The sequence below is a fragment of the Zootoca vivipara genome, chromosome Z2, assembly GCF_965207765.1.
Source record: "Zootoca vivipara chromosome Z2, rZooViv2.hap1.1, whole genome shotgun sequence".
NCBI lineage: Eukaryota > Metazoa > Chordata > Lepidosauria > Squamata > Lacertidae > Zootoca > Zootoca vivipara.
Window position 1 is genome coordinate 47,360,423 of NC_142585.1, and position 121,425 is coordinate 47,481,847.

Consider the following 121,425-nt stretch of genomic DNA (forward strand, 5'->3'; position numbering starts at 1 on the left):
GACTAGTGACTGCGAGTGGCCGCCGGGACCACATAACACTGGTCCTGAGAGATCGGCACTAGCTCCCAGTACGTTTCCGAGCACAATTCAAAGTGTTGGTGCTGACCTTGAAAGCCCTAAATGACCTCGGTCCAGTATACCTGAAGGAGCGTCTCCACCCCCACCATTCAGCACCAAGGTCCTTCTGGTGGTTCCCTCGTTGCGAGAAGCAAAGCTACAGGGAACCAGACAGAGGGCCTTCTCGGTAGTGGCACCCGCCCTGTGGAACGCCCTCCCAGCAGATGTCAAGGCAATAAGTAACTATTCTACTTTCAGAAGACAACTGAAGACGGCCCTGTTTAGGGAAGTTTTTAATTTTTGATGCTGTACTGTTTTAAATATTCAGTTGGAAGCCACCCAGAGTGGCTGGGGAAACCCAGCCAGGTGCACGGGGTATAAATAATAATTTTTAAAATTATTATTATTATTATTATTATTATTATTATTATTATTACTGCCCAATTGACTACAAGATGTGGTTTAGATTTCAGAAATTTCAATCTGTAGGAGCAGGGTCTAAATATTGACCGATTTGTCCCAAATTTGAAATTTGACTATGTTTATACCATACGCCTGAGATAACGACAAGGGAGGAAACATTTTCGCAATATTTTTTTTTATGACCCACCCTAGTGTGTAGTCCAAGAGATCTGGTCCAAGAGAGGGAAATGGCTGCTGGCTAGTGAATTTATCTGCTGCCTTCCACATCTCATTTGCATGTGGAGAAACAGGAAACCAAGCTAGTCAGGTGTTTGCCTAATTTTACTCCAGCTGCAGAGTTTAGATATTTTTCTGGTCCTCAACACAGTGTCCCCTCTGGTTGCCCGATGCTCTGCTTCTGTGCCCTGTCTTCCCCGGAGGAATTGGGTTGGCCATGTGGAAACAGGATGATGAACCAACAGAACCGTTGGCCTGATCCAACTGGACTCTTCTCATGTGAAACTTCAGGTTGCCTGGGGGCAATGGTAGACATATTCCAAGGACTTGCTTTACAAAGCCCCATGTACGTAGCTTTCTGCTTTCCAGTATCCCAAAATGATGGCGGCTGAGACCAAGACTTGCTTTTACCACCTGGGAGGATTCTGTCAGCATCCTGGTGTGTTGTGTTGCCCCCCCTGCCACCTACCACCGCATGGAACCTTCCAGGCATCTTTAGTGTCCTGTTTTCTGCTTCTTGATTCAGAGTCTCCCTTGCTGGCGCTGTTGTAACATCTGTTCAGCGCCAGCCAAGACTCTCCGAAGGAAGAGCAGAATTGTTGGCAGGTAAGGTTGCAGCTGTGGGGTGTCACAGGCCTGGGCTCTTGTCAGAAAGCCTCCCAACTTGCTTCCAGAGGTGAGGCTGGATTTGAGCCCCGCTTCCTCTTTTCTGGGTCAAAAACAGGAAAGGGAAGGGGTGGGAAGCAGGAAGTGGGACTTCGCAACGGGAAAACAGCAGAGTCAGTGGCCCAGGAAGTCAAAAACGGGCATTGGTCAACTTCTGGCTGACAGTAAACCCCTGTCCATTTGGCAGAAAGTAAAGTATTGGATTAAATTTAAATTAAATTAAATTAAATTAAAATTAAATTGAAAGACGCCTGCTTCTTGGGAGAAAAGCAATGACAAACCTAGACAGCATCTTAAAAAGCAGAGACATCACCTTGCCTACAAAGGTCCGTATAGTTAAAGCTATGGTTTTCCCAGTAGTGATGTATGGAAGTGAGAGCTGGACCATAAAGAAGGCTGATCGCCGAAGAATTGATGCTTTTGAATTATGGTGCTGGAGGAGACTCTTGAGAGTCCCATGGACTGCAAGAAGATCAAACCTCTCCATTCTGAAGGAAATCAGCCCTGAGTGCTCACTGGAAGGACAGATCCTGAAGCTGAGGCTCCAATACTTTGGCCACCTCATGAGAAGAGAAGAATCCTTGGAAAAGACCCTGATGTTGGGAAAGATGGCGGGCACATGGAGAAGGGGACGACAGAGGACGAGATGGTTGGACAGTGTTCTCGAAGCTACGAACATGAGTTTGACCAAACTGCGGGAGGCAGTGCAAGACAGGAGTGCCTGGCGTTCTATGGTCCATGGGGTCATGGGCGTACCCAGGATCAAAACTAGGGGGGGCAAGGGGAGGGGCCAAGGCACGGAAGGGGAGGGGCCACAAAGTGTCCGGGAACGGCGAACTCGCGCTCCGCCGGGCTGTGCCCCTCCCTAGAAGCAGGGCTGGTGGGCGGAGGCGGAGCCCAGCCCAGCGGAGCGCGAGTTCAGCGTTTCCGCCCACCGCGCCGCGCTCCCTGGTTCCCCGCTGCGCTTGGCCTTGCCTGAGGGCGCGACGGGGAGCTGGAGGGAGGGTGCTGCGCAGCGCGGTGGGAATGGAGAACTCGCGCTCCGCCGGGCTGGGCTCCGCCTCTGCCCACCAGCCCTGCTTCTAGAGTAGGGCAGCTGCCCTAACTTGCCCCGTGGTGGGTACGCCCTTGCATGGGGTCACGAAGAGTCGGACACGACTACTAAACAACTAAACAACAACAGTATCACTTTATGTCATGGGTAAGGGAGCCTTTTTTACTATCTGCCCCGACCTCCGTGGGCTACCTTTGACAGGTGAGTGTAACACGCCACCTGTCAGTTGCCTGATGCCATTATGATGTCAGGTATGTTTAGCCTGGAGAAGAGAAGGTTAAGGGGTGATATGATAACCATGTTCAAATATATCAAAGGATGTCATATAGAGGAGGGAGAAAGGTTGTTTTCTGCTGCTCCAGAGAAGCGGACACAGAGCAATGGATTCAAACTTCAAGAAAGAAGATTCCACTTCAACATTAGGAAGAACTTCCTGACAGTAAGAGCTGTTCGACAGTGGAATTTGTTGCCAAGGAGTGTGGTGGAGTCTCCTTCTTTGGAGGTCTTTAAGCAGAGGCATGACAGCCATTTGTCAAGAATGCTTTGATGGTGTTTCCTGCTTGGCAGGGGGTTGGACTGGATGGCCCTTGTGGTCTCTTCCAACTCTAGGATTCTATGGTTATAAGTTAGAATTTTTGTGTTTTGTATTTTTGTATCTTTTTGTTGTTTGTTAAAAAATCTTTAATAAATACATTTTAAAAAGAAGAAGTGTAAATAAAGCAAAAAACAAAATAAAAAAATTCCTTCCAGCAGCACCTTAAAGACCAACTAAGTTTTTTATTTGGGTATGAGCTTTCGTGTGCATGCAAACGTCTTCAGATACACTGAAATAGAGGGCAATAGAGTGAAATAGAGTGTAAATAAAGCCAGCATTCTTTTTTTTAATTAAAAAAACCCCAACAACATGAAAAAACAACCCCCAAACCCAGATGGATATTAATGGATGGACATTAATTTGATAAAGGTCCCCCCCCACACCTTTCTTTTCATTGTGATGACACAAAAAACTCTGGGAGAGTTTCGCTCCCTTCTTTGCTTCCCTTTTTTTTTCTCTCCTGCACCTTCTCGCGGTTTCCTACCTTGCCGCTCTTTTTAGGTGCGCCCCCCCCCAAATGCACTTTCTGTAGGCAAGTCCCTTACTTATTAAAAAAAAAGAATTCTGCAAAATAGGCAAGCACTTTTAGCAACATTAAAGATCTTCAGCTCCAAATGATCCCCCCAAATGATTCCCATCATCGCATTTCTATGCAGCTCGGGTGTCCGGGCATCGGGTGTCCTTCGTCTGTCGCCAACCGTGCCAGGCAGCGAGGGTGCCCCCCTCCTTCTCCCAGCATGCCACGCGCCCCTGCTGGATAAAAATAAAAAAGGGGTAAAAATAGCTGGATATCCCAGGCTGCTGGCGAGAAGGAGCCCTCGTCTTCCTGGAGCCCCCTTTCTTGTCCCCCTGCACCCCAGCGCTCAGAGGTACGTGCGGGTCTATTGTTAGGGTAGGGCTTCGGGGGGGAAAGGACCACCCACCCCCGCACCGCTTAATGCAGCCAGAGCGCGCGCGCTGCAATTCTTGTTTTTAATTGTTTTCATTCATTGGGTACCACCCGGCAGAACGAGGAAGCAGGACAGACAATTTCGTTATGTTGCTCGTGGTCTCTGTGCTCGCCAGGGATTCTGTAGAAGGGTACCGTACAACCTTCGGGTTTTGCAGCTCAGAGTAACAATGCAACAACAATGCAGTGCTGTGCACTTTTCAGAATTTGATCCCTCTGGCCCGTTTGTCAGTCGTGCGTGTTGCTGTTGTGGGTGTGTGTAAAACACACACCGTGTCTTGCTTGGGTTGTTGTGCTCCTGGGATCATCAGGAATCTGCCCTGTTAACTCGCTCAAGGTCAGTCTTTCTTCCATCTTGCATCGCTGGGTTATCCACCCCACCCCACCCCACCCCCCACAATTCATGCCAATAAGAGAAATCGCTGTGTGTGTATGCGCCCCCCCCCCCCCACAGCCAGCCTCACACCTCCAGCCACAGGGAGATCCCTGTGGTTGGGGAGGAAAGGATCACACATTCTATGAAAGGCACGTTGTTGTTGGGTTTTTTTTTAAACCGGAGTCTGGCTGGAAATGTTGAGTTGCTTTGCCAGTTGCTAAGAAACTTCCCGTGGGGGGGGGGGTTGCAGCCAGTGTTTGAAGCTTACTGTGAAATGCTAGACTGAAAAGAGCCAGCAAGAGTGGGAGGAAAGAAAGCGGGGTGCTTTGCAAGCTGCAGGTGAACATGGGCTGAAATTTCTGTTTACATACCTAAAACAGGTATATGGAGTTTTGCTGCTCAGGACGTGCAAATGCACTTGAGGTGTGCATGCATTTGTACAAGAAAGCTTGACTGGTTGCAAGAAGCCAACAGGAGAGCAGTTGCTTTACATGCAGAAGCTTGAGAGTTTAAACCCTGTTGTCTCTGGGTGAAAGGATAGGAGAAGGTTCCCTGGCCCAAGTCCCTGCAAAACTGCTGCCTCTTTGAGGATACCAAGACAGCAGAGGCTGGTCCATTGGGCTGAACAAGGTCTGTTGTCGGCCACCTACTTTCTTAATTACATCCTCATCATTATTCATAGAATAATAGAATCCTAGAGTTGGAAGAGACCACAAGGGCCATCCAGTCCAACCCCCTGCCAAGCAGGAAACACCATCAAAGCATCCTTGACATATGCCTGTCAAGCCTCTGCTTAAAGACCTCCAAAGAAGGAGACTCCAGCACACTCCTTGGCAGCAAATTCCACTGTCGAACAGCTCTTACTGTCAGGAAGTTCTTCCTAATGTTTAGGTGGAATCTTCTTTCTTGAAGTCTAAATCCATTGCTCCGTGTCCGCTTCTCTGGAGCAGCAGAAAACAATCTTTTCCCCTCCTCTATATGACATACTTCTATATATTTGAACATGGCTATCATATCACCCCTTAACCTTCTCTTCTCCAGGCTAAACATACCCAGCTCCCTAAGCCGTTCCTCATAAGGCATCGTATCCAGGCCTTTGACCATTTTGGTTGCCCTCTTCTGGACACGTTCCAGCTTGTCAGTATCCTTCTTGAACTGTGGTGCCCAGAACTGGACACAGTACTCCAGGTGAGGTCTGACCAGAGCAGAATACAGTGGTCCTATTACTTTCCTTGATCTAGATGCTATACTCCTATTGATCATAGCTGCCAAGTTATCCCCTTTTTTAAGGGATTTTCCCTTATGCTGAATAGGCTTCCTCGCGAGAAAAGGGAAAACTTGGCAGCTATGCTATTGATGCAGCCCAGAATTGCATTGGCTTTTTTAGCTGCTGCATCACACTGTTGATTCGTGTCAAGTTTGTGGTCTATCAAGACTCCTAGATCCTTTTCACATGTACTGCTCTCAAGCCAGGTGTCTCCCATCCTATATTTGTGCCTTTCATTTTTTTTTGCCCAAGTGGAGTACTTTACATTCCTCCTTGTTCAAATTCATCTTGTTTGCTTTGGCCCAGTTCTCTAATCTGATAAGGTCATTTGGAAGTGTGATCCTGTCCTCTGGGGTATTGGCCACCCCTCCCAATTCAGTGTCATCTGCAAATTTGCTCAGGATGCTCTCAAGCCCATCATCCAAGTCATTGATAAAGATGTTGAAGAAGACTGGGCCCAAGACAGAACCCTGTGGCACCCCACTAGTCACTACTCTCCCGGATGAGAAGGAGCCATTGATGAGCACCCTTTGGGTTCGGTCAGCCAGCCAGTTACAAATCCACTGAATGGTAGCATTGCCTAGCCCGCATTTTTCATTTCTCCTTGTTAAAATTCATCTTGTTTGCTTTGGCCCAGTTGTCTAATCTGTTAAAGTCGTTTTGAGGCACCTCACCCCTGATGTGCAGTAAGCTTTGAACGTTAGGTGTCGTGTCAGTTGTTATACTCCTCTAGTTATCAAGGTGTCTTGGAGCATGTCTCCCAAAAAACAACTTTCCAGCTCACCTGAAGGTAGCCATTGTGGGGATTTGGAAGGCATGTGAATCAAGGCCCTGCAAAGTACTCTTAAGGCACTTGCAAGCCCCCTGTGTTGCTGCTTTTTATGAAGGGCCATTTAGAGGCCTCGGTTTTTATGGAAATTTTGAGGTGACTTACATTTTGGAGTCTGGCTGTCAACTCCAGCCAGCATGGTTGTATGATGCTGGGGACAGCTCAGTTGGTAGAGCATGAGATTCTTATTCCCAGGGTTGTGGGTTCAACACCCCCTTTGGGCAAAAGATTCACGCATTGCAGGGAACCTCGCGGTCCCCTTCCAACTGTATCTCATGACGATTTGAAGGATGGTATTTATTTTTGTCTTGTGGTCATTTGGTGGGGGATTTTGGGGGGGTAGTGGTGCTAAATTTTAAAGTAAAAACCCCTTGCCGTGCCCCCAAGTGCGTTGCTGTGGGTTATCCCCCCCCCCGGCCTAGTGGGGGCCTGGCAGGGGCCTACATAAAACAAAGGCCGTGCTGCGACCTGTGATCCAGGCGCTCGCCCTCTCCCCCCCCCCCCCCGAGCCTAGTGACGGCTCAGCAGTCTGGCCTAGGGGTCTGATAATGGCCGCCTTGGTGGTTTCAGTTGCTTGGTTGATGATGTCAGGAAGGGAGGGGGTGTACTGTGGGAGGAAATCCACTTGAGGGCGCTGTTTTACTTTGTGGAAAAGCAGGTTTCCACCTGCCCAGGTGTGAGATTTGAGGGATTTTCCCCCCTAACAACGCTCGGGGAGTGGCCTGGATCGCTGTGCCAAAATTTCAGGACGATCGGTCAAGCGGTTACAGAGAAAAGTGGAACACGCACTTTCACGATTTTTTACATTTTTATATATATAGATAATATCAGAGTGTACTAAACAAGTCCACTGAGGAAATAACCTTCTCAGTGGCTAAATTCCTCTTCCTGGCGCTCAAGTGTCGGAAACGTATAATTGAATGTCTTGATGTGGGTTATCTGTAGGAGGTTTAGAAGCGCGGTCATACCCCATTTATGTATCCCTCTGATGCCTTCAGTTTTATATGTTTATCTTTGTATTGAGAAATTTCTGACTATCGGTCTGGAGGCGGTTGGAGGATGGATGGCGGTTAACAGATTGAGGTTGAATCCTGACAAGACAGAAGTACTGTTTGTGGGGGACAGGAGGCGGGCAGGTGTGTCCCTGGTCCTGAATGGGGTAACTGTGCCTCTGAAGGACCAGGTGCGCAGCCTGGGAGTCATTCTGGACTCACAGCTGTCCATGGAGGCACAGGTCAATTCTGTGTCCCGGGCAGCTGTCTATCAGCTCCATCGGGTACACAGGCTGAGACCCTACCTGCCCGCAGACTGTCTCGCCAGAGTGGTGCATGCTCTAGTTATCTCCCGCTTGGACTACTGCAATGCGCTCTACTTGGGGCTACCTTTGAAGGTGACCCGGAAACTACAACTAATCCAGAATGCGGCAGCTAGACTGGTGACTGGGAGCGGCCGCCAAGACCACATAACACCGGTCCTGAAAGACCTACATTGGCTGCCAGTACGTTTCCGAGCACAATTCAAAGTGTTGGTGCTGACCTTTAAAGCCCTAAATGGCCTCGGTCCAGTATACCTGAAGGAGCGTCTCCACCCCCATCGTTCTCCTGGACACTGAGGTCCAGTGCCGAGGGCCTTCTGGCGGTTTCCTCGTTGCGAGAAGCCAAGTTACAGGGAACCAGGCAGAGGGCCTTCTCGGTAGTGGCACCCACCCTGTGGAATGCCCTCCCACCAGAGGTCAAAGAGAACAACAATTGCCAGACATTTAGAAGGCAACTTAAGGCAGCCATGTTTAGAGAAGCTTTTAATGCTTGATGGATTTCTGTATTTTAATATTTTGTTGGAAGCCGCCCAGAGTAGCTGGGGGAACCCGGCCAGATGGGCGGGGCATAAATAAATAAATAAATAAATAAATAAATAAATAAATAAATATAGCTGTTGGGCCTATGTGTGTTTAAATGCGGTTAGACAAAGGCAAATGAGGCAAATTCATGGAAGATGCTCAATTTATCAGTAGCCATTTAATCACAGCGACTTTATGCAGGTTCCATGTCCAGGAACAGGATATCTCTCATTCAGTATCAACCCCATGGGGTGGGTAGGGGGAGCTCTAGGGAGAGAAATTCCCTAGAGAGAATGTGGAGAGAAATTGGTGAGTGATGTGAACAGGGGTGCTGCCCCATGTATTAAAAAACATGTTTTGTGTTGTTTACTGTCTGATTATTGTCTATCACTTTGTTGTTTATAGTTTATTTGTTTATTTGACAGTGTCTGTCTCTCTCTCTGTGTGTGATTGACACACACACACCTTGCATATGGTGTGTTGTTTATAGTATGTTGTTTATAATTTGTGGTATTCTTTTTCCTGCCCTGCTATCTGTATCGGTGGACAACAGGTTACTTAGTTAACTAACATATTTAGCTATGCTTTTCCATTCTTTTTTTTTTAAATGTGGAAATGAGACAGAACACATTGCAAATGAGCACATGCAAACTTGACATGGGCTGGATACAGACAGACCCATCCGTCCATATGCACAGGTCATTTTTAACTTTAGAAAAACCTCCACTCTCCTGTGCAATGCCAGTATGTCTTCTCCATCGCAAGGATGTGACCCCCTCTGAGATTTATTATGGGTGCCCCAAACTTAGAACTCTGAAGCCAGCAAAACTTCTAGGTCATCTGCCCTTATTAGGTGTCTGTTGAGGAGTGTAACAGGACCCCACTTCTTCCCTCTTCAGCCAGACCAGTGAGGTGGGTCACAGTGATCTTTACAAAGAACCACAGGTCTATTTTCAGTGCCTGCTGCTTTGGGACTCTTCCCAAAAGCAAGGCTGTTACTTTGACACAGGAATAATAATAATAATAATAATAATAATAATAATATATTATTATTATTATTATTATTATTATTATTATTATTATTATTATTATTATATAGCCCGCCCATCTGGCTGGGTCTCCCCAGCCATTCTGGGCGGCTTACAACAGAAAAATGAAATCAAATAATCTATTAAACCTTAAAAAGCCTCCCTAAACAGGGCTGCCTTCAGATGTCTTCTAAAAATCTGATAGCTGTTTTTCTCTTTGACATCTGGTGGGAGGGCGTTCCACAGGGCGGGCGCCACCACCGAGAAGGCCCTCTGCTTGGTTCCCTGCAACTTGGCTTCTCACAACGAGGGAACCACCAGAAGGCCCTCGGTACTGGACCTCAGTGTCCGGGCAGAACGATGGGGGTGGAGACGCTCCTTCAGGTATACTGGACCGAAGCCATTTAGGGCTTTAAAGGTCAGCACCAACACTTTGAACTGTGCTCGGAAACATACTGGGAGCCAATGTAGATCTTTCAAGACCAGTGTTATGTGGTCTCGGCGGCCGCTCCCAGTCACCAGTCTAGCTGCCGCATTCTGAGTTAGTTGTAGTTTCCGGGTCACCTTCAAAGGTAGCTCCACGTAGAGCGCATTGCAGTAGTCCAAGCGGGAGATAACCAGAGCATGTACTACTCTGGCGAGACAGTCTGCAGGCAGGTAGGGTCTCAGCTTGCGTACCAGATGGAGCTGATAGACAGCTGCCCTGGACACAGAATTAATCTGCACCTCCATGGACAGCTGTGAGTCCAGAATGACTCCCAGGCTGCGCACCTGGTCCTTCAGGGGCACAGTGACCCCATTCAGGACCAGGGAGTTCTCCACACCTGCCCGCCTCCTGTCCCCCAGGAGGTGGGCCACACGTTTGCCGACATAACGACCTATTGTATATATTGGGTTCCCCCTCGGCATTCCTTATGGGTAGGTTACGTTTTTTTCCCCATTTTACAGACAGAGGGCTGAGGCCAGAAAGATTAGTGACTTGCAGAGCTAGGGACTGAAGTAAGTCAGAAGGTATTTTGGGGGGGAGCTGGGTGCAACAGGGCTCCTGGAGCACTCTGGCTTATGCTTCATAAATGTTTGTGTTTGTATGGAAGAGTATACATATTTTAACCACTTGGGGGGGGGGCGATTTGAATCCTCTCCCCCATCGTACCATTTCCCCAGTAGTAATCAGTGCCTGAAGCTGCTATTTCATGGAATCCTAGAATCCTGGAGTTGGAAGAGACCACAAGGGCCATCCAGTCCAACCCCCTGCCAAGCAGGAAACACCATCAAAGCATCCTTGACATATGCCTGTCAAGCCTCTGCTTAAAGACCTCCAAAGAAGGAGACTCCAGCACACTCCTTGGCAGCAAATTCCACTGTCGAACAGCTCTTACTGTCAGGAAGTTCTTACTCCCAGGAAAGTGAGAGAAGGGTCGGCTTACAGTGCAATCCTATATATGCCTACTCATATATACTCATGTTTGAAATATGATTGCCCGGGGGGGGGGGCAGAAGGTGATCTTGCCTAGGACGCAAAAAAACCCTTGCACTGGCCCTGAGCACTGGGTTGGACTAGATGCACTCCAGGAATCTTTCCAGCCCTAAAATTTTATGACCGTACTGTCTGAATTGAGCTACATTTGACTGAGATCATGGAAGCTCTGTGCAAGTAGGTGGGGCTGTTCAGGTAAAAACCATGTCAATAAAAGCAACATTTAAAAACCAGGCCTGAGAAGAGATGGCCACTTGTGTCTTCTATGTGCAGTGCAGTGGGCAGGCTGGGCGGAGCTCCCTGCCCTGGTATTTCAATGAGCGGCTCCCAGTTCTGGTTTGTTTAATGTTGGCTTTTCTTCTACCTCTACTTTGCACGGTTATTTCTGGCAAAGGGGAGACTAAACCTTCCGTGGACGTTTGGCATGTCAATAGCTATAATTCGGTTTCCATGTGGTTCCGCATCAGCATGGATGACCTGTAATTTTCCAGAGGGTGGTCTTTGTTGGGTTGAGAAAACAGAGCCAACACGAAGCAACGCAGAAGGGCGAGCTGAAAGAAAGTTGATTGATGCACCAGTAACAGGCTGGAGGGAACTTGGTCCTTGCGGGCATCAGCGCCTGGCACACATTGCTGAAAACGCCTACGGGAATTAGAATCATAGAATCCTAGAGTTGGAAGACACCACAAGGGCCATCCAGTCCAACCCCCTGCCAAGCAGGAAACACCATCCAAGCATTCTTGACATATGGCTGTCAAGCCTTCGCTTAAAGACCTCCAAAGAAAGAGACTCCACCACACTTCTTGCCAGCAAATTCCACTGCCAAACAACTCTTACTGTCAGGAAGTTCTTCCTAATGTTGAGGTGGTCTACCAAGAATTTAATTCCAGTTTTCAAATCCCATATTCTACCCTGAATGCAAACAAAATAGAGACAAGCTAATAAGAGAGCAAGGCCTTATCAGCAGGAAGCCATTGTCAGACACAGGGCTTTATAGAGACGGGAATTTGATTTTTTATTGCTGCATGAGGTATTTCTTATCCAAATCATAACGTGTAAAGACATAAAGGAAGACAGGGAGGGAGAAGGGACTGTGAATGATGCCTCCTTACCCTTTTGGCTCCTATCTATCGCTAGAGTTGCCAAATTTTAATCCTGTAAATCACTGGGATGCCTTATTAAAAGTTGGGGGGGGGAAGCTTGGCATGAGTTGCTAGCTTTTGCTGTTCCTCAGGCCTTTGTCCCTTGCCCCCAACAATGGGGGAATGCCACAGATGTGTATAAAATTATGTGTGGTTTGGAAAAAGTGGACAGGGATACATCCCCCCCCTTTAAAAATGTATTTATTGAATTTTTTATAACGAACAACAAAAACATACAGACTACAAAAAACCACTGCAAAAAGTACAAAATACAAAAATACAAAAAAACATACAAAACAAAAACTCCTATTTATAAACCTTATTTCTAATCTAATGACTTCCTCATTCCTCTTCTTTCTGTGCTCCATTATAAATCGTCCTTAACAATTTCTAAATCTTATACAAACTCTAAATTTTACTTAGTACTAACTTATTTCTATACCTTTTATATCTTAATATTTAACATTCCAACTAATCCCTTTCTTTTCACTCAACTATGCCTAACTCTATCAATACTTATTTCTCACCATTGTATTGTCTTTTGTTGTTGTTTAGTCGTTTAGTCGTGTCCGACTCTTCGTGACCCCATGGACCATAGCACGCCAGGCACTCCTATCTTCCACTGCCTCCCGCAGTTTGGTCAAACTCATGTTCGTAGCTTCGAGAACTCTGTCCAACCATCTTGTCCTCTGTCGTCTCCTTCTCCTAGTGCCCTCAATCTTTCCCAACATCAGGGTCTTTTCCAAGGATTCTTCTCTTCTCATGAGGTGGCCAAAGTATTGGAGCCTCAGCTTCACGATCTGTCCTTCCAATGAGCACTCAGGGCTGATTTCCTTAAGAATGGATAGGTTTGATCTTCTTGCAGTCCATGGGACTCTCAACAGTCTCCTCCAGCACCATAATTCAAAAGCATCAATTCTTCGGCGATCAGCCTTCTTTATGGTCCAGCTCTCACTTCCATACATCACTACTGGGAAAACCATAGCTTTAACTATACGGACCTTTGTCGGCAAGGTGATGTCTCTGCTTTTTAAGATGCTGTCTAGGTTTGTCATTGCTTTTCTCCCAAGAAGCAGGCGCCTTTGAATTTTGTGACTGCTGTCACCATCTGCAGTGATCAAGGAGCCCAAGAAGGTGAAATCTCTCACTGCCTCCATTTCTTCCCCTTCTATTTGCCAGGAGGTGATGGGACCAGTGGCCATGATCTTGGTTTTTTTGATGTTGAGCTTCAGACCATATTTTGCGCTCTCCTCTTTCACCCTCATTAAAAGGTTCTTTAATTCCTCCTCGCTTTCTGCCATCAAGGTTGTGTCATCTGCATATCTGAGGTTGTTGATATTTCTTCCGGCAATCTTAATTCCGGCTTGGGATTCATCTAGTCCAGCCTTTCGCATGATGAATTCTGCATATAAGTTAAATAAGCAGGGAGACAATATACAACCTCATTTGTCTACAACCTCATTTTTCTCCCTCTCTCATAATACTAGAACTTGGGGACAAATACAGGTGAAACTTGGAAAATTATCGTCAAAAAGTGCACTTATTTCAGTAATGCAACTTAAAAGGTGAAACCAATCTATGAGATAGATGCATGACATGCAAAGCAAGATATGTCAAGCCTTTATTTGTTGTAATTGTAATTATTTGTCGTTAGGCAGGTCAATTATAAATGGAATGTAATTAATGAAATGTAATAGCGATGTTTATTTTTATTTTTGTATTATTGTAACTATTCGTTTTATTACTGTGGAATTTCAAAGAAAGCATTTGTAAAAATTAAAAGGAAAAAAAAGTTGCATTACTGAAATAAATGCACTTTTTGGCGATATTCTAATTTTCCGAGTTTCACCTGTAATCCTTTATGATAAAGTCCAAGTGTCTCTGCGTCCAGTCCCTGTGTCCGTGGGATTGCGCTACTGCACATGTGTCCCACGGACAGCCGTTGGGACTTGGAGCGCAGAGATGGAGCGCATTGGCCGGCGCGTAAGGGAGCTCAGCCTCGGCATTTGGAGAAGCTGTTGCGAGAAAATCCAGAGGACGCACGAGATAGCCCCGTGCTCGCGAGCGAGCGCGCTCTGTCTCCACGCAGGTGCACTCGCGAGGCCATTTACTTCTCGCATGGACTTACTTCTAAGCGGCAGCAGCCGTTGCAAGTGGCGGCGGGCGAGCAATGTCAGCTCTGCGCATGTCCACGAGGTTGTAGAGCAACAGGTCTGTTCTAGCACCCGTTAATTTAACGGGCTTCATGACTAGTGAAGCTATAATGTCGACGGAAAATTCAGGACAGAGGAAAAGAAAAATTCTTCATAGGGTGCCTAGTTTAGCTATGGAACTCACTCCCACAAGATGCACTTTGACCACCAATTAGAGTGGCATTAGAAGCAGATTAGAGGAATTCTCCTAGGGGGAGAAAGACTGTCAATGTCTACCAGCCACAATACGTAGCTGTGCTTGGAGGCAATATGGCTCTGAATGCCAGCTGCTGGGAAATCACAAGAGGGGGGAGAGCTCTTGCATAACCTCCAGTGTGATGCGGCCCAAATCTGGGACATCATCTTCCAGGTCTGAAATCCTGTGTGAGGAACGAGACCCGCACAAAATCACAGACGTGGAAAAAGTCATGGCACCCAAAAACTCACATTTTGGGGCAGCAAATGAGATTGCAGACCCCCCAAAATCCTACTTTTTGGGGGTGAGATCTTGGGTAAGATCTTGGCCAGAAAGCATGTGAAATGGCTGCCTTGCTCTCCTGGGGGAAAATGGGAAGTCCCGGTTTTTCTGGGGCAATTGATGGGTATGCTGTTGTGTTCAGGTCCTGCTATTGGGGTTCACCTTGTAGCAAGTGGTTGGCCACATCTCGGGAACAGGATGTTTGACTAGCAGGTCCTGGACCTGATTCAGAAGGCTTTTCTTCTGCTCTGAATTTGTTGTTGTTTAGTCGTTTAGTCGTGTCCGACTCTTCGTGACCTGTCTTGCACTGCCTCCCGCAGTTTGGTCAGACTCATGTTCGTAGCTTCAAGAACACTGTCCAACCATCTCGTCCTCTGTCGTCCCCTTCTCCTAGTGCCCTCCATCTTTCCCAACATCAGGGTCTTTTCCAGGGATTCTTCTCTTCTCATGAGGTGGCCAAAGTATTGGAGCCTCAGCTTCACGATCTGTCCTTCCATGAGCACTCAGGGCTGATTTCCTTCAGAATGGATAGGTTTGATCTTCTTGCAGTCCATGGGACTCTCAAGAGTCTCCTCCAGCACCATAATTCAAAAGCATCCATTCTTCGGCGATCAGCCTTCTTTATGGTCCAGCTCTCACTTCCATACATCACTACTGGGAAAACCATAGCTTTAACTATACGGACCTTTGTCGGGAAGGTGATGTCCCTGCTTTTTAAGATGCTGTCTAGGTTTGTCATTGCTTTTCTCTCAAGAAGCAGGCGTCTTTTAATATCGTGAGTGCTGTCACCATCTGCAGTGATCAAGGAGCCCAGGAAAGTAAAATCTCTCACTGCCTCCATTTCTTCCCCTTCTATTTGCCAGGAGGTGATGGGACCAGTGGCCATGATCTTGGTTTTTTTGATGTTGAGCTTCAGACCATATTTTGTGCTCTCCTCTTTCACCATCATTCAAAGGTTCTTTTATTCCTCCTCACTTTCTGCCATCAAGGTTGTGTTATCTGCATATCTGAGGTTGTTGATACTTAGACGTGTGCTTAGAAACGCAGCACAAAAGTAAGTTGGGGGAGGCCTAAGTCCCCAGGTAATTACTTTCAAGCTGCATGTTTACCTGCCCTACCTACTACCCCTGATGTCATCTATGATGCAGGTGAGAGTGGCTTGGGGGAAATGGCCTCCTGGGCCAAATGAAGCAACCCTTGCAAATGGGCAAATGATGGTGAGAAGTGCAAAACAAAGATTTGCTTTTCATGTTTTGGGAAAACAACACACCTGCGGGGTCAAAAGAGTTTGGTGGTTGCAGCTAGACTTGTTACTGAATCTATTTTCCATATATTATTGTTGGTGCAGTGAGCTTTGGAATGCAGCAGAAAAGCTTCCCTATCAAAAATGTGTGATCAAAGGGGCTAACCAAACCAGAAATGTAATCTTTATTTCTTATTCCATGCTGGGGTGGGCGGATACAATACAATGAGCTCCCCGCTCTTCAAAATAGTGACAAAGACCACAAATAGAAATTGTGAAGTTGGGGTTAATGTCTCGGTTTGGACTTGTGGAGCCAGCATTGTAATTTGCAGTTGTAGATATCAGCAAAAAGGAATTGGGAAAGGGTATTCTCTTGTTGCCTTCAAAAGGGCACATGCAAACCACATACGCAGCACATTTAAAGCCCATGACTGCCCCAAAGAATCACGGGAAGGGTAGTTTCCCCCTCACAGAGTTATAATTCCCAGCACCCTTACGGTATGGATCTGCCCTTTGTAACAAAAGAGGGAAAAGTGCAATGCTATTTTGCTGCTGAGCTGTTTTCTGTTTATACTTTTGCACTAGAAAGTGTCTTAATTAAAAAAGAACAGGTGTGGGCACGTAGCATGGGGGGCAAGCGGGCGTAACTCTGGGTGCATGATTTTTAGAGGGCATGAGCCAGGTATCCCTGTCCCGTCCTGTGAGCCCCAGAGCCTGGCCTGGCCTGGCCGGCCGGCCTTTATATCCCTGACCCCCTTGCTGAATGGTCACCTGGCCAGTGTTGGGGGTGGGGATTTGCCTGCCCAGGGCCACATTGACTGGGCATACTCCTCCCTGCATGGGTGGGCAGGGGTGCAGCGCAGTCCCATTTGGCTCCAGTGGCCAGGGCTGAGCTGAGGAGGGAGAAAGGTTGTTTTCTGCTGCTCCAGAGAAGCGGATACGGAGCAATGGATTCAAACTACAAGAAGTAAGATTCCACCTGAACATTAGGAAGAACTTCCTGACAGTAAGAGCTGTTTGGCAGTGGAATTTGCTGCCAAGGAGTGTGGTGGAGTCTCCTTCTTTGGAGGTATTTGAGCAGAGGCTTGACAGACATATGTCAGGAATGCTTTGATGGTGTTTCCTGCTTGGCAGGGGGTTGGACTGGATGGCCCTTGTGGTCTCTTCCAACTCTAGGATTCTATGATTCTATAGTACATGGGCTCCGTGTACCCTCTGGCCCCCATGCACCCGTGCCCAGAAGCGCTGGCGGTGAGGGTTCGCCTAGTGCAGGTGGTTCTGTTGGCCCTGAGCATCCTGCCCCGCCATGCGCCAAAAAAGGACGCAACACCGCTCGTGTGGGAGCAGGGGAGGTTTTTGGCAGTGCTTTATGGTATGTGTCTCTATTTTCATCTGTCGGAGGAGAGGCATTCATGGTCCTGGCAACTTGAGCTTGGGGTGTAATCCAAGCTGACCTCCCACCATTAAATATGAAGCAATTGCAGCTGCTCTCCAAGGCTTCAGGTTCAGAGACACCGGAGTAAAGTATCCCAGCTTTTCTCCAAAGAGCACACCACACACATTTTTATTTTTTTTGACTGGGAGCGGCCGCCGAGACCACATAACACCGGTCTTGAAAGATCTACATTGGCTCCCAGTACATTTCCGAGCACAGTTCAAAGTGTTGGTGCTGACCTTGAAAGCCCTAAATGGCCTCGGTCCAGTATACCTGAAGGAGCGTCTCCACTCCCATCGTTCTGCCCGGACACTGAGGTCCAGTACCGAGGGCCTTCTGGCGGTTCCCTCGTTGCAAGAAGCCAAGTTGCAGGGAACTAGGCAGAGGGCCTTCTCGGTGGTGGTGCCCGCCCTGTGGAACGCCCTCCCATCAGATGTCAAAGAGAAAACAGCTACCAGATTTTTAGAAGACATCTGAAGGCAGCCCTGTTTAGGGAGGCTTTTAATGTTTAATAGCTTCATGAGTCTGTCCAGGTCTTAAGTCCAATACACACACACACACACACACACACACACACACACACACACACACACACACACAAACACACAGCCCTATGCCCTCCAAAGATTGTTTTTTTTGGACTACGAAGTTAATCAACCCCAGGCATCCCCAAACTGCGGCCCTCCAGATGTTTTGGCCTACAACTCCTATGATCCCTAGCTAAGAGGACCAGTGGTCAGGGATGATGGGAATTGTAGTCCAAAACATCTGGAGGGCCAAAGTTTGGGGATACCTGGTCCAGAGGGTTGCAACATGGCCAATGCTCGGAGATGGTGGGAGTTGTGGTTCAGCCACAAGTCCCACATCCCTATTTATGCACATGCTCATGGGCGTACCCAGCGCGGGGCAGCGGGAGCAGCTGCCCCCCCTAGAAGCAGGGCTGCCGGTGGGCAGAGGTGGAGGTGGAGCACAGCCCGGTGGAGCGTGAGTTCGGCGTTCCCGCCCACCGCGCCGCGCCCTCCCTCCAGCTCCCCGTCGTGCCCTCCGGCAAGGCCAAGCGCGGCCGAGAACCAGAGAGCGCGGCGGGAAGCTGAAAGGCGGGAACGCCGAACTCGCGATCCGCTGGGCTGTGCTCCTCCTCCTCCGCCTGCCTCTGCAGACTCCCCAGCTGCCTCTGCTGCTGATGCTCGCCCGGCAGCCATCGCTCTCCGGCTCCTCCCCCGCCCCGCTCGCTTCCTCCCTCCCCTCCCGTGCCTTGGCCCCCCCTTGCCCCCCCACTAGTTTTGATCCTGGGTACGCCCCTGCACATGCTGTTTTAGAAGTTAAGACTCCTTCTGGTATCGGACTATAGCACCCATGATCCCAGCTCAGGGCAGATGGGAGTTCAAGCCCAACAATGGCTGGAGAGCCACAAATTCCCCTCCAAAAAAGGAGACTCCACCACACTCCTTGGTAGCAAATTCCACTGTCGAACAGCTCTTACTGTCAGGAAGTTCTTCCTAATGTTTAGGTGGAATCTTCTTTCTTGTAGTTTGAATCCATTGCTCCGTGTCCGCTTCTCTGGAGCAGCAGAAAACAATCTTTCTCCCCCCTCCATATGACATCCTTTCATATATTTGAACATGGCTATCATATCACCCCTTCACCTTCTCTTCTCCAGGCTAAACATACCCAGCTCCCTAAGCTGTTCCTCATAAGGCATCGTTTCCAAGCCTTTGACCATTTTGGTTGCCCTCTTCTGGACACGTTCCAGCTTGTCAGTATCCTTCTTGAACTGTGGTGCCCAGAACTGGACACAGTACTCCAGGTGAGGTCCGACCAGAGCAGAATACAGTGGTACTATTACTTCCCTTGATCTAGACGCTATACTCCTATTGATGCAGCCCAGAATTGCATTGGCTTTTTTAGCTGCTGCATCACACTGTTGACTCATGTCCAGTTTGTGGTCTACCAAGACTCCTAGATCCTTTTCACATGTACTGCTCTCAAGCCAGGTGTCTCCCATCCTGTATTTGTGCCTTTCATTTTTTATTTTTTTTTGCCCAAGTGTAGTACTTTACATTTCTCCTTGTTAAAATTCATCTTGTTTGCTTTGGCCCAGTTGTCTAATCTGTTAAGGTCATTCTGAAGTGTGATCCTGTCCTCTGGGGTATTAGCCACCCCTCCCAATTTGGTGTCATCTGCAGACTTGCTCAGGATGCCCTCAAGCCCATCATCCAAGTCATTGATAAAGATGTTGAAGGAGACTGGGCCCAAGACAGAACCCTGTGGCACCCCACTAGTCACAACTCTCCAGGATGAGGAGGAGCCATTGATGAGCACCCTTTGGGTTTGGTCAGCCAGCCAGTTACAAATCCACTGAATGGTAGCATTGCCTAGACCGCATTTTACCAGCTTCTTTACAAGAATATCATGGGGCACCTTGTCAAAGGCCTTGCTGAAATCAAGATAGGCCACATCCACAGTGTTCCCTTCATCTACCAGGCTTGTAATTCTGTCAAAAAATGAGATCAGATTAGTCTGACATGACTTATTTTTCAGAAACCCATGCTGACTTTTAGTGATCACAGCGTTCCTTTCTAGGTGCTCACAGACTGTTTGCTTAATGATCTGCTCTAGAATCTTTCCTGGTATTGATGTCAGTTACCTGGGAAACTGCTTCACAGCAGGTCAAACTATTTGTCCACCTGACTCAGCACATTCTACTCCAGGGGCAGCTAACCTGTGGCCCTCCAGATGTTGCTATGCTCCAACTCTCACCAACTGTGGAGCAAGATGTTCCCTTTTTATCTTCTCTGTTTGGCTGGCTCTACTTTGCTGTCTGTCTCCTGGCGACTGACGGTGGCAGCACTGCTGCCAGGTAATAGTTGCCACGGGAACTCCATCCTAAGGCACCTGCAATCGCCATTGTGGTGCAACTGTTTTCCCTTCCCTGCTTCTCCTAGATATGTTTGTGTAGGGCTGTTGTGTTCTCTCAGAAGCTGCAACCAGACTGGTGGGCATCTTGCATGTTTGCCTTGCAAAGCTGGCCACTGTCGTTGGAGACATGCCACTTTGGGTTTGCTCCTCTGAGGCAGGAAGTCCGCACATGTCCTAGGCTATGATCTCTAATCCTGGATCTTTGGTGGGGTAGGGGTGGAAGACGGCAAGTGTCGGAGCAGTGTTTCTCAAACTTGGGTCTCCAGCTGTTGTTGGACAGGCATATGCCAAGAATGCTTTGATGGTGTTTCCTGCTTGGCAGAGGGTTGGACTGGATGGCCCTTGTGGTCTCTTCCAAATTTATAATTCTACTAGCTGACCCGGCCACGCGTTGCTGTCACCCATATGTCAAGAATGCTTTGATGGTGTTTCCTGCTTGGCAGGGGGTTGGACTGTACGGCCCTTGTGGTCTCTTCCAACTCTAGGATTCTATGAACTCCCTTCATCCCTGACCACTGGTCCTGCTAAGTAAGGATGATGGGGGTTGTAGTCCGACAACAGTTGGAGAAAGTTTGAGAAATGCTGTGGGTTACAGGAAGAACCTCTGGGGCCTCAACGATCTTCTCCATTTCTGGCCTCTCACCTGAAGCAGAGCCAGCAAACGGTTATTTGGGTTGACACACCAAGTCGCATGAGTGTGTTTGTGTACTGTAGGCAATCTGTAATAGGACAGCTTCTTCTCCCACCATGGGATGAGGAGGAACCTCAGGCCCAAGGGACGAATTTGGTCCTTCAGGCCTCACTATCTGGCCCTCGTAACTCTTCCGGATCGCATCCCTTGTCTCTGCCAGCCACATCTCACACTGGCCTTGCTTAGCATCGGGAGCAGCCTTGCCTGGCTGGAAGGTGTGCCTCTGGATGGAGGATAGGGAGGGAGGCATGGGCGTACCCAGCGTGGGGCGGGGGGCAGCTGCCCCTGAAGCAAAAAAAGCAAAAAAATTTTTGAATGGTTACGGCCCGGCAGGGAGAGAAGTGCTCAGCTGCGCTGTGCTGCGCTCCGCTCGGTTCCGCTGCGGTGTGCCTGCCTCGTTCGCCACCCGGCGGGGAAGGAAGATGCACAAAGGAGAGGGATAAACGCTGCAGAATATAAATATCCTCAGCCTCTCCGATGTCCAGCGGCCCTCGTGCCAAGATGCAAGGCGAGCCCCCAGGCGGGCGGGCGAGCAGCCCCTCCCTCTCCCCACTTCTTCTTTCTTCTTCTTCTCCTGTCTCCTCCCCCCTCGCCGGAAATGCCCAGGGCAGCGTCCACAGCTGCACTGGGATCTGGCGCCTCCTCCTCGCCTCTCCCCTGGCCGCGATCCTCAGCTCCGGCAAGCGCCACCGGCAAGTCCTGGCCCGCCGCTGGAGAAGGGCCCCGGTAAACCCCGGCGCCTTTCCAGGACCTGCCGCTGTGCCAGGGCAGGTGGGCACTGGGCAGAGCACCAGGCACCAGCCCCCGCCCAGCACAGACCACGAGGGTGGCCCCCGGCAGACACTTCCCTGTGCCCAGGCCTCCTGCTTTCCATTACAGTTCCTGCATTGGTAGCTTCCCGCCGCAGCCGCCTTCCGAGTTCCATTTCCGAGGTTTCTTCTTCTTGTCCTTGAGGAGGGGCGAGCGGGAGGGAGGCAGGGGGCTGCCTTGCAAGCAAGGAGGGGTCAGAAGGGGGAGTGGAGGTTGTGTGCGCCTTGGAGACGTTTCCCTTTAACTTCCTTCTTTGGTTCACCTTGACTTGTTTGTTGTTGTGGTTGTTGTGGTATTCTTGACAAAGTTGTCCAGACATAAATTATAAAACATGGGCAACAAAATCATAAAACATGAGCAACCAAAATGGTCAAAGGCCTGGAAACAATGCCTTATGAGGAACGGCTTAGGGAGCTGGGTATGTTTAGCCTGGAGAAGAGAAGGTTAAGGGGTGATATGATAGCCATGTTCAAATATATAAAAGGATGTCATATAGAGGAGGGTGAAAGGCTGTTTTCTGCTGCTCCAGAGAAGCGGACATGGAGCAATGGATTCAAACGCCAAGAAAGAAGCTTCCACCTCAATATTAGGAAGAATTTCCTGACAGTAAGAGCTGTTCGGCAGTGGAATTTGCTGCCAAGGAGTGTGGTGGAGTCTCCTTCTTTGGAGGTCTTTAAGCAGAGGCTTGACAGGCATATGTCAAGAATGCTTTGATGGTGTTTCCTGCTTGGCAGGGGGTTGGACTGGATGGCCCTTGTGGTCTCTTCCAACTCTAGGATTCTATGAGTCATAGGATCATAGAGTTGGAAGGGACCCCCTGCACTGCAGGAAAACTGGAAGGCTCCATGTTACCGTAAGATGATCTGTTGCTTTGCGCGCCTCTCCTCAGCACAATTCAAATTCGCACTGCGCCCTCCCTCCAGCTCCCCGTCGCGCCCTCCAACAAGGCCAAGCGCTCCGGGGAACCAGAGAGCGCGATGGGAAGCTGGAGGGCACGGCGCAGCGGGTGGGAACACCGAACTCGCGCTCCGCTGGCCTGTGCTCCGCCTCCGCCTCTGCCCACCAGCCCCACCGGCAGCGCCACTCTCACCCACGGCAGGGCGCTCCGCCGGGGTCCTGACCATAGTGCACTGGGGGCAGCCCGGCGGGCCAGAGCGAGCGCCCTGGCTGCATGCTGTGAGCAGAGCCCCGGCGCCTAGGTGAGACCGGAGTCAGTTTCCCCTGGGCTCCATAGCCCCGCCCACATCCCACTTTGTGGCCCCTCCCCTCCTGTGCCTTGGCCCCGCCCCTTGCCCCCCAGTTTTGATCCTGGGTACGCCCCTGGAGGGAGGCATGGATGGGTGCAGAAACCAACCTATGTACAAAAGTAAAATTGATATTGGTTGCTTTGCCCATTTTGACTTTGGCCTTGCCAACCACTGGCATGTGGCCCCTGGAAGGTTGCCTAGAAATAAGTATGGCCCTTGGGATGAAAAAGGTTTCCCTTGCCCTACCACCTGTGTAGTTGATGTGGTACTTTCTTCTCTCCCTCCCTCCCCTCCATTTAATCTCGAAGGAAAACAGGGAAAGAGTGAAGGAGGTTGCTCAGTAAGGGAAAAGGTTAAGAAGAAGCAGCAAACTTGATGTTTTGCAGACTAGGCCAAGCTGGGAGCCGACTGAAATTTTGCTCCCCTCAGTTGCGAAAGAGGAGACTGAAGCTTCTTCAAGGATCTCAAGCAAGTGCTTTTTGGGGTGTCCTTTGCCAAGCTCTGCAGCCTTCAGCCTAACTGAACCCTTTGTTGTTGTTGTTTTGTGTTTTTCAATTCCAGGCAGAAGAACTCCTTGTCCCATAATTTTTCAGGATGGCAGCTGGTAAGTGAACCCTCTTCCTCTTTCCCTGACTTGGTCCGCCTTATTGCTCTTTCGGCCCAATTCACAGACCAGCCCGCACAAGCTGGATTTCAGGGGTAGGTCTCTGAATACCAGTTGCTGGCAATTGCAACTGGGGAGGAGAGTGCTCTTGTGTTCAGCTCCTGCTTTTGGGGCTTCCTATGGCGGGTGGCGCTGTGGGTTCAACCACAGAGCCCAGGGCTTGCCGACCAGAAGGTGGAGGCTGGTGCATCAAGGCGAAAGGGGCATCACCCTGCTCATCTCAGCTTGGGAGTGTCTGTTTCTGTGCCAGATTCCTCCACCGCTGCCTTACTCTCTGCAAGCTCAGCCATCTGGGATGAGAGTAACATTGTTTTTGGATGAAGGGGGGGATTGGCATGCTTTTGTCATCAAATACAATTGGCTGTATTAGCCCGCCTCTGCTTTTTATGAATGAATGAATGAATGAATGAATGAATGAATGAAGGTCCTGTGTGAGTAGCTTGGACTACTGCAATGCTTGGACTACTGCAATGCGCTCTACATGGGGCTAGCTTTGAAGGTGACCCGGAAACTACAACTAATCCAGAATGCGGCAGCTAGACTGGTGACTGGGAGAGGCCGCTGAGACCACATAACACCAGTCATTGTCATACATTGGCTCCCAGTACACCGGTCTTTGTCATACATTGGCTCCCAGTACGTTTCCGAGCATAGTTCAAAGTGTTGGTGCTGACCTTTAAAGCCCTAAATGGCCTCGGTCCAGTATACCTGAAGGAGCGTCTCCACCCCCATTGTTCTGCCCGGACACTGAGGTCCAGCGCCGAGGGCCTTCTAACAGTTCCCTCGCTACGAGAAGCCAAGTTGCAGGGAACCAGGCAGAGGGCCTTCTCGGTGGTGGTGCCCGCCCTGTGGAACGCCCTCCGATCAGATGTCAAAGAGAAAAACAGCTACCAGACTATTAGAAGACATCTGAAGGCAGCCCCGTTTAGGGAGGCTGAGCAGGACCTGTTTAGAGAGCGGGGCTGAGCAGGACCGGGCTCCAGCGCTGTGAGCTGGGAGGGGTGCGTCCAAGCGGCTGGCTGCTCGCCCCGCAGGCTGCGCCGCCTCGCATCTCCCGCATCTCGGCCACCTCCTTCCTCCCAGCAGGAGTCCTGGGGATGCGGGGCGCCGGGCCGGTAGGCAGGGTGCTGCGTGGCAAAGCCGTGCGGAAGCCATGCTGCGCCTTGCGAGGGCAGGGCGCCGGAGCGATCCCCGCCCCTCAGCGTCAGGGCACCCGACCTGCTCGAGACTGCCCTGGACTCGTGAGGCGCCTTTGGCAGAAAGTGCGGAGTGAGCGTGCGCCGGGCGGCACTTTCAGGTGCGGCTCTCTCTCTGAGCCCCCCCATCACCCCCCCCCCCGCAGAAGCTTCCCGCTCCGCTGCCTGACACCCCTCTCCCGTTTCTCCCGTGCAGGGAGCGGGCGGCAAAGGCACCTTTGCACCACGGCGCTGGATGGGCTTAAGACGGCCCTGGTAGATGATCTGTTGTGGCCCCTCCCCTCCCGCCCCTTGGCCCACCCCTTGGCCCGCCCCCAGTTTTGATCCTGGGTACGCCCCTGTATTAATGCATTTATAAAAAAAAGGAGGATCCTCACATGTTGCTCAGAATCTGGGGAATTATAGGTGAAGCATAGGTCAGAACCCCCATTTTGGTGTGTTAAAATGAAATCCAGGGGTGGAGGTGGGGGAAAGCAATCAAAGCACGTATTCAAAAATGCTTAAAAACGCTCCTTTTTTTAAAAAAAAGGCAAATTAAAATGTTTTCCTTCAGAAAGCTCTAACAGGCCATCCTGTAGCAGAAGCTGTTGGGCTGCTTGTGGTAAGACTACAAAAAGGGAAGATACAGGTGGAGAACTAAACAAGATTCAGTAAAGCTCCGAAAATCTTTATAAATACGGCCATTGGAAGAAGGATGGTCTTGATCAGGCATCCCCAAACTGCGGCCCTCCAGATGTTTTGGCCTACAACTCCCATGATCCCTAGCTAAGAGGACCAGTGGTCAGGGATGATGGGAATTGTAGTCCAAAACATCTGGAGGGCCGCAGTTTGGGGGTGCCTGTTCTTGATTCAGGAAGGATTTATGCTCGGTGCAAGCTGTTTATTTTTGTGGGATTACAACTATTTGTTTTATTCCTGTGGAATTCCCAAAAGAAAGCGTTTGTCAAAATTAACAGGAAAACAAAAAATAATACAGTACAGTAAGTTGCATTCCTGAAATAAAAGCACTTTTTGACGATATTCTAATTTTCTGAGTTTCACCTGTAGTTATCATAGTTGTCTCTGTAGGAACTCCCAGATTAGCCTCCTTGAATCCTGCTGCCATAATAGTCTCTACAGATGGTTTGGCCTACAACTCCCATGATCCCTAGCTAACAGGACCAGTGGTCAGGGAAGATGGGAATTGTAGTCCAAAACATTTGGAGGGCCGGAGTTTGGGGATGTCTGCTCTACATCCACCATAGCCGCCGCTTCTGTTATCATAACGGCCACCTCCCTATCCTCCACCTCCTTTGGAGAATCCACGCCCTCTGTCTCCAGAAGAGCCATGGGAGGGTTTTCCAGCCTCGTCCAGTCTGATCTGACGCCCATCCACAGACTCGCCATTCATGGCCCTCATGGCGTCCTTGGCATCTTGAAGATGGCAATAGGTAATACGTAAAACCAAAACCCACAGGGACCTAGGTGGCGCTGTGGGTTAAACCACAGAGTCTAGGGCTTGCTGATCAGAAAGTCGGTGGTTCGAATCCCTGCAACGGGGTGAGCTCCCGTTGCTCGGTCCCAGTTCCTGCCAACCTAACAGTTCGAAAGCACGTCAAAGTGCAAGTAGATAAATAGGGGAAGGTAAACGATGTTTCCATGCGCTGCTCTGGTTCGCCAGAAGCAGCTTTGTCATGCTGGCCACATGACCCGGAAGCTGTCTGCGGACAAACGCCTATAGAGCGAGCTGAGCGCCGCAACCCCAGAGTCGGACACGACTGGACCTGATGGTCAGGGGCCCCTTTACCTTAAAACCAAAACCCCTGGACCGCTGAGCCTCCCTGTCTTTCACCACAATCACTTCTGCAATGTCTCCATAGGGGGAGAACAACAGTTCCAGATTCTGCTCATCAAAACTGACCCCTCCGATGAAGCCTTTTCCTTCATCCAATGCCAATGTTCAAGTGATCGAAGCCCGTCTCCAAGCAGGATGCGAAGAAAGCTGTTAGCCAGTGAGGCAAGAGGGTATTGCGATGGTACCGAGGGAGAGAGACCAGGTTGGACCCTGTTGATACCAGCGAGAGCTGCAGACTAGAAATAATACCATCCCCCCAATTCCACATGCATTTTTTTATTATTATTATTAAAAAAGCACAGAGAATATGAACAGATGATGATAAAAGAACAGATTCCTGAACCTTGGATCATTCCACATTTGGGTAATGTGGAAATTAATGGCTGGGTACATGGGACGCGGGTGGCGCTGTGGGTTAAACCACAGAGCCTAGGGCTTGCTGACCATAAGGTCAATGGCTTGAATCCCTGCCATGTCGTGAGCTCCCGTTGTTTGGTCCCAGCTCCTGCCAACCTAGCAGTTCGAAAGCACGTCAAAGTGCAAGTAGATCAATAGGGGAAGGTAAACGCCGTTTCCGTGCACTGATCTGGTTCGCCAGAAGCGGCTTAGTCATGCTGGCCACATGACCCGGAAACTGTCTGCGGACAAACACCGGCTCTCTCTGCCTAGAAAGCGAGATGAGCGCTGCAACCCCAGTCTCGTCTGCGACTGGACCTAATGGTCAGGGGTCCCTTTACCTTTACATGGGCATGATGAGGATTTATTGGGGTTGGGGCAGGACTTCCACCTGTCATCATCCTCTGTCTGGCTCAATCTAGCAGATTTGGAATGTAATGTCTCAACATTAGTTGTTTTAAATTACTTTCATTCGACCCCAAGTGCTCAGAAAAATGAGTCAAAATCTTTCTACAATTTCTACTTTTAGTTAAGTATTTTTATTTTTTACTTGATTATGCCCAGAGCTGGGTAAGTGCAGTCATGACAATTGTCCTTCAGTTATGGGAGAAAATTCTTTTTTCATTCTTACTTCACACCTGAGACCTGGGGCTTACGAAAGGACTGGGCTCAGGAGTTCTCCCTCCTCCTGCCCCAGCCAAAAAAGGCTGTATGTGAGCAAAAAAATATCCTCTGCACCAACGCATTTTAAGTAAGGAGTTTGGGTCAGTCGGTGGGCAAGGTTACCCTTTTAAAGGGGCTTTTTCTCAGCAGCAACTCAGGGGAACTCAGTCCCAGCACCTCTCAGGTGGGCACCATTGCCATTCTAAGAGAACAAGGGAGGTGTTCATGGTGAGTTCTGGCATCTCTTTTTCTAGGTGAGTGCCTGGAGGCGGTTGGAGGATGGATGGCGGCTAACAGATTGAGGTTGAATCCTGACAAGACAGTAGTACTGTTCGTGGGGGACAGGAGGCGGGCAGGTGTGGAGGACTCCCTATTCCTGAATGGGGTAACTATGCCCCTGAAGGACCAGGTCCGCAGCCTGGGAGTTATTTTGGACTCACAGCTGTCCATGGAGGCGCAGGTCAATTCTGTGTCCAGGGCAGCTGTCTATCAGCTCCATCTGGTACGCAGGCTGAGACCCTACCTGCCTGCAGACTGTCTCGCCAGAGTGGTGCATGCTCTGGTTATCTCCCGCTTGGACTACTGCAATGCGCTCTACGTGGGGCTACCTTTGACAGTGACTCAGAAACTACAACTAATCCAGAATGCGGCAGCTAGACTGGTGACTGGAAGTGGCCGCCGGGACCACATAACACCGGTCTTGAAAGATCTACATTGGCTCCCAGTACGTTTCCGAGCACATTTCAAAGTGTTGGTGCTGACCTTGAAAGCCCTAAATGGCCTCGGTCCAGTATATCTGAAGGAGCATCTCCACCCCCATTGTTCTGCCCGGCACTGAGGTCCAGTGCCGAGGGCCTTCTGGTGGTTCTCTCGTTGTGAGAAGCTAAGTTGCAGGTAACCAGGCATAGGGCCTTCTCGGTGGTGGCGCCCGCCCTGTGGAACGCCCTCCCATCAGATGTCAAAGAGAAAAACAGCTACCAGATTTTTAGAAGACATCTGAAGGCAGCCCTGTTTAGGGAGGCTTTTAATGTTTAATAGATTATTTTATTTCATTTTTCTGTTGGAAGCCGCCCAGAGTGGCTGGGGAGACCCAGCCAGATGGGCAGGGTATAAATAATAAATAAATTATTATTATTATTATTATTATTATTATTATTATTATTGGTAAAATAGCATTGGCTACTACATCCAGTGTGGTGGGACGCGGGTGGTGCTGTGGTCTAAACCACAGAGCCTAGGGCTTGCCGATCGGAATGTCGGCGGTTCGAATCCCCGCGACGGGGTGAGCTCCTGTTGCTCGGTCCCAGCTCCTGTCAACCTAGCAGTTCAAAAGCATATCAAGTGCAAGTAGATAAATAGGTACCGCTCCGGCAGAAAGGTAAACGGTGTTTCCATGCGCTGCTCTGGTTCACCAGAAGCGGCTTAGTCCTGCTGGCTACATGACCCGGAAGCTGTACGCCGGCTCCCTTGGACAGTAAAGCAAGATGAGCGCCGCAACCCCAGAGTCGGTCATGCCTGGACCTAGCGGTCAGGGGTCCCTTTACCTTTATCATGGATATTCTGGGCGTTAGGGCTACAGAGAGTCACGTTCAAATCCCCAATGATTAAAAAAAAAAAAGTCTGGGCCTATCTCACAGGACTCTTGTGAGGATACACTAGGAGGACAGAGGAAAAACCGTGTACAGTGGTGCCTCGCTAGACGAATTTAATTCGTTCCAGGACTCAATTCGTCCTACGAAAAATTCGTCTAGCGAGTCCCAGTTTCCCTTAGGAATGCATTGAAACTTAATCACTGCATTCCTATGGGCTCCGGGGTACTGGCGGAGCAACGATCAGTTCCTCCACCCTTCCCCCACCCCGCCCGACAAAGCCGGGATCGGACACGGGTCTTCCCCGCGCTAGTGTTCCGCTGGTCTCTGCTGGTTGCCCCTCACTGCTCGCTCAACCGGCAGAGACCAGCGGAACACAAAGGGGAACCAGCTGCAGCGTGGCTCATCTTCCTTTGCCTTCTTCCCACGCTACAGCTTGTTCCTCTTTCGCTAGAGGAATGCCCTGTCGGTTTTGCAATTGGAGGTTTATATGGCCGCGCTTCGCAAGACGAAGCGGTGGCCATAGAAAACCTCGTCATCTTGCGAGGCAACCTCCGATTGCAAAATCTCTTCGTTAAGCGAAAAATTCGTCTAACAGGGCATTCGTCTAGTGAGGCACCACTGTACGCTGAGTTCTTTGGAAGAAAGACAGCATTAAAATTAGAACATCACAAATAGCATCTTGTTTTCCACAGCGGACAACCAGATGCACCTGGGAAGCCCTGTTCTTGCTCTAGTTTCCCAACAAACTGGTTTTCAGAAGCATGGTGCCTCTAGGTGTGATTCCTGCATTGCAGGGGGTTGGCCTAGATAACCCTTGGTGTTACCTTAAAACCCCTACGATTCTATAATTCTGTAATGATGGAAGTAACATAAAGTCATCATGAGTCATAGCCATGAGGCTGAAAGGAAGTGTTGAAGCTTTCCAAACTGGTGTCTGTCACCACATCTTGTGGCAGTGAGTTTTATAGTTTGACTACGCGCTGTGTAAAGGAGGCCTGTATCAGCTGCACTGAGTTGACTTCTGGCATTATGAGAGAGGGAGAAGAAGCTCTCTGTACCACGAGCAATTCTGGATGGCTCTATCATGCCTCACCCTTACTAGTGTGGTATAGCAGTTATGACTAGGACCTGGGAGACCTGGGTTCAAATCCCCGCTCAGCTCACTGCGTCGCCTTGGGCCAGTCACTTGCTCTCAACCTATCCTACCTTGCTGGGTTGTTGTGAGATGAAATTAGAGCTATGTATGCCACCTGGACCCAGGTGGCGCTGTGGTTAAGCCACTGAGCCTAGGGCTTGCTGATCAGAAGGTCGGCGGTTCGAATCCCTGTGGCGGGGTGAACTCCCATTGTTCGGTCCCAGCTCCTGCCAACCTAGCAGTTCGAAAGCACGTCAAAATGCAAGTAGATAAATAGGAACCGCTACAGCGGGAAGGTAAACAGCGTTTCCATGTGCTGCTCTGGTTTGCCAGAAGTGGCTTTGTCATGCTGGCCACATGACCTGGAAGCTATACGCCGGCTCCCTCGGCCAATAATGCGAGATGAGCGCGCAACCCCAGAGTCGGTCACAACTGGACCTAATGGTCAGGGGTCCCTTTACCTTTACCTTATGCCACCTGGAGGAAAGGAGGGATAAAAATGCAACAAAAGAAACAAGGATGTCATTTAGAGGAGGTGAAAGGTTGTTTTCTGCTGCTCCAGAGAAGCAGACACGGAGCAATGGATTCAAGCTACAAGAAAGAAGATTCCACCTCAACATTAGGAAGAACTTCCTGACAGTAACAGCTGTTCGGCAGTGGAATTTGCTGCCAAGGAGTGTGGTGGAGTCTTCTTCTGTGGAGGTCTTTAAGCAGAGGCTTGACAGCCATATGTCAAGAATGCTTTGATGGTGTTTCCTGCTTGGCAGGGGGTTGGACTGGATGGCCCTTGTGGTCTCTTCCAACTCTAGGATTCTATGATTCTATGAAATCAAGCTTCCCACAGCTCAGGGGCATACCCAGGATCAAAACTAGGGGGGGACAAGGGGGCCAAGGCACAGGAGGGGAGGGGCCACAAAGTGGGAACGTGGGCGGGGCTACGGAGCCCAGGTAAAACTGACTCTGGTCTCACCTAGGCGCTGGGGCTCCGCTGACAGCATGCAGCCAGGGCGCTCGCTCTGGCCCGCTGGGCTGCCCCCAGTGCACTATGGCCAGGACCCCGGCGGGGCGCCCTGCCGTGGGTGAGAGTGGCGCTGCCGGCAGGGCTGGTGGGCAGAGGCGGAGCACAGCCCAGTGGAGCGCGAGTTCGGCGTTCCCCCCGTGCCGTGCCGCACTGCGCCCTCCAGCTCCCCGTCGCGCTCTCTGGTTCCCCGCCGTGCTTGGCCTTGCCGGAGGGCATGGCGGGGAGCTGGAGGGAGGGCGCGCCGGGCAGGAACGCCGAACTCACGCTCTGCTGGGCTGTGCTCTGCCTCTACCTCTGCCCACCAGCGCCGCTCTCGCCCACGGCTGTGCCAGCCCTGCTTCTAGGGGGTCAGCTGCCCCCCGCCCCACGCTTGGTACGCCCATGCCACAGCTATGTAGTGCTGCTGGGGGCTTAGACTATACAGAATCCACTCTCCCCATATTCCTGGATTTTATTTTGTCTCACCTCAATATGCTTTGTTGCTTCCTCTTCCTGTAACTGGAATGCATCTGATAAATTTCTCAAATGAGTTCAAGATTGCTTCAGCTTCTCTCAGAGTCAAATTTGAATTGTGCTGAGGAGAGGCGCGCAAAGCAACAGATCATCTTACGGTAACATGGAGCCTTCCAGTTTTCCTGCAGTGCAGGGGGTCCCTTCCAACTCTATGATCCTATGACTCATAGAATCATAGAATCCTAGAGTTGGAAGAGACCACAAGGGCCATCCAGTCCAACCCCCTGCCAAGCAGGAAACACCATCAAAGCATTCTTGACATATGCCTCTCCTTAAAGACCTCCAAAGAAGGAGACTCCACCACACTTATTGGCAGCAAATTCCACTGTCGAACAGCTCTTACTGTCAGGACTCCATGACTCTATGTCACAGACTCCATGACTCTATGACTCTGGGTCCTCCTGGGCTGAATCCAGCTTCCGTTTGCAAAAGGAGCGTGTCTGGAACCCTCCACCCGTGTTGGATTCTTGGCCCCCTGAAGATGCTGCGTGAAACAATTGAGCTCTGGCATCTACTAGCCCTTAGCAACCGTCTCCCGGGCAACCTGTGTTGGACTCTGAGCCACCTGACCTCCCTAAAAAGCCCAGCCCAAGCCCAGCCCAGCCCCAGGTGTGGAGGGCAGGGTGCCCAGAGGCTCATGGCCAAAAAATGTACTAAGCAGGAGAAGGAGGCTTTCTGGGGGGCGGGAACAAGGAGGAGGTTCAGGACAGGAATCAAAGCAGCAAAAAGGAGCCACAAGGAAGATGGGTGCCCAGTGCTCCTGTGTCGAAGATCCCATGCTTAAAGCTGGCAAAGGTAATCCTGGGGAAGGAAGGCATCTGCTCTCACGGCGATCTTTGCATCTTGTCTGAAATCCTTTGAAAGCTGGCTTCTGTTTAGGGTTGCCCGACTCAAGAGAGGACAGTTCTTCTGTGCCTTGAATTGCCCTGCTCTCTTTTGAGTCTGGAAACCTTCAAGAGAAAGCAGCAGACCCTTTGTTTAGTTTCCGAGCAAAGGGTCTGCTGGTTTCTCTTGAAGGTTTCCAGACTCAAAAGAGAGCAGCCTATTAATCAATTCACCTAACAAGGGGCCGGCTATTTTCTCGTTTCATTGGAGCTATCTTCCTCGGAGGAAAAAGATTAGAGATAGGTTTTTAATATCTAGCAGTGTGATGCAGCAGCTCAAAAAGCCAATGCAATTCTGGGCTGCATCAATAGGAGTATAGCATCTAGATCTAGGGAAGTAATAGTACCACTGTATTCTGCTCTGGTCAGACCTCACCTGGAATACTGTGTCCAGTTCTGGGCACCACAGTTCAAGAAGGATACTGACAAACTGGAACGCGTCCAGAAGAGGGCAACCAAAATGGTCAAAGGCCTGGAAACGGTGCCTTATGCCCTGTGGAACACCCTCCCATCGGAGGTCAAGGAGATAAACAACTACCTGACATTTAGAAAACACCTAATGGCAGCCCTGTTTAGGGAAATTTTAAATCTGTGATATTTTAATGTATTTTGGTATTTGTTGGAAGCCGCCCAGAGTGCCCGGGGAATAAATAATAAATGATAAATAATAATTGTGTGTGTGTGTGTGTGTGTGTGTGTGTGTGTGTGTGTGTGTATGTGTGTATCAGCACTTGCTATCTGCTGAATATCTCTCCCTGGGTGGGCATCTGGTAAATGTCCACAAGTGCTTCTCTCCCAGAGCTTAACGTTGTCTTGTTCTTTTCCCCTCCCAGAAAAATTGAAAAACCATAAGATCATCTTTGTAGTAGGTAAGTATAGGAGAAGTTGCTGGTCAGTTTGATGCAGAAATAGATCTCTCTCATCCAAACAAACAGGAACAGGAACCTTAATAAAAGTGAGGAACTTACCACTGAAGGGTTAACTAAGGATCCGGGGCATGGGTAGGCAAATTAAGGCTCGGGGGCCAAATGCGGCTCAATCGCCTTCTAAATCTGGCCCACAGGCGGTCCAGGAATCAGCGTAGAATGTGTGCTTTTATTTAAAATGCATCTCTAGGTTATTTGTGGGGCATAGGAATTTGTTCATTCCCCCCTCCCAAAATATAGTCCCCCCCACAAGGTGTGAGGGACAGTGGACCAGCCCCCTGCTGAAAACGTTTGCCGCCCCCTGATGAGGCTGCATTTTAAATTTTAATATTGTATTTTAATCTGTATTTTAATTAATTGCTTTTTATGTTTTATTGTAATTTTATTGGTGTTAGCCGCCCTGAGCCCAGTTTTGACTGGGGAGGGCGGGGTATAATTAAAATTATTATTATTATTATTATTATTATTATTAACTGGGGAAATTTAAATTCCTGAGGAAGAGTAAAAACATAGCAAGCAGAGGTTTCCTGGTCCGTCCGTCCCCAGCTGTTCAGGCTTCCATCCTTCCAGGGGATCCTCAGCCTCCCTCTCCCCCCGTATGTGGTCATGGTTGGAGTAGGGGTAGGGGAGGAATTTCATTCAGTTTGCAACTCCCATCTCTTGCAGGGGCTCAATTACGGTAGTGCCAGCACCTTCTGTCAAGAGTTTGGGTGTAACCTTCAACACCTCCCTTTACATGGTGGCGCAGGTTGCAGCCACAGCAAAGGTGGCATTTTCCCATCTCCGCGTATCAAGCACTTAGTCCCTTACCTCTCTCGCCCTGATCTGGCCACAGTGATCCATGCGACGATCACCTCCAGGCTTGATTATTGTAACTCACTCTACGCGGGGCTGCCCTTGAAGCTGACCCAGAAACTCCAGCGGGTACAGAATGCCGCGGCGAGGCTCCTTACGGGGTCCCGGCCGCGGGATCACATTCATCCTTTTAGAAGACATCTGAAGGCAGCCCTGTTCAGGGAGGCTTTTAATGTTTAATAGATTATTGTGTTTTATTTTTCTGTTGGAAGCCGCTCAGAGTGGCTGGGGAAGCCCGGCCAGATGGACGGGGTATAAATAATAAATTATTATTATTATTATTATTATTATTATTATTATTATTATTGCGTCACGCACGTGCGCAGACGCGACACAGCAGGTTACGAACGCTGTGGGTGCCCCTCTGTCATGGATTACGTCCGCAACCTGAGGTTCCACTGTAATGTGTTACAAAAATGCTCTTACACTCTGGGCGGGGGGCGAGAGTGTCCATTAAATTGCGTATATTAGTGAAAGTAATGTAGAGATGTGCATTATGCTAGGGCAGGCATCCCCAAACTGCGGCCCTCCAGATGTTGTGGCCTACAACTCCCATGATTCCTAGCTAACAGGACCAGTGGTTGGGGAAGATGGGAACTGTAGTCCAAAACATCTGGAGGGCCGAAGTTTGGGGATGCCTGTGCAAGGGGGAATTGCTTTGCCAAATTGCATTTGTTTTGAAAAGTTGCATACAAAAATGTGTCCATGAGGAGAAATTCACACAACAATGCTGATGAATTTTCATGAGGTTCTTTTGTCTCTTTGCAAACTGATGTGGCCATGGGACAAACTGAACTTAAGATTGGGAAAAGAGGAACAGGGAGGAAGATGGGGGATATATAATTAGTTGGTTCTGCCTGCCGTTGCCTCTGGCTTCAGCTGCCATTCCCTCCACCTCATCCGTCCCAGTGCCTGAGAAAGTTTCACGACCTGCCATTACTCTTCCTAGACCCTGTGGCAGAAATGTCTTGTGTTGTGTTGCAGGTGGGCCTGGCTCAGGAAAGGGGACCCAGTGCGAGAAGATTGTTCAGAAGTATGGCTACACCCACCTATCCACTGGGGACCTCCTGAGAGCGGAGGTCAGCTCTGGCTCGGACAGGGGGAAGAAACTGTCTGCCATCATGGAGAAAGGAGAGTTAGTCCCATTGGTGAGTTTATGGTGGGAATAAATTGTGGGAATGTTCAGGAATGTGGATGAGGAAATATTGTTAAATATATCCTATCCCAGCTTGTATGGGACCCAGGTGGCGCTGTGGGTTAATCCACAGAGTCTAGGGCTTGCTGATCAGAAGGTCAGCGGTTCAAATCCCCGTGACAGGGTGAGCTCCCGTTGCTCGGTCCCAGCTCCTGCCAACCTAGTAGTTCGAAAGCTCGTCAAAGTGCAAGTAGATAAATAGGGACCGCTCCGGCGGGAAGGTAAACGGTGTTTCCGTGCGCTGCTCTGGTTCGCCAGAAGCAGCTTTGTCATGCTGTCCACATGACTCGGAAGCTGTCTGCAGACAAACGCCGGCTCCCTCGGCCTATAGAGTGAGATGAGCGCCGCAACCCCAGAGTCGGACATGACTGGACCTGATAGTCAGGGGCCCCTTTACCCTTTACCTTTATCCCAGCTTGTGCTGGCAAGCTCCAAAAGTTAGCAGAGTAACATTCCCTTTTGCAAATGCCCAGCAGAAAAGCGTTTGCACAGGCTTGATTTAAGCCTGTAAAATAAAGTGTCTTTTACTGGTATTTCCCCCTTTATCCCTCTCAAAAGAAAAGACACGGCACAATGCTCTTAAAAGTATAAAAGATGTTTACTTACAATCTTCCTGAGATACAGCACACTCAAGAGGTAGACTGGCTTAGGTAAAAAGTGATATATACATGTGAAGTTCGCTTATAGGGAGTGAGACTCCATCTCATCTGTCTCTGGGCTGAAAGCCTAGAGAGAGACTCACAAAGATGTTGCTTCTTAGATGTGTGAAGTAGGCTGGGTCATAAAAAATATAAATTCGAAAATGTTTCCTCCCTTGATCTTATCTCAGGCGTATGGTATAAACATAATCAAATTTCAAATATTTAATATTTGAATTAATATTTAGACCCTGCTCCTACAGATTGAAATTTGGCCTCACTACGAGTGATAAAAACATAGGAATTTGACTCATTTAATTCTCAATATGTTAAATTGTGAACTAATAGACATAAATTTTTGGTTTTATGTAGAGAAATAATAGTTGCATACTATTATTTTCTGCAATATTTATTTATTTACCAGTAAGAGAAAACATGTTGATAATTGACATGAAAAATTAATGGTTTTGAAAAAATGATATGGAACAGTTAAGCAAACGGTGTACTCAACAAGTAAACGCCACTCATATTATGTGTTGCGTCAAAACATCACATTAGACTTAATTAGTTGGTAGAAATGGTACTAAATGCTGACATTTTGTGTAATTAATAAAATTATGCCTTATGCAATATATACATTGTACATGTACACCATCTTATATCATGCTAAAAATATGCTTTTATGCATGACACTAAACGTCTATTTTGGTGCAAAGTCCTTCTTTGTCTCTTGTTTGTTCATTGTTGTTTTGATGGTAGCGTCACGTCTTTTCTCTCCAATAACACATCATATTGATCACTCATAGTGAGGCAAAATTTCAATCTGTAGGAGCAGGGTCTGAATATTAACCGATTTGTCCCAAATTTGAAATTTGACTATGTTGATACCGTACACCTGAGATAAGATCAAGGGAGGAAACATTTTCGACTTTTTTTTTTATGACCCACCCTAGTGTGTAGTCCAAGAGATCTGGTCCAAGAGAGGGAAATGGCTGCTGGCTAGTGAATTTATCTGCTGCCTTCCACATCTCATTTGCACGTGGAGGAACAGGAAACCAAGCTAGTCAGGTGTTCCTCCACAGGTGTTCCTTCATGTAGTCCTCCAAGTGGACACTCTAGGAACAGTTGTGATTTGACTGCACCTGTTTAACATCCCACATAAATGGGGTTGGTTCTGACAGGGCCCTGCCTTCAGTGCTCTTCTTAGAATTGTAGAGTTGGAAGGGACACCAATGGTCTTCTAGTCCAACCCCCTGCACTAAAGCATCCCTGACAGATGGCCATTCAAACTCTGCTTTGTTGTTGTTGTTTAGTCGTTTAGTCGTGTCCAACTCTTCGTGACCCCATGGACCAGAGCACGCCAGGCACTCCTGTCTTCCACTGCCTCCCGCAGTGCTTGTGTTTCCTGCTTGGCAGGGGGTTGGACTGGATGGCCCTTGTGGTCTCTTCCAACTCTAGGATTCTAGAAGGTCCCTTGCAAATGACTCCATGCCTTATGACGGGAGCCGCCTCAAAGAATGCTTGCATAAAGCCACCTTTTTTTTTTTTTACTTGAGATCCCTCCAACCCATTTGTCCTCTCCTCTTATTGAAAGGAAATCTGTATGCAACTGAAATGAATCACAGAATCATAAAGCTGGAAGGGACCTCGGAGGCCATTGACTCTGGCGCCACCTACTATTGCCCTCCTGCTTTGCCCGGTCATAATGGATACCAGGTTTGCAGAGTGGTCTCAACTTCATGGCATTTCCCTTTCATCTCTGCTCACAGGACACCGTTCTAGACATGCTGAGGGAAGCCATGGTGGCCAAGGCAGACACCTCCAAGGGTTTCCTGATTGATGGCTACCCCCGGGAAGTGAAGCAGGGCGAGGAGTTTGAGAAGAAGGTAACAGTGGATGGGTGGGATGAGTTTGGGAAGGGCTGAATCAGAGGATGATCGACCCAACCAGAGTGGAGCGGATGGAAAAAGAGACCCTTTATTCTGGTTGGAATCCTAGACATTCAGGATTATGAAGAGGAATGGTGTGGGGGAGATATTTGCTACCGATTTGGACTTGAACCTACCCGTTTCCTAGTTCTGCTGGATCTCTCAGCGGCTTTTGACACCATCGACCATAAGATCCTTCTGGACCGTCTAGAGGGCTTGGGAGCTGGGGGCAGTGTCACACAGTGGTTCCGCTCCTTCCTCCTGCGCTGCGTCCAGAAAGTGGTGGTGGGGGATGAGTGCTCGGACCCCTGGGCTCTCACTTGTGGGGTGCCTCAGGGTTCTGTCCTCTCCCCCATGCTTTTTAACATCTACATGCAGCCGCTGGGAGAGATCATCAGGGGGTTTGGGCTGGGTGTTCATCAGTATGCGGATGATACCCAGCTCTACCTCTCTTCCAAATCAGAACCAGTGAAGGCGGTGAAGGTCCAGTGTGAGTGCCTGGAGGCGGTTGGAGGGTGGATGGCGGCTAACAGATTGAGGTTGAATCCTGGCAAGACAAAAGTACTGTTTGTGGGGGACAGGAGGCAGGCAGGTGTGGAGGACTCCCTGGTCCTGAATGGGGTAACTGTGCCCCTGAAAGACCAGGTGCGCAGCCTGGGAGTCATTCTGGACTCACAGCTGTCCATGGAGGCGCAGGTCAATTCTGTGTCCAGGGCAGCTGTCTATCAGCTCCATCTGGTACACAGGCTGAGACCCTACCTGCCCGCAGACTGTCTCACCAGAGTGGTGCATGCTCTGGTTATCTCCCGCTTGGACTACTGCAATGCGCTCTACGTGGGGCTACCTTTGAAGGTGACCCGGAAACTACAACTAATCCAGAATGTGGCAGCTAGACTAGTGACTGGAAGCAGCCGCCGAGACCACATAACACCGGTCTAGAAAGACCTGCATTGGCTCCCAGTACGTTTCCGAGCACAATTCAAAGTGTTGGTGCTGACCTTTAAAGCCCTAAATGGCTTCGGTCCAGTATACCTGAAGGAGCGTCTCCACCCCCATCATTCTGCCCGGACACTGAGATCCAGTGCCGAGGGCCTTCTGGTGGCTCCCTTGCTGCAAGAAGCAAAGCTACAGGGAACCAGGCAGAGGGCCTTCTCTGTAGTGGCACCGGCCCTGTGGAACACCCTCCCATCAGAGGTCAGAGAGATAAACAACTACCTGACATTTAGAAAATACCTAAAGGCAGCCTTGTTTAGGGAAGTTTTTAATCTATGATATCTGATGTATTTTAATGTTTGTTGGAAGCCGCCCAGAGTGGCAGGGGAAGCCCAGCCAGATGGGTGGGGTATAAATAATAAATTATTATTATTATTTGCACTTTTCCAGGCATTGCAATGCAGTTTTCCAGCCCAAGAGTGTGTACAGTGGTGTGTGTATTAGGGGAAAGTGAGCTTCCCTCTTATGCATTAGTACCGGTAGTATTATTTTGAGTGTGTCCTGCCTAGGATTTCCTGAGACAGCACAAGAGGGCAGCATTGTTCCCCTAGCCTGTTCTAATCTTGGCAAATAATTGCTGGGTTTTTTTTTACAATCCTAGAAGCCTGGGCAGATAAGACTTGAGCACAGATTGAAAAAAACCTGGACAAGGTGACTACCGGTAGTAGCTTGGTGTCCATGGTCACTCTCCCCAGGTGGAGCTCCCAGATTAAATCTCTAGCCATTGCGATCTAGAAGACCAGGGTTCAAATTCCCACTCGACCATGAAGCTCAAGGGGTAAACTTGGGCCGGTCATTGCCTCTCATCCTAACCTACCTTACAAAGTTGTTGTGGCGATTCAATGAGGGTGGAGAACCATGTACAGAACTTGGAGTTAGACCAGGGACCATAAAATGGGTCATAAAAAAATAATAATCGGAAAATGTTTCCTCCTTTGATCTTATCTCAGGCGTATGGTATAAACATAGTCAAATTTCAAATTTGGGACAAATCAGTGAATATTTAGACCCTGCTCCTACAGATTTAAATTTGGCCTCGCTACGAGTGATAAAAACATAGGAATTTGACTCATTTAATTCTCAATATGTTAAATTGTGAACTGATAGACATAAATTTTAGGTTTTATGGAGAGCAATAATAGTTGCATACTATTATTTTCTGCAATCTTTAATTATTTAAGATAAAATATGTTGATGATTTACATGAAAAACCAATGGTTTTGAAAAAAATTATATGGAACAATTAAGCAAACGGTGTACTAAACAAGTAAACATAAACAATAAAACGCCACTCATATGATGTGTTGCGTCAAAACATCACATTAGACTTAATTACTTGGTAGAAATTGTACTAAATGCTGACATTTTGTGTAATTAATAAAATGATGCCTTATGCAATATATACATTATACATGTACACCGTATTATATCATGCTAAAAATATGCCAATATGCAAGACACTAAACGTCTATTTTGGTGCAAAGTCCTTCTTTGTCTCTTGTTTGGGGAATTTAGAGCGATTGTTCATTGTTGTTTTGATGGTAGCGTCACGTCTTTTCTCTCCAATAACACATCATATTTATCACTCATAGTGAGGCAAAATTTCAATCTGGAGGAGCAGGGTCTACATATTAACCGATTTGTCCCAAATTTAAAATTTGACTATGTTGATACCATACGCCTGAGATAAGGTCAAGGGAGGAAACATTTTCGGAATTTTTTTTATGACCCACCCTACCATGGAGCCTGTGGCCTTCCAGATGTTGCTTAGCTGCTGGGAGTGGAGAATTTAGGCCGGCACAGTTATCATTTCCTTCTTCTCTTCCTCCCCCACTCCCTGACCCCTCCATGTTGCCTCCCTGCTCAGATCGCACCCCCAACATTGCTGCTCTACGTGGACGCTGGCAAGGACACAATGGTGAAACGACTGCTGAAGCGTGGGGAGACGAGCGGCCGCGTCGACGACAACGAGGAGACAATCAAAAAGCGGCTGGAGACGTACTACAAGGCCACTGAGCCTGTCATTGCCTTCTATGAGAAAAGGGGCATTGTCCGTAAGGTGCGTCCCATCGTCCACCCATGTGTCTCCCTCCACTCCCAAGGACATAAGATGCAGGAGAGCAGAAAGCAACTAAGTGTTGCAAAATGACCGCCACTTCTCCAAGTTGGCCACTCCACTCATGGGTGATGAACTTGGTCTGTCCAAATAATTTCTCGAGGGCGGGATGAATGGTTTGTTCAACAGTTCCAGCTTGAGGAGGCTCCATGAGCTGCAGTGGCGTCTTTTTCTCTTTTCAATTCTTTTCTTTAGCTTGGAAACAGCAGAGTTTTTCTCTGTCTCTCTTTGGGCAACTTGGCCACCAATTTGCTTTCTCTGGAACAGGATTTCCAGTAGGGAGGGTGGGAGCTTCCATGTTCCACAATACTCCCCTTTCCCATGAAGGAGAGAAGCTAGAATTCATAGAATCCTAGAGTTGGAAGAGACCACAAGGGCCATCCAGTCCAACCCCCTGCCAAGCAGGAAACACCATCAACGCATTCCTGACATATGGCTGACAGCAACGCGGGGCCGGGTCAGCTAGTAGAATCATAGAATTGGAAGAGACCACAAGGGCCATCCAGTCCAACCCCTTGCCAAGCAGTAAACACCATCATAGAATCCTAGAGTTGGAAGAGACCACAAGGGCCATCCAGTCCAACCCCCTGACAAGCAGAAACAGCACCAAAGCATTCCTGACAGATGGCTGTCAAGCCTCTGCTTAAAGACCTCCAAAAAAGGAGACTCCACCACACTCCTTGGGTCTGGCTACTTTTGTTTCAGTGTATCTGATGAAGTGTGCATGCACACGAAAGCTCATACCAAAATAAAAACTTAGTTGGTCTTTAAGGTGCTACTGAAGGAATTTTTTTATTATATTCCTTATATTATCTTTCATTTGTCGACCAGGAAGAAAACCTGCTTGATCATTAGGAATAATTTCTTTTATTACATCTTTTAATCTATTTGCGAATAAGTTGGCAAAAAGTTTTTAATCATAGTTCAGTAGTGAAATCGGGCTGTAATTTTTAACCAGATCAGTGTCTTGTTTTGGAATTAATGAAATGTAGGCATCCTTCCATGAATTTGGTAGTTTTCCTTTATTCATTATATTATTCATTTAATCCTTCAATAGTAACGCCAGCTGATCATTTAGTTTTTTAGAATATTTCACCGTAAGTCCACCTGGACCTGGCTAGTTTGCCTAATTTGGAATGTCCTATTGCTGATTGTACCTCCATCATTGTACTTGGTGCGTTCAACTGATCCTTCTTTTCTTTTGGAATCTCTGCCTTAGATAGTCCTCGATTTTTTTCTATGTCTTCTTTTCCAGCTGTATACAAGTCCTGGTAAAATCTCCCCCCAAAAAAATGCCTAAAGGGGACCATTTGGATCCCTTCCATTCGGGATTCAGGCCTCATCATGGGACTGAAACAGCCTTGGTCACACTCGTTGATGATCTCCGGCGGGCTAGGGACAAAGGTGAGAGTTGTTCCCTGGTCCTGCTAGATCTCTCAGTGGCTTTTGACACCATCGACCATAACATCCTTCTGGACCGTCCAGAGGGCTTGGGAGCTACGGGCACTGTTATACAGTGGTTCCTCTCCTTCCTCCTGCGCCGCGTTCAGAAAGTGGTGGTGGGGGATGAGTGCTCGGACCCCTGGGCTCTCACTTGTGGGGTGCCTCAGGGCTCTGTCCTCTCCCCCATGCTTTTTAACATCTACATGCAGCCGCTGGGAGAGATCATCAGGGGGTTTGGGCTGGGTATTCATCAGTATGCGGATGATACCCAGCTCTACCTCTCTTTCAAATCAGAACCAGTGAAGGCGGTGAAGGTCCTGTGTGAGTGCTTGGAGGCGGTTGGAGGATGGATGGCGGCTAACAGATTGAGGTTGATTCCTGACAAGACAGAAGTACTATTTGTGGGGGACAGGAGGTGGGCAGGTGTGGAGGATTCCCTGGTCCTGAATGGGGTAACTGTGCCCCTGAAGGACCAGGTGCGCAGCCTGGGAGTCATTCTGGACTCACAGCTGTCCATGGAGGCGCAGGTCAATTCTGTGTCCAGGGCAGCTGTCTATCAGCTCCATCTGGTTCGCAGGCTGAGACACTACTTGCCTGCGGACTGTCTCGCCAGAGTGGTGCATGCTCTGGTTATCTCCCACTTGGACCATTGCAATGCGCTCTACGTGGGGCTACCTTTGAACCCAGAAACTACAACTAATCCAGAATGCGGCAGCTAGACTGGTGACTGGTCATTGGCGGCTTACAACAGAAAAATGAAATAAAATAATCTATTAAACATTAAAAGCCTCCCTAAACAGGGCTGCCTTCAGATGTCTTCTAAAAATCTGGTAGCTGATTTTTTTCTTTGACATCTGATGGGAGGGCGTTCCACAGGGCGGGCGCCACCACCGAGAAGGCCCTCTGCCTGGTTCCCTGCAACTTGGCTTCTTGCAACGTGGGGACCGCCAGAAGGCCCTCGGTACTGGACCTCAGTGTCCGGGCAGATCGATGGGGGTGGAGACGGTCGTTCAGGTATACTGGACCAAGGCCATTTAGGGCTTTAAAGGTCAGCACCAACACTTTGAACTGTGCTCGGAAACGTACTGGGAGCCAATGTAGATCTTTAAAGACTGGTGTTATGTGGTCTCAGCGGCTGCTCCCAGTCACCAGTCTAGCTGCCGCATTATTCAACATCTTCATCAATGACTTGGATGATGGGCTTGAGGGCATCCTGAGCAAGTTTGCAGATGACACCAAATTGGGAGGGGTGGCTCATACCCCAGAGGACAGGATCACACTTCAAAACGACCTTAACAGATTAGACAGCTGGGCCAAAGCAAACAAGATGAATTTTAACAAGGAGAAATGTAGAGTACTCAACTTGGGCAAAAAAAATTGAAAGGCACAAATACAGGATGGGAGACACCTGGCTTGAGAGCAGTACATGTGAAAAGGATCTAGGAGTCCTGGTAGACGACAAAGTTGACATGAGTCAACAGTGTGATGCAGCAGCTAAAAAGGCCAATGCAATTCTGGGCTGCATCAATAGGAGTATAGTGTCTAGATCAAGGGAAGTAATAGTACCACTGTATTCTGCTCTGGTGAAACCTCACCTGGAGTACTGTGTCCAGTTCTGGGCACCACAGTTCAAGAAGGATACTGACAAGCTGGATTGTGTCCAGAAGAGGGCAACCAAAATGGTCAAAGCCTTGGAAACAATGCCTTATGAGGAACGGCTTAGGGAGCTGGGTATGTTTAGCCTGGAGAAGAGAAGGTTAAGGGGTAATAATAATAATGATGATGATGATGATGATGATGATGATAATAATAATAATAATAATAATTTATTTATACCCCGCCCATCTGGCTGGGTTTCCCCAGCCACTCTGGGCGGCTTCCAACAGAAAAATAAAACACAGTGATATGATAGCCATGTTCAAATATATCAAAGGATGTCATATAGAAGAGGGAGAAAGGTTGTTTTCTGCTGCTCCAGAGAAGCGGACACGGAACAATGGATTCAAACTTCAAGAAAGAAGATTCCACTTCAACATTAGGAAGAACTTCCTGACAGTAAGAGCTGTTTGGCAGTGGAATTTGCTGCCAAGGAGTGTGGTGGAGTCTCCTTCTTTGGAGGTCTTTAAGCAGAGGCTTGACAGCCATATGTCAAGAATGCTTTGATGGTGTTTTCTGCTTGGCAGGGGGTTGGACTGGATGGCCCTTGTGGTCTCTTCCAACTCTATGACTCTATGATTCTACCCTAATGTCCCAAGGCAGGTTACAACATTAAAAAGCAATACTGAAAACAGTTCAAATCCTTTTTTACCACCACAAAATTAAGGTGGGCACATACCCGGTAGTAGAATGGCTTAGAATCACTGGCAGTGGCTGTCAGCTGAGAGACGTGGCGGGGTGAAGGTTTTCATTTTGCTCAAAGTGTGATGGTAGTGCTTTGTACTTGCAGCAAGGCTTGGGCTGCCCCAAGGGCCAAATTTCTAAACGCAACTCCCTTCTCTCCTCAGCTTAATGCCGAAGGCTCAGTGGACGACGTGTTCCAACAGGTCTGCACTCACCTGGACGCCCTGAAGTAAAAGCGCAGGGAAGAGCACCTGCTGGTTCTCCACCCCCACCCTCCCCCTCTGCTCCCTCCTCTCTCACTCTCTTCCCCACTTCCCCACCACCAGTGGATCTCCGCTCCTGGTGCCTCTTCCCCTTCCCTCTCAATCTGGCCTCAGATCCATCTTTGCCTCCCCACACGAGCCTCCCTAGTCCCCCTCCTCCCGCCTGCCTCACCTCCCATTTCATCTCAGGGGCTGTGACAGCGGAAGTGGTGTTATCCTGTTTTCGTGGACGGAGCCTCGTTGGAGGAAATTTCAAGGACATTGTGTTTGGCTCCCTAACCTTCTCTCCAAAGTAAAGTTCACTTTCATGAGCTGAGATGATGATTTTTAAAAAAAAAAAAAAAATCTTTTACGCCCCCCCCCTCCCCCTTTTCTTCTTCTTTAACAGGAAAAGCTCTCATGTTATGTTCAGAGGTTGATTAAGGGCAGGAAACGGCATGTTTATCCCACTGCAGAGTATCCAGAGAAGGAGATCTTATTTTCTCTGGATGAGGGGCATGTAAAGGAAGACTGGAAAGGGGACATTCTCTGATCCTAGTAATTCAATGGAACGTCAGAGGAAAGCTAAGGCTGGGTCATGATCTTTTAAAAACCCAGAGCCTGGTTTGAATATGCAGCAGCTGTTTCACCATATAATGCAGGATAACAGCATCTGTCTGTTGCAAATATAAACACAAATATTAGTCAAAATAACTTGTCACATGGAAGATGGAACATAAGAACTTAAAGTGCTTGGCTTGCAACATGTGGCAGTGGATGGTTATACAGTGGTACCTCTACTTACGAATGACTCGACTTACGAATGTTTCTACTTACGAACGGAGCTCCGTCCGCCATCTTGGATGCTGTTTAGATAGGATTTTTTCTACTTACGAATTTTTAGATAGGGTTGCTTTGACTTACGATTTTTTTCTCCCAATGCATTCCTATGGGATTCGACTTACAATTTTTTTCGACTTACGAATGTGCATTCGGAACGCATTAAATTCGTAAGTAGAGGTACCACTGTAACATGATTTCTAGCTATTGTTTGAGATAACCATCTTTAGTGAAGACCCAACACTTTATAGTACTCTGAAATGATTGGCTGATGTCACTCATCAATGACAGGAGAGGTGCTGCTGATAACTTGGAATCTCTCTCCACCCTTTGAAATGTAACCCAATAAATCACTCTGTAAAAATATGTAATTAGGGGGAAACTGCGTACCAAATGCGTGTATTGGGATAAATTTGCACTAAAATGCTGGTGAATTTTTGATGGGGGCTTTAATTTAAAAACTTGCAAACAGATGTGATGTGAAAATGAATTTGCAATGTAGTAGAGCAGGGTCCCCAGACTATGGCCCAGGGGCCACATATGGCCCCCGAGGCTCTTTTATGTGGCCCCCGGAGACCCCCGCCGCCCGCTCTTACCAGCGGGGTGCGGCGCGGCTGCCAACTTCCAACCTGGAAAAGCGACGGAAATCGTTTGTGCAAGCGTCATTTCCGGTGTACTTCTGCACATGCGCACAAATTATTTCTGGCGCTTTCCAGGTCAGGAGTGTGCCAGAAATAGCATTTGCGCATGGGTACCCCCGCGTGCTCCCCCACCCTCCGGCCCACCACGCAATCGGCACGGCGGGCATCCGGCCCAAAGCCGGGTAAGTTTGGGGACCCCTGGGAATGAGAACCCAAGAGAACCAAAAGTGGCAGATTTCCCCATCCCTATTTAGTTTACAGATATTTCTGCTTCTACAAGGAAAGCTGCTCCACCCCAGGGCAAGAACTTACCAGAACAGAGTTCCAGCACCTCTCAGGTGGGCACCATTGCCATTCTAAGAGAACATGGTGAGTTCTGGCACCTCTTTTTCTAGAAAAATAGCACTTCTTGTGCTATAGCATGGCATGGTGGCATCGAGGAAGGGGGTGCGGTCAGATCCTTAAAGGACTTTGGCCCAGGCCCATGATGGAAATCTGTACCAGGGCTGTCTCAAGCACGTCGGGTGCCCTGGCGCCGTGGTGCGGAGATCGCTCCGGCACCCCCGTCCCGCTCAATTTCTTGCCACGGCTGGTGGGCGCAGAGCGCAGCATGGTTTCCGCGTGGCGCCAGCGCCCTGGCGCCCCGCGCCACCCAGACTACCCCTAGAGCCGGCCCTGATTGGCACAAATTTCCCCATACACTCATGTATACAGATAGACACTTCTGGGGAAATAAGTTGGTTAGCTTGGTAACCGGCTACTCTATAAGCAAGGGGACCCACTGTCTGGGGTTTGGGGACCACTGGGCCATCTCCTTACATTGCCCCTGCCCAGCAACACAACCACAAAGAAGAGACCCAGTTTTTCAGCGGAAGAATGGTGGCCTTTTTCCTCTAGCACGATGGGAGGCTTTTAATGGCTTAGTGGGGTGCAAGTGAGATCCTTGTGACCAAATGTCTCCCCCCCCCCCCGTTCCCCACTCTCCAAACTATACACCTAGAGGGAAAACTTTGTTCTGTGTACCATGGGGGTTGGAAGCCCTCGCCTAGACTACGAAGCAATATATCTGAGACTCCAATTGAAGACTGCTAAGGCTTCTAAAAACATAATCACAGCAAAATTAAGGGGATCTAAATATTAACCGATTTGTCCCAAATTTGAAATTTGACTATGTTTATACCATACGCCTGAGATAAGATCAAGGGAGGAAACATTTTCGATTTTTTTTTTTAATGACCCAACCTATTACCCATCCCAAGAGAAAACTAATTTGCAGTGAGATTTCTTCCTTTCAAAGAACAGGCATGTAAACTTTCATCCTAGAGTGGGCTAGGAAAGGAGGTAGCAGGATGCCCTCCTGGAGGCCAGACAATCCCTTGCCCCCATTTCATCCCTTGACACTTCATTCCCTTAGCAGCCATAAACTACTGATTGACAGCTTCTTTGTGCCTTTTTCTTTGGTCTGCTGATGAAAATATTTGAGTAGCAATCTCTGCCAGTCCCCCTTATTTCTCTGTCTCTGTGGAGCAGGAATGAGGGACTTGCTGGAGCCCAGCTCTCATCAGCCCCAGGCAGCAAGGATGATGGGACTTGTAGTCCAGCAGTATCGAGAGCGCCACAGGTTTCCTATGTGAGCTGTAGGGAGACTTTGAATCCAGAGTTCTTCAGCCTTGGGGGCCCCAATATGGCTGGACTGCACTTCCCATTTGCCCCAGCCAGCTTTCACCAATGGTCAGGGATTATGGGAGTTGTAGTTCAACAACATTTGGGGACCTATTATTATGATGATGGTGATGATTATTATTTATTTATACCCCGCCCATCTGGCTGGGTTTCCCCCGCCACTCTGGGCGGCTTCCAAAAAATAGCAAAATACATTAAAATATCACAAATTAAAAACTTCCATAAACAGGGCTGCCTTTAGGTGTTTTCTAAATGTCAGGTATCTCCTTGACTTCCGATGGGAGGGCGTTCCACAGGGTGGGCGCCACTACCAAGAAGGCCCTAAGCCTGGTTCCCTGTAGTTTGCTTCTCACAGTGAGGGAACCACCAGAAGGCCCTCGGCGCTGGATCTCAGTGTCCAGGTAGAATGATGGGGGTGGAGACGCTCCTTCAGGTATACTGGCCCGAGGCCGTTTAATGGGAGGGCGTTCCACAGGGTGGGCGCCACCACCGAGAAGGCCCTCTGCCTGGTTCCCTGTAACTTGGCTTCTCGCAACGAGGGAACCGCCAGAAGGCCCTCGGTACTGGACCTCAGTGTCCGGGCAGAACAATGGGGGTGGAGATGCTCCTTCAGGTAGACTGGACTGAGGCCATTTAGGGCTTTCAAGGTCAGCACCAACACTTTGAATTGTGCTCGGAAACGTACTGGACCGGTGTTATGTGGTCTCAGCGGCTGCTCCCAGTCACCAGTCTAGCTGCCGCATTCTGGATTAATTGTAGCTTCCGGGTCACCTCCCAAGGTAGCCCCACGTACAGCGCATTGCAGTAATCCAAGCGGGAGATAACTAGAGCATGCACCACTCTGGTGAGACAGTCCGCGGGCAGGTAGGGTCTCATCCTGAGCTACCCTGGACACAGAATTGACCTGCGCCTCCATGGACAGCTGTGAGTCCAGAATGACTCCCAGGCTGCACACCTGGTCCTTCAGGGGCACAGTTACCCCATTCAGGACCAGGGAGTCCCCCACACCCACACCCACACCCCAAAAACAGTACCTACGGTTGAAGGGCGACTCTACGCCACAGGTGGAGCACCTGGCCATCTTTATATTACTGAACTACAGCTTCCGCTTCCATTGGCCATGATGGCCTGGGCTGATTGAGAGTTTGAGTCCACCTGGAGGTGGACTCCCATCCCCACTCCCTATGCTTTAGGGAGAGAGAGATTTGCGAGTGGGGAGGGATGGGACGAAACCCAAGCCCAGGATGGCGTACCTGAAGTCGGGTGGGATTTTGTAATGTGAACACTGTGCCTCATTTTCTTTCTCTCTGATTACTGGAGCACTCCAAACTCACAGATAGCATTTCGCATGCGCTCAGATGCGTTTATAACGGTATCCAGTTCTTTTGTACAATGATTTCTAATATTTATATAAGTGGGGAGGGGGGAGCCCCCCCTGCATCCCACCCAGAGTCTTAAAGGCCCTCTGTCTGCAGGCCTAATGTCCGAATGTATTTATCATATCATTATTAAAGAGTAAAAAGAATGGCAACTATGTAACGTGTGTGTGTGCATTATGTCATTACCAGCTTTTCTGGTATTTCCTCTCTGTTCTCCCCCCACTGTCTGCCTCCGAACACCCATTGCTGGGAATCACAGGCGGAGAGTGCCCTGTTTGGCACAGGCCCTGCTTGGGGGCATCCCTTAATGGGTAATAATAATAATAATAATAATAATAATAATAATAATAATTTATTATTTATACCCCGCCCACCTGGCTGCATTTCCCCAGCCACTCTGGGCGGCTTCCAACCGAATATTAAAAACAGTACAGCATCAAACATTAAAAACTTCCCTAAATAGGGCCGCCTTCAGTTGTCTTTTAAAAGGAAAATAGTTGCTTATTGCCTTGATATCTGCTGGGAGGGTGTTCCACAGGGTGGGTGCCACCACCAAAAAGGCCCTCTGCCTGGTTCCCTGTAACTTGGCTTCGCGCAATGAGGGGACTGCCAGAAGGCCCCTCGGCGCTGGATCTCAGTGTCCGGGCTGAATGGTGGGGGTGGAGACGCTTCTTCATGTATACAGGACCGAGGCCGTTTAGGGCTTTAAAGGTCAGCACCAACACTTTGAACTGTGCTAGGAAACGTATCTGAGGAGACATCATAGAAGCATCAAAAGTGATGCATGGTGTTGAAGAAAGTGGGCAGAAAAACATTTCCCCCCTTCACTCATAATACTGGAGCTCAAGGACCTCCAGTGAAGCTGTGATCTTGGGAGATTCAGGGTGCAAAATAAAGCACTACTTCACACTTCTTCACACAGTGCATAAAAGTATGGAATTGATGGTGATGGCCAGCCGTCAGCAAACTTTTTCAGCAGGGGGCCGGTCCACTGTCCCTCAGACCTTGTGGGGGGCCGGACTATATTTTGGGGGGGGGGGAATGAGTGAATTCATATGCCCCACAAATAACCCTGAGATGCATTTTAAATAAAATGACACATTCTACTCATGTAAAAACACCAGGCAGGCCCCACAAATAACCCAGAGATGCACTTTAAATAAAAGGACACATTCTACTCATGTAAAATCAAGCTGATTCCCGGACCGTCCGCGGGCCGGATTTAGAAGGTGATTGGGCCGCATCCGGCCCCCCCCCCCGGGCCTTAGTTTGGGGGACCCCTGATTTAGAGGAATTCATGGAGGATAAGGCTACCAGTGGTTACTAGCTATGGTGACTACCTTCCATCTCCACTGCAATATGTCTCTGAATCCCACTTGCTAGGAATCACAGAGGGTGAGACGGCAGTTGCGCTCGGATCCTACATGCAGGCTTCCCATTGCAGCATCAGTTTGGCCACCGTGAGAACAGGATGCTGGACTAGATGCGCCCTTTGCCTGATCCAGCAGGGCTCTCCTCACCTTCTCATTTCAGGTTATGCCCTGGTTATGCCCTGAAACAGTCAATGAATCTTCTAAAACTTGCACTCAGTGAAGGAGTTGCAGTCCCCCAGCCATCCCCCCGAATCCCCCTAAGCTAGCATGCTCTGCCTCCCTTAAGCTACCCTTGGTGCCTCAGGTATGGTACAGGACGTTGTCTCATCGCCAGAGTTGCCACAGGGTTCTGTCTTGGGCTCGGTCTTCTTCAACATCTTTATCAATGACTTGGATGATGGGCTGGAGGGCATCCTGAGCAAGTTTGCAGATGACACCAAATTGGGAGGGGTGGCTAATACCCCAGAGGACAGGATCACACTTCCAAATGACCACAACAGATTAGACAACTGGGCCAAAGCAAACAAGATGAATTTTAACAGGGAGAAATGTAAAGTACTCCACTTGGGCAAAAAAAATATGAAAGGATGGGTGAGACCTGGCTTGAGAGCAGTACATGTGAAAAGGATCTAGGAGTCTTGGTAGACCACAAACTTGACATGAGTCAGCAGTGTGATGCAGCAGCTCAAAAAGCCAATGCAATTCTGGGCTGCATCAATAGGAGTATAGCATCTAGATCTAGGGAAGTAATAGTACCACTGTATTCTGCCCTGGTCAGACCTCACCTGGAGTACTGTGTCCAGTTCTGGGCACCACAGTTCAATGCACCCAGTTTAATGCACCCAGTTCTCCTGAATCCATGGTCCTTTTTGGATGTATTAATTTCCCTGAAAATTCCCTGTGAAGCATTTGCACTAGTCTGGCCATTTGGCATTTTGCTTTCCCTTTAGGTTATTATTACTGATTTAATACATTTATATCCCACTTTTCCTCCCAGGAGCTCAAGGTGACGTACATAGTTCTCTTCCTCCTCGTTTTATATTCACAACGACACTGTGAGGTTGGTTAGGCTCAGAATGAGTGACTGGCCTAAGGTGAACTTCACGGCTGAGTAGGGATTTGAACCCTGGTCTCCCAGGTCCTAGTCCAACCCTCTAACCCCACTCGCTCAGATATAAATAGGGCTAATATATGGCTTGCATCTACCATTCCTTTTAATAATGCACACCAGCGATTTATCTTTATGTTTCCCTAATTTACTGGTATTTAAAGGTAAAGGGACCCCTGACCATTAGGTCCGCTCGTGACCGACTCTGGGGTTGCGGTGCTTATTTCACGTTATTGGCTGAGGGAGCCAGCGTACAGCTTCCAGGTCATGTGGCCAGCATGACAAAGCCACTTCTGGCGAACCAGAGCAGCCATTTACCTTCCCGCTTGGAGCAGCACCTATTTATCTACTTGCACTCTGACGTGCTTTCGAACTGCTAGGTTGGCAGGAGCTGGGACCAAGCAACGGGAGCTCACCCCGTCACAGGGATTCAAACAGCCAACCTTCCGATCGGCAAGCCCTAGGTTCCATGGTTTAATCCACAGCGCCACCCTCTTCCCATTGTAGCCATTAGCTAATTTGATCCGGTTGAGAACACTTTTCTGAACCTCCCAGGAAGGTTGCTCAAAACAGATCTCGAGTGCGAGAAGAACAGACTCCACTCCGAATGCAGGCCTGCTGAAAAAAAGGATGGCAATGTGTGGTTGGGAGCCGTAGGGCTTTCGAGGAGAAACTGGAGTTACCATGGAGGTCGGCGGTTGTATAATGAAGATTGTCCACTGTGTTGTAGTTGGAGTTAGAGAGACGCCGGACGGGGAAGGAAGCTGACTGTAAAAACATGCTCAGATGTCCAAGTCATCAAATGAGGTCGAGGAGCCAGAGGTGATAAACAGGAACAGGCTGTGCGTCTGTAGCAAGGAAAGAGAGCGCCCCCCCTCCAGCCGGGTGAAGCCTCAGTGGGAGATGGCGCGTGCCTGGAATGTCGGGAGGGGGAAGGATATGACAGCCCTCTCCCTCCACACACACACACATTCCTCACCCCACATTTCAACAGGCTCAGGAAACACATCTCCTTGGGGCAGCCATCAGAGACGAGCCAAAGGGGCAGGATTGGAAGAAGGAGGGGGTGGTGTCATCCTTATTAGGCGAGGGGGTGACTTCTATAGCCTATCCCAGGGGTCAGCACCCCACTCCTCGCTGGTGGAGAGAGACAAACAGATAAATATGCACACTTCGTTTTCCCAAAGGACCTGGCCGAAAGGCAAACCCAAATGAATTAAACAGACTTGAGAAGCACATGGAGCTGAAAGAGGAAATAATAATAATAATAATAATAATAATAATAATAATAATAATAATTTATTATTTAGACCCCACCCATCTGGCTGGGTTTCCCCAGCCACTCTGGGCGGCTTCCAACAGAAATATTAAAATACACTAATTTCTGAAAGATTAAAAGCTTCCCTAAACAGAGCTGCCTTCAGATGTCCTCTAAAAGTCTGGTCGTTGTTTTTCTTTTTGACATTTGTATATACCTGGCACTTCCAAGACAAAAACCAAATAACAGCTGACATCTGGTGGGATGGTGTTCCACAAGGGACAAAAGACTGATACGTCATCTAGATAGGCAGAATGATGGGGGTGGAGACGCTCCTTCAGGTATACTGGACTGAGGCCATTCAGGGCTTTCAAGGTCAGCACCAACACTTTGAACTGGGAGCCAATGTAGGTCTTTCAAGACCGGTGTTATGTGGTCTCAGTGGCTGCTTCCAGTCACCAGTCTAGCTGCCGCATTCTGGATTAGCTGTAGTTTCTGGGTCACCTTCAAAGGTAGCCCCACATAGAGCGCATTGCAGTAGTCCATGTGGGAGATAACTAGAGCATGCACCACTCTGGCGAGACAGTCTGCAGGCAGGTAGGGTCTCAGCCTGCGTCCCAGATGGAGCTGACAGACAGCTGCCCTGGACACAGAATTGACCTGCGCCTCCATGGACAGCTGTGAGTCCAAAATGACTCCCAGGCTGCGCACCTGGTCCTTCAGGGGCACAGTTACCCCGTTGAGGACCAGGGAGTCTTCCACACCTGCCCGCCTCCTGTCTCCCACAAACAGTACTTCTGTCTTGCCAGGATACAACCTCAATCTGTTAGCCGCCATCCATCCTCCAACTGCCTCCAGCCACTCACATAGGACCTTCACTACCTTCACTGGTTCTGATTTCAAAGAGAGGTAGAACAACAACAACAACAACAACAACAACAACAACAACAACAACAACAACAACAACAACAACAACGTGGGGCATGGCCAAAAAAGGGTTGGGAACCACTGGCTTAAACGGAATGGTTTGCTCCTCTCACCAACACCCCCAGCTAGATTGCACCCTCCAGTGACCTCTTCAGCATATCCTTCCCCCTCTCTTGCCAGCTGGCTGAGCCTAGAAGGAAAGAGAAGGTGCTCAAAGGAACCAGTGCCTGAAAACATGATTGCCATCAAGGGAGTCCAGGAACTTCCAAGCACCTCGAGAGACTGTTTTTTACCTTTCCAAGAAAAACAAAAACAGGGTATCCAGGAAATTCTCAGCACGATGTTAGGAAGCTCAATGGGAGATGGGGAAAGAAATGAAGAGCTGGTTCTGGCAAGTGCATTTTTGTTGTTGTTGAGTCAGTTAGTCGTGTCCGACCCCATGGACCATAGCACGCCAGGCACTCCTGTCTTCCACTGCCTCCCGCAGTTTGGTCAAACTCATGTTGGTAGCTTCGAGAACACTGTCCAACCATCTCGTCCTCTGTCGTCCCCTTCTCCTAGTGCCCTCAATCTTTCCCAACATCAGGGTCTTTTCCAAGGATTCTTCTCTTCTCATGAGGTGGCCAAAGTATTGGAGCCTCAGCTTCACGATCTGTCCTTCCAGTGAGCACTCAGGGCTGATTTCCTTCATAGAATAGAATCATAGAATCATGGAGTTGGAAGAGACCACAAGGGCCATCCAGTCCAACCCACTGCCAAGCAGGAAACACCATCAAAGCATTCTTGACATATGCCTGTCAAGCCTCTGCTTAAAGACCTCCAAAGAAGGAGACTCCACCACACTCCTTGGTAGCAAATTCCACTGCTGAACAGCTCTTACTGTCAGGAAGTTCTTCCTAATGTTTATGTGGAATCTTCTTTCTTGTAGTTTGAATCCATTGCTCCGTGTCCGCTTCTCTGGAGCAGCAGAAAACATCCTTTCATATATTTGAACATGGCTATCATATCACCCCTTTACTTTCTCTTCTCCAGGCTAAACATACCCAGTTCCCTAAGCCGTTCCTCATAAGGCATCGTTTCCAGGCCTTTGACCATTTTGGTTGCCCTCTTCTGGACACGTTCTAGTTTGTCTGTATCCTTCTTGAACTGTGGTGCCCATTATTTATTTCTACTTAGCCTCTAATTTTTCCCTTAAAATATTCCACATTTCCTAAACTATGATTTCTATCCCATCTAATATATTGAATTATAAACCCCCTCCCCACCTCTCGCCCTAGATTATAATTTCAGCTATACCACGTCTCATTCCTTAACCCTTTCCAGTTCAGACCTTGTTAATCCGTCCTTTAATTTTAATTATATATTCCTTTCATCCCACCCCTGCCCTGGCCTCCAGCAACCCAGACCACCCTCCCAATCTTCCATTCTGTAATTGCTTCCCTTTGACTGTGTTGACCACAGCAAACTATGGCAAGTTCTTAAAGAAATGGGAGTGCCTGATCACCTCATCTGTCTCCTGAGAAATCTCTATGTGGGACAAGAAGCTACAGTTAGAACTGGATATGGAACAACTGAGTGGTTCAAAATTGGGATAGGAGTACGACAAGGTTGTATATTGTCTCCCTGCTTATTTAACTTATATGCAGAATTCATCATGCGAAAGGTTGGACTAGATGAATCCCAAGCCGGAATTAAGATTGCTGGAAGAAACCTATCCATTCTGAAGGCTCGCTAGAGAGGTTAAAAGCAACAAAAAGGGCTTTTATGGGTATGTCCGTAGCAAAAGGAAAAACAAGGAAACAGTGGGGTCACTCAGAGGAGAAGATGGTGAAATGCAAACAGGGGACAGAGAAAGGGCAGAACTCCTCAATGCCTTCTTTGCCTCAGTCTTCTCCAAAAAAGAAAACAATGCCCGACCTGAAGAATATGGAGCAGATGATTCAGCAGGGGAAACACAGCCCAGAATAAGTAAGGAGGTAGTACAAGAATACTTGGCTAGTTTAGATGTATTCAAGTCTCCAGGGCCAGATGAACTACATCCAAGAGTATTAAAAGAACTGGCAGAGGTGATTTCAGAACCACTGGCAATAATCTTTGAAAATTCCTGGAGAACAGGCGAAGTTCCAGCAGACTGGAGGAGGGCAAATGTTGTCCCTATTTTCAAAAAGGGGAAAAGAGAGGACCCAAACAATTACCGCCCAGTCAGCCTGACATCAATACCAGGAAAGATTCTAGAGCAGATCATTAAGCAAACAGTCTGTGAGCACCTAGAAAGAAACTCTGTGATCACTAAAAGTCAGCATGGGTTCCTGAAAAATAAGTCATGTCAGACTAATCTGATCTCATTTTTTGACAGAATTACAAGCCTGGTAGATGAAGGGAACGCTGTGGATGTAGCCTATCTTGATTTCAGCAAGGCCTTTGACAAGGTGCCCCATGATATTCTTGTAAAGAAGCTGGTAAAATGTGGGCTAGACAATGCTACCATTCAGTGGATTTGTAACTGGCTTACTGACCGAACCCAAAGGGTGCTCATCAATGGCTCCTCCTCATCCTGGAGAGTAGTGACTAGTGGGGTGCCACAGGGTTCTGTCTTGGGCCCAGTCTTGTTCAACATCTTTATCAATGACTTGGATGATGGGCTTGAGGGATTCCTGAGCAAGTTTGCAGATGACACCAAATTGGGAGGGGTGGCTAACACCCCAGAGGACAGGATCACACTTCCAAATGACCACAACAGATTAGACAACTGGGCCAAAGCAAACAAGATGAATTTTAACAAGGAGAAATGTAAAGTACTACACTTGGGCAAAAAAAATGAAAGGCACAAATACAGGATGGGAGACACCTGGCTTGAGAGCAGTACATGTGAAAAGGATCTAGGAGTCTTGGTAGACCACAAACTTGACATGAGTCAGCAGTGTGATGCAGCAGCTAAAAAAGCCAATGCAATTCTGGGCTGCATCAATAGGAGTATAGCATCTAGATCAAGGGAAGTAAAAGTACCACTGTATTCTGCTCTGGTCAGACCTCACCTGGAGTACTGTGTCCAGTTCTGGGCACCACAGTTCAAGAAGGATACTGATAAGCTGGAACGTGTCCAGAAGAGGGCAACCAAAATGGTCAAAGGCCTGGAAACGATGCCTTATGAGGAACGGCTTAGGGAGCTGGGTATGTTTAGCCTGGAGAAGAGAAGGTTAAGGGGTGATATGATAACCATGTTCAAATATATAAAAGGATGTCATATAGAGGAGGGAGAAAGGTTGTTTTCTGCTGCTCCAGAGAAGCGGACACGGAGCAACAGATTCAAACTACAAGAAAGAAAATTCCACCTAAACATTAGGAAGAACTTCCTGACAGTAAGAGCTGTTCGGCAGTGGAATTTGCTGCCAAGGAGTGTGGTGGAGTCTCCTTCTTTGGAGGTCTTTAAGCAGAGGCTTGACAGGCATATGTCAGGAATGCTTTGATGGTGTTTCCTGCTTGGCAGGGGGTTGGACTGGATGGCCCTTGTGGTCTCTTCCAACTCTATGATTCTATGATTCTATGATTCTATGATTCTAATTAATATTCAAACTGTATCTCACCCTATTCAAGCTTCAAGATGCCCCTGACATAGAGCTTGTGGTTGAAAGAGATGTCCATTAAATTTTCAATCTCTCACTATTTTTCATTCTTCCAGGTCTGTGATTTTTTTCTAAAGACCGATATATACAGTGGAACCTCGGTTTACGAATTTTCGGTTTACGAATGCCGCGGACCCATCTGGAACGTATTAATTCACTTTCCATTACTTTCAATGGGAAAGTTCACTTCAGTTTATGAACGCTTCAGTTTATGAACAGACTTCCAGAACCAATTGTGTTCATAAACCGAGGTACCACTGTATCTATATATATATATATAAATGTAAAAATCGTGAAAGTGCGGGATCCACTTTTCTCCGTAACCGCTTGACCGATCGACCTGAAATTTTGACACAACGATCCAGGCCACTCCCTGAGCATTGTTGGAAAACAAAATCCCTCAAATTTCACACCTCCGCAGGTACAACCTCTTTTTCAACAAAGTAAAACAGCGCCCTCAAATGGATTTCCTCCCACAGTACACCCCCTACCTTCCTGTGAAATCTACACCACACCCACAAACCACGCCTCCACCACAAGATCCACCACTCACATACATCCATCCGGCAGAGTTGTTGAAGACCAAACCAACTGAAAACAGGCCTTTTCCAGCAACAAGGCCCAACATTGCCAAGTGGAAATAGGGGCCTGCCTGGGGGCAATGGGGGGCCAAATAGGGGGGCAGGGATACGTAATGGGTCAGAACAGGGTGGGGGGAGACACAGGGATGCAACCTGCCCTCTCCACAGTATCTCGCCTCAACTGAGGGGGACTCTGAGGCTCAGGGGGATCTGAAGGGGGGCTATTACCCTCCATTTCACAGACTAACGCACAGCAACGCATGTAGAGCCAGCTTCTCTCTCTCTCTCTCTCTCTCTCTCTCTCTCTCTCTCTCTCTCTCTCTCTCTCTCTCTCTGTGTGTGTGTGTGTGTGTGTGGTTAAAGCTATGGTTTTCCCAGTAGTGATGTATGGAAGTGAGAGCTGGACCATCAAGAAGGCTGATTGCCGAAGAATTGATGCTTTTGAATTGTGGTGCTGGAGGAGACTCTTGAGAGTCCCATGGACTGCAAGAAGATCAAACCTATCAATTCTGAAGGAAATCAGCCCCGAGTGCTCACTGGAAGGACAGTTCCTGAAGCTGAGGCTCCAATACTTTGGCCACCTCATGAGAAGAGAAGACTCCCTGGAAAAGACCCTGATGTTGGGAAAGATGGACGGCACAAGGAGAAAGGGATGACAGAGGACGAGATGGTTGGACAATGTTCTCGAAGCTACCAACATGAGTCTGACCAAACTGCGGGAGGCTGTGGAAGACAGGAGTGCCTGGCGTGCTCTGGTCCATGGGGTCACGAAGAGTCGGACACGACTAAACGACTCAACAACAACAACCTACGGGACCGCTTCTCCCGGTATGCCCCGCAGAGGACATTAAGGTGCACAAATAATAACATACTGGAGATCCCAAGTCACAAGGTGGTTAGGCTGGCCTCGACCAGGACCAGGGCCTTCTCAGTACTGGCCCCGACCTGGTGGAACGCTCGCTCTCAGGAGACTAGGGCCCAGCGGGATTTGTCATCTTTTCGTAGGGCCTGCAAGACAGAGCTGTTCCACTTGGCCTTTGGACTGATGCAGTCTGACCCCGGGGTTACCCTCCCCATAGGTTTTATCTCATAATGGTTTTATCTTACTTGTAGATTTTTAATTTAAAAATTGAATTTTAACATTGTATTAATCTGCATTTTAACTGAATCGTTTATACTTGTGTTGATATTTTTGTTGTAGAGTTTGACGGTACCACGAGTGTCATCTAGTCCAACCCCCTGCAAAGCAGGAATCTTTTTTGCACATAGATTTGCAAGCAAATCCCTTCCCCTCCCCGCCCCCCGCCACTACAGTCTCTGGCCAGTGATTCATGCCTTAGTTACACCTGGGTTACACTATTGCAATGTGGGGCTGCCTTTGAAAACTGCTTGGAAACTGCAGCTGGTTAATAATAATAATAATAATAATAATAATAATAATAATAATAATAATAAAATTTTATTTATACCCTGCCCTCCCCAGTCAGAACTGGACTCAAGGCGGCTCACACCAATAAAATTACAATAAAACATAAAAAGCAATTAATTAAAATACAGATTAAAATACAGTATTAAAATGTAAAATGCAGCCTCATTTTAAGTAATCCATAAATCCAAGCCATGAGGAAGGAAAAACACAGGGGTCAGACTAAGTCCAACCCAAAGGCCAGGCGGAACAGCTCTGTCTTGCAGGCCCTGCGGAAAGATGACAAATCCCTCAGGGCCCTGGTCTCCTGGGAAAGAGCATTCCACCAAGTTGGGGCCAATCCTGAAAAGGCCCTGGCCCTAGTAGAGGCCAATCTAGCCACCTTATGGCTTGGGATCTCCAGAAGATTGTTGTTTGTGGACCTTAAGGTCCTCTTCGGGGCATACCAGGAGAGGCGGTCCCGTAGGTACGGGGGTCCCAAGCCGCAAGAACGGTGCAGCCAGACTGCTGACTGGGGTTGCTTACAAGGAGGATGTGATTCACCTGCTAAAACAACTCCACTGGCTACCTGCTCATTTCCAGGCACAATTCAAAGTGCCCAGGTAGAAGACAAGACATATTGGGGGGGGGGGAGGTAGAGGAAAAAAATTGGGTGCGAGGTAGAAGCTAAAGTTGTTGTTGTTTAGTCGTTTAGTCGTGTCCGACTCTTCGTGACCCCATGGACCATAGCACGCCAGGCATTCCTGTCTTCCACTGCCTCCCGCAGTTTGGTCAAACTCATGTTGGTAGCTTCAAGAACACTGTCCAACCATCTCGTCCTCTGTCGTCCCCTTCTCCTAGTGCCCTCAATCTTTCCCAACATCAGGGTCTTTGTCTCTACACGTGCTGGCTATATGTTTGAATTCCTCTCTGGAGATTTCCCCCCTTTCCCATTTTTTGTACATATCCCTTTTAAATCTTAACTCAGTCAAAAGTTCTTTAGATAGCCAGCCTGGCTTCTTTAGGCACCTTCCATGTTTCCGTCTCATTGGTATTGCCTGAACTTGTGCTTTTAATATCTCCCTTTTAACAAACTCCCAATTTCTCATGTTTGCACAGCAAACACTTGTGAAGTGGGACCTACATGACCATGCCATTTTTTGACATGTTACTTGGCTGGAGAACTGCCCTGAGAAATTCAGACAAGTGCAAATTTCAAGGGGCGGCTGTGCTCTATTGTTTCAGAAAGTGCGAATTAGGTTGTTGTTGTTGTTTAGTCGTTTAGTCATGTCCGACACTTCGTGACCCCATGGACCAGAGCACGCCAGGCACTCCTGTCTTCCACTGCCTCCCGCAGTTTGGTCAAACTCATGTTCGTAGCTTCAATAACACTGTCTAGCCATCTCGTCATCTGTCGTCCCCTTCTCCTTGTGCCCTCCATCTTTCCCAACATCAGGGAGTCTTCTCTTCTCATGAGGTGGCCAAAGTCTTGGAGCATGTTGGTAACTTCGAGAACACTGTCCAACCATCTCGTCCTCTGTCGTCCCCTTCTCCTTGTGCCCTCAATCTTTCCCAACATGAGGGACTTTTCCAGGGAGTCTTCTCTTCTCATGTGGTGGCCTAAGTATTGGAGCCTCAGCTTCAGGAACTGTCCTTCCAGTGAGCACTCAGGGCTGATTTCCTTCAGAATGGATAGGTTTGATCTTCTTGCAGTCCATGGGACTCTCAAGAGCCTCCTCCAGCACCATAATTCAAAAGCATCAATTCTTCGGCGATCAGCCTTCTTGATGGTCCAGCTCTCACTTCCATTCATCACTACTGGGAAAACCATAGCTTTAACTAGACAGACCTTTGTTGGCAAGGTGATGTCTCTGCTTTTTAAGATGCTGTCTAGGTTTGTCATTGCTTTTCTCCCAAGAAGCAAGCGTCTTTTAATTTCGTGACTGCTGTCACCATCTGCAGTGATCAAGGAGCCCAGGAAAGTCAAATCTCTCACTGCCTCCATTTCTTCCCCTTCTATTTGCCAGGAGGTGATGGGACCAGCGGCCATGATCTTGGTTTTTTTGATGTTGAGCTTCAGACCATCTTTTGCGCTCTCCTCTTTCACCCTCATTCAAAGGTTCTTTAATTCCTCCTCACTTTCTGCCATCAAGGTTGTGTCATCTGCATATCTGAGGTTGTTGATATTTCTTCCGGCAATCTTAATTCCGGTTTGGGATTCATCTAGTCCAGCCTTTCGCATGATGAATTCTGCATATAAGTTAAATAAGCAGGGAGACAATATACAACCTTGTCGTACCCCTTTCCCAATTTTGAACCAATCAGTTGTTCCATATCCAGTTCTAACTGTAGCTTCTTGTCCCACATAGAGATTTCTCATGAGACAGATGAGGTGATCAGGCACTCCCGAATTAGGTAGGCTCGCATTTAATTGTGAACCAAATCAAATTTCTCCCCGCTCCCAGGTGGGGGTGGAACAGAATGGGGTGACATTTTGATGAGGATAACATTCTGCATCGGAAGAAGAAACCCCGACCTTGCATGCATAAACTGCGGCCAAGGTAGCTGGGTGTGCTAGAGGTGGGACCCCAACCATCGTACCCAGCTTAATTTGCCCAGAGGTAAATAAGTTTCCTGGGTTCTACCCTGAGTCCTGAAGCCGGGGGCCCTTGAGATCAATGGCTGGCCCGGGATCAAAGGCGAAAGGCCATTGTGAATAATACGCAGGTTTACAAGCCTGTCAGATGCTCCTGAAATATTTGCGGAGCCCCAGAGACAGGAAAGGAGCCAAGAGGCATCAAGGACTTAGACACAAATAATAAACTGGAGGGGTTCAGGAATTCAAACAAAACAACATACAGAGAGGCCTCAATACAAAGGAGGCTCTGGTTGTTGTACACCCAGTTGGTTAATAACTTTAATAATTGCACAGAAAATGGAATTTGCAAAACTGCACGTCCTGAAATTCACTCTCCTATAAGAAGGTGGGGGCTGTTCTGCCCAGAACTGGACCCAGTACTCCAGGTGAGGTCTGACCAGAGCAGAATACAGTGGTACTATTACTTCCCTTGATCTAGAATTAGATGCTATACTCCTATTGATGCAGCCCAGAATTGCATTGGCTTTTTTAGCTGCTGCATCACACTGCTGACTCATGTCAAGTTGGTGATCTACCAAGACTCCTTGATCCTTTTCACATGTACTGCTCTCAAGCCAGGTGTCACCCATCCTGTATTTGTGCCTTTCATTTTTTTTTGCCCAAGTGTAGTACTTTACATTTCTCCTTGTTAAAATTCATCTTGTTTGCTTTGGCCCAGTTGTCTAATCTGTTGTGGTCATTTGGAAGTGTGATCCTGTCCTCTGGGGTATTAGCCACCCCTCCCAGGGCCGGCCCTACGGCCAAGCTAGGTGGTGCAGGGCACCACGGCACCGGCCCGCCAGGGGGGCGCCGCGAGCTGCGCCCGCCCGCCCGCTGGCCGGCCGGTCTGCTGCGCAGCTGCAGCCACGGCACCCCCGCTGTGCCTATCTGCCCGCCCACCACGCAGCAGCGCCGCTGGCAGCTGCGCTGTGCGCGGTACCCACCCACCCCGCTGGGAAACGGGGCGGGGGGGGGGGCGCTGAAGGGATCGGTTGCACCATGGCGCCAGGGGCGTTTAAGACGGCCCTGACCCCTCCCCATTTGGTGTTATCTGCAAACTTGCTCAGGATGCCCTCAAGCCCATCATCCAAGTCATTGATGAAGATGTTGAATAAGACTGGGCCCAAGACAGAACCCTGTGTCACCCACTAGTCACTACTATCCAGGATGGGGAGGAGCCATTGATGAGCACCCGTTGGGTTCGGTCAGTTAGCCAGTTACAAATCCATTGAATGGTAGCATTCAATGCCTTATGAGGAACGGCTTAATGAGCTGGGTATGTTTAGCCTAGAGAAGAGAAGGTTAAGGGGTGATATGATAGCCATATTCAAATATATGAAAGGATGTCATATAGAGGAGGGATAAAGGTTGTTTTCTGCTGCTCCAGAGAAGCGGACACGGAGCAATGGATTCAAACTACAAGAAAGAAGATTCCACCTAAACATTAGGAAGAACTTCCTGACAGTAAGAGCTGTTCGACAGCGGAACTTGCTGCCAAGGAGTGTGGTGGAGTCTCCTTCTTTGGAGGTCTTTAAGCGGAGGCTTGACAGGCATATGTCAATAATGCTTTGATGGTGTTTCCTGCTTGGCAGGGGGTTGGACTGGATGGCCCTTGTGGTCTCTTCCAACTCTAGGATTCTATGGTTCTTTAATTCCTCCTCACTTTCTGCCATCAAGGTTGTGTCGTCTGCATATCTGAGGTTGTTGATATTTCTTCCGGCAATCTTAATTCCGTTTTGGGATTCATCTAGTCCAGCCTTTCGCATGATGAATTCTGCATATAAATTCAATAAGCAGGGAAACAATATACAACCTTGCCGTACTCTTTTCCCAATTTTGAACCAATCAGTTGTTCCATAGCCATTTCTAACTCTCTAGGCATCACCAAATTTGACGTGGTTGTGGGGAAGGACAAAGTGGTAGAGTTTGGTAGCAAAGTCCACTGTGGTTTTATCTGGGGATGATCAGTGAATGATCAGTTGCTGTGTTTCGCCCCCCCACCCCACCCCCCCACCTCCTGCATTGTTTGAAGAACTTCAAAGAGAGAAAGAGAGGGTGCTGTGTGTGTGTGTGTGTGTGTGTGTGTGTGTGTGTGAGAGAGAGAGAGAGAGAGAGAGAGAGAGAGAGAGAGAGAGAGAGAGAGAGAGAGAGAGAGACAAAGGCAGCAGCATTTCCTATTTTGCTGTTTTGGCAGAGACGAGTTCTTGGCTGGCCTCCCTGCAAAGGGAGTCGATTTCCTGCCTGGGTTGGTCATCAAGGCTGAGCCGAGCCAGTCACAAACATTCAAGCAGTGAGAGCTCCAAAGGAGGCGCGCAGCAAGTCTCTGTGAGAAAGCCATCTCGGTTCCAACCCGTTCCCCTGCTGCCTCTTCCGACTCCCCTGGAAAGGACCAAGGCTGGAGTGGAGAAGGGCAGAGCTGAGCCGCCTGCTTTTCCCGTGTCCCGCCACCAAGCGCCACAGCCCTGCGGAGAGCTGCCCTCCAGGACCTCTGCCCCTAGACACGGGCTAAGAGGAGCAAGAGAGTCGAGGAGAAGAAGAAGCAAGGAATCAAGGCGCTATGGAGACGGGATGGTGCCTGGCGGTCCTCCTTCTGGCCTGGAGCGTTGTGACAGCAGGAGCGAGTAAGTGGCTCTCTTGGGTGGTGCTGAGGGGGGAGGCAGGAGGGGATACAACTAATCCAGAATGCGGCAGCTAGACTGGGGACTGGGAGCAGCCGCCGAGACCACATAACACTGGTCTTGAAAGATCTACATTGGCTCCCAGTACGTTTCCGAGCACAGCTCAAAGTGTTGGTGCTGACCTTTAAAGCCCTAAATGACCTCGGTCCAGTATAGCTGAAGGAGCGTCTCCACCTGCCTGGACACTGACGTCCAGTACCGAGGGCGTTCTGGCAGTTCCCTCGTTGCGAGAAGCCAAGTTGCAGGAAACCAGGCAGAGGGCCTTCTCGGTGGTGGCGCCCGCCCTGTGGAACTTCAGATGTCAAAGAGAAAAACAGCTACCAGATTTTTAGAAGACATCTGAAGGCAGCCCTGTTTAGGGAGGCTTTTTAAGGTTTAATAGATTATTTTATTTCATTTTTCTGTTGTAAGCCGCCCAGAGTGGCTGGGGAAACCCAGCCAGATGGGTGGGGTATAAATAAGAAATTATTATTATTATTATTATTATTATTATTATTATTATTATTATCACTCAGCCATGAAGCTCACCGGGTGACCTAGGGACAGTCACCAAACTGTCAGCCTGAGCTACATCATAGGGTCATTGTAAGGATGAAATGAAGAAGGAGAGCGCCATGTGTTCTACCTTGAGCTCCTTAGAGGACAGGTGGGATGTTAGGATTCCTCTGTCTCAAGGAACAATGGAGTGCACCTCCAGGGGTGAAGTCAAACCACTGTGTTAGCAGCACCAAAGTGACTTCTCTGGGGCACAAGCCTGGGTAGTGTGTACAGTATCTGCTGCCCCAACTTCCTAAGCCAGCTGGTTCTTGGGTTCCTTCTTCATACCGAGCTGAAACAGAGGTTGACCTAGCTGAGTGTTTTGTAAACTGCAAGTGGCTCTCCAGCATTTTAGGCTGGAGACATGACCAGCTCCACTTCTGTGTGCAAGGCAGATGCTATGCCATGTTCAGAAAGTGGTGGTGGGGGATGAGTGTTCGGACCCCTGGGCTCTCACTTGTGGGGCACCTCAGGGTTCCGTCCTCTCCCCCATGCTTTTTAACATCTGGGAAAGAGCATCAGGGGGTTTGGGCTGGGTGTTCATCAGTATGCGGATGACACCCAACTCTATCTCTCTTTTAAATCAGAACCAGTGAAGGCGGTGAAGGTCCTGTGTGAGTGCCTGGAGGCGGTTGGAGGATGGATGGCGGCTAACAGATTGAGGTTGAATCCTGACAAGACAGAAGTACGGGTGGGCGGGTGTGGGGGACTCCCTGGTCCTGAATGGGGTCACTGTGCCCCTGAAGGACCAGTTGCGCAGCCTGAGAGTCATTTTGGACTCACAGCTGTCCATGGAGGCTCAGGTCAATTCTGTGTCCAGGGCAGCTGTCTATCAGCTCCATCTGGTACGCAGGCTGAGACCCTACCTGCCTGCAGACTGTCTCGCCAGAGTGGTGCATGCTCTGGTTATCTCCCGCTTGGACTACAGAACTTACATAGGACCTTCACCGCCTTCAGCCGGATAATTGGAAAGAAGGGTGGGGAGGGGGGTAGAATGGCCACATGACCTATTCCACAGAGGGCAGCCCTCTGTCTGGAGGGCTGCTTGGTCCAAGTCAGGCTTAAAGATAAATAAGAAAAAAGAAGGGAAACTGGGAGGGACCTTTATGTTTCCCATCCACCTTGAGCCCAGCAGACTTACCAGGTACCCAGTGTCACCTTTGTGAAGTGGCAGTATTCTAGCCAATGAGGTTAATCCTAGATGTGATTATTGGTAATTGAAAACTTTTTCTCACTGAGGTGAGATGTTGCAAAACGCTTGTCGCTAACTGGGGCCCGTCAGAAACGGACAAATCTGTCCATTTGGGTGGCTGTTAGTTTGGCATTCTTCCCATCTTAAATCTAGTTCTTCATATTTCTGTCGTAATTTTCGGCTTTGTTTTTGTGTTCTAATTCAAAAGGTCACAATAATTCCAATGTGAATTTCTCCTAATAAACTTGCTTTTGTATATCGTCTTGACATACTTTTATGCTAGCAGTTTCCCCTGTTAAAAGGCGTGTTTTGTATGCCCCCCATACTTTTTATGCACACTTTGCTCAGTATATTCTTTTTGGCACATGCTGTTTGGTTGGAGAACTGCATCCCAGAATTCAGAGAAGTGTGAATTTCTAAAGATAGCAGTGTTTGCATGTTGGATGGAGAAGTGCATATTAGGTAGTTTCTCATGAAAATGCAAATAGATTTGAATTTATCCCTCTCATTCCTAGTGGATATACAGAGAGCCAATATAAATTGGCCCCATTCAAAAGTCTCCATGACAATACATGGCCCGTGGCTTATTTTGTTTATTGTTTACAAATTCATAATATGCTTCACAGCCAAAGGTCACCAAAACAGGATACAATAAGAAAAAACCGAAAGGTTACAGGCCCAGTCAACTAAAAGCAATAAAACTGTCAAATAAAAGCAATAAAACTATCTCTGCAATAATAATAATAATAATAATAATAATAATATATTATTTATACCCCACCCATCTGGCTGGGTCTCCCCAGCCACGCTGGGCGGCTTCCAACAGAAAAATAAAACACAGTAATCAATTAAACATTAAAAGCCTCCCTGAACAGGGCTGCCTTCAGATGTCTTCTAAAAGTGTGGTAGTTGTTTTCCTTTTTGACATCTGTTGGGAGGGCGTTCCACAGGGCAGGTGCCACTACCGAGAAGGCCCTCTGCCTGGTTCTCTGTAGCTTTGCTTCTCGCAACGAGGGAACCGCCAGAAGGCCCTCGGTGCTGGACCTCAGTGTCCGGGCAGAACGATGGGGGTGGAGCAAAATAAAAAAATTCCTTCAGTAGCACCTTAAAGACCAACTAAGTTTTTATTTTGGTATGAGCTTTCATGTGTATGCACACTTCGTCAGATAGGGGTGGAGACGCTCCTTCAGGTATACTGAACCGAGGCCATTTAGGGCTTTCAAGGTCAGCACCAACACTTTGAACTGTGCTCGGAAACGTTCTGGTCCATGGGGTCACGAAGAGTCGGACACGACTAAACGACTAAACAACAACAACCTCTATAAATTCTCAGACCCCCTAAAAAGATGTTTTGGGATGTTTCCCAACCTTCTCAGTTACTTGCACCCCTCTCCTAAAAGGTGATGACTTGGACGTCAATCATATGGAGAGTGGACCTTTCTTTCAATCCTTGCAAAGAATTACATTGCTGGATGCTTGGACCTATAGACCAAAATGGGAAACTCTGTGGCTCACAGCTCGGTGCATAAGCCCCTGCTTTTCATGCGTGAGGTCCTGGGTTCAAACCCCACTATCTCCCGCATGATACATTAGCAGGAATGTTGAACTAGTGCCTGGGAGACCAGAGTTCAAATCCCCACTCAGTCATGAAGTTCACTGAGTGGACTCTTCTCACCATACTGAGAGCCAGTGTGGTGTAGTGGTTAAGAGCGGTAGACTCGTAGTCGGGTTCGCATTTCCGCTCCTCCACATGCAGCTGCTGGGTGAATTTCGGCTAGTCACACTTCTCTGAAGTCTCTCAGCCTCACTCACCTCACAGAGTGTTTTTTGTGGGGGAGAAAACATCTTTATCAATGACTTGGATGATGGGCTTGAGGGCATCCTGAGCAAGTTTGCAGACGACACCAAATTGGGAGGGGTGGCTAATACCACAGAGGACAGGATCAAACTTCAAAATGACCTGAAGAGATTAGAGAACTGGGCCAAAACAAACAAGATGAATTTTAACAAGGAGAAATGTAAAGTACTACACTTGGGCAAAAAATATATGAAAGGCACAAATACAGGATGGGTGACACCTGGCTTGAGAGCAGTACATGTGAAAAGGATCGAGGAGTCTTGGTAGATCACAAACTTGACATGAGTCAGCAGTGTGATGCAGCAGCTGAAAAAGCCAATGCAATTCTAGGGTGCATCAATAGGAGTATAGCGTCTAGATCAAGGGAAGTAATAGTACCACTGTACTCTGCTCTGGTCAGACCTCACCTGGAGTACTGTGTCCAGTTCTGGGCACCACAGTTCAAGAAGGAGACTGACAAGCTGGAACGTGTCCAGAAGAGGGCAACCAAAATGGTCAAAGGCCTGGAAACGATGCCTTATGAGGAACGGCTTAGGGAGCTGGGTATGTTTAGCCCGGAGAAGAGAAGGCGAAGGGGTGATATGATAGCCATGTTCAAATATATCAAAGGATGTCATATAGAGGAGGGTGAAAGGTTGTTTTCTGCTGCTCCAGAGAAGCGGACACGGAGCAATGGAGTCAAGCTACAAGAAAGAAGATTCCACCTCAACATTAGGAAGAACTTCCTGACAGTAAGAGCTGTTCGACAGTGGAATTTGCAGCCAAGGAGTGTGGTGGAGACTCCTTCTTTGGAGGTCTTTAAGCAGAGGCTTGACAGGCATATGTCAAGAATGATTTGATGGTGTTTCCTGCTTGGCAGGGGGTTGTACTGGATGGCCCTTGTGGTCTCTTCCAACTCTATGATTCTATGAAAGGGAAAGGGAAAGGAGAATGTTAGCCGCTTTGAGACTCCTTAGTGATAAAGGGGGAAATCAAATCCAAACTATTCTTCCTCTTCTTCTTCTTCTTCTTCTTCTTCTTCTTCTTCTTCTTCTTCTTCTTCTTCTTCTTCTTCTTCTTCTTCTGTCATCTAGTCCAACCCCAGCAATGCAGGAATCCTTTTGCCCCCTTGACCCTGTGATTAAATGTCTCATGTTCTACTGACTGAGCTACCTGCGTCATTTGGCAAAGTGAAAGGTCAATAAGCTAAGACATAATATACAGCTAAGGGAGCCAACTAAACGACAACAACAACAACAACAACAACAACAACATTGAACAACTTCTTATGTTCATGATGCATACCCTCCCCTATTCCTCTTCCAGCTTATGATTCTATGATTCTACTTGCTGACCCGGCCACGCGTTGCTGTCAGCCATCTGTCAAGAATGCTTTGATGATGGAGAAGAGAAAGTTAAGGGGTGATATGATAGCCATGTTCAAATATATCAAAGGATGTCATATAGAGGAGGGAGAAAGGTTGTTTTCTGCTGCTCCAGAGAAGCGGACACGGAGCAATGGATTCAAACTACAAGAAAGAAGATTCCACCTAAACATTAGGAAGAACTTCCTGACAGTAAGAGCTGTTCGGCAGTGGAATTTGCTGCCAAGGAGTGTGGTGGAGTCTCCTTTTTGGAGGTCTTTAAGCAGAGGCTTGACAGGCATATGTCAGGAATGCTTTGATGGTGTTTCCTGTTTGGCAGGGGGTTGGACTGGATGGCCCTTATGGTCTCTTCCAACTCTAGGATTCTATTATCCTCTCCAGAAAGTCATTTAAACGCCCTTCTCCTACCCTCAACCATCTGACCTTTCACTCTTTGGAAACCAAGCTGCATGGTGAGGAAGGGAAGAAGTGGTTCTGCTCGCAGGAAATAGTTTAAAGTTTTGGGGCTAGGAAAGCACCCGGAGAGAGAGAGAGAGAGAGAGAGAGAGAGAGAGAGAGGAGAAGAGAAATTGCAAAGTTGCAGATTTTTCTTCACTTTCTGAAGGAGGAGGGGGAAGAATAGAGGAAGTGGAGCAAAGGGGAAACCACAAGGATTCCTTTTTGATGTGGGAAGTGTTTAGGCGGTGAAAAATCAGCCAAGTAGTGCAAGAGCAAAGATAAACTGGGAAGGGATCTAGACGTTGAAAAGTGAGAGGCACAGCTTGTTCCCATCCATTCCTATTCCTTATAAATAATACACACACACACCCCAACACACACACACACACACACACACACACACACACACACACACACACAAACAGAGAGAACTGGGTTAAGCAACCACAGAAAATGGCATGGGGTGGGTGGGAACTGAATCCCAAACCATTAAAAAGGAGACTGGGAATGAAACTTGCTAGAGCAGGGGTGAGGGAATCTCGTTTTCAGCCAGGGGGCCGCATCCGTTCCTGGGCTGCTTTCCAGGGGCCGCATGTCCGGGATTGGCAGGGGCTTACATTTAACACATAGTACAAACAATTTAAACACATAAAAGTGTGTGAAGCAACTGTTAAAAGCAAAAACCTGCCCTTATTCCCTTATGGGGTACACAAGAGCCCTTATTGGGTTCTCCATCAGTCGGAGAATATATAACAGAGGTCAACCAGAGAAGTTTGAGAAGCAAAGCCTTTATTTTTGCTGTTGCAACAGGGTCCCTCCCCTCACGCAGAATAACAAGGAAGGAACCCAGAACAAAAGAGAACCTCCACTTTTATCAGTTTTCCCATCACCAAGAAACACACCCAATACATCATTCCTACATCACAGCTTCCAACTCTATGATTCTATGATTCTATGAACAGCAAATGAGTTTGCACTTGACAGAGCTTTTAATTGCATGTAAAAAAACCCATCATTCTGCCCGGACACTGAGGTCCAGTACCGAGGGCCTTCTGGCGGTTCCCTCGTTGCAAGAAGCCAAGTTGCAGGGAACCAGGCAGAGGGCCTTCTCAGTGGTGGCGCCTGCCCTGTGGAACGCCCTCCCAACAGATGTCAAAAAGGAAAACAACTACCAGACTTTTAGAAGACATCTGAAGGCAGCCCTGTTTAGGGAGGCTTTTAATGTTTAATAGATTATTTTATTTCATTTTTCTGTTGGAAGCCACCCAGAGTGGCTGGGGAAACCCAGCCAGATGTGCGGGGTATTAATAATAATAATAATAATAATAATAATAATAATAATAATAATGTAATTGGGAGGTGTTTATTTAAACATTTAATAACAATGCTTCAGAAACCGCACTCAGAAAACCCAAGACTAGTTCCAAAAGTTTGTAGTAACTTGGGGCTCACTTACAAGAATGTGTTTTATAGATGCATAATATTGTACGTTGTAGTGTGTATATGGGAATGCAGGTTTCCATAAAGTATGTTTGTGGATCTCCTGGGAAATAAATTTTAAAGGGGGGGGGGAAACCACAGTCAGGATAAAAGCAGACGGTTAGGCAGCAGATATTGAGGGGATGCTCATCGAATTTGCTGATGACCCCAAACTGTGAGGGGTAGCCAATGCTGCCAAAGACAGAATCAGAATTCAAAATGACCTTAACAGATTATAGAACTGGGCCTGAACTAACAAAATGAGTTTTAATGGGGACAAATGTAAGGTTCTGCACTTAGGCAGGAAGAAGCAGATGCACAGTATAAGATGGGGGACACCTGGCTTTCCTAGCAGTACCTGTGAAAAGGATCTGGGGGTCTTGGTGGACCGCAAGCTTAACAGTGTGATGCAGCAGCAGCAGCAGCAGCAGCAAAAAAAAAAAAAAAAGCTAATGCTATGTATCAACAGAAGTATAGTATCCAGATCAAGGGAAGTAATAGTACTACTTTATTCTGCCTTGGTCAGACCACATCTCAAATACTGTGTCCAGTTCTGGGCACCACAATTTAAGAAGGATGTTGACAAGCTGGAAGGTGTCCAGAAGAGGGCAACCAAGATGATCAAGGGTCTGGTAACCAAGCCATGAGTAGCTGGGTATGTTTAACCTGTAAAAGAGGAGACTGAGAGGAGATCTTTCATTTTCAAATATCTGGAAGATGGAGCAAGCTTGCTTTATCTTGCTGTAGAGCAGGGGTAGTCAACCTTTTTATACCTACTGCCCACCAATGCATCTTTCTTGGTGGTAAAATTTCCTTACCGCCCACCAGTGCTCAATGGAAGGAGGATTCAGCTTGTGCCGTAGAACACCCTACCCCCCTCCCCAATTCCTGAAACGCCCACTAGTGGGCAGGAGGGACCAGGCGGACAACCCCTGATCTAGAGGATGGGACTTGATCCAATGGCTTCCAGTTATAAGAAAGAAGATTCCGACTAAACTTCAGAAAAAAACTTTCTGACAATAAGAGCAGTGGAACGGTCTCCCTCGGGGTGGTTGTGGGCTCTCCTTCCTTTGAGGTTTCTAAGCAGAGGTTGGGTGGCCGCCTGTTGGGGATGCTTTAGCTGAGATTCCTGCATTGCAGGGGGCTGGACTGGATGACCCTTGGGTCCCTTCCAACTCTGCAATTCTATGATTCTATAAACCCACCACCAGAAAGCCTTCTCTGACGAAGGCCCAAGCGGCTCACCTGTTTTGTTGAGCCATGCAAGGCGCTCCTGTGTGGGAACTTTTTTTTACGCCAAAGGCAGACCGCTTTGGTTAATCGTCAGACGTGAAGGGTTGGTGCCGCTCTCCTGTTTGCCGTCGCCAAACCGATCTAATCTCTTTGCTTTTGTGTGTGTGGGTCCAACAGGGATCTCGGGCCCTGAATTAACATAAACAGATAAAGCTTTTGTCTGCGTGGAGCACTGCTCAGCCTTGAGGCTTCGCGGCCTCGTCCCGGCAGCATTTTCCTAGACAGGCTGTGTGGTGCAGGACCCAGAAAAGGGAAGGGTGACGCAGCCTGTAGAGCCCAGATAAGCGACTGTTTGTCTTCCTCTGGATGCTGCCGGCAGTGGGGTTGGCCTAGGTTGGTACACTGAGGAAATATGGGACAATAGGTGGGGTAAAGGACACAGCGTCATGGAAGCAGCCTGGGCCGTGACCTTAGAGTAAGGGACTCGGAGGAATCTGTCCTGTGCCGGCTTGGCTTCTCCTGCATCCCGCCCAGTGCATTTGTCTCCTCAGGAGTCAGATGCCATTTCTTGCTGTTTTCCCCCACCCCACCCGCTGCATTTTGTATACATTATGCATCTTCATCAAGTGGGATCAGGAAACTGGGATTTGACACCTTGTGAGAACACGTTGAATTGTGAGTGTTGTGCCTGCATCTAAACTGCGCAGCATGGAAAAGATCTGTTTACTGCATTGTTCATTGAGGCCTTGTTAAATAGGCACTATCGGTGAAATGTCTTGGCAGAGGGTGCTGTAGAATCGTGCGCTGCAAGGTCTGCACTGAGCTCTGAGCTGGGCCAACTTGAATAAAATATGCATAATTGATACAACTTACAGACACCATTTGAATGGCAATGCCCATCATCGTTGGGGGAGACACCTCAAACATTTTATTGGGGCCCCCAAAGTGACCTTGGCCCCTAGGGAGTTGGCTCCTACAGCAGAATCATAGAATCACAGAGTTGGAAGAGACCACAAGGGCCATCCAGTCCAACCCCCTGCCAAGCAGGAAACACCATCAAAGCATTCTTGACATATGCCTGTCAAGCCTCTGCTTAAATACCTCCAAAGAAGGAGACTCCACCACACACCTTGGCAGCAAATTCCACAGTTGAACAGCTCTTACTGTCAGGAAGTTCTTCCTAATGTTGAGGTGGAATCTTCTTTCTTGTAGTTTGAATCCATTGCTCTGTGTCCGCTTCTCTAGAGCAGCAGAAAACAACCTCAAGGTAGAACACATGGCCCTCGCCTTCTTCATTTCATCCTTACAATGACCCTGTGATGTAGCTCAGGCTGACAGTTTGGTGACTGTCCCTAGGTCACCCGGTGAGCTTCATGGCTGAGTGATAATAATAATAATAAATAAATAAATAAATAAATAATAAAAATATATTATTATTATTATTATTATTATTATTATTATTATTAATAATAATAATAATAATAATACCCCGCCCATCTGGCTGGGTTTCCCCAGCCACTTTGAGCAGCTTCCAACAGAAAAATGAAATAAAATAATCTATTAAACATTAAAAGCCTCCCTAAACAGGGCTGCCTTCAGATGTCTTCTAAAAATCTGGTAGCTGTTTTTTTCTTTGACATCTGATGGGAGAGCGTTCTACAGGGCAGGCGCCACCACCGAGAAGGCCCTCTGCCTGGTTTCCTGTAACTTGGCTTCTCGCAATGAGGAAACCGCCAGAAGGCCCTTGGTACTGGACCTCAGTGTCCGGGCTGAACGATGGGGGTGGAGACGCTCCTTCAGATATACTGGCCCAAGGCCATTTAGGGCTTTCAAGGTCAGCACCAACACTTTGAGCTGTGCTCGGAAATGTACTGGGAGCCAATGCAGATCTTTCAAGACCAGTGTTATGTGGTCTTGGCGGCCGCTCCCAGTCACCAGTCTAGCTGCCGCATTCTGGATTAGTTGTAGTTTCCGGGTCACCTTCAAAGGTAGCCCCACGTAGAGCGCATGGCAGAAGTCCAAGCGGGAGATAACCAGAGTATGCACCACTCTGGCCAGACAGTCTGCAGGCAGGTAGGGTCTCAGCCTGCGTACCAGATGGAGCTGATAGTGTGAGGATTGAAACCCTGGTCTCCTAGTTCCTAGTCCGACATGCTAACCACTACACCACACTGTTCTCTCTGGGAACATAAGAAAAGCCTGTTGAATTGGGCCAGTGACCCATCTAGTCCAGCATCCTGTTCTTACAGGGGCCAACCAGATGCCTATAGGAAACCTCTGACATTGGGGGGGGGAACCATACGTGGCTAGTAGCCATCAAAAGCCCTCTCCTCCATGAATTTGTCTAAATCCTCTTTGTTAGCGTTGCCTTATGTCTGGATTTCCCAGACATAAGGGAAATTTTTCCAAAGGTCAGTTGAAATATGGCAACCCATCATAGAATGGTAGAGATGGAAGGGGCCATAAGACTCATCTAGTCCAGCCCCCTGCAATTTAGGAATCTTTTGTCCAATGTGAGACTGGAACCCAGGACGTTGAGATTAAGAGTCTGACGCTCTACCGACTGAGCTATGTCATCCAGCCATTCAAGTTGCTAGTTAAGCATTGAAATGTAAAGGTTCCTTTTTCTAGCAGCCCATTTGGCTACTGAACAGAAGCCAGGGGTCTTGGTGCTGTTATTTGCCCAATGACCTTCTGTTGCCATCATCTTGATAAACTCCCACAGAACTGTATTCTGAGGAGTAACTCAAATGAACAATTTAGGAGCTTTCCTCTCAGCCCACCACAGTCCTCCCCCCCAGTCCCCCCCAGTCTGAGAATTAGTGGGATGGGACCCTCCCTTGAGAAAGTTAACTTCCTCCCTTGTTTCAATGGTTTGGTCTGAGGCATCATGTGATTTCAAACAGGGGTGGATTGGAACAGGAAGTCTCCATGCTAGCTCCTCGTTTCATTCGGCACATGTGACAATTAAGGGGAAGTTTCTATTTTTTATTTTCAAAAAAGAAACTTAAGCAGAAAGATACGGCCCACTGCAAATCAGTGTTCTATGAGACGAGCAGAGAGGTCCTGAGTTGAATTTCTTCCTGCTGTTATTTGGATAGAAATAACAGATAGCAAGAGGGACGCAGGTGGCGCTGTGGGTTAAACCACAGAGCCTAGGGCTTGCTGATCAGAAGGTCGGCGGTTCAACTGCGGCCCTCCAGATGTTTTGGCCTACAACTCCCATGATCCCTAGCTAACAGGACCAGTGGTTGGGGAAGATGGGAATTGTAGTCCAAAACATCTGGAGGGCCAAAGTTTGGGGATGCCTGCTCTAGACCATGGCAAACTGGAACACAATGAACATTGACTGGATTATCCTGACATTGCACTAATGAGGTTTCATATTTTCTCTGGTTTAGATTCAGGTCTCTGCATTTCTACACCAATAAAATAAATCCTCATAAATATGTCAGCATTCTTGATAAACACATCTTAGCAAGCTATTTCCCTTTTTATAAGGCCATTTTTAAAAATGTCATATTCACACATATATGCATTATTATACCCTCTTTCCCCTAATATACACCTGTTGTACAGTGTTGGAGAATTGCACAATTTGCAGAAGTGAATTTTGAGGGGGAGCAGTTGACAGTCATGTAATGGTTCAAGTAAAATGAAATAGGTTGTTTCCCTTTAAAATGCTAACTGAATCAGTTTTCTTTCTGATCCCTTGATTACATTGACCCTGGGTCTTTTTTTCTTCCCTTCCTAGGCCCAGTGGATGACCCAGGCTGCACCCTTCAACCAGTCAGGAATGACCAACGGGTCAAAATGCTCTACACAACTAGCAGGGTTACGAGTGGTTGCGTGGGCCGTGGGCCCCGAGACACCAACATGGAAGTCCATATTCTTAACCTGAAGTACAGAGTCTCACAGGTGAGCAGCTCATACAGCAGACAAATGCCCCCTTCTTTCTTGGGAGAGTTCCTACTTCTAGAGATGTCGAATTATGTGGCACCTGTAGTAGTGCCAATTCTGCTTATTAAAGTGGTCAAGTGGGCCCATGTGGGGTAAGGCGATTCTGCAGGTAAAAAGGTCTCAAGTAGTTAAGGGCTTTATGTACTAACTAGTATCATGAAGCCCGTTAAATTAACGGGTGCTAGAACATATGTGGACTACTTCGGGTCCTCCCTTCTGGGCTAGATTTCCACTTGCAGGGAGTTCTTTACATAAGGGAGAATGAAAGCGGCCCAACCCATGTCTTTTAGAAACCGGAGAGCGCCAAGAACATAACATCAAAATCATCACAGAAAACAGATAGAAATAGCAAAGCAGAGGCAAATAAGGGGGCCAAACAGCAATACTTTCGGAATCATAGAAAATGCAGCAAGCCTGTGGGAATTAAAACACCATTAACATGGGTACCACTTATTTCCCTTGGCTCGTCTTCTAATTAAAAGTGAAATGCCTCAGCGAGCTACTAAAAACTACAACTCCCAGCATGCCAAGCACTAGCTTCCACGTTCTGAGCCCTTGTGGGCCCCTCCTTGCTTTGTGGGCATTGTAGTTTCCCTTTCCCTTCCACTCCTCCCAGCGCGGTATCTTAGAGACGGCCGTTTGCGGCTGGTTGCCGCCGTTTCTTGTCCCATGAAGCCGTAAGCTGGAAGGCGGGCTCGTGTCGGGGCGGAGGGCAGGCTTGGCGTTGCCAGGGGCCGGGCCATGGCGAGCCGGGAGCGCATCCTGCTTGGCTGTGGGCGGCGGCAGCGGAGCCACCTGGCTGGAGGAGGCACGCGGAGGCAACGCGCATCTTGCGCTCCCTAAGAAGCGGGGACGGCGGTAGCCTTGGGGAGGGGGAGAGGCCGAAAGACGCTGACAAAAGCAGGAGGGTTGCCAACTGATCGGGAAGAGGAGCCGAGCGAGCTGCCTCAGCCTGTACGCCTTTGAGCGGCGTCTTGTTCTGCAGAAATCAGCAGGTGAAGGAACGCCCCATGTTCCCTTTGTTAAATGTGCACATGAGAGTGTCCTTGGCGCGCGAGTGAGATAATATCCAAGTGTCACTGCGTTCCAAGTCCCAACGGCTGTCCGTGGGGCACATGCGCAGTAGCGCAAACCCAGGGACACAGGGACTGGACGCAGAGACACTTGGACTTTATTATATAGGATAGTAGCACTTTGAACTGGGCCTGGTAGCAAACTGGCAATCAGTGCAGACCTCTGAGCATGGCTGTTATATGCTGACAAGGCTTCACTCCCGTCAGCAACCGTGCTGCAACATTCTGCACTAACTGCAGCTTCCAAATCGAGTGTGAGAGAAGTCCCACATGGCAGATTGCAGAAATCAGGTCTTGAAGTAACCAGTGCATGAACTACGGCGGCAATTTTTATGTAAGCTGTCTCAGTAAGCTTCAAATGAATTGTTATTATTGAGAATGATAATAATCCTATATAATAAAGTCCCTGTGTCTCTGTGTCCAGTCCCTGTGTCCCTGGGTTTGCGCTACTGCGTATGTGCCCCACGGACACAGGGATTGGACGCAGAGACTGGACGCACACGCACACACACACACTCCCTCCCCCACCCCTCTGCTTCCTCCAACCGCCGCTCCCGGCCGGACAGCGCCTCACTGCGCTTGCGCTAAAGTGCGAGGAGGATGAGGAGGCTGCTTTTTACCCCCTACGCTCCCCCCCGTGCTGCTTCCAGCCAAGCCAGGCCAGGGGGGGAAGGAACCTCTCCTCCCCGGCGTAGCACCTCAGCGCTGGCTGAGGGAGGCAGCGCGTGTCGGGGAAGTGAGGGTGGAGGCCAGCGGAGGTGAATGGGGGGAGGAAGGGCACCTTTGAGGTGCCTGGTCCGGCTCCCGCAGCCGCAGCCGCCGTGGCCCCGGAGCCCAATGCCACCATCTTGGTCTGCCACCGCCTCCTCCGCCTCCTCCTCACGACCCCTCTGGGCAGGACAATGGCGGGACCCCGTCCTCCCACCTCTCGGCAGCTCCGGCTGCCCCTCATGGCTCCTCACGGGCGTGCCTTGCCCTCACGTGGCGGAGGCTATGGTGACGCCCCGCTCCTCGCCACTGACCTCCCCGGCGGCCCACTCAGCTCGACGCCCGCCGCCTTGGCCCGGGCCGCCCTCCTCAGCCCGCCTCCTCCTCAGCTGCCTCCCCTACACGGAGTAGGCTCACCGGCCCTGGGATCCACCCACCGCTGCCTCCTTTCCGCTTTTGGCTGCCTGAGCCCCGACACCTCTCCTTCTCCCAGCGGCGCCCATGGTGGCAGGCAACCAAGGGGCGGAAAGGAGGTGACGGTGGGTGGATCCCGGGGCCGGCGAGCCCCCTCCCCGTAGGCTGGGCCAGGCCTGGCCGAGGAGGTGGCACCACGGCCCCAGCTTCTCCTATAGCCGAGCGCCGGGGTTGCGATCCGGCCTTGCCGCTGCCGCTGCCGAAACACGCGCTCTAGCACCCGTTATTTTAACGGGCTTCAAGATACTAGTCCTACCGTGTTTCTCTGAAAATAAGCCATACCCCGAAAATAAGCCATACCCTGAAAATAAGCCATAGTGATAGGCAGTTAACCTTAAAATGTACCATACTTAATAATAATAAAAAGACATCCCCTAAAAATAAGCCACCATGTGTTTTTTTGAGGAAAAATAAATATAAGACGGTGTCTTATTTTTGGAGAAACACGGTATATAATAAAGCGGAGGAGGACGTCTGCTTCCTACAAAGGGGCCTGGTTGCGAACGGATCCTTGGGGACCGGAGTCTGCCATCCTCCATACTTCCCCCGTCTTCTTCTTCTTCCTCCTCCCACCTAACAGACCCCTTGAAATCCTGGCTTTTTTGTAGCGGGAGCTCCAACTTGGTCCACCGCCTCCTCCTCTGCCTCCTCCTCACAACCCTCCCTGGCCTGTGAGAGGAGCGGCGGGGACGCGGCCTTCCCTCCCTCTCTGCGCTCAGCCGCGGGGCACAATGGGAGAGCGAGCGCGCCCCACGGCTGAGCACAGAGAGTGAGGGAAGGCCGCGGCCCCGCCGTTCCTCTCACATATGTTCTAGTGCCCGTTTATTTAACGGGCTCAATGACACTAGTAATAATAATAATGATAATTTTATATATACCCGTCCATCTGGCTGGGCTTCCCCAGCCACTGTTAGTTTTATTAATCTGCATCCAGGTCTCTCACATGGGCATAGACAGGGGGGCAGGAGGGGGCAGCTGCCCCCCCCAGAAGCCAAAAAGGGGAAAAAAGGTGTAAAAGAGCTCAGCGCAAAAAAAACCCAGCAGCAGCGGGACTCTGGCACTGCAGCGGAACAAGCGCCACCATCCGCCTCCCTCCCTCCCATCTCGGAGGGGCAGGACACGGGGGAGCTCTCTTGTGACATCACCCTCCCGGCGCCCCTCCCCCCATGGCCGGTTATGCGTGTCCTGGGCGAAGGTCCGAGAGGCTGCAGGAGCTGAAGGGCCATCACGGCCGGGGAAGGCGAGCAGCTTGCCCCGTCCCCTCCACGAGGACCCAGCGATGGCGGCCGAAGTGCGCGGGCATCCGGGCAGCTGTGTCCCGCGGTTAGTCCCGCCTTCCCTGCGCTCGCTCCGGTGGGCCCTGCCGCCCCGTCAAGGCTCCACCTTCCACCGCCCCAGTCAGGATGCTCACCCTCCGCGGGGCGTGGATGTAGACCACGCCTCCTGGGGGATCCCAGCTACGTCATTGCCAGCCAGCCAATTGGGTGGCTGGGGGCCGTGACCGGGCCCGGTGGCTTCCTGGGTACGCCCATGTCTCTCAACCTCTTGAAAACTGATAATCGCAGTGACGTCAGATGAGGGAGGTGTTCTCTTTCCCATCCTCAATGTTACTGTCACAACAACCCTGTGAGTTACAGATTACCACAATCCAAATCGTTGCGTGCTACTTTTCTATGGTAAGCCATGCTTGAAACCGGTCACAGCCTCAGAATTATTTGTTTTTCTTTCTTTCCTTCCATTTAATTAATCACTTCCTACAAAATATATTGAAGCAATTTAAGAACAAAAGCATGAATGTTAAAAACAATTAACAACAATTTTGTACACAAAACAATTTAAACAATTTAATGTTGTTGTTGTTTAGTCGTTTAGTCGTTTAGTCGTGTCCGACTCTTCGTGACCCCATGGACCAGAGCACGCCAGGCCCTCCTGTCTTCCACTGCCTCCCGCAGTTTGGTCAGACTCATGTTCATAGCTTCAAGAACACTGTCCAGCCATCTCGTACTCTGTCGTCCCCTTCTCCTTGTGCCCTCCATCTGTCCCAACATCAGGGTCTTTTCCAGGGAGTCTTCTCTTCTCATGAGGTGGCCAAAGTATTGGAGCCTCAGCTTCACGATCTGTCCTTCCAGGGAGCACTCAGGGCTGATTTCCTTCAGAATGGATAGGTTTGATCTTCTTGCAGTCCATGGGACTCTCAAGAGTCTCCTCCAGCACCATAATTCAAAAGCATCAATTCTTCGGCGATCAGCCTTCTTTATGGTCCAGCGCTCACTTCCATACATCACTACTGGGAAAACCATAGCTTTAACTATACGGACCTTTGTAGGCAAGGTGATGTCTCTGCTTTTGAAGATGCTGCCTAGATTTGTCATTGCTTTTCTCCCAAGAAGCAGGCGTCTTTTAATTTTGTGACTGCTGTCACCATCTGCAGTGATCATGGAACCCAAGAAAGTCAAATCTCTCACTGCCGCCATTTCTTCCCCTTCTATTTGCCAGGAGGTGGTGGGACCAGTGGCCATGATCTTAGTTTTGTTGATGTTGAGCTTCAGACCATATTTTGCACTCTCCTCTTTCACCCTCATTAAAAGGTTCTTTAATTCCTCCTCGCTTTCTGCCATCAAGGTTGTGTCATCTGCATATCTGAGGTTGTTGATATTTCTTGCGGCAATCTTAATTCCGGTTTGGGATTCATCTAGTCCAGCCTTTCACATGATGAATTCTGCATATAAGTTAAATAAGCAGGGAGACAATATACAACCTTGTCGTACTCCAATTTAATGTATAAAAGCAATTATATTCTATCCGTCTATCCATCCAACCTCCAGAGTTATTGCTGGTGTAATTAATTGACTAACCGGCTAAAAATCCTTACAACTTGGCTGAAACCCTATCCCAGTTTATGTGGGAATAAGCTCAGTGGGATTTAATTCATGTAGACATGTATAGGATTGCACTGTTAATCAGCTAACTTTTCTGGAATCAAGTTATGGCTCTAGTTAGTCACTATTATACACAGGCTCCCCCAAAACAGCCACTTAGCACCAGCCCTTCCCCCCCCAAAAAGAAATAGAGGATAAAAGAGTATGCGGTTTTGCATAAAATGTGCCTATGTTGCATATATGCATGGATGCGCATTTAGAAAGCATTAATATCATTTATATAAATAAATGCATCTCACTCTGGTAGGGAAGCCTAGGTGACATGCTGTGTTTGCAAAAAAAAAAAAAAAGTGCTCATCTTGAATGGGCAATTTCAAGGTCCCTCCTGCTCTCCCTTTTTGGAGTTGATCCTCACAATGACCTGGTGAGGTAGGTTAGGTTCAGGGCCGGCGCTAGGGTTTTTTGCGCCCTGGGCGAGATCACCTTCTGCCCCCCCCCCCCAGCCAATCATATTTCAAACATGAGTATATATGAGTAGGCATATATAGGATTGCACTGTAAGCCGGCCCTTCTCTCACTTTCCTGGGAGTAAGTCCCATTGGACTCAGTGAGACTTACTTCTGAGTAGAAATACTTGAACAGGCATTTGCTTTTTTAAAAAATTGTGGGTCTGACTTTTGAGTAGACATGCAGGAGATTGCGTCCGCGTCAGCAACCCGATAGCAAACACCTACGTGTGGCATCTCTCCGTCCTACACGAGCTAATTTTGGGGGAACCCCCCCCTCATTTCCACGGGCCGCCTCTCCCACTGGCCCTTTCTGCCTGAGGCTGCGCTGAGCCGGCCCCGCACACGAGGTGGCACTTCAAGGCCCCTTCTGGCAGCCGTCAGGGGCTGGGAGGCAACGGAGCCGAAACGCCGCGCTTGCACTCAGGAGCAGCAGCGGCGTGGGCGGAGAGGCGGCTTCAGAGGCTAAAGGTTCTTAGAGTGAGTAGTGGCGGCGGCAGCGGCAGCAACAGGAGGAGCAGCAGTGCCCGTGGGAGCCTTCACTTTGTCGCCAAGATGCCGGCTGTGTTGAAGGCTATCTTCATCTCCGACATCAAGAATTGTAAGCGCGGCAGCCCCGGATGAGGCTGGCCAGCGCCCCTTCCATTTTGGCGCCCTAGGCCAGCTACCTAGTTCACCTTAATGGACGTACCGGGCCCTGGTTAGGTTGAAAAAAAGTGACTTGCCAAGATCACCCTCTGCCTCCTGCTTTCCTTCTGATCTCCTACTCCATCTCCAGTTAATGGTCTGTGCCGGCAGTTGAAATGAAATTTACAGGTTTCTCAGAGAGCCGGAATCTTGTAAATTTCTCTTTGCAGCTGCTCAGGCAGCTTCTGAGGAGGAAAGGGAAGTATTGTGAGTGTGTGAGAGAGCCCTTCACACCAACAGGCCACAGCTGCTTCGGAAAACACAACAGATGCAGTCACGGATTTCCCAGGCCAACCCTGGCAGTTCCCCTTTTAAATCTGGAATGAACAGACCCAGAAACAGGCAGGATTCCCTTTGACTTCAAAACCGTCAACTGGAAGGCAACCAGCATGTCAGACTGGAGACCAAGGTTCAAATACCCCACTAGGTCACGACGTTCGCTGGGTGACCTTGGGGCAGCCATTGCCTTTCTCAGCCTAAACTGCCCCTACGGGGTCGATTGTGGACATTAAATGAGGAGAGGGAGAAGAACCATATGTGCCGCTCATTTTGCGCTCCTAGGAGAAAAATGTGGGACATAACTGCAACAATAAATAAATGTAATATCCTATTTCCCCGCATTCTCTTCCCTTGGCCATTAAACAGGCCACCGGCCTCTGGCGACGTGGATGGACAGGCCTGGAAGTGGCTGAAACCTAGATGCTGAGGAAATGATCTTCACTCTATCCTGCCAGTAAATAGGATAGGAGCAAAAATCCCCCTCCTGTGTTTACAGAGGGGTTGGCGGGAGGGTGGTTGCATAGCAGCTGGCCCCTGATGTCACGACTGTGGCATTCAGACAACTGGCTCCCAGCCCCGACCGAGCGTCAGGGGAGGGTAGTCCAGGGCGGGTGGTCAGGCTCCAGCCCGAAAAGAATTACTGGAAGCCAGTTTCTATAAGCAGATCCCAGTGCTCGAGCCGGCAGGAGAAAGCCTGCCGCCATTCTGGGGGGGTGAGAGAAAACAATGGCTTCTGAAAAAAGGGCAGGGGGCTAAAAATAGATGCGGGCCTCTGCCAAGGCAGGCCGACGGAGACGGGGGTCTTGTGGCCTCCCCCACAGAGCTGTGTTTACCCATTAGCTCATGCTAGTGCTATGGAGCCGAATGTGTTGAGAGAGAGAGAAAAAACACTTGGGTCTCTCTCTGGCCATGTTTTTTGTTTTGATTTTTGCTGTGCTCCCGCCACCCACAAGCCTCCTACAAATTTTGGAGAGTAATGCTTTGGTAGCCGTGGGCCGGGCAGATCAGTTCAAGGCTACATGTGTGACTGAGGTCACTGGCTTCCAGGTCTGACCTGAAGTCTCCAGGTTTGGGGAATAGGGTGGGTCATAAAATAAAAATAAAAATCGAAAATGTTTCCTCCCTTGATCTTATCTCATGCGTATGGTATAAACACAATCAAATTTCAAATTTGGGACAAATCGGTTAATATTTAGACCCTGCTCCTACAGATTGACATTTGGCCTCACTACGAGTGATAAAAACATAGGAATTTGACTCATTTAATTCTCAGTATGTTAAATTGTGAACTATTCAACATAAATTTTAGGTTTTATGTAGAGCAATAATAGTTGCATACTACTATTTTCTGCAATATTAATTTATTTAAGATGAAATATGTTGATAATTTACATGAAAAACCAATGGTTTTGAAAAAATTATATGGAACAATTAAGCAAACGGTGTACTAAACAAGTAAACATAAACAATACCCTGTTTCTCATATTTTAAGACATACCCATAAAATAAGCCATAGCAGGATTTTTAAGCATTCAATGAATATAAGCCATACCCCGAAAATAAGACATAGTGATAGGCACAGCAGCAATGCCGGCCGCGGCAGGAGGAGGAGGAAAAAAATAAGACATCCCTTGAAAATAAGCCATAGTGTGTTTTTTTGAGGAAAAAATAAATATAAGACGTGTCTTATAATATGAGAAACATGGTAAAACGCCACTCATATTATGTGTTGCGTCAAAACATCACATTAGACTTAATTACTTGGTATAAATTGTACTAAATGCTCACATTTTGTGTAATTAATAAAATTATACCTTATGCAATATATACATTGTACATGTACACCATCTTATATCATGCTAAAAATATGCTTTTATGCATGACACTAAACGTCTATTTTGGTGGAAAGTCCTTCTTTGTCTCTTGTTTGGGGAATTTAGAGCGATTGTTCATTGTTGTTTTGATGGTAGCGTCACGTCTTTTCTCTCCAATAACACATCATATTTATCACTCGTAGTGTGGCAAAATTTCAATCTTTAGGAGCAGGGTCTAAATATTAAGCGATTTGTCCCAAATTTGAAAATTGACTATGTTATACCATACGCCTGAGATAAGATCAAGTGGGGGAAAACATTTTCGATTTTTTTTTAATGACCCACCCTATTGGGGAAGGCTGAAGGTGTGTGAGAGTGATGGTGCGGAGAAGGAGGAGGAGGAGGAGGAGGAGACAACAACTGGCAGTTTGAAATCAGTTTAAAACAGATAAATAATTACAATAAACGCAACACGGCCCTTTAATTGAAAGCCATCAATTCCCAAAGGGCTGTTGGAAAAGGAAGGGCTTCACCTGCCGGCAGAAGCACAGCAAGGAGGGAGTCAGTCTGGCTTCTCTAGGGAAGGAGTTCCAGGGGTGATATGATAGCCATGTTCAAATATATAAAAGGATGTCATATAGAGGAGGGTGAAAAGTGGTTTTCTGCTGCTCCAGAGAAGCGGACACGGAGCAATGGATTCAAGCTACAAGAAAGAAGATTCCACCTCAACATTAGGAAGAACTTCCTGACAGTAAGAGCTGTTCCACAGTGGAATTTGCTGCCAAGAAGTGTGGTGGAGTCTCCTTCTTTGGAGGTCTGTAAGCAGAGGCTTGACAGCCATATGTCAAGAATGCTTTGATGGTGTTTCCTGCTTGGCAGGGGGTTGGACTGGATGGCCCTTGTGGTCTCTTCCAACTCTATGATTCTATGATTCTAAGCCTGCCTAGTAAAAGTAGTTTTCAAGAAACCTCTGGCAGAAGGGAGAGATCCTGCCAAGCCTTTGCTGGTTCCACAGGGCAGGACCTGCAACGCTAAAGACTACCGCTTGGGCAGGAATCTCTTCACCTGTCCGAAAACACTTGGCTGATGATCCCCCTTTTCCATTTCTCCGCCAGATGCCTCTGACCCACTTCAGTGTCAATATGTCAGCAGCTAAAGGAGGCCGGAAGGTGGTTTTTGTGGTGAATTCCAACAAGCACTGCATTCTGAATGTAAATACAAGGGATCACCGCCTTGCCTTCGTCACGGTGAGTACCTGGGCTGAGTCACACCCTGCAGACCCTGTATAATGTACATCAGAGTGGGGAGCCATTTTCAAGCATTAAAGAAAGCAAGGCTAGTGAGTGGGGTGGCCTGGGGGGAGACCTGGAGGTTAGGCAGAGAGACCTGAAGGGTTTGGGGGCCTAATGTATAAGAAGTGTGATGATAGGCTGGAAGGGAAAGAGTGAGGGGCGATGCTCTTCCTTTGATTTGCCCTTTCAATCTTTCTCTCCTCCTCGACTGGGACTTGGCAGCCAGCAGCTTCACCCACGGAACTGGGTACATGGCTTCATGTGGTGGGACAGGCTCCAGAGGAGCCTGTGACTTTCTGTCTTCTTCTCCACAGCTGCAAGAAATCTCCCAAATTCCAGTTCTTTAAAGATGTTGATAAGCTACAGAAGATGGAGGGAGGGTACCGTGTTTCCCCCTTTTTAAGACACCGTCTTACAACTTTTTTCTTTCAAAAAAACACACGGTGGCTTATTTTCAGGGGGTGTCTTTTTTTTAATTTTAAAGTGCCAGTACAACTGGGTCCCACTGGCTCAGGACGCTTGGCGCTCTCTTCCGCGTGCATTTTCTGCCTCCTCTATTCTCTCCGTTTCCCCTCCTCCCCATCCTGAGTCAAGGGCTCTCCTTCCTTGGAGGCTTCTAAGCAGAGGCTGGATGTCCACCTGCCTAGGAGACAGACGTGCACAGGGGGGGGGGCTTCACTCTGTGAGGTGGATTTAAACCTCATAGGATGCCAGAGCAGGAGGTATACACGAAGCTGCCCATCTCCCTCAGCAGCTTTAGGTGCTTCTCCTCCTGCTTCGGCTTGGCGCTCGCCGCCATGGCTTCAAAGGCAGCGGCGGCCGGGTGTGTGTGCGCGCGGAGGTATAGAGGCTGCTCCCCGGGCTCTCTCATGCTGGCCGGGGAATGGGAGGGAGGCTGGGACCCGTCCCGCTCCAAGACGCTAGTGAGGGAAGCGCGAGGGGGACCAGGTTAGGGCCTGCGCCTCTGGCGCGCGCAACCCCAACTGACGGACCGACCGACGGAAGGAAGGGAAGGGAGGGGGGAAAGGGAAGGAGGGGGAGAGGAGCGGCGTCAGCTCTCGGCGAGGAGGCCGGAGCAGCTGAATGACGAGCCGAAGAGGAACCTGCGCGGCACAAACAGAGACGCGATCACAAACGGAGAGACACAGGGGGAGAGAGAGAGAAAGACGCACGGGGGGGGGGGGGGAGAGAGAGACGCGCGCGCACACAGAGAGAAAGAGACTGACACCCACAGAGAGAGAGAGAGCGGTGCTGCTTCGCGCTTTGTCAGCGCTGCAGCCGCCGCCGCTTCCGACCACCAACCCGACCTGGCAGGCTTCCTCCTCCTGCCATGGCCGGCATTGCAGGAGCTGGGTCCTGCTGGCTTGTGCCCTCCGTGCTCCGTGCGGTACTGCTGCACGCTTCATTGGCGCTGCAGCAGCCGCCGCCGCTTCCGGGCACCGACCCAACCTGGCAGGCTTCCTCCTCCTGCTGCGGCCGCCGTGCTGGGTCCCGCTAGTTGGCTGGGGCGCTCAGTGGTCTTGCTCTGCACGTCGCGGAAGTATGGCTTATTTTCGGGGTATGACTTACATTTCTCAAACGGTTAAAAACCCTGCCATGCCTTACTTTTTGACTACGTATTAAAAAAGGGGAAACACGGTATTAATCCTGGCGTGGAGTCTTTATTTTAGCAGGAGAGTGTAATAAGCAAAAACCTGCCCTTATTCCCTTATGGGGTACACAAGAGCCCTTATTGGGTTCTCCATCGGTCGGAGAATATAACAGAGGCCAACCAGAGAATTTTGAGAAGCAAAGCCTTTATTTTTGCTGTTGCAAATGGGTCCTTCCCCTCACGCAGAAGAACAAGGAAGGAACCCAGAACAAAAGAGAACCTCCACTTTTATCAGTTTTCCCATCACCTAGAAACACCCCCAAAATACATCATTCCTGCATCACAGCTACGTAATCAATACCTCACAAAAAGGGAGGGTTCAAGGTAGAAATCTGAGCACCTTTGACACCTCTCCTAGTCCCAGGTGTGAATTCCTAAACACAAAGAGAAATTAACAGTTTCCTAAAAGTTGATCACTATGGAGTCTTCCATTGTGAATGAGATGGCTACCGGTAGTAGTCTGGCACCATTGATGGGGAAATGTCCAGTTGGCAGAGCCTCCAGCTTACGGGATTATGGCTCCCAAGTTGATAGTCATGTGGAAATGTGTGTGTGATTCTGGTCACTAGTTACAGGTAGCTAGCCGTGTTGGTCCGACGCAGTCAAAATAAAAATAAAAAATCCTTCCAGTAGCACCTTAGAGACCAACTCAGTTTGTCATAGGTATGAGCTTTCGTGTGCATGCACACTTCTTCAGATACCATACCTATGACAAACTTAGTTGGTCTCTAAGGTGCTACTGGAAGGATTTTTTATTTTTATTTTGATTCTGGTCAGAGAGAGTCAAAATGGTGTCAGTCAGGCCTGTCTTCCTGTGCTGTTTCAGACATGTGCCTGTACATTCATGTACATGTTTTTATATATATATATATATATATATATATATATATATATATATATATATCCTATATAATAAAGTCCCTGTGTCTCTGTGTCCATAATTCCCTGTGTCCCTGGGTTTGCGCTAATGTGCATGTGCCCCACAGACACAGGGACTGGACAAAGAGGCGGGACGTACACACACACACGCTCTCTCCCCCCCTCAACCCTCTGCCTCCCGTTCCCCTGCGGTGGCGGACCAAGATGCCGCCATCTTGGTCCGCCGCCTCCTCCTCCTGACAACCCTACCTGGCCGGTGGGAGGAGCGGCAGGTTATATATATATAACCTTTAAATTCTTACAACAATTTCATGTGCATGTCCTGGGTATTCTACACTTTTGCATTATTGGAAAACCTTGAAGGATTCCAGTACTGTATTTAGGAGAGAGGGAGGGAAACCTTTGTCATGTCGCAACCCATGACTTTGCAAGGCCCCCGCAGGTCCGCTTCCCCTGCCCATGGATCTCTCTGTCGGGAGGCTCTGTGACGCAGAGAACCCGGGGGAAATCTCCCATTTCCTCTGGCTGCTTGGCGTAAGGTCCAGGGATGGTGCTTGGCTCCAGCCAGCTCAGCCGAGCCTGTGAGCTTTGTTAGCAAAATAAAAACCTTTTCCTATTTGTGTCTAATAATAAAAAAAGGGCTGACAATGGAGGCGGGATGGGGGGAGGGTAGTGGCGCGAGAGGCGCTATCAGATGCAGTGTGGCACAATTAGTTCAAGCTGGAGGGCAGCCCCCCCCACTGCACTGCCTGCTTCCATTCCGTACCCTGTGTGGGGTCAGGAGGGCAATGGAGTTGTGCAAGGCAGCTCTTAGTCACCTTTTCTCTGTCCATTCCCTGCATTGTTGGTTGGCAAAAGGGAACCTTTAGGCTGTGACAAATTGGGTGGGGGTGGGGTGGGGGGATGAGCCATTATCCCCTGGAAAATCCCAGAGCCATGCCAAACTAGCTTCCTGTTGAGCCACCCCTTCCAAAACACAGTACTGATTTTTGAAAAGTCTGAAAGATTGAGAAGAGTTGCGTTGGTTTTCCTTTTTAAGAAAAGAAAGAAAACACACTTTTTGGGCTAAGGGTAGACAAATCCTCACAATCTGGTTCATATCAGTTTCTCAGTTTCCCCACCTTAAATCCATTCACCCCATCCCACATTCTGCAGTACAGTAACTAGTATTTTGAAGCCCGTTAAAATAACGGGTGCTAGAGCAGACCTGTTGCTCTAGCAACCTCGGGGACATTGGTAGAGGCATCTTTGGGGCCTGATCCGGAGGCTAGGGGTTTCCCCGCTGCCCCGATTCTGGTGCTCACGATCCCCGCATCACACGCCACCCAAAGCCTCCTCCTCTTTGCGACGCATTGGCTCCCTCCCTTCCCCGTCAGTGCAGAAGCTCCGCCTTGGGAGCCCAAATGCCAAGGCTGCTCCTCCCTTCCCACGTGTGCTGCCAGCGGAAGGGAAGCAGCGCCCGCGCACCCAAGTCGCGTGGAAGCACGGCCGGGGGCCCGTGTAGGAGTGGCGCCGCTGCTTATGGAGTGTGCCCGTTTGTGGAGCCAGCGGCTGCAGCCCATCACGCTGCGCGTGTTCGCCTCGGGGATCTGCTGCTCCCCGACTCCCTCCCGCCCCTGCGGTAAACCCCGTTTAGAGGAGCGTAGGGTGGGGAAAGGGAAAGAAAGCAGCCTCCTCCTCCTCGCGCTTTAGCGCAAGCGCAGTGAGGCGCTGTCCGGCCAGAAGCGGCAGTTGGCGGCCGCAGGGAAACGGTAGGCAGAGGGGGGGAGAGTGCACATGCGCAGTGGCGCAAACCCAGGGACACAGGGACTGGATGCAGAGACACTTGGACTTTATTATATAGGATTGGCAACTGGAGAAAAAACCCCTGTGAAAATGCACCAGCATTTTAGTGCGCCCTGGTGTGAGAAGGACGCAACAGCTTGCAGCACCCTAGCAGCCCTGGGGGCTGGCTGGGCATTGTGAGGAATGCACCCCACAAAGAACCAGGCTCAGGGTGACAGGGCCCCCCAGCCCCCAGCCCCCCATGCTACACCTCTGAATCTGATTTGTACAAATATCAGCCAAGGGAGAGCAAAGTCCGCCATGCAAACCCCATCATCCCATGTTTTCATCATTCTTAACAAACGGGATTTAAAAGTAAAAAAGGAAAAAGGAAATCCCCAAATATTTCTAATGTTTCTTTCTAATGTTGGTTGTGCGGTTATCCCTTCAAAGAACTCCTTTTGAGCCTGGCCAACCTCGCAGGATTGATTGTTTGACGCCTGACTCTTTTCAGCTTTCAAGGCAGACAACAATAGGTTATAAAATTCCTTTGATCGTGGGGGGAGATTAGCTTGTTCTTTCCTCTCTGTGCTGAGAAGGTGATGGGGGGGTCACAGGGAGTCTTTGTGTCATTCCTTTTCCGTAACCTACATGGGGATAGAAAGTGTAAAAATAAATTCTGAAAATTGTAGCTGACAGAAGTAACTGCACACTCATTGGTATGCCAAAAATCTTTTCCTGTTTCCTTTTTGGATACCCAAAACTGTAAGTGCCATCTCATAAACGGCTTAGAACTGCAGTACCTCAAAGACCTCAAATATGGTCTGAAGCCTTGATGGCAGAAAGCGAGGAGGAATTAAAGAACCTTTGAATGAGGGTGAAAGAGGAGAGCGCAAAAGATGGTCTGAAGCTCAACATCAAAAAAACCAAGATCATGGCCACCTGTCCCATCACCTCCTGGCAAATAGAAGGGGAAGAAATGGAGGCAGTGAGAGATTTTACTTTCTTGGGCTCCTTGATCACTGCAGATGGTGACAGCAGTCACGAAATTAAAAGACGCCTGCTTCTTGGGAAGCCTTTCCTGTAGCAATTCGTCACAACTTGGTGGTTGCAGGCCTTGGGCATAATCCTTTAGTCATTTACATAAAGGGGTGGGGCGTGGGGGCGGTGACCCCCCGGCCCATCGCGGCGGCGATAACAGGGTTCCCGTAAATGGGGAAAGGGGGGCATTTGGCGGTGCCAGTTGGCTGTTATTGCCTTCCCCTTCCAGAGGCAGCGATCACGGGGGGCGGGCTATCTGCTTGAACGTATGTTCTCCAGAGTTAGCCCAACCACCGCACATGCTGGACAACCCTGAAAGTTACTCCACCCCCAGCTGGGGGCTGGGGGGGATACATGCCCAATTCCTGAGCCAAGGTCTTCCTTCATCTGAATTTTAATAAAGTTGTGGCCGATTTCAATCCCCTAAAATGTGGTCTTGCGTCTTTATTCCGCTCGGGGCTGCCCGGGGTTTAGGGGGGACTCCGCCTGACTGCGGAAATGACATTTAAAATGCATTATATTAGTGGGCATAGCTTGCAAAAATGTAGGCTGGGGAAAAAATGAGAAACTGAGAAGAAACCAGAATTGACGAGAAGCAAGATGAACAATCATCAGCCATGGACAATGTAATTGAATTTAAAGATGATGAAGAAGCTGCATGGAACACTGTTCCCTCAGTGAGAGGTGGGGGGGGGGGACAGGACTCATGCTTGGTTCAAAGAGCCTTCAAGGAAGAACCAGCATGGAATAATGCCCTCCCAGTGAGAGAGGGAGGACAGGATCCATGCTGGGGCCAGAACTTAAGCGGTATCAAAATTGAGACAGGGCTGGAAAGTGGAAATGTAGTTGGATGGTATTGTGCAACAGCTAGGAAATTGGGGAGGCAGCAGGGGACGAAGAAGGGAGAGTGCTGGATAGGTGGTGAAAGAGCGGGAGTGGGGTGAGGAGTAATAATGGATGCTATTTTTTGACTCATCAAGATGGCCCGAAACTGGAATGACCTATGGAACTGGCTGATTCATCTGGGAGACCCTGAGTCCGGTGGGGGGGGGGGCTGAATTAGATTTAAGTGTTTAAATGTTATTGTGATAAAAGGAATAATATTTGAATGTATGGGGGAAAATTTAGGTATAAATTTGAGGCTAAGGGGAGAAATAGAGGATAGATGGATGGGAAAATAAATTTAGATTTGGGTTAAGATGAATTATGGGTGGAAGATAGTCGATGCATTGAAGAATAGAAATAGTTGTGAGATAATGAAAAAATGTGTTAGAATGATTTAAGATAATAAATGAAAATTGCTTAATTTGGAGTTAAAAATGGACCCAGTGCAAGAGGAATCGAGGAAGTCTACAATGTTAATTAAAATGTTAGATTCGATATGTTTTTCTTTTTTATGTTTTTACTCCTGTGTGTGTGTGTGTGTGTGTGTGTATAGAATTTTTGTGATTTGGAATGTTAGAAAATCAATAAATATTATTTGACAAAGAAAGAAAGAAAAAGAAACCAGAATTGACTGATTTGTCCACCGCTCTGAGCAACTGGACAGTATATCACCTGATCCAGCTCCCTGCCTCCTGGAACTCCCCCTTTCATAATAGAAAAGTGAAGCCAAAGTTGCAAGACCCAATGCTGTCCAATATTGTGCTTGAATCCAGACATGAAATACATGGAGGGTATATGGAGTGCAACTTTCAAGTGGAAACACTAGGGCCCCCTTTTCAGCCAGAACTTGACGGAACTCAGTTCTACGGTAGCACCTCTCAGGTGGGCTCCATTGCCATGATAAGAAAATGAGGGAGGTGTTCATGGTGAGCTCCAGCACCTCTTTTCTAGAAAAATAACACAGGGAACACTCTGCCTGATTTTATTCTGCTGTACATTTCTTTTCCAGGATGTGCATAACCTGACGGTCATGGGGTTCAAAGAAATCAACAAAACCGATTTGCCTTCCTCCAATGAGGAGCTCCTAAATTGGGCCAAAGCTTATTATGGGGGTGTCAGCACCTTCGTAGAATTGGAAGAGCCTCGGAAGATTAGTTTTCAAGTCAACAGAGGTCAGTTCTGTTAAGATGGTGTTTCTTAAGTCAAAGTGTAGCAGGAGTCCTCCCTATAGAGCACCCTTCCCGAACCTGTGGTTGGTCCTCCACATGTTGTTGGACTACAACTCCCATCAATTGCTGGCTGAGGCTGATGAGAGTTATAGTTCAAAACATCTAGGAGGCACCAGGTTGGTGAGGAATGCTATAGAGCCACAATGACCTGCTAAGGGGACCTTACCCCACCTAATCCAGATAATTTGAATGCTGTTACTAATGAATTAAATTGAGTTCAATTGATGTATTGAGTAGATCTGCATGGATTTGGATTTGACTAAAAACACTGAAGGAATGAAAAATGGGCCATGTAGGGGTGGCTTTATGTCCACTTTGCAAATAACAATCCTGTGTTGAAGTACTATCAGAAGATAGCCCTGTATTGTAGTTGAAGGGCTCCTTTCTTTGAAGCACTGAGTAAGGGAAACCAGGAGTGGTCCTGAGTGGTCCTCCCCACTATTTGCCTTTATATCTTCCGATCCTTAAAATCCAAATATGTGGGGGGGGGGACTCTTTTTACATTCCTTTCTTTCACCCAATACTCTTTCATGCCCGGGGGTTATTATAAGGGTTTAATTAAAAGGACTTTTACTGATTGGTGATTGTGTCAGGTTTCGGCTTTTGCTGGTAGCGTTGGTCTTTCCCCGTCACAGCGCCCAGTTTCTCCCCCTCCTTCTACTGTTTGCGAAGGTCTCCGGGAGAACCTTTGGGGAACCACCGACGCCTCAAACAGAAATCGCCTTCCTGTCCTTTCTTGGGGGGTTGCTTAGCCTTGCAACCCCCCCTCCTCTTGTCCAGCTAGAAGTTCGGGGCTGCGGAGCTCCCGTTTTTCGCCCGTTCACGATCCGCAGTCAAAACCGGAAGTCAGCACATCCAAATTTTATGCAAACATGTATCCTCTTTTTCTTAGTGAATGATTTCCTCTTTTTTGGTGATACATAAACAGTCAAATCATTGCATGTGTTTTTCTCTTATTGAGCATCAGCCATCTCCTGTTCTTTCTGCCCGAGCAAGTTTCCCACAGTTCTTCTTTTGTGTCCTTCAGAGCCCAGCTCCTCCGAGGAATGTGTACCTGAGAGCTATTTTGATGCTGAGCAGTACCTAGAGGCTGAGTTTGACTCTGACAATACCAAGAGCTGTCTGGATTCCACTGTACACCCTGGAAGAGAGGCCCACATCATGTGGCTCCAGCAGAGGCCTCCAGACTCTGGGTAACTTGGTAGCATGGATCTAACTTCTGACTTGCGAGTAAATTATGCAAAGAACCATGTTCGCATTTCCACCAGTTTTGTCCTGCAATATTCTCATGTGGCTTATGACATTTTTGGCAATGATCAGGCTACAAAAATGGGTAAGGAGGAAGGCTTGAGTTGATAGTACAGGTCCACAATGTATAGCCATTTAAGAGATTTGCGTACACACGCGCTAAATCCTGTCTGTGGTGCCTACCCCCTTCCCCATTAAAGAGGCAAGAGTCAAGAGTATGGATTAAAATTGGCCACCACTTTATTGAATTCAGGAAGTGGGAAACTTGGCCCAGGCCTTGGCAGGTAACCCTCTCAGCCCCTCTGGCTGAGGATATGCAGGTTGATGAGGCCAGTGAGAGGCGACTGTAAAGCGCAAACTTACACAGCATGCCCTTCCACTAACCACATCCAGGAGTTTGACCTATGAGCCGCCGCTCCAGGGCCAGGGACTTCCGATTTTAGCCCTTTAGAATGGGCCCCTGCAACGCCGCCGCATGGGAAGGGAGCCTGATTGCATCCCTCCCAACTTGAAAATAGACAAAAGTCTGAGACTGCAGAAGGAAGAAGGAACAAAGAGGCTTCTCCAATGTGCTTTGGCTCCTTTCTTCAGCCTTACTCCGCTCCCTCCGGCCAGGCGTCCTTTGTCCTACCTGGCCAGGTGGCGGGTCATAGGCCAAGTCGCTCAGGTGGGTGGCACCGGCCAGGTAAGCCCCGTGCGGTGTCGCAAACCCTGCCCACCTGAGAGGAGGGGTGAGGGCGGATATTGCCACAATAAACATTTGGTAATTCCTGGCACTCCCCCAAAAGAAAGAAACTGTAAAAGAGGAAAGATTGGTGTTAATATATATTGAAAAATTGGAGGGAACAGATAAGCCAATAGATATGGGGAATTTCAACTCAGTAGAAATAATAAGGGCACACCCACCTTAACAGGAGGACATAAGTATTGATAATGATTAAAAGGTTGGCCAGCCCAAGCCTGAGGTTCCCTAACTTTGCCACATTAGGAAGTAGATAAATTAGCCTTAACAATTAAAAGGGGGAGGAAACTCAGCCTTTTAGATCAGAATTCATAGTGATACATAGAAAGATCTGCCTCAATAGATACTGAAAGGTTGATAACCTTAACAAAAAAGAAAGAGCAATCAGCCTTATAAAAAGGTAAAGGTACCCCTCTGGGGTTGCGCGCTCATCTCGCTCTATAGGCTGAGGGAGCTGGCGTTTTTCCACAGACAGCTTCCAGGTCATGTGGCCAGCATTATACTAAGCCAGAGCAGCACACGGAAACGCCGTTTACCTTCCCACCGGAGCGGTACCTATTTATCTACTTGCACTTTGCTGTGCTTTCGAACTGCTAGGTTGGCAGGAGCTGGGACTGAGCAATGGGAGCTCACCCCGTCGTGGGGATTCGAACAGCCGACCTTCTGATCGGCAAGCCCTAGGCTCAGTGGTTTAGACCACAGCGCCACCCGCGTCCCTTTAGTCAGCCTTATAGGTGGGCCTTAATCAATTTTGATAGATCAGCTTAATAGTGAGGTAGCATTAGTAAAGGTAAGGAAGAAGAAAAGCCTATTCATATTCTAATCCATGGTCAACTGGGAGACTAATGGACTGTATTAAGCAAAAACCTGCCCTTATTCCCTTATTGGGTTCTCCATCGGTTGGAGAATATAACAGAGGCCAACCAGAGAAGTTTGAGAAGCAAAGCCTTTATTTTTGCTGTTGCAACAGGGTCCTTCCCCTCACGCAGGAGAACAAGGAAGGAACCCAGAACAAAAGAGAACCTCACCTTTTATCAGTTTTCCCATCACCAAGAAACACCCCCAATACATCGTTCCTACATCACAGCTATGTAATCAATACCTCACAAAAAAGGAGGGTTCAAGGTAGAAATCTGAGCACTTTTGACACCTCCTAGTCCTCCTCTCACCCCTCCCAGGTGTGAATTTCTAAACACAAAGAGAAATTAACATTTTCGTAAGAGTTGATCACTGTCTTTTATTTAGAGAAGTCTTCCTTTGTGAATGAGATGGCTAGCAGTCTGGCCCTATTGATGGGGAAATGTCCAGTTGGCAGAGCCTCCGGCTGACAGGATTATGGCTCCCAAGTTGATAGTCATGTGGAAATGTGTGTGTGTGTGTGTGTGATTCAGTGGGGTGGGGGATATCACTTTAATTCTGGTCAGTTTGGGAGAGTCAAAATGGTTTTTAGGCCTGTCTTCCTGTACTGTTTGTGTGGTACATTTATGAACATTTATTATATATGTGTGACCTCAAAATTCTTATAACAGGACAATTTCTGTTGTCTACCAGTTGTGGAAAGAGGCCTTGACTAAGCCGTATCACGGTCCTGTCTTAAGCAAAAGGTGCATATTCAGGATCACTGAATACAGATTAGCTCTATCTGTTGAACCATTAGCGATCATGAGTATTGCTTTGCCTTTGTAAATTTAAAACACACCAGTGGACCATAAGAAGTCTTGTTAAAAATAGCAACAGAGCAGACACAATACACAAGACCAAAGCCAGACATCCTCAACGCCTTACAAGATGCAGGTGACAAACACAAGTTAAATAGCAAGGTGGGTGTCATGTTGGTGATTAACATGCTATTCCAGTCTGGTCTACCAAAGTGGGATCTGCTAGGTGTTGCGTGGGCTGTTAAAAAGAAATACCTTGCTCAACAATGAGCCCTGATCATTTCTCCTTGGGTTTGTTCTCCAGCACACAGGCTGTGGATCTGAACATCAAAGTGACATGCAGTAATGGAAAACCGGCTAAGGAGCTGACAACGCTACTAGTGCTTAAAAGCCATGAGAAGATGTTTTGGAACATTGATCAGATGCCTGAATATGTGAAATTCATGGTAAGAGTGGGAGAGAAATTCCCTTTGGCTGCTGGAATTATGGGCTTAGAACTTCCTGATTACTATCCTATATAATAAAGTCCAAGTGTCTCTGCGTCCAGTCCCTGTGTCCCTGGGGTTGCGCTACTGTGCCTGTGCCCCACGGGCAGCCGTTGGGACTTGGAACGCAGAGACACTTGGAGCGCACGAGAGCAAGAGAGAGACAGACAAGATGGCGGCCGCGGCCGAACGAAGTGCCAGGCGGCGGCAGCGGCAGCCGGATCCGCTTGAGCTTCTCCCTCCCTTCCCAGCCCTCAGGGCTACCTTTCCTGAGAGGGCAGAGAGAGCGCTGACAGCCACGGAAGCGTGTGGAGGGGAACGTCCGCTTCCTACAAAGGGGTCTGGTTGCAAACGGAGCCTCGGGGACCGGAGTCCTCCCTCCCTCCCCCCATACTCCATACTTCCCCCGTCCTCTTCTTCTTCCTCCTCCCACTGACAGACCCCTCAAAATCCTGGCCTTTTCGTAGCGGGAGCTCCATCTTGGTCCGCCGCCACCTCCTCCGCCTCCTCCTCACAACCCTCCCTGGCCCATGAGAAGAGCGGCGGGGCCGCAGCCTTCCCTCCCTCTCTGCGCTGGGCCGTGGGGCACAACAGGAGAGCGAGTTTGTTTACTTGCGTTCCTGGCGCACCCCGCAGCCAAGCGCAGAGAGGGAGGGAAGGCTGTGGCCCCGCCGCTCCTCTCACATATGTTCTAGCGCCCGTTTATTTAACGGGCTCAATGACACTACTTATTCATAAAACGCAAAGCTAGCTGTGTTGATCTAGAAGGCCAGACAAAAAGAGCATGAAAGGTGGAAATCAGCTCCTGGGCCTGAGATTTTCCACCTCTGCCTTACTTATAAGAAGACCATTCTGCTTCTCACAGTGGCCAATGAGAGGGCTATGGGAAGTCCACAAGTAGGGCATGAAGGCCTCTGCTATTGAAGCTCCCTGCAGGAACTTGTATTCAGAGGCAGACAGAGTGGTGCAAGGGTGAAACTTCTTCCAGTCACACCAAACTCTGATTAGGGCTGGCCCAACACTTTTCAGCCCCTGAGGCACAGGGCCGTCTTCAGCATACCTGGCACCCTGGCGCCATGGTGTGACGGATCCCTCCGGCGCCACCCCCGCCCTGTTTCCCAGTGTGGCAGGCGGGCGCAGCGCGGCAGCCACCTGGAGAGCCAGTGCCCTGCACCACCCAGCCTGGCCGTAGGGCCGGCCCTGGGCCAGGGGGCACTGCCCGCCCCCTGTTGTGATGCCCCTGCGCGCAGCGGAGGCGGCCCCAGGCCCGCACGCCTCTGGAGAGCGGCCTGGAACAGCTGAGAGACGCGCAGTATGTCATGAAGTCCTATAATACCCTGTGGTTCTTTTTGTGACTACACATTTGATTTTGATTATGTTAAGTTTTCAAAATTTTGCTAAAGAATAAATAACCAGAAGAAGAAAACGGGCATGGCTAACTTAGCTCCATTCATTTCAGTAAGTTTACTCTGAGTTGAAGACAGTTGGAGATAATGCTTCTGTTGGGCAACGGTGTGTACTACCATAAATGGAAACATTCGCTAAAGAGGGTCCTTGCTAAACTTTCATTTCTATTTCTCCTGTAGGTGTCAGGAAAATACTCCATTAAGAAAATAACCAAGGAGCCAATTAACGGTACTGTCCTCCCAGACAGCAAAGAAGGCCTAATCAAAGAAGCCCGTGACAAAGACTTCGCCTTCATCGCTTCTTACACAGAAATTCCAGCTGCCAAAAGCATCACCCTTGAGTTGGTCAGGGACTGTGGTGGTGAGTCTCAAGTTTTAAGTTTCAAGTTAGCTAGCATCAGACCTTAGGATGTTGGTGGCACTTGGCTGGAACAGAGCCAGTACAGTAAAAACCTTGCAGGATCATTTTCGGAGGGTTCCAGGTCCTTCTACAGGATACTATTCATCTCTAGAATTAATAGAGAACATGAGACTCTTAATCTCAGGGTTGTGGGTTCAAGCCCCACAATGGACAATAAAATCCCTGTGTTGGAGGGGGTTGGACTTAGATGACCCTCGTGGTCCTTCCAACTCTACAATTCTATGATTCACAAGCCTTCCTTCAAAAATCCTTACGCTTTAGGAACATAAAGGTAAATGTAAAAGTACCGCTGACCATTAGGTCCAGTCACAGATGACTCTTGGGTTGCACGCTCATCTCGCTCTGTAGGCCGAGAGAGCTGGCGTTTGTCCGCAGACAGCTTCCTAGCATGACTAAGCCGCTTCTGGCGAACCAGAGCAGCGCACAGAAACACCGTTTACCTTCCCGGCAGAGTGGTCCCTATTTATCTCCTTGCACTTTGACGTGCTTTCGAACTGCTAGGTGGGCAGGAGCTGGGACCGGATTCAAACCGTCAACCTTTCAATCGGCAAGCCCAAGGCTCAGTGGTTTAGACCACAGCGCCACCTGCGTCCCTTAGGAACATACGTCGGAAGCTGCTTTACACTTAGTGGTCCACCTCTGTCGATGTTTACACTCACTGTCAGTGGCCGTTCAAGGTTTGGGACAGGGTTTCCCCCCAACCCTGTGTGAAGATTGAACCCGGGACCTCTGCATGCTCTCACTGAACTATGGCCTCCCCTGCCCTTTCCTTAAAGCTCAAAGTAGCGAAACAACCACCATCCTGTGAAACAAAAGCCCAATCCAGGCATTCACTACCTCATGTGAATAGAATCACAGGAGTTAAACCAGGGGTGTCAATGTGGTGTGCTCCAGATATTGCTGGACTACAACTCCCATCAGCCCAAGGCACTATGGCCAATGGTCTGGGATGATGGGAGTTGCAGTCCACACACACATGGAGGGCAGCAGGCTGATTATCCCTGAGTTAGACACGCTCAACATGTCCCCTTGGTCACATTAAAAAAAATAAGCCACCCCTCACATAGAACTATAGTCAAAATAAAAATAAAAAATCCTTCCAGTAGCACCTTAGAGACCAACTAAGTTTGTCATAGGTATGAGCTTTCGTGTGCGTGGTATCTGAAGAAGTGTGCATGCACACAAAAGCTCATACCTATGACAAACTTAGTTGGTCTCTAAGGTGCTACTGGAAGGAATTTTTATTTTTATTTTGACTGCGTCAGACCAACACGGCTACCTACCTGTAAATAGAACTATAGATTATGATTAATTAATTAACTAATTAATTGCAATTTATGCTGGCCTTCATCCAAAGACACAGGGTGGTTTACAGGATAAAAATGCAAAATGCAAACACAAAATATGTTATCATAATAAGAACAAAATTCAAACAAACCAATACACACACACACCAGTTTGTTTAATTAGCCAGAGGCCTGAGAGAAGAGGAATGTTTTGGCCTGGTTCCTAAAGATATGTAGAGAAGGTGTCAGGCGGGGCCCCCTGAGGAGAGCATCCCAGAAACGGGGAGCCACTGCAGAGAATGTCTATTCTCTCTTTTTTTTAAAAAAAATGTTTTTTATTTATTTCAGTCTTTAAAAACCATACAAATAAGACATAGATATTCATTTACAAAGAAAAAGTAAAGAAAAGAAACATTTCGTTGTTATATACAAAAAGTTTTCACATTCAAAGGAATAGATAGATAGATGATAGATAGATACAGACAGATAGATAGAAAAGGAAATGACAAAAAAGGAAAAAAAACAGACAAGAAAAAGCGGTCTTCCAATCATATCCTCTGTAATTTTTATACATCCGTCTTGTTTCACACACAAATTTCACATCTATATTTCCTTCTTTTAAAATTTCAGCATTGTTCAGTTCTAGTCGGTCTTCAGGATTTGGTTACTTTGTTCATTATTATATAATCATCAAAGATCCTCCACTTTTTTTGCCCTCTGATTTTTCCGGTAACTTTGGCTAGCTGTGAATATTCCTTCATTAAAATTTGCCAATCTGTTATGTTTGGTGCGTTCTTGTTTTTCCAGTTTCTTGCGATCAGAACTCTCGCAGCTACAATACCGTACATGAGTAGTATTCTATTTGCACTTTTAATATCTTCCGGTATTATATTTAATAGGAACATCTCTGGTTTCTTTATGATCTTTATGATCTTACATTCCAACAGAGAAGGCCTATTCTCATGTTGCCACCCTCTGGACCTCTTGTGGAAGAGGAACGCAAAGGGGGGCCTCAGAGGATGACAACAGAGTCTGGGTTGGTTCATATGGAGAGGGGTGGTCAGAGAGGTATTGCGGTCCTAAGCCGTTTAGGGCTTTGTACATCAAAACCAACACTTCGAATTAGGGCGCAGAAACAGAGGAATCCAACCCTTTCAATATCCATAGCAACTCTGTGGCATTCTGGGTTTTAAATTCAGGGCCGCCTTAAGCATGTCGGGCACCCTGGAGCCGTGGTACGGAGATCGCTCTGCCGCCCCCGCCTGGTTTCTTGCCGCGGTTGGTGGGCGGGCGCAGCGCGGCTGCCGTGTGGCTCCGCTGCGGGGCGCCCCCTGGCGTCCCGCACCACCCAGCCTTCCCCTAGAGCCGGCCCTGTTTAAATTATTGATGCAGTGTTTTGCAAGTTTAAATATTCTATATTAACTTGCTTTGAGGTGTTTTGTAAAAAGTGATGGCCAAATATAATAAATAACTGGCGCTTAATTTAGAAGGAAAGAAAACGGAGGTGACGACAGCACCACACAGGAAGATTTCAGAGCCAGCCAAGGTGGTTCAAGGGCTGATACAAATTTGCCCTCCATGGAAGTGCACAGAGGACGCCATTGAGGTAGCGTGGCCCAAGTGGCTCTTGGAGGTGAGGAGATTTTCTGCTCATGTTGTTTGCTCGTGTTGTGCCCTTCCAAAACTTATAAGCAATTTCCCCTAATATACTGTAATGCATTTTTTGTATATTATTTTCACTGATATATGCATTTTTATGGGCGCTTTCCTCTAATATACAGTGGTACCTCTACTTACGAATTTAATGCGTTCCAAACGCACATTTGTAAGTAGAAAAAAATTGTAAGTCAAATCCCATAGGAATGCATTGGGAGAAAAAATTCGTAAGTAGAAACAATCCTATCTAAACCGCATCCAAGATGGCGGACGGAGCTCCATTCGTAAGTAGAAACATTCGTAAGTAGAGTTATTCGTAAGTAGAGGTACCACTGTATACATATTCGTACACCCTGTTTGGTTGGAGAACTACATAATAAAATCTGGAGAAGTGTGAACATTGAAGGATAGCTGTGTTTCAGTTTGCATGTAAGCATAAAAATTAGGTTAGAATTAGGTAGTTTCTTACATAATACTTGCAAAAACATCTATATTAATAAAAACTGCCTTGAAAATTTTATTAGGAGAAATTTGCACTAAGTTGAGTCTGAGTTTTCATGAAGATTTGCTGCAGATTGCTGCATAAATATGGAGAACTTAATTTAATTTTAATTTTTAGAAGAAGTGAGATCCTACAGACCATCACCCTAAATTAACCAGAATAATAATAATAAAATTTCATATATCCTGGCCTCTGGTTGAGAGGGGTGATTTCAAGCATTATTCATTCCAATTAAATGGAACTGCCAACCTAGCAGTTCGAAAGCACGTCAAAATGCAAGTAGATAAATAGGAACCGCTACAGCGGGAAGGTAAACGGCGTTTCCGTGTGCTGCTCTGGTTTGCCAGAAGCGGCTTTGTCATGCTGGCCACATGACCTGGAAGCTATACGCCGGCTCCCTCGGCCAATAATGCGAGATGAGCGCGCAACCCCAGAGTCGGTCACGACTGGACCTAATGGTCAGGGGTCCCTTTACCTTTATTCCTATAAGGCTTATTTCCAACCCTGTATACTGTACTGACATTTTAATATTATTTTGCAGCTATTAAAGCAGGGTGCCCACTTATAATACAGTATTCTTCCTAGACACTTATAAGGATTTTGACTGCATTGAGTGAGTGATGATACATTATGAAAGCCTTAGACATCCATAAACTGGGTATCACATTATTATTTTTTGGCTATTTCTAAATTATACACAAAAAGTATGTGTTAGCCCAAACAAATTCATTTTCAGCAGTATCTATGGAGTAACAGTAACTCAGTTTAAGACTTGGAAAAAATGAGAAACAAGGAGAAAACGAAACTAACAAATTTGTGTGTGAGGAAAGTATGTAGGTGCACTTAGCCAAAATAACATTTGCTGGGTTTTTTTTTAACCCCACAGAGGTCACAGATTGACATCACTGAGATGACTTTGGAGGACCCTGCCTGTAGAGCAACTGACAACATAACGCATTTTGTCCTAAAAAGCATCATAGACGATTGCTCTACCAACTTAGAAGGGGGCATTCATGCCAAAAATCAGGTCAGCACAGAAGCTTGCAGGATTCTCTAATGGGTTCTGTCTTGGGCCCAGTCTTATTCAAAATCTTTATCAATGACTTGGATGATGGGCTTGAGGGCATCCTGAGCAAGTTTGCAGACGACTCCAAATTGGGAGGGGTGGCTAATACCCCAGAGGACAGGATCACACTTCAAAATGACCTGAACAGATTAGACAACTGGGCCAAAGCAAACAAGATGAATTTTAACAAGGAGAAATGTAACTTGGGCAAAAAAAAAATGAAAGGCACAAATACAGGATTGGGGACACCTGGCTTGCAACCAAAATGGTCAAAGGCCTGGAAACGATGCCTTATGAGGAACGGCTTATGTATATTCAGAGGGTGGGGGTGATGGGAATGGGTGATGGGCTGATGGGAGTGGTAAACCTGTAGATGGGACCTGGGACCAATTGCAGTCATCAGCAGTCGTTAACAGCCATCTACAGGTTTACCACTCCCATCAGCCCATCACCCATTCCCATCACCCCCACCCCCACCCCACTCTCTGAATATACATAAGGGTCTGGGGGATTCTGTTTCAGTGTATCTGACGAAGTGTGCATGCACACGAAAGCTCATACCAAAATAAAAACGTAGTCTTTAAGGTGCTACTGAAGGAAATTATTTATTTTGCTTCGACTCAGACCAGCACGGCTACCTACCTGTAATCAAATTCCTATGTTTTTATCACTTGTAGTGAGGCAAAATGTCAATCTGTAGGAGCAGGGTCTAAATATTAAGCGATTTGTCCCAAATTTGAAATTTGACTATGTTTATACTATATGCCTGAGATAAGATCAAGGGAGGAAACATTTTTTTGGGGGGGGGGAATTATGACCCACCCTTAGTAGTCAGTGTGTTGATGTTGTTGGATTACAGCCATGCCAGGTGGAGCTGATGAGTTGGAGTCTGACAACGCTGCCTGCCTGCTGTAAGGCACTCCATTTTTCTCTTCCTCCCCTATTTCAGCAAATGGCAGCAGCAAGGAGTTGGGATAAGTAGCTATGAACTTTGCATGCCCATCCCCTCCAAAGAGCTCCCAACCTCCCCCAGTTTCATGGCTCACAAAATGTTGAAGGGCTACACCTTCGACAGCTGCTGCTAGTCAGTGTAGATCAGAGACTGCGATCTACTCACAGAATTAAAAACTGGCAGTGATCTACCCCCTTTTGAGGTGTTCAGGACAAAGTTGTTTAGGGAGAAGGAAAGCCCTGTTTTTTAGGGGTTCAGGTCAAAGTTGTTGAGCTTTTCTGAGGTGGGAAGAAAGCCCTGTTTTAGGGGGTAAAGGGCTAAAATGTTGAGCATTTTTAGGGGAGCCAAAGTTGTTGAGCTTCTTTGGGAGAAGCCAGTGATCTACCAATGATCTACCACAGACGTCCAGTGATCTACCGGTAGATCACGATCTACCTGTTGGACATACTGAGCTAGATCGACCAACGGCTATCCAAGTTATACAAAGCAGATGTTCTACCACTGCATTACAGCTTCCTGTGTCCTTGTGTCACCAACTGAACTTGATTGCTGAGTAATGAACGCAAGCAAGGTCTCTGCCGTCTGTCTGCACCACCCCTCCCTCCTTGCCATGAGCTCTAAAGCAAAGCTACCCAACAACAGCTGCATCCATGGACTAGTTTACTGTACTTAACTTTTTTTTTCATTGTCCCCTCAGCTGGTCCTGACGCTGGCTTCGCATCCAGATAAAATTAAGGTAAGAAATACATTCCTGCTGAAAACCATCATATTTTGTATTGTGCTGTTGTGAAAAGATGGTTTTTCTCTTTCAGTAAGGCTGCAACTTTTAGTCAATTAATTGGTTAGATTAAGTCAAAACTGAAGGGACCCAGGTGGCGCTGTGGGTTAAACCACTGAGCCTAGGGCTTGCTGATCAGAAGGTCGGTGGTTCGAATCCCTGCAACAGGGTGAGCTCCCGTTGCTCGGTCCCAGCTCCTGCCAACCTAGCAGTTTGAAGTTTTAATTTTACTTTGTTTGTAATTTTTTTGTTTTTTGTTTGTATTGTTTTATTGTATTTTTTATATATAGGTTTTATTTTGTTTTTAAGGGGAGGGGTCAGGGCTGCCTAGGAGTGGGTCCCAGCCAACAAAATGGCTGGGGCAGGCTCCACAGGGGGTGATGCACTGGGACAACCGATCTCAGTGGTCACGGGTAGGAGGAGGAGTTACGCTAAGACCAGACCATGTCATTACCGAGGAGGCAGGCTTAGTCATTGTTTGAGGACTATCCCTGCCTCCAGGTCTGGTCTTGAATGAATGGATACTGGAATCAGCAAGGGATACCCACATGACCTGAAGGTGCTGCTGTGCAATGCCAGGTCAATGATCCACAAGACCACTGCCATCCACGACCTGATTGTGGATGGAGGATTTGACCTGGCATGTGTGACAGAGACCTGGTTGGATGAAGCAGATGAGCCTGTCCTTGCCGCTGCTTGTCCACCAGGTTTCTCTTACGCACAGCAACCCAGGCCATCTGGGCGGGGAGGGGGGGTTGCAGTGATTTTTAGGAAGTTATTAGTTTGCACCAAGCATCCTATTGGGAAGACCAGGTTTTCTGAGTGCATGTTCTGGAAGTTGGGCAATAGGGGCAGTACAGGATTCCTTTTGGTGTACCGACCTCCCCACTGCACCAAGGATTCCCTGCCCGAGCTGCTTCAGGTCGTGTCGGATGTGCTCCTGGAGACACCTAGCTTGGTGTCTTAGGGGATTTTAACATCCATGCCGACACGACCTTACAAGGAGCCGCTCGGGACTTCGTGGAAAGCATGGCCTCCATGGGGCTGTCCCTGAATAAGTCTGGCCCAGGTCATAGCCACGGACATGCCTTGGACCTGGTGTTTACCTCTATGGATGTTGGTGATCTGACACTAAGTAAAAGCGAAACTAACAAAGTGCCATGGTCAGATCACTACCTGGTACAACTGGACTTCTCCGCAACCCTTCCCCTCTGCAGGGAGGTGGGACCTATTCGGATGGTCCGCCCCCGCTACTTAATGGATCCAAATGGTTTCCAGAGAGTGATAGGGGATGATTTATCCCATGTTGATGGCCTTTCAGCCGATTCCCTCGTGGCCCGCTGGAATGTGGAGTTAACCAGGGCTATTGACTGTCTGGCTCTGAAGTGCCCACTCCGATTGCATGGAGCCCGGACAGCCCCGTGGTTTCCCCCAGAGCTGAGGGCGATGAAACAGTCGCTGAGACGGCTAGAGCGCCGGTGGTGGAAAACTCATTCTGAATCCGACCAAACACGGGCTAGAGCTCAACTTCGAGCCTACCAAGTGGCAAAGGCGACGGCGAAGAGGACCTTCTTCACCGTTTCTATCGCATCTGCAGAAAACAGCAGCAGGAGACTGTTCCAGGTGGTTCGCAATCTACCTGAACCACCTTCGCTATCGGGGCCCGATAGGGACCCCAATATCTCCTGCAATGCTTTTGCAAAGTTTTATGCAGATAAAGTCGCTCAGATTCGGAGGGAGGTAGACTCCACCGTGGGAGCAGGGCCGGGGCGGGAGAGTGCTAGAGCCCTGTCTAGTCATGTTTCATGGGATCAATTTCAATCTGTTACCTCCGAGGATGTGGACAGGCTGCTTGGACGAGTGAAACCAACCACCTGTCTCCTTGACCCTTGCCCATCCTGGCTAATAAAAGCGAGCCGGGAAAGGCTGGGCGATGGGCTCCGCGGGGTGGTAAATGCTTCTCTCTTAAACAATAAAATTGCATGAAAACATTCACAAGAGGGAATAATTTAAATTTACAACATATGATATTCTGCATACTTAGAAAGCCCCTGAAGTATGTTGAAAGCACAACCTTGTTTTGGGGTGGCCCCCTTTTGCTTCCATATCCAAGTTTGCTATTAGAGAAAATGATGTGCTAATATGGGACCTGTTTGTTGCTCCTTTATCTTCTATCATAGGTGCCATTTCAATGTGATCTCCCAGAGAAGCTCTTTCTCCATCTTTATCAGACACCCGACTTCAGCTCACCATCCACCACTGTGGTAGAAGTTAACAAAGTCACCTACGTCCAGGTATTGCTTATCCTGTATATAGGGATTGGGAATAAATTTAATATTTAAAGGCAACCCTATCTAATTCGCACATTCCAAAGCAATGTGAGAAGCAAAACACTGCCATCCTTTGAAATCTGCACCTCTCTGAATTTGTAAAATGTACGAAAATGCAAATACTGTGGCAAAGTGTGCATCAAAATGCATATTTTGGTGAAAATAACATACAAAAATGCATTATATGTGGGGAAAATACTTTGTTAAAATATGTTTTGTCCAGATGGCATCCACCTGAGAGTTCTCAAAGATGTGAAATTACTGCTCTTCTAACAAAAATATATAGCTTTTTCCTCGGATCAGCCTCCATCCCTGAGGACTGGAAAGTAGCCAATGTAACAGCATTTAAAAGGGATTCCAGGGGGGGGGAATCCTGGAAATTACAGACTTGTTAGCTTAACACCTATCCCATGTAAGAATAAAATAACCAAACGTATAGAAGAACAAGCCTCACGAAAGCAGAGCCAGCTTGGCTTCCGCAAGGGCAAGTCACGAACCTATTAGAGTTCTTTGAGAGTGTCAGCAAGCATATAGGTAGATCTGTTTGACATAGTGCACTTGGACTTTCAAAAAGCTTTTGACAAAAATATCTCACCAAATAATCCTCAGTAAGCTTAGCAGTCAAGAATTAAGAGGAGAGGTCCTCCTGTGGGTCAGGAACCGGTTAAGTTGCAGCAAGCAATTGTAGGAATAAATAGGCACCGGAAATTGGCCAGTGCCGGCACTGGAAGTTGCTTCTACGCATGTCCAGACAAATGTGTAGAAGCGGCTTCTGGTGCCGCGCCGCTGCCGATCCCTCATTTTTCAGCAGGAGACTTGGCAAGTATGACAGCCGCCCAAGCCTTTGGGAGGCAGAGACGTGAGAGGGCATCAGAGAAGGGAGGGAAGGAAAGAGGGACAGTGGACAGTGTTGCCACAGCATACTGGCTGGTTAAAAACCACTGCACTAAGGAGTAAGCCCTACTGAACACTTTTGGGCTTTCTTCTGAGTAGACATGGATAGGATTGATCTCTCCAAGTATTATTGAAGGTGATCATGATGACTATGTGACTGAGATAACTGTGAGATTAATTTGCAGCTCCTGCAGCTTCTTCCCCCCTCGGCCTCAGAATTGCAGTAATGTCAACTTTATAAAGTTTCAAAAAGCTGTAAAAAAAAACTTGCAGTCAAAAGCTGAGGTGGTTTTTTATGGTCAGGGGGAGGGGGAATTACATAGTCCTGAGCTATATGGCCCAACTCCTGCAATGAAGGTATGGGAACTAAGAATAAAGCAGCTGTCGTGTAAATCCCAGTTCCAGATTCTCAATTCAAGGGCCAGGTTTGAACACATTCTGCCTTTTCTCTGCCTCCCTTCTCAATAGGTGTCATTCCAGGCAGCTGATGGGAACTCTTCTCTTCGACTCCAGGACTGTTACCTGCAAATTCCTGACCAATCATCCCCACAAATGCTGATTCGCAGTGGCATGCCAAAAAGTTATTCTGTGGAGATCTTGAATTCCCCCAACACAAAGACCAAACGCTTTAGTTTCATCTACAAGGCTGAAGAACAACAACGTACAACTTTGCCGGCCACACTCTTTTGCCAAGCCGATCGGGAGAACGAGGTGAATATTTTTAATGCCTTTAACCAACCATGCTTTGAGAGCCAGTAGTTTACTGAAAAAAAATGAAAGTGTGGAAGTTATGTACTGTGCCCAACTTTTGCCTTTGGCTCTGTTCATCAATAGCATGTGGCTCCTGGAAAGGGGTTCATGGGGACCACATCCTATGGCTCAGTGGGTCAGAGTGCCTGGCTCTTAACCAGAAGGTTGGTGGTTTGAGCCCACCCAGGAATGGCTGTGGACAGGATTCCTGCATTACAGGGGGTGGGCTAGATGACCATCAGGGTCCTTTTCATCTCTATGATTCTATGAGGAATGTTACCCTTGGACTGAAAAGGGGTCCTCACCCCTGGCCCACATACATCTTAAACCATTTGCAAAAGTAGTTCCAGCATACCCCAATCTGTTGAAAAAGGATTCATGTATGTTGATTTCAGCCTATCATATACAGTTATAATCCTTTATGCCAGAGGTTGGGAGCTTTTTTTCTCAGCCTGTGGGCCACACTTGGGTGCAGTTGTAATTTGCATTCCCCCCACACACACACTTTACATTGTACAAAATGTTTTAGATAGCCCTTTGGCCTACTCGTGAAATGTTCTCTAAGGAAAGCAGAACAGCTGTGGGTTAAATGAGCTAAATATTCACCTCGTTTTACAGCTCTCCCCCACCTCCATTATGTTTCTCTTCTAGCATGATTCCTATAATGCTTCCATAAAGGTGATGCTCAAGAATCCTGCCACTCCATCTCACGGTGAGTTAATTGACCCTTATATTTAATATAAAAGGAACTAGGCTATATAGACTCAGATCAGGACCATCTGGCTGGCTAGAGTTGTACATGCTATGAGTACAACATGTAAGTTGTTTATGGTGTCTTGTGTTTTCTCCATGCTTCACACACAGGATTCACAGCTCATTAAAAAGTACCTGTTAACCATCTAACATAAAGATAGCGAATGTGGATCCCTCCAGAAATTTTGGGCTGCAATTCCCATCATCCCTGACCATCAGCCATGCTGACTGGTGCTGATGGGAGCTGGAGTACCATCTGGAGGGCCCCACATTGGCCACCCATGGTCTAACAGAACATTTGGGTCCACAAACAAGGATGCGGAACCTGCAGCCCATCAGATGTTGTTGGACTACAACTCCCTTTGTCCTTGACCTTTGGCTGTGCTAGCTGGTGCTGACAGAAGGTGTAGTCAACAACATTGGGGGTGGGGCCCACATTGCCCATCCTTGCTGTTAAGGGACCTTGCATGCGATCATCACACCATTACTCAGTACTTGATTGATTGGGGGCAACTGCATGGAATGGAATACACAGTGCTTCTTTTTCTGGGGGGATGCAGGGGTACGCATAACCCTAAACATTTTGTGAATCTAACGGGAGAAGAAACTAAAATTTCAATAGTTTCTTCTCTAACATGGTGAATTGTCAGTACTGTTGCTACCCTCGATGGTGGCCTCATTTCCTGTCACGGTGTTTCCTGAGTCTCAGATGGAATGAGAGTACCCCTAAACATTTTTTTAAAGAAAAACAGCACTGGGGATACATATCCCAGAATGCCAACCTTTAAGTTGGTGGGAAACCTAACTCTGCACATTCTCAGAGGTACAGTCCCTAGGCCCATTTCCTCCCAGCAACGAAAACATTTTTTCTTACATAGTATCATCAGAAATCACTCTATACATGCTTTGAGGTGCTGCATGCTTGATTATTATTTTTCCAGAAACCAAAGGGAACCATGCAAAGTTTCTTTCTCAACAACACTATGCTGTGAAACATCCTGTGAGCAGAAAGAAAGCACAGGCCTGCCTCTGATGTTGCTCCTGCTCAGAGCAGACCCACTGGAATGAATAACTTGGGCTCCTTAATTTCCATGGGTCCACTCTGGGCAGGACTTGGCTGAATGCAGCTCACACAACACACAGCCTGGATTCTTTCCTTGAGATTCCTAGCTTGCCATGTCAGTTTGAGCGCAGAGTTGGCCAAAGTCCCTACCATTTCCCTCTGAGAAGCTGGCCGCCTATCTTCCCTCATTCATAGCATTCCCCTTCAGTCCCTATGCTTCCCCCCCCCTCCCGCCGCACTTTAGGAAGCATTTCCTGTCACTCTGCTCCCCTCGCACAATTATGGCTTGCTGCCACTGCTACAGCCGTGTGGTGCTTGTGTCTCCATGGTAGCAGCTTGGCAGGAGCCACAGATGGCGACTAAGCTGCACGCTCCGGAAGGCGTGTGCCATGACCTTTGTATAAGTGAAATTCTGGCAGTGGGGGGGAGGGGGGGAGGGGGCGCAGAAAAAAGGAAGCCAAGTTGGGATATGAGTTGGAACCAATGTAAACGGACACGATAAGGGAGAGGAATGCACACAGCTGACGGCACTGGGCAATCCGTTATTTGATGCATCCCAGTGACAGCGCAAAACAAAGGATGTTATCTCCCCCTTTCCTGTCCTCAAGATACAGTTGCCAGCTGTGGTGGCTCTTGCCTGCTCACAAAATGTAAAATACACAGTTTTCGGTCCAGAAGTCTGTGCAATTTCAGATAAAGAAGACACATGGTAGGCAGAGAAGGGTGAAGGAACCGGATGTAGCCATAAGGGTATGCAAGAGATAAGGCGTCTCTTTGCACAGAAGCGAGGCCAGCCCAAATTAGTGGGAGCTGCCTCCATTCTCATTGTCTAGACATTTCCCCCACATGAGACAAGGAGGGAAGAAAAAAGATTTCCCAGCAAGAGTAGCAACTAGCACACCAAGAGCTGAACTGGATCAGGTCAGTGACTCACCAGATGCTTCTGGGAAGCCTGCATAGGGAACCTGGTCACAACAGCACTCTCGCTGCTTGCCATTCCCAACAGCTGGCATTCGGGCATTCAGTCGCCTCCTGGGCTTGTCCACGTGTAATTTGACTTCATTGGATGTTCCCCAGTTCTGGTGTTATAGAGTGGGTTGGGTTGGTGGGAGACTTCTTATGTTACAACCTTACCACATAGGAGAGTTGGCGCCATCACTTGGATCATTTGGGCTGCTCTTTCTGGCCCAAAACTAGCTCTACAATATCTATACTAAGGTGCAGGGACATGATCTGCGCATAGCGTTTCAAGTGTGTTTGCAGCACAGACTAATTGGAAACTGCCCTAGGAACTTAATTTATATGCCAAGTTGTAATAGGGAAGCCTAAGCCTACATTGAGGTTGAGGTTGAGATGGAAATGGAAATGTGGGTACCTAGATTAAAACACAAAGAGTCGGACATGACTAAACGACTAAACAACAACAGATTAAAACAGACTAGTATGTATCTAGTACGCGAGTGGCGCTGTGGTCTAAACCACTGAGCCTCTTGGGCTTGCCAATCAGAAGGTGGGTGATTTGAATCCCCGCGACGGGGTGAGCTCCCGTTGCTCAGTCCCAGCTCCTGCCAACCTAGCAGTTCGGAACCACAGAAAAAGTGCAAGTAGACAAATGCACTTTAAAAAACACAACTGCACATATATTCTCCAGTTAGAAAAGTGAAGGGAAAATGAATAAACGAGTGTAGGGTGAATGAATGATTAACAGGAAGATGTATATATGCAATGCAAGCAAATCAAAATGAATGCTCAGTAAAAAACCATGTAGAGACTACCCTCCGCATAAGTTTTATTCAAGCAAATCAGGATGAATGATCGATAAACAGGTCATCTCGAGGAACCAGGTAGATACAACCCTATCAACTAGAATTTTTGCATTCCTTGGCCAGAACAGCAGAAAGCAGGAAACAGGTTTAATTTCTACCAAGTTATCAAGCAGAATATTGTCTGTATGTTATTACATATAAGGGAAAAGGCTGCAGATTTTAAAAAAAACAAAGAAAGAAAATATGCTAAACATTCAGGGAACGTGTCTGAAACAGCCGGACCCCCCCCCCCCCCATAGCCCTGGCAATGTATTTATGCTCTCCAAAGTAGCTGGACAGTTAAAACTTCTGTGTTTTCAGTTTGAATGTAGATGCTCAAGTGTTTCTGTCATAAATCTTTCTCAGGACAGCCTCTGTCTCATCCTGCTTTTCTTGCCTTGCTGCCACCGACACCACTGCAGCCTTGTGGTTTCTGCCTGTGATTTTATGACAGGGTGAAGTATGTCCCTCCTTTGTCAGGCAGAATTGGTTGAATTACTGGCCTCATCCAAAAATGGATGGATTCTGGTCATCCTGCTACCTTAACTCTTCTCCTTCCTGCCTCTGTTTTGCACGTCTCCCTCAGGACGGGAAAATAACAAAGCAAGGAAAAGCTTTTGACACGAACCCAGCCCCAGTGGGGACTCACCCGGCACATCACACACGTCTGCCATGCTTTCATTAGACCCTCAGTCTTTTGCTTTCTTTGTGTATGTGCTTTTCTACAACTTTATCTGGAAGCCTTGAGTGTCAGATTGGGCTCAAGAGCAGGATCGGCTTTTGAGGCAGGAGAGAAGCCTTGGCCTAGCAGTGGAGGAGGCAGCATTCACACATGAATGCTAAGCTATGGTTTGTTTGACTAGGCACCAATTGTTTCAGAAATGAGCTTGCTTTGTTTTCCAGCTATGCTTGCCTCATGCATCTGTAGCTTTGAAAGCATCTGGCAGGAAGTAGTCCAACCACGATTAAACAAGGGTTTTGGTTTGGACATAACAGCAAGCCATGGTTAGGGTTGCCGTATTTCAAAAAGTGAAAATACGGGCACAAAGCTGTCGAACCTTTTTTTGGGGAAATCACCAAAGAAATTCGCCGTTTTCGAACTCTTTCTAAGGGAAATCGCCAAAAAACACACACACCACTGTCAGCAAAGGTTTCCAGATGTCCAGATTTTCCCACACATTTTGCCAATTTCTGCCCAGACGCTGCTTCTGACTGCAGTATTCCGGGTATGTCTGGGAAATTCCAGACATATGGCCACCCTAGCCATGGTTCATAAGCCATTGATAAATCCAGCTAAAGAAGATGGAGAATGGGTAGGGAAGAGGAAGAGGAAGAGAACAGTCATTCTATTTAAGTAGTGATATAATACCATGGATATAATACCATGGCTTCACATCATGGTTTGTTTCCAAACAAACAAACTTTGGTTGGTCTACTCTACTCGAATGGATTCAAAACAAGCCACACTTTGGCTAAATAAACCATGGCTTAATATTGGGTTAACCAGGTCGTAATTTCTTCAGGACCTTGAACACCTACCAGACCTCTTTCCAAGGGGTCTGGCAAAGCATTCTGAAAAACAAATGATGACTAGAGCTCTTTAGATGAGATTTTTTAAAGGCGAAATACATCTCCTTTGAAAACCATTTATAAGAAGCAAGTCATCTAGTTACACACACACACACACACACACACACACACACACACACACACACAGCAAATAGAAATATATTGCTTGTACTGAAGTGTTATTTATAGAGATGGCCATATCATGGCAAAGTAAACAGGGTGGCCATATGCAAAAGAGGGCAGGGCTACTGCCTCTTGGCTAGTTGTTCAGAAGAAAGAATTTTGCATTTTGCCTTGGCAGCTGTTAAAACTCAGTGGCTATTTGCCATGGTTGCAAATGCTCTGTTTCCAAAGTCGGAGGCAGTGTGCCTTTGACTACCAAGCACTGTGAAACACAAGTGGCATTTGGTTGGCCACTGTGGAAACACAACGCTGGATGAGGTGGGCCTTTGACCTGATCCAGCAGCCAAACTCTTCTTAGGTTCTTAACTTGCTAGAACTTTCTAATTGTCCTTTCCTGCGAATTTGTTTCACTGCTATGCCATTCTTTATGCAAATCTGCGATTCAGATTGCTTCCAACCTATTTACTGAACATACATCTTGATTTGATTACATGAAGTTTGCAGGGAGGTTAAAGGGCATTGATTCGCTGAGCATGCATTCTCGTTTGTTTGTGGGGAAGTTATCAAGCCATTGTTATCTCGCATTTTTCTATTGCTTTCCTTGGGCAAAAAGTCCACGACCACAACTGCACAATCTTGATTTGTTGGAGTGTGATTCAGTCCCACTCACAACAGCCTAGAAATAGTCTCACCTGTAACTAGCTTTTTAAAATGTTTTGCCACCTTGCATTTGTTTATGTCCTAGGGCCAAAGTTCTCAAATGTGAGCAAAATTGAACAATACATGATTATGGGTGAATAAAAATGACTGTGCAGGGTAGAATTAGTCTAGATTAAGAAATGCAAAACACAACTTCTGTGGGGTAGTTGAATTACTATTTTTTTTCCTTAAAAAATAATATTCTGGTCAATACTTAATGTTCTGTTGTTTCAAGCTCAGCAGATAATAGCAGCTGGGAGGGAGAACATTTTTGATTAACACACAGTGGTCAGGAAGAGCAAGGCTACCCTTACCCCACATGGGCCCACTTGACTGTTTCGATCAGTGGAATTGGCACTACTACAAGTGCCATACAATATCCTTTCAGCAAAATATACCAAAATAAAAACTTTATTTTGGTATATTTATACCAAAATAAAAACTTTATACCAAAATAAAAACTTAGTTGGTCTTTAAGGTGCTACTGAAGGAATTTTTTTATTTTACTTTCAGCATTTGTAAGAACTCAATTGCTTAGTGTGGTAGCACATATCCTATGGAACTCCCTGCCTCTTGAGATCAAACAGGAGCTTTCATTGTCCTCTTTTTGGCACCTGCTAAAAACATTTTTCTTTTGACAACACTACCCAGATGCTTAGAAATGCTGGCATGAGTTTTAATCTGTTTTAGTATTTTAACTTCTTTTTATGTTTTAATGTATTGCAAACTTTTCCTGATTTTATCTTTCCCTGAACCGCTTTGCAATCAAGTGGTGATATAAATTTCATGAAATAAATGATTAAATGAGACTCTGCATGCATGCAATGGAAAAGCCCTAATTTTTGCTTTCCTCCTGTGCAAATCAAGGCCTGGGGATCGGAACTGTGCTGGGAATAACTTTTGGTGCCTTTTTAATCGGAGTCCTGCTCACCGCAGCGCTGTGGTACATCTACTCTCACACTCGTAAGTACAGGGTACCTCTAAGCCAATGCCCTCTTTCTGGTCTATATTTGGGGTTCGATTGAGGTGGGAGGCTCCCTGAAGTGAAAAGCAAGCGGCCAAAAGCATACAAAGACAATTTGTATGTACATGCATGATTTGAAATCAGGGGGTGAGAGCCATATGCTCAGTCAGGCCATAGATCCATCTAGCTCAGTGTTGTCTGCACTGACAGGCAGCAACTGTCCAGGGTTTTAGACAGGGGAGATTCCCATCCTTACCAGGAGATGCCAGGGGATTGAATCTGGTTTGATCTAGCTCAGGATTCACTACACTCATCAGTAGCTGTCCTAGGTTTCTGACACGGGACATTTCCAGCCCTCCTTGGAAATGCTGGGGATTAGACCTGGGGCCTTCCGTCATCGAAACATGCTCTACCAATGAGCCATGGCAAAATAACAGCTGGCCTTTATTATCTTTGCTCTCTCACATTCCTTAGCTCCTTTCCCACCATTCCTCCAAGTACAGTAACATCTTGTTGGAACCCAGAACAATTTCTTAATCTCTGTAAAGGGGCCAAGAGAAATCATGAAATGTTTGTCTTCCTTTTCAATAAGCTTGGCCAAGATCTTCCCGCCCCCTTGGGAAAAGGAGGCCTTGGACAACAAGGGGGATTAATCTCTGCATTGCGAGGGTGGTTGGCTGGTCCAAATCAGGAAGTGCCACCATGTGTTTTCTGTCCCCTTGTCAACCCCTAGTTAAGCATCCCTCTCACACACCCCATCCCTCTTAACATGTTTCCCTCCTTTCCAACTGGGCGATTGAATTCCAGGTCCGATGGCCAAAATGCAGCCGGTCTCAGCAAACCCCCCCGCCTCGGAGAGCAGCAGCACCAACCACAGCATCGGCAGCACTCAGAGCACGCCCTGTTCCACCAGCAGCATGGCATAGCGACCCCCAAGCTAAGGACTGGGCACAACTGACTCTCGACGCCTCCTTGTGGGCAGTGTCAGAACAGCGGACAAGTTGAACTCCTCTGGGTCAGCCACAGGGAAAAGCTTTTATGAAAAGAGCTGAAAACAAGCAAAGAGGTTTCATGGTTCCCCATCCCCACCCCCACCCAAAGCTCCTAATACTCAGGGGTGACTCTTTTCAGCTGGCACTTTAAACTAACTCCTTGGACAGCCACCAAGCCATCCAAGAGAAGCAGAGCAATCTCACAAGTAAAGACATCTGGCCCGTACCTCCTGCGGCGTGAGAGTAGCCAGCCTCTGGTTTGCAAGCCTACCCCAGGAGAACCAGTGTCTACCCAGAACCATACAGTGTGAGGAAGCTGATCAATAAACAGAATGTAGCATGCCTTTTGTTTTAGAAGCTGGTTGTTTGTTCAATACCTGTAATTAAGGGGCTGAGAAATTTGGGCAAGGAAGCTGTTGGCCCACCATCAACTTGGGGTCCGGGTGGAGACACTTCTTAATAGCTTCCAAAAATAAAAGGGAAGACAGGGAACCAGTTTCTGAACAGGCTTCAGGGAGGCTAACATTGTTGCTTGAACTACCACCTCTGCCCATAATCTCAAATTGCACACAAGTGCAAAACTGAGAGTCTTACACATCCACAAGACTCAGTATAAGAACCTTCCGAGAAAATGAGGGACAAGTAGAGCCAGTAGATTCATCCCACCATCTTCTGATGAGGAAGTAGGTGGAGAGAAGAAGTTTGGACCAAGAAGGGAGAGGGGAGGTAGCACTTCCTTTTACCAAAACAAAGGGCAGGGAGTCCGGACCCTTTCTGTTCTGAAATATAGATATAATTATAAATAGTTATACATAGAATATGTTTTGTAATCATGTATACAGGGAAATAATGCTGTGTCTAATCACTTATGGGTATGTTTTATGATATTGAGATGTGGGGCAATTTGTGAAAATACTTCTGTAACATTTTGCTGAGCTGAGTGCTTGACCCAATACAGGTCAGAAATCAGAAGAAAAGCAGGCCAGTACATTTAGACTGACAGGCAGAACCTTTATTGGGCTGTGGTTAGTAGGGAGGACATCAAACAGGCTTAGCTTCACCAGCACAGGAAGAAGGCTTTGGGTAGGAGGAGCTTTGCACAAATTGAACTGCAGAGTTATGAATGAACAGTTGCCGCAAGGCTGCAGTCATAATAGGAACATTGGAAGCTGCTGTATACCAGGTCAGACCAGGAACAATTTAGCTCAGTCTACAATGACGGGCAGCAGCTCTTCAGGGTTTCAGGCAGGGATCTCTCCCAGTCCTACCTGGAGATGCCCGGGGTCGTTCTGCATGCAAAGCAGGTGCTCTGCCACTCAGTTGTGGGAATTTATTGGCCAGTGGAACCTGACCTCAATATCCCCCCCCCAAAAAAATTCACATTTCTCCAAATGCAGTCCTCAAGCCCAGTAATTTGTAGAAAGAGGCATACATTAGGGTAGAAAGTGCACTAGAAAGCATATTCAGTACTAGGGAAAATACCGTAACCTACAGAAGTATATTCAGTTTTGCAAAAATGTGTATATTTGGAGAAATTCACACTAAAATGCTGGTGGGGTTTTCATGGCCTTTTTTTAATATAAAAAATTGCAAACACGTTGAAATGTGGAGAACTGAGCTTCAGAGTGGGGTTGTGGGAGGGGGAGCACAGAGAGAAAACAGAATGGTCAGATTTGTCCATCGCAAGTGGTGCCCCTGTTAAAGGCATGTTCTCTGTCTTAGCAAGCCTCCTGGGCCACATACACCGAGGACAGCTGCTTAGAGCACAGAAGACAAGCCCAAGAGACATTGTGAGACCTTCTGCAGGGTGGTCCAAGGAAGCCCCTTCCTCAGCAACCCAGGCAGCAGCAAGGCCAGTTATTCCACCAATGAAGGGGTCTATCTGTGTTTTGGTCTGTAAATATTTCTGTGTAGAACAAACCTGTAAGCTCAGTGATTGTATAAATATATATTACATGTTGAATTCGAGTTGTCACAGATCATCTTTATCTGCGGAGCACCTGTGCCATTCATTTGCCTAAGCCTCAAAAAGAAACATTTCTAAAGATGGATTACGCCATATAGATTTCCATGCTTTTTCACTTCACTTTCAGTTCCTATGTCAGTTTCCCATCTCATTCAAATATCTTTTGTGTTTCCTACAAACCTGTCTAATATCATAGCATATATCGTTAAGACTGCCCCTTTTGTGTTATGGCTAGGTCTATTACATAGCGATTCAAAAGCTGTCAAGGGTCTCAAGCCCTCACCCCTTCATTCCAGATGCTTTGCAAAAGTGCATAGTTGGAACCAGGACTATTTTATGCCTTTCATCTTTGCCACCAGGGCTAGATCTACACAGCTATAAAAGACTCTCTGAAAATGCTCTGCAAAAAACAAAACAAAAAAAAGTTTTAAAGCTCATAACTGAAAATATAATTGA

At 47.9% G+C, this 121,425-nt stretch overlaps 2 protein-coding genes and 1 pseudogene across 9 annotated transcripts; all 3 read left to right on the top strand.

Annotated features, from left to right (window-relative positions):
- The first annotated feature begins 3,749 nt into the window (after positions 1 to 3,749).
- AK1 (adenylate kinase 1) lies at positions 3,750 to 50,203 on the top strand. Of its 7 annotated transcripts, none has more exons than XM_088665318.1 (8): positions 3,750 to 3,880; positions 23,493 to 23,535; positions 26,651 to 26,827; positions 33,663 to 33,698; positions 35,595 to 35,758; positions 38,213 to 38,329; positions 41,232 to 41,423; positions 45,428 to 46,716. In XM_088665318.1, the coding sequence occupies exons 2-8, from the start codon at positions 23,526 to 23,528 to the stop codon at positions 45,494 to 45,496; spliced, it is 765 nt and encodes a 254-aa protein (XP_088521444.1). In that variant the 5' UTR covers positions 3,750 to 3,880; positions 23,493 to 23,525; the 3' UTR covers positions 45,497 to 46,716. The 7 variants fall into 7 exon arrangements, with proteins under 7 accessions (XP_088521444.1, XP_034957398.1, XP_088521446.1 ...); XM_088665319.1 differs by lacking the exon at positions 3,750 to 3,880 and adding an exon at positions 21,469 to 21,806; XM_035101507.3 differs by lacking the exon at positions 26,651 to 26,827 and having other exon boundaries at positions 45,428 to 50,203.
- A 15,037-nt stretch (positions 50,204 to 65,240) lies between these two features.
- ENG (endoglin) lies at positions 65,241 to 120,966 on the top strand. 2 transcript variants are annotated; one of them, XM_035102306.3, is made up of 15 exons: positions 65,241 to 65,582; positions 77,495 to 77,658; positions 87,236 to 87,367; positions 94,642 to 94,804; positions 95,889 to 96,054; positions 98,814 to 98,955; positions 100,581 to 100,761; positions 103,595 to 103,740; positions 105,152 to 105,292; positions 106,981 to 107,019; positions 109,242 to 109,355; positions 110,754 to 110,996; positions 111,687 to 111,747; positions 117,915 to 118,010; positions 118,819 to 120,966. In XM_035102306.3, the coding sequence occupies exons 1-15, from the start codon at positions 65,519 to 65,521 to the stop codon at positions 118,935 to 118,937; spliced, it is 1,971 nt and encodes a 656-aa protein (XP_034958197.1). In that variant the 5' UTR covers positions 65,241 to 65,518; the 3' UTR covers positions 118,938 to 120,966. The 2 variants fall into 2 exon arrangements, with proteins under 2 accessions (XP_034958197.1, XP_034958199.1); XM_035102308.3 differs by having other exon boundaries at positions 103,598 to 103,740.
- On the top strand, positions 67,333 to 67,464 carry LOC148686666 (U4 spliceosomal RNA; annotated as a pseudogene).
- Positions 120,967 to 121,425: the final 459 nt, after the last annotated feature.

Excerpts from the sequence above, each read along its gene's own strand:
- ENG (XM_035102306.3), top strand. The coding sequence starts at position 65,519 with ATGGAGACGGGATGGTGCCTGGCGGTCCTCCTTCTGGCCTGGAGCGTT. Across the intron at positions 109,356-110,753 it reads ACAAAGTCACCTACGTCCAG|GTGTCATTCCAGGCAGCTGA; the intron begins GTATTGCTTATC and ends CCTTCTCAATAG. Across the intron at positions 110,997-111,686 it reads AAGCCGATCGGGAGAACGAG|CATGATTCCTATAATGCTTC; the intron begins GTGAATATTTTT and ends TTTCTCTTCTAG.
- AK1 (XM_088665318.1), top strand. Across the intron at positions 26,828-33,662 it reads TACCGAGGGAGAGAGACCAG|AAAAATTGAAAAACCATAAG; the intron begins GTTGGACCCTGT and ends TTCCCCTCCCAG. Across the intron at positions 38,330-41,231 it reads GCGAGGAGTTTGAGAAGAAG|ATCGCACCCCCAACATTGCT; the intron begins GTAACAGTGGAT and ends CTCCCTGCTCAG.